This window comes from Podarcis vaucheri, assembly GCF_965113315.1.
Source record: "Podarcis vaucheri genome assembly, chromosome: 7".
NCBI lineage: Eukaryota > Metazoa > Chordata > Lepidosauria > Squamata > Lacertidae > Podarcis > Podarcis vaucheri.
This window is the reverse complement of record NC_138765.1, coordinates 54278631-54419350: the sequence shown is the minus strand read 5'-3', so window position 1 is coordinate 54419350 and position 140720 is coordinate 54278631. Positions and strand designations below refer to the sequence as shown.

Sequence of the window (140720 nt, the reverse complement as noted above, 5' to 3'; positions counted from 1 at the left end):
GCTTTTTAATGACCATTCATTCTAATTTTGTTGCAGGGGGTTGGATAGCATCAAAGCAAGTGTTATCCTACACTTACGAGTGCATTCCCCTCACACTCCTTATTGCAAGAAACCTGACATTTTGGAGGAAGCAGGTTTGTTGCACATGACTCCCAATCAACTTTAATTTGAACTATAGGAAGCTGATTTATACTGAGTCACACCAGTGGTCCATGTAGCTCAGTTTTGTCTACTGGTAGGGTTTCAGGGAGGGAGTAGGAGTTAAGAGTTATCCCCTGGACTGATTGGGGGCCTCCCCAGTGTGGATCTGATCTTAGTTTGCCCATTAGGATCAGAAGAAGACATATGAAGTGCTCTGGGGGATAGTCCAGCCTCCTGTTCTCACAGTAGCCAACCAAGTGCCTGCGGGAAGCCCACAAGAAGTACCTGAAGGCAACAGCTCTTCCCCCACTTGTGATTCTCATGCTGCCTCTAACAGTGAAGGCAGAACATGGCCATCACAGCTAGTATCCATTAAGTCTTATTTATCCTCCACAAATCCTCCACAAATCACCTGTACGCTCTTAATCTACTAGAAGTGGCTCTTTGGGGTCCTGGGCAGAGAACAGTCTCTCCCATCACCTGCCAGCTTTCCCTGCCCCAAACTGAAGATCCCAGGGATTGAACCTGGGACCTTCTGCATGTAAGGCAGCTGCTCTACTGCTGAGCTACTACAGCAGACATGGCCTTGCTTAGCCAACCTTGCGCTGCCTGTTTCCTGGGTGACTTCTCATCTGACTGGCAGAGGCAGCTTCCTTGCAGGGGGAGAGGCAGGCCAGCATCCAGGCAGGGGGGGCGGCTTTGCTTTCAGTCCTGACAATCTCCCAGCACAAACCCGGTTCTAATTAACACCTGCTGAAGCAACAGCTGCTGGAGGGAAGGGGAAAATGGAAGGGGGGGAATGGAGCCAGCCTTATTGTTTCAGCTGCTCCTGCTGCACACATGTATTTCTCTCCCTCCTGGAAGAGCAGCTGTGGGTGAAGGGGAGGACTTGAGCCCCCCCTTGCCCCCCTTGCCTGAGCGACTCCAGTGCTGCTCCGTGTTGCATATTTCACTGTCAGCAGGAAAGGGGGGTTGTCTCCTCCAGGAGTCCCGGTTGGCAGGTATACACTGTATAAGCCAGGAGAAAGGAAGAGGGAAAAGAAGGTTAACCGGAGGACAAAGCCAGCAATTAGAGGAAGGAGTGATGAATCGCTCTGCCTCTGCAGAGAAAACGAGTTGCAGCGGAGGAAAAAGGTGCTAATTGGGCAGAAGGGAGCCAAGGTCAATGTACTTAAAACATGCAGAATTGGAGGATGCTGGTGGGTCCAGCACAGATGCCTTAGGGCAGCAGGGGTGGGGGAGCTTATCCAGCCCAAAGGGTCATGGCTCAGTGGCAGAGTATCTGCTTTGCATGCAGAAGGTCCCAGGTTCCATCCCCACCATCTCAAGGCAGGGAAAGACTGCCTGCCTGAAACACTGCAGGACCACTGCCAGTCAGTGTAGACAATACAGAGATAGATGGAGCAGTGGGTCTGACTCAGCAAGCAGCGTCCTGAGTCACGCCAGGCAACCCAGACCTCGCATTTTAGGCATTCTATGATGCTGAGGTGGGACTCTCTCCAGACAACCTGCTCCCCACCACCAACATCCAGATCAGCACCTCCCAGACCTCCAGGCCTTTCCCCAGGGTGCAACTTCACCCTCTAGTCCCAATCCGCCTCCCCTTGTAATTATCAGCAGAGGAAGGCGTAAAGGAGGTCCAGTGAGGATGCCTGTAGGGCTGCATTTGGCCTGGAGGGGGCAATCTGAGAAGTCAAATTAATTGCGTAAATGCAGCTTATCTGCATGTTTCTTGCTATATAAATAGCATCCTTGAGGCTGGGGGTGGTGGGGAGGGAAAATTTAACACAAACTCCCCACCTGGGTGCCAACAAAAATAATCTCTCTGAAGCAGCTGATTGCATTTCAAGGGAAACTCTTGGGAGCCAGTGGGCGATGTCCTCAAAAGACAGGATTTCCTCAAAGGAAAGGTAATCATCAGGACTACAGCAGAGGAAAGGGTTAAACTCTCCCTTCTTTGCTTGTTGAGAGCCTAATAATGACCACACAAACAACAGCTGCTATTTGCATTTCTAAACAAACAAACAAACAAACAAACAAACAAAAAGTGCTTGTTCCATTTAGCCAAGACACAAGCCTTGTTTGTCCCAGATATGCCCAAACTAACTGCTTATTCCCGTCTATTAATGCAAGAATCAGGGATTTTTGCAGCGGTTAAAATCCACACAATCTCCTGATTAACCTACCCATCAAGACAAGACCTTCAAGGAAGATTAAAATGGGTAGGAGATTTGATTATTGAACTAACTGCAGGAACACTCATTCTCCAAATCCCTGCCCCACACTCCACACCCGCAATTGCAGCACACGTCTGCACGTTACTACTACTACTACTACTACTACTACTACTACTATTACCTGAGGATCAATTCTGCTGCAAATGTAACAGTTGCTGGGACATTTGTCAGGTTTACTTTTCTGCCAGAGAGCCCGTCAACCAGAAAGAATCTTCGGAGATGGGATGCTGGAAGAATCATTGGGGGTGGAGAGCAAAAGCCTTTATATGCTGAAGACTCAGCCCTTTGTGCCATTGAGAGGAAAATAATGAAACACAGCATCTGACAAAGAGGCACTGTATATTGTGTTCTATGTATTGTATGATGCAGTACACTGTATACCGAGTAGTCAATTCTATGTATTCTTTGTAATTAAAGAAAGCATTAAGCCAACACATAGTCGAAATAGGGAAATGGCTCCCACAGGAGACAGTCATGGCCACCAGCTTAGCTGGCTTTAAAAGTGGTTTGCACAAATTCCTGGAGAGTAGGGCTATTGATGGCTAAGCTAGTTATCATGATGTCTATGCTCTTCCTCCACAGCTGGAAGCAGTAATGCTTCCAAATACCAGTTGCTGGAGATCACACAAGGGGACAGTGTTCACGTGCTCAGATCCTGCTTGAGGATTTCCCATAGGCATCTGGCTGGCCACAGTGAAAACAAGATGCTGCACTAGATGGCCTGATCCAGCAGGACTCTTCTAACGTTACTGACTACATCCACATTTCCAGCTCTGCCACACCCACTTCACCATGAAGAGCTGGCCATGAGTCAATGAGGCCCTTAGCCCGAAGAAGAGATTAGCTACCACTGTGGCAGTTTGCAAATGTTAAACTAAACAGGATGTGTACACATTGCCAGCTTAGGATGCAATTTGGATTAAAGTTGGGGGGAGGCTCTTTTGAGGGGAGGGGAACATACATCTAAACTCAGTATTTCATAAGAAAGGTAAAGGTAAAGGGACCCCTGATTATTTAAGTCCAGTCGTGGACGACTCTGGGGTTGTGGCGCTCATCTCGCTTTACTGGCCGAAGGTCAGCTTCCGGGTCATGTGGCCAGCATGACTAAGCCGCTTCTGGTAAACCAGAGCAGCGCACGGAAATGCCATTTACGTTCCCACCGGAGCGGTACCTATTTATCTACTTGCACTGTTGTGCTTTCAAACTGCTAGGTTGGCAGGAGCAGGGACCGAGCAACGGGAGCTCACCCCATCGCGGGGATTCAAACTGCTGACCTTCTGAACAGCAAGCCCTAGGTTCTGTGGTTTAACCCACAGCGCCACCTGAGTCCCTATTTCATAAGAAACAACAGGATAAATACAGGATTGACATGGATTGGTGGCTAATGTTGTGTGATGCAGAGTAAACGGTAGTATGTATACAGTCATGGCTTAGGGAAAACTGTTGTAATGTTACTGGACTCAAATCTGGTGAGTGGGTGTTGAAAAGCTGCGGCTGCAAGGTATATGTCAAGTATCAGTCTTGTAAACAGCCCCACAAAGTGTTACTAGCCTGCACAACTGTTTACTAGTCTTTTGTGGTTCTGTCCTGTGTACTGGGTGCAGAAAAGGGGTCTTTCCCTCATTTGGCAGCTGGCTTGCTTTCACAGAGCGGGAGAGCACTGCATTCCTCCTCCTCCACCACCAGCCTACTCGCTCACCTGCATGCAATGCTTCATCGCCCTTATGTACAGCCTGCTGCAAATACCTTGCCAGAGGATGTGCGCTTCGAAAAGATCACCAAAGGTCGTAAAGACGGCACTAAAAGCTTTCCGCTTTGGAAAAGTGGGGCGAAAGAACTAAAGAAATTAGTTGTGCATCCAAAAGTCAGGAGCGCAAAGGCTAAGGGAAGAGAAGAGGGGAAGAGACTGAGGAGAGAGAAATGATGAGGGAGAAGTAAAGGCTTGTATGGGTGATAATACCCAAAGCTCCTAACTCTCTAACCCCATCCTTAACCCTCTGAAACATCGTCCTTCAAAGAATCCTGAGAACTCTAGTTTCTTAAGGGTGCTGGGAACTGCCAGTCTATGATGGGCAAGCTACAATTCCCAGGATTATTGGGGGGAAGCAGAGTGCTTAAAATGTGCTCTCAGTGTATGGTGTATGTACACAGCCAAGGAAAGGCTCACCTTGGTTGTTTGTAAGTATTGCTGGATTCTCTACAGGGACTGGCCACAGTCGGACACGTCCTTCTTCATCCTCAAACTGTAAGAACATCTCATAAAAGACAGGTTCAGGGACACCTTGCAGTAGGGCGGAGACGTCAAGGGTACACTATAAAATGGAAAATTATTAGATACTACCACATATCTCTTCACTGTGCCAAAAAAAAAGAGTCTGCAGGGGAGAGGGTGAATCCATTTACTCTTCTGAGTCGTCCTTATTTACTCAGTTAAAAAAAGAACAACATAGATTAGAACACGAGCCGCCCCATGCAAAAATGAATTAAGCTTGCAGTTCTATACACAGCAGTCATCTTCACTGAAAAGAGTGTGATTTAGCTTTAAGGAGAGGGGATGCCACAACAGTCAGGGTTCTCTGCCATAACATATACCTAAGTGAGATGAGTGTTGTAAAAACACTTTGCACAGACTCTGATTCAAATGAATTATTACAGCGATGGCTCAAGGCTGCAACAGATGCCAGTTTTATCACCTACTCATTTCCTTATGTTAAGATGCCGTTTTTCTTCCATATTGCAGAGTAGTGTTAAACCTATCATTGCCAAGGGTAGGGAATCCCAGGCCCTGGGGCCAGGCGTCTCTCTCCAGCCCTCAGAACTTTCCCTGGGCCACACACTCTTCCCCCAGGCCCTGCTTCACACCCTCCTTTAGTGTTTTTGCCTGGCTAGAATGTGTTCTTGAATTCTGATCATGGCCCCTGTTTGTTTGGATGGAGGACAGAGAGGTGTGTGGCAGTAGAAACTAGCCTACTGTACAAAGGTCATATTTACATCTGTTGCCCTGCCCACTTTTGCCTGACTCCTCCCACCACTGGTATCTGGCCCTTGAAATGCTTTCCAGACTGGAATGAAGCCATTGGGCTGAAAAGGTCGTCCCCCCAAAAATCTATGCCATAAAGCAGAGCTTTCCAAACTGTGTGCTAGTGTGTTGGCTGCAGTGTGTTGCACAAACACTTCCCACACCCCTCCCAGGGCTGGAAAGGGATTAGTTTAATCTCCGGTTTGCTAGCAAAACTGAATTACTGTGTCGCGAAATGATGCATGTCTAAAAAGTGTGTTGAGTGCTCAAGGCAGTCGCCTCACCTTGCCTCATGGGTGGGCCGGTCCTGGTGGGGGCCACACCCACTACTGGCATTCAGCCCCTAGAGAGGTTCCAATGAGGCAATGCAAACCTCAGGCTGAAAAAGGTTAGCCACCCCCCTGGGATCTCAGAAGGGGAAAGCTGTCTTGCACTATGGCCAACACTTACAGACTGGCTGTATGATGTTCCAAACACAAAGGCAGCATCCATGACACTCTGTCTGTCTGGGCAGAGCTAAGAAGATGGAAAGAGAAGAAGAGGCAGAAATTGCACACAGCCATAATTTCCTACTTTTTCTTCCCAAATGCCCATGAAACGAACATGCAAATCCTGCTAACTATACATGTTAAACTAGTATGCTGCACTGAGATAAGCTGAGACCTATATTAAATTTTAAATTATGTTATCCAGTCCTTCCTTCAAGGAGGGTAGAGAATACACACAGTATCATTTTATTCTCAGAACCATCCTGTGAAAGGAGGTTAGTTGCTGAGGAGCTGCCCCAGGGAACTTGCTGGCCAAGATATGAAGGTGGCTGCTGGCTTTGACCTCTTTCAAACAGGGTTAGAGACATTGATGAAGTGGGGAAGGAGGATGGGGAGGAAGAGAGTAAGAGGTCTATCAGTGGCTGCTGGGCATGATGGTTATATGGAACCTCCAGTTTCAGGGCAGTCTACTATTGAATAACAGTAGCTGAGGGATAAACAGTGGGGGTGACTATATAAAAAAATTCTCCAACCTCTCTTTTAGCTGACATTCCATTGGAACTGCAGCAAAAACAGCAATGTTACCGAGAACAGAAAGAAACTGACTCACTTGCAACGTCGCTCCTCTCACATCTTCCCAGCCTAAGAACTTTCCAAGCACATTGTACTTTATGACCTTAAAGTCAATCTGTAGAGATGAGGGAAAAGACAGTAACTGGAGGCCAATGTTCTCAGCCAGCTTCTGTACACCTTAAAAAGCCCTTCTGCAAAGACAGTCCTATAGTCTATTCAGCTCAATTTTTTTAAAAAGCTAATAATGACTGGCAGCAGGCTGGACAACAGTAATTAATATCTACAAAGAGAATAAGACCTCAAACTTGCCTGAGGCAACACATGTCACCCTGGAACGTTTGCGTCATAATCCTAGGTGCTGGGAAATGGGCTAAGGTTGTTCAGAAGTCAGTGACACTCTGCACATGCTTAGAGACACCCTAGATTGCTTCCAGTTTACTATTGCTGAGTCCCAGAGTTAAGAACAGGTTGCAGAGATGAGCTTTAGCAGCAATTAATCCCCCAACAGTTCTTCCATCCAGGCCCTTTAAACTAAGCAATGTTTTCTCTTGTCACCCGTTACCCCATGTGTTACTGTAATGTGTACACAACCTTAATTTTTGCCCTCTTGCTTGCTTTCTCTGTCTCTGTCTGTTTCTCTCTGTGTGTGTGTCACACACACACACACACACACACACAGCAAATGCCAGTGTTTGTGCCTGCTTGGACTTGCCTTCGAAGTCTTCCCAAAAACCATCCGAGGGGAAGTTCCTCCATGATTACCGTACCACAGCTTTGGAAGATCTTGGCTTCTGAGAAGAAAATGCAGTGAGGATTTATCTGAGAAGCAGCAATGCTCTCATATGAATAGAAACTTTTAAGGTCAGGCTAAATGTGATGCCAGTTCATACACTACAGTTGTACCTCAGCTCCCGAATGCCTTGGGAGTCGAATGTTTCGGCTCCCGAATGATCGAAAACCAGAAGCGAGTGTTCCAGTTTTCAAACGTTCTTTTGGAAGCCCAATGTCCAACGGGGCTTCTGTGGCTTCTGACTGGCTGCAGGAAGCTCCAATCAGAAGCCGTGCTTTGGAAGTCAAACGTTTCAGAAGTCAAATGGACTTCCAGAATGGATTCTGTTCGACTTCTGAGGTACGGCTATATAGCCTTACAGCTGGTATATTTGCATTAGGAAAGAAGGTCCCACAAAATCACCAGCCATGGGGCTCCTCCAGACCGAGACTGCAGCACAGAAGGGGTGGGATTAAGGCCCCACATGCCAACTCCCTATGTGGATCAGGCCTTCCAGATATGCAGTTTACTTCAAAAAAAGCCACACACGCAATATATTATGAGTGGGCTATAAATACCTCCTTGCACCAAGATTGATGGATACTCACTTGGTCTTCATATAGAGATCATAGGCCCGGTTTTGTAAAGAGAAGGCTTCCAAAATGACCATGTTTGTGAGAATTTGGCAGGCCATCACATTGCAGGTGTTCTAGAGAAAAGTAAAACTGAAAAAGGTGAAGACTTTCCTGCGCAAGAGCTTGAAGGAGAGCTGGAGATACATGAGCACCTAAATCCAGAGAAAAGGCCTTTGCAAGGCCTCCCGGGTCTTTCTGTTTGGCATTAAACATTAACACAGATGTCAGATGCAGGAGGAGGAATCTCACAGAATACACACGACAGCTGGGACAGCAGCTTACAGAAGATGACATGTGTGTCAGTCTGGGGTCGCTGACAGAGAATGTAAAGCAGGGGGTGGTGAACTTGAGACCCAAATACAGGACTGTTTATCCAGGCCTCAGGAGTCTTCGTAGGCCGCATTCCCGCCTTGCCTGACTCCAGTCAGTAGAGGTCACGGCTGAGACTAACAGATAACTTTTAAACTTCACCCACTTTCTCTCCTGCAAGAAGCAGCCATGAGAACTAGTTCCCAGGTCACTTAGACTCCAAAGCCATCCTTGTTAATATGAAGAAACTGTAAGTAAAGAACCTTTCTTTCTTTACCAATGGGACCTCTGTGTGTTTTATTTGCTCTCTTGTGATGTGGGCATGTGATAAGAACAGGTGGTGATGTCACTGGGTAGTTCCAGCTTCCAAACTTTTTACCTCTGCTATAAACCTACCAATTTATTTATTATTTTTTAAAAACCCCAAACTTTGTATCCTCAATGAGTGTTTTTGGCCCGGCTGAAAGGTCCCCTTCAACTCAGGCAGAAAGTTCTAGGTACAGTCCTCAGCATCATCCGTACAAAGGATCAGGTTGCAGAAGAGGAAAAATATATCTGCCAGAAAACCCTTTTACTACATTTTATAACCCACCTTTCCTACAAGGAGCTCTCAAGGTGGCATACATTATTCTCCCCTCCTCTCTGTTCAGTCCTCACAACTCTGTAAGCTAGGGTTAGGTGGCAAATTGGTGACTGGCCCTAGGTCACTCAGTGAGCTTCTTAACCGAGTGGGGATTTGAACCCTGATCTCCCATATCCTAGTCTGACTCTCTAACCACTACTCTATACTCACTAGAGAACTTCCAGGCTAGACAGACAGACAGCCTGACCTGCTTTATAACAGCTTCATGCGATCTGACTAGTGAGTGCAGAGGCATTGTGAGAAGGCAGCAGAGCTTTGATCCTGCCCAGAAGCTCATTGGAGGGAGCAGGGGAGAGCATTATTTGTTCTGGGGACATTCCCAGGGTACCAACCAAAGCCACAAAATAGCATAAGTTGGCAGTGCAAGGAGGAGTAAGTGGAGCAAAAAAACCCAACCCCCACTTACGTTGCAACTCAGGAAACTGTCGTCAAGGAACATGGATTCCCAGAGTGTGTTGGGTGGCAGGTTACTCTGAAGGAGAGGAAGGGGCAGAGAGAAAGTCAACATCGAAAGAGCCTGCCTGAATATGAGAAAAAAAGGAATGAAGGAATGTGTTCTTACACAGCCACGGCAGTCGAGAGGCAATGGCTGCTTATTTGTCTCATTCAGTCCAGCTACACAAACGCACTCCAAGCCTAGAAAGAGTAGGAACACTCAAAAACCTTGCATTGATTCCTTTAAGGGTCCTTCCTTAAGATCCTGATACATCAAGTGCTTGCAGTTCAAAACTAAATTTTTTTATATAAAAAAATCTCCCTTTTGCTTGGCTTCTTAATTATGGGGATTATTTTTTCCACTGCCACCCTGCTCCCTGCAACTTATTTTATTGCATCCATTTCACACTCACCGTCAGGGCTCTGCATCTGTTTCTGGGCGCAGGAGCCACACTGGCCCATCTCAATATTGAAGAATTCTTCGGTCTCACATTTCCTTGGTGGGCCTGACAAAACAGGAACACCCCCGATAATTTGAGGCGTGGAGCCGTGAGGGAGGTAAAGCAAGCAGAGACAGAGGAGGAGGCAGGCCAAGTGAAGTGGCATTCTCAACTCAGGCTCCTTCTTCACCAAGGTAGGTGTTAGTTTCTCTCTCATATTTATTCCCTCTGGAGAAAGGAGTTGTGGACTGGATAAGCCTGGCTGGCCGCCGAGTGTATACAGACAAGGGCATCCATGGTAACCAAAGCCAGGTGTGGCTTCTTCCATACAAAAGGGAAGCGGCTGGGATTCCTGAAGTTGAATGTAAGAAGGGCCTCCTGGACCAGGCTGATGGCCCATCTAGTCTAGCATCCTGTTCTCACAGCAGCCAACCAGATGCCTGTGGGAAAACCACAGGCAGGACCCAACCACAAGAACACTCTCCTTTCCCGTGGCTTCCGACAACTGTTATTCAAAAGCGTTACTGCCTTTAATCACAAAGAAAGAACAAAGCCTTCATGGCTAGTAGCCTTCAATAGCCCTCTCCTTAATAAATTTGTCCAATCCTCTTTTAAAGCCATATAGGTTGGTGGACATCACTGCCTCCTGTGGGAGTGAGTTCCATAGATTAACTATGTGCTGTGTGAAGTACTTTTTGTCTGTACTGTACAACCAAACAGCAGAAAGAAGATACCTTTGGATACTCCAAAGTCACTTCCAAACAACCTGTTTACTGAACATTCATCTTGAATGTTAGATAATGTCACCTATTTATTGAGTATTCCTTCTGGCTTATTTGCAGGCAGTTTAGAGGATGTTGCAACAAAGGGTGAGTCCACACTTTTCAGTGCAATTCTGCATCACTTTTCTTATTGCATCCTTAATTTGCCGGTATGTGATTGTTTCCAGATTATCACTATTTTGGGGTGGGATCCAATGTTTTTAAGGCTATCTTAGGGTGCTTCCAGACAGCTATTTATTGTGTGCTCCTCATGTAGCTGTTGTAGCTTAGCAATCCCTGCAATCTAAAACTCCATACTACAAAAATGCCACTGCAAAATGGCATGAAAATGCCAGCCCACTCTCCCCTCCCCCCAAATTTAATTTGGATTTACACTTTCCCCAGAAATATCAAGTAAGTAAAAACAAACTAACAAACCACGTATTTCCATTTACTTACTTGCAATCTCTGTGATCTATTTGCACATTAAGGCTCCATCTGGAAACACTCTGGGGTGGGGAAAATAGCACTAAATAAAGAGGTGTACAATGCCTAAATTACGTTTCCCATTTCAAACATTGCCAATGGATTATTATTTTTTTTAAAAAAAGACTGTAATTTTTATTTTACTGTGTTAGCAGTTGTTCCAACTTGACAGTATGCTGGGAAAGGTCTGACAGAGCAATCCTGGTAACGCCATTGAATCTGTTCAACCAATGGCAATTTGGCACCTCTTCTCCTAGATCCTTTCTTGTTCAGTGGCCACTCCACCTGGTTATTATGTCAATTAGGTCATGGTAGGGCAGAAATTAGATCAGGATATACTGGTAGATCTCTGGGTGATTCGCAGATTGGTCATGTTGGTTGATGCTGATGGGAGTTACGGAGTCCAAACAAAATTGGTGGGTGGGTGTGTCATTTTGGCTAGTGTGGTGTAAGCACTCAGTTAGATGCAGCTCCTGTAGAAGGTACTAATGCCACCCCCAATTAGGTCATAATAAAACACACACCCCTTTTCTACAAAAGAGGAGATTCTTAAGAGAGTGAAAAGAAATCCAATTGTTCATGTTTTAATGTGAATTTACCTGCCTCATATTTCCCAAACCAAAATGCACACCAAAACACAACTGTCCTTTCAAACACACATCTTTGAATTTTATGATGCAGTTCTCCCACAAAAAAAGGGAAAAGTATGTACGGTATATTATGGGGAAATGCATATACTAGCAGAGATAGCATACAAAGCAGCATTACACAAGAGCGAATTGCTTGGGAAAATGTGCAGATTAGGTAAACCCGTGTAAAGAAATGTGTGTATTGGGAGAAACAGACATGAAAATGCATACAAAATTTTTGTGTGGTTTTTTTTAAAACAAAATGCAAACAGAGGACAGGAATGGTATAAATTGAATTTAAGACTGAAGAAATGAAAGAGAGAAGTGAAATTGACCTATTCCTCCTTCCCCAGCAAGCCAAAATAGATCTGGAATAAAATGTATGTGCTGGTTATGAAAAAGACAGAATTCAGTGTAGGGGTTTAAAAAAAAAACAAGTTTTATTTCACTTCCCCAATCCATTCATAACCAGGACTTGAAATGCTTTCAATACATGAGTTTAAAAACAACAGTATTCCACAAAGGATACTAAATTGCACAATCGCAGTACAACATGTCAGTCAGTACAACAGTTGTACCCAACACATCAGAACATGGCAGCACTTTAAATACAAAACAAGAGAACTTGGGTGAATATATCTCATCATATATATATGTATCTATATATATGTCAAACAAGTCAAATACAGAATTTTGAACTCCCAATGAATCTCACAATTAGCTATATGGAAATGAGACACTGAAATGGTCCGTTTACATCGATATTATATGAGGCTTCTAGAGATTGCTTAACAAAAAGAGCCTACACAGCTAGATATTTCTAGCATTGGATGAGAATCATCAGAGCTGTACTCGGGGTAGGAGCGGACAAGGCAAGAGACATACAAAGAGAGGAAAGACCCCCCCCTTGGAGTTTCACATTATTAACGAAACTTTAGCAGCGGGAAAAGGACAACAGGTCTGTTGTTGCTGAGATGTCCCTCTTTCAATGCCAGACAATAAAATCACTTCTCATTGGAAGTACAATGGAAAAAACCCTCAAGCCCTATCCCTTCACTTCCATAACAGCAAAAGCTGTTTTGACTCAGCTATCATCTCTAATCTGGCGGTCCATGCAGGAAATGCCCCAGCTTCATATACACAGCGTTCACACCAGTTACCCACCTTGGAACAAAGGTTGTGGTTCCAGTTTCCATTTAGCTCGGTGCTTCTCTCCCCTACATCCACAGAGTCCAAATTCAACAGCATAATGCGGGGGTGGGGTCTAAGATTCACAGTAGCACTTTTGTACAAGCGCCCTGAAGGATTGAAGTATAACTGCCACATGATGATATGCATAGAAAAAGATTAACATGGTTCTGCAGTCTTCACTAGGTGGACAGATGAACAGTGTTTCCCTCAATGTGGCCTTAACGTCCGTTTAGCAGTCAGGAAGAAACCCAGGCAAAAGCCACCATAAAACACAGGCCAATTGTCTAAGAGAGTCGATTCTCACTTGTCCTATCTGCAAAGGGAGAAAATTACACTACTGAGGGGTTTTGCTCATTGGGAAGCAACCAAGGTGAAGCAACAGGCAGCCACACCTGGAATGTTATTGCTCAACATGCTTCTTGAATGCTTTCAACTGTATCCACCAATCAGAAGCCAGCTTGTGGCGGAAGAGCCACACCAACTTTTCACCATAGGCAAAATGGAGGAAAACTTTAACAAGCAAAAGGAGGAGGAAGAGAAGGAAACAGCCTCACCGCAGGCATTGTGGACATTCAAGTCAGCAGAGGCCCTTCCAGATGCGGGAATCTTTACTCACTGAATCAATACATTCAAAAACTAAGATGTGGCAGAATGAGTATACAGCATACGTAGCCACTGAGGAGCCCTGCAGGTGTTGGGCTGCAACTCCCATCTTTCTGGACCGCTCGCCATGGTGACAGCTGACATGGATGAGAGCTGGAGTCCAACATTTACAAAGGATCATGTTGGCTACCCGTTATCAAGGTGCATTTTTAGCTTTGAAGCCTACATTTTAAAAAACAAACAAACTCCAAAGTTACTTAGGATGATATGGCAAAAGGACCGAATGCAGTTGGAATGTGATAATGTGGTATTTGCTAAATTAAGGTCGTGTATCACTTACTGGATGCCTTCAAATACCATTGCATTAGAGAAGGCCCATCTGAGATATAGCAAGTGCAGGGTCAAAGCATAGTCCATCCCATTAGGCACTGGCATCAAAAGCCTTGTTTGGAACCCAAAAATGTTGGTTGCTTCATGGGCCGGATGGCAGCAGAAGAGGCAGGAGGTAAACCACAGAAAATTTTGTCCTCTCTGCCAAGTGCCACTTTCTTCTTTTCAGTACTGCGAGTTAGAAAACACCACAATCCAAAAGGAAGAAAAGAGTATATTTTCCTTTCTTGGGTGTCAAATCTTTTAAATCTCATGTTTGGTAGGAAAGATTACACTGCAGACATAATGAACTGCAGTGTTAAGAAAGGTACACACAGAGTGGTTATACAGCTACATTTAATATGCCATCCTAGAAGTTCTGTATCTGCCCTGCCCTTTAAGGTTCCATCAAGGGTAGCCGGCATGGAACTACAACTCCCATCAGCCCCTGGCAAAACATGGCCAATGGTAGACGATGATGAGTATTTAAGTCCAAAACATCAGGGTATGTCATGCTGGCTAACCTTGGCTTTGGGGATGGCATTAAAAAAGAACTACAGGCAGTTACTTTCACATGGCACAGAGTTGGCACACTCTGGTGGCTAGCAGTGAGAGTTCCTAGGCCAAACTGACCTCTTTCAGGGGGTACCACCTCCCCTCCCCAAATGTCAACTCTGCCCTGCCTCGGAAATTCCCAGAGTGGTTTGAAATGATGGGGTGGCCTCCAAGTGAGATCAAGTAACCCACCCAATAAGCTTTGAGTGGGGATTTGAACTCAGATGTCCCTGGTCTAAGGCCAACCCAGCCGTCCCCCAACATAAAGCCCTCCGGATATTGCTGGACTACAACGCCCAACATCTCTGACCGTTGGCAATACTGTCTGGGGCTGATGGGAGTTGTAGTCCAACAAAAGGCTGACAGGGATAGACTTGAGAGTCTCAGAACCTGAAGTGGAGAGATGCCAAGGCTCAGATAAAATATTTAAACCTGACTCTGGAACACATTAAGGGTCTGAGGACACCCAGTCATTTTAAAGCTCACTCAACCCAAAAAGGGCTGCATGTTATGCAAATATATGACCAGCTAAGATGTGAGAATTAAATAAACATTGCTTTGCAACAGGAAAAAAGGTGGCTCCCTGAGAGGCAGCATTAATCTTATTCTCTTGCAGAATGGCTTTTCTAGGGAGAAGTTCCTGTCAAGTTCTCGTAAAGGTCCTGAGATGGGGACGAAGGGATTTTCCCTTCTTTGTCAAATCTAGAACGGCTGGTGCTTATCCTGGAAAGGTGCTCATGTGCCTTCAACAACAGCACAATGGGGAGAAATTTTGAGAAGCTGCTTCTCTCGTAACTTCAAGGTGTGACAAGCAGTTTTGCTTCAGAACCTGCTGCAGCAGGGGGTGGTTAGGCACTGGAAATGCGGTGGGGCAAGATCCCTGTATCGGTTTTCATTTATTCTTTGCAGAAACTCACTCTGGCTAATCAGAGCTCATTGATTCAATCACACCTACTAACCAGAATCAAGCAAATGGCAAAGAATGAAACAAAACGAAACACGAAAAAGAAAGAAATCTGTCCCAAAACCTGCTCCCTGGCACCCTCTCCCGGACTCAAAGGAAACTGCAGGGACTTGAAAACCAAATCTGCAGAAGTTTAGTTAAGTGACTTTTAGCTGCTGGAAAACACCGAAGCAATGCACTGCAATTTTCAACAAGGCAACCGAGGATGCATTGACACCAGAAACATAAACCAATACAAGACTGTAGTCCTGTAAAAGGTGGTAGAGGTCTCGTAACAGAAAAGACTAAACTTTCTCAATAGACCTACAACTCCCAAACTTCTTCAGTGTAAGCCAAAAGAGCAGAAATGGTTTACAAGTGAGTGATGTGGATGCATCCCAATAGCCATATAGAAACAACAGATTTACCAAGGAATAATAAGCTACTGTTAGCTCAGGATTCTTAGACTTCAGTGCACCAGTGCCCAAAGCTGGCTCTTGAAAATATTGGAAGAGTGCATCCGATGGCATGTTCACACAACCTAGCCACATCTGGGCTCATTCAACACCACAAACTGGTGTCAAAGTAACCTTGTGAACATTGGTCAAGTACTGAAAATGCAACTCATTGAATCCTCTGAACAATCGTTGCAACCCAGATATTTTGGTGAGATACAGAATCACAACCCCCAAGACCACATCACTGGCAAGAATCACACAAAGACATTGACTCATGGTTGGTGTTGTTTTAAAAAATGGCGAACAGGTTTTTGGAGTTCCATAAACACTGCAACAGCTGGCTCTGAGCAATCTTCTCAAAATCAGAAGCTGAAGAGGCTTGCTACCCTGAAGATTTACCACCTCTGCTGATAATCTTTCATTTAACAAAAACTTGAGCAGCTGGAGAGAGTCTGCATTGGCAACTTCCTTCTGTGGGCTTCGCTTTGATCACACCAAGACTCCAAAAGGATCAAGCTCAAAACCCAGCCAGACATGCTGCTGCGTACACCAGGATGTTCTCTCCCCTTGACCATTCAGGAAAGCAGATCTATCAGACCATTTGAAAGTAGTGGGCTTTCAAATTGCTTTCCCTTGCCGGTCAAGCCTCGTGTATTATTTTAATCGGGGTCCAGTCCTTTCCTTTGGCCTCAGAACGCAACATTCAATCGCTTTCAGATGGAGCAGCTACCAGGGAAACAGTAAACACCTAGCAAAACATTACTTGCTGGATCAGAGCAACCTGCATCAAAAGATACTGCAGGAAAGAACTTGTAAAAACTGTAAAGGTGGTGGTGGTGGGGATCTAGGCCTTCTGTTCCAGCCTAACACAGAATCACTGACCCAACCACCCATTTTCTGCCCATCTTCTTAAATACAACCCCCATCAGGAAGATTTGCATCTGGCCTCCCGGCCTACAGAACTCCTGGTATTCACTTTAGGGGTCTTCTAGAGGACTAATTGGAACTAGGGTGTCTATCTTCCCTCCCACCCACCCCTTTCTGCATCCCTTGCACACGCACACACCTATCTTTTATGCTCTGTGGACTTTCGATGCTAAAAGAAAAAAATTCATCAGCAGAAAGCAGAGAGGGGAGAGGCGATTCCAAAGCTCAGCCTTCCTCCTTTACGAGCACGCTAGACTCTCCCGTGCTGACTTGCACTCTGCCTCATACCCAGAAGATTCCCCCAAGAGGTCTTCATTCAGTCACAGTCCGGGTGCAAAAGGCATATGGGGAGGTGGCAGCAGAAGAGGGCGGGCAGCTTTGATTGCTGAGCTCCTACGTTTATAACGGGCTGCGCGATGCAGCTCTAGGTGGTTAGAAGACGATCATGCAGGTTTAACGCAGTGTCAGTTGGGTATAGTTTTTGCTTTTTTGAAAAGCCCATCTTTTATATTGCAGGTAGTCTCAGAGACGGGCTTTTTTCCACCCTTGCATCCCCACTGGCTTCTTCTCTATTAGTTCCTGAATGCAGGAGGCAGGTCGCGGTGCTATTCTGCAGCCATTTGTTCGATGTGATCGCTAAGCAGCTTGTACTGCTCTGTAAGCAAGAGAAACAAATTATGCAATATACATACGCAGATACAGACACGTACATGTATGCAAAATTAGCTCGGCATATAATCAAAATACAAAAGACAAACAACTATATGCAAACATCTTTTTGCAGAGCATCCCCAAGAAAGATACACTCTAGATTTTCCTTGTGGGTTTAAGACCCATGTGCAAGTGAAGCAAATAACAATGAGGGTGTGATTCAGGTGGCATTCACAAGGCAGCTTATTCCATTTTCCCAGCATTTCCCTTATTTGTTAATTTCCGCATTATATTTTAGCTTTTACACAATGTAAAAGCTACTTCTGGAAATGTAGCACAAATTTAGAGTTCATTTCTGTGTTATTTGCAAATTGATGTTTTGGGGTGATGTCTATAGCCTATTTCTGTTTTGCAAAGAATCCCTTACATTTTGCAGCCCTTCTAGGTCATCTTCTCCCCGCAACCCCCACCCTACTCAAGTCTAAGGCAGAGCAAGTGGCCTGAACTTGGAGTTGCTCTCATTTTCTTCCACCACCACCCATTTGACCCCTGGGAGGTGACCCTTGCAGAAGGAACCCCACCAGCAATCTCACACCCATGGTCCTACCTTCATCCAGGTTGCCAATCACTGCCTGCTTCTTCAAGAAGTCGTTGCAGAGCTTCTTGTTCAGCCCAAAAGCCAACATGTTGTGAGTGAAAGTACTGCAGCAGGGAGAGGAAATGGGGTGGGGGAGAAAGGGGTATGGCCTTTTGTTAGGACACGTGCTTTGTCCACAGAAGGTCCCTGTTGCAATTCCTGGCAGCATCTCCAGTTACCAAGTTCAGGTCACAGAAGGTGATGGAAAAGACTCTCTCTGTGAGGTCCCTGCAGCGCTACGGCTGCCAATCAGAGACTTGATGGATAAATAGCCCCACTTTGTATGAAGCAGCTTCCTATGTGTCTGCTAAGTTTCCTTGGGCATAAGCTGCCTATTCCTTTTAAAACTGATCAAATAATAATAATAATAATAATAATAATAATAATAATAATAATAGCAATAATAATAATACTGAAGCCCCCTTCATGCACACTTTGCGTGCAGGTAGGGCCATCACAAACGAAAAGCAGCTGTGGGGGTGTGCTGCCCCCCCCCTGCAAAAGCTGCATGGCTCCTTCCCTGCCTCCCCCCACCATCCTGATATCCACACATTAGGCTTGTGGTTTGTATTGCTGCTTCCTTGTTTGTATAATAGAGTTTTCCATGACTAATTATGCTTTGAAGGTTTCTATAAATCCTGCCCTAGGACTCAAAGGTGAAGAGGTTGCAAATTACTGGATATAAATAAATGTAATTGATATGTTATACAAAATTCTCTCTCGTGCATCATGCAGTATAGATTTCTAAAGATCATCTATTGTGATCATCATTGTAATTTACATTTTTATTTTAAACATAGTAAGTAGTAAAAGTTTTTATCATGTGTTGTTTACTGCTCTGAACTCCTTTGGGAGGAAGGCAAACAAACAAACAAACAAACAAACAAACAAACAGAAGCTCTTTTGCAGAAACAGGCCAGTTTCATTCTGCTTACCCCAACTGTCCAAAGGTGATATTCTCATTAAACCGCAGACTATCGTCTCGCTCCTCTTGGGTCATGTGACACCATTTCTCCCTGCAAACATATGGGAAGATCCTGTAACCAGGAAAATGAACACACACACACACACACACACACACACACACACACAACCTGCCAAAACCTTAGGGATTGATGGGAGCAGGGAAGGATGCAGGGAATGTCAGTAACACGCTCTTGACACACTCCCCCATTCCATATTGGTTAGTGTGATGAAGTGAAGGAGTGGGCCATGTGCCAGATATTGGTATGCCAGTTTTGTTATATGGGCCGCCTGTTGCCAACTTTAGATTATATATTAGAGCAGCTTTTATCACGGAAGCTGGACCAAAGCTGGAATCATTCTGAAGTTTCCATTTTGCTTATGTGCTTACATCTCTGTTTCATTTAGGTTCTTCTTCTTCCAAAGGGTTGTATGTAACATCCATCTTACTCAGTGTAGATCCACTGAAATTAATGGACATGACTAACAATCAATTTCAATGGGTCTATTCTTAGTAGAACGTACTTGGATACAACCTAAAATCTCCGAATGCACGCCTTTCTTTTGGTCTTAAATCTGTGACCATCATTGCCACTCTACATCCGACCTTAGAATCTACATTCAGTTTGGTCAGTATCTCCAAAGGAGGTAGGCAAACATATAGCAAGGGATGTGAAATGGGCAGGGGGCAGAAGGTAAACATGTAAAACCTAAATGTTTTCCTAAAAGCCTGTTTGAACGCCACCTGTATTTCTAATAACCTGACCAAAAAACTGAGCTATCATCTAAGTTTCGCACCCTTCTTATGGGTTGCTGTTCATTACAGACCTACAAGGCAGACTACCCCAACCCCATTTCACAGAGGAGGCAACTGAGGCTTTGAAAAAGCATCAAAGGCCGCAAAACAGGAGCAGAGCCGGGACTGGATTCAGAAAAAGGTCACCCAGGCTTAAATTCCGCCACACTGGTATACCATTTTCAGACAAGAATAAAATTGTTTAGAGACAAAGAAACATGGAACAGCCACACAACAAAAAACTAAGGTGTTTTGAGCCAATTTCATTATACTCACAAAGCAAGCAATTTTGCTTAACACGGGTGCACTGTTTGGTGAACTTTCCAACAATGCAATAATAGAAGGTTCTTAACTTTGCAATCATCTGCTTCCCAGCCTCTACAATGTATAGTTATCAGTAATATGCTAAGGAGGTGCTGGAGATGTACCTAGCAGCACATTTACAATGATCCATGGGTTTTTCTAACCCTTGAAACTCAGTAATATTCTAAGTCACTACTACTTCTGGTAGCAGGCAGTTCCAGAGGACTGAGAAGATAAGGCCCTGAGTTTGTTTTATACATGTGAATGTCTCATTTTTAGGGTATGACCCTCCCTGCCCAGTTCAGTAAAGGTACACAGATGTCTCCTCTCCCACCCACCATCTGCTTGCAATGCTAAATTAGTGCAATTATTTATCTTTATAGTCAGGCAGTCCTCACGGCACCTTCTCTGATCTTTTCCCTTCTTCTGTCAATACTTTGCTTTGGGGATGCAGCAGTCAGAACTCCATGTGTCCTTAATTTATTTGCTTTTATTGCATTTATATCTCACCCTTAAGGCTGCAAAGCAGTGACTGGCTGAAGGTCACCTAGTAGGCTTCATGGCCGAGAGGGGATTTGAACCCTGGTCCCCCAGATCCTAGTCCAACATGGTAACCAATATGCCACACTGGCTCTCTTGCATGTCTCTCCCTTAATGAAAGTTTCCTGCTGGTTTGGTCCTAGTAGGTCTATTCATGCACACTTAAACCAACACGGCTCCTTAAGCTCTGGGTGCACAGCTCATGTGGGAGTTTCAAACATGGCAATCTCTCTTATGTAACTGCTGACCTTCCATTCTAGATTTTCAATTATGCATCCTTATAAAGAATCAAGGGGATGCATGCCTCCAGTTTAATGCAAAAATTCTCACTGAACCCTATGGGGAATGGGGAATGCTGAAAGTTGAGCTACATTTTCAGTAAAATCACATGGTAAACTTTTTGGGGGGTGAGGAGTGCCACTTCTTAACACCCCCAATCAAAATATAAAAATAAAAAGTGGTCTGGAGAAAACTAGTCCATCAAGCCTATTCTGGTCTAGAATCGCATTCTAAATGCAGGGATTCTTTTTGAGCAGGGAAGTGTTAGAAAACACCATCTCCCCCACCTGACAAGGGCGCAATGTAAGGAGGATTCTGCCACTTGATTTCACCACATATCAGCCCTCAGATGCTTGTCCTTTTAGGGAAAATAGGATGTTGGCTGAAGCCGACCATATGTCAAGAGGAGGAAAAGGGGAGGCAGGGAAATACAGGAAGAAGGAAGTCAATGGGAGGAGAAGCAGCAGCAGCAAATAAAAGGAAAACAAGAGAAATTAAAAATGTGGAGTCATGCTGGATATGAAGACAGAGTGGCAGAGGGATTTCTTGGCAGGCAATTCAAGAGTGTATCCCTGAATCAATCCTCACAGGAAACAGATGTGCCAAGGCTCAAGGTTGAGGCAAGGCAAATGCAGAGGACATTTTTGGCTTAGCCAAGGGCCAAGGCAAGTCTCCTAGCTGGTCATCCATCCACAGGGGTCAAGGAGTATCAGCTGACTCACAGGGGCCTTTCAGGGCACAGTGGCTTCTTTGGTGGCTCCCTCACCTTGCAATTCCCCAGATCATTTGCCAGAGCGAGGCAGAGGTGCACAGGAGAAATCCCTGCCTGTCATCTCTCAGGCCAACAGTTCAAGGACCACTTTCAGATGACCCATTGACTGAGCATTTGTCCTAATTTGCTTGCAGGGTGTTTACATGTCTTCCTTTTAATTGTTTTTTGAAGTGGATTTGTCATGCTGGGGCATGTCTAAGGACCCTTTGGCCTTCCAAATGTTTCTGAACTCCAACTGGCCACTCTTGCTGGGACTGATGGGAGTCGTTCAGCAACATCTGGAAGGCTGTAGGTTCCCCACACCTGTGCTAGGGAGGCAGAGCACTTTAATCCACTTTAATTGCACAAACCTACATTTCCTGAATGCTCTTGAATCCTTTCCCCAAAATAGGGACAGCCTGGAGGCACCCAAGAGGTCCGCATCGAGAACAAATCCAGTGGCGCTGTCCTCTGAGACCATGGCAAGTGTGCGTATGCACAGTGACCATTTACCATTTGGAACAGCTGCTCCAGATGCAAGTAAAGTAAACCACCACCCCCCATCTCAATCAGGCTCCGCACAAAAAACCACCAACTGGTATGGTATGAAACGGGCAAAATTAAGCACGACAATAACAAATGAGAGAGGGGCAGAAACAACACAGAAAGCAGGTACTTAAATCCAGATGGTCAAAGAGGAATGGACAGGGAAGGAAAGAGAAGAGATTCTCAAGCAGCAGCAGCATTCCACAGAGGCATCGAAAGCAGGAGGAAATCAAAGCAAGGGGGAAGGTTAAAGTAGAACGTTTACATCTAGAACTCCTCAGAGACTGGAAGGGGCCCCTGTGTCCAAAAACTTACCACAGCTGCTGACACAGAAAATGGCGAGAGAAAAACAGACTCACTTAAGCAGTTCACCGTGCCCAGAGGCTTTTCTCAATCTGCTTTATACGGCATTGATACAGAAGCTGTGCATCATAATCAAGCAATGCATAAGATATTGGCAGCATGGCAAACTCTGGCTGGGAGACAGAACGTAGACTGATTTTTTTTTATTTTTAAAGAGACTCAAAAAGTGCTTTGTGGTAGGCTCCCACTGCTTCTAAATCGGTTCAGCATCCATATTAGATTTTGTCCTGCTGTTGCAGGCACTGAAACGAACAAGGAACACTCCTTTCAAAACCGCTTTGATGTGCTTAGAGATATACCTTGGAAATCAGGCTTTCCCCAACCCGTGGCCCTCCAGATGTGTCTGAACTATAACTCCCAGCAAGCCCAGCAGGGATGGTCAATGGTGAAGGAGGATGAAAGCAATAGTCCAACAATATCTTGGAGGGCACCAGGTTGGGGAAGGGTACACTAGTGGGATTTGCAGCGCTGGGCCGAATACTGTGCAATCACGGTGGCAAGTTTTGGACCCAAAATGAGCCTTTGGCATAAAAAGGTAAGAAAGTAAATGCGGACAGACACACCTCGTTTCCTCTTCCTCTCCAGCATTCCCTCTGGAGTGGCAGCAGAAAGGGTCAACAGAAGGTTACATGTTAAGATCATGCAAGAAGTATGGATGGAGAGAGAGAGGAAGTGTGAAAGAATTGACCAGAAAAAGAAAAGAAAAGATTAAAGACGTCAAGAAAGAGAAAGAGAGAAATTAGTTGTTTTCAACCTCCCCAACCCAACAGAGCAACATGAGAGCAGGAAGGGGGGGAAAGGGGGTACTCTGCCTTTTCCTCTTGCCTGGCAGACTCCCCCTTGGATGTTGTTATCAAACTGCATTTGCTGGGTGGTTTCTGTTTCTCTAAAACCCTGGGGATGACTTCCAAGGGCCGGGGAATAAAGAGCTTCCTCCCTACAGAATATAAACCCAGTCCTGCATCATATTAGCAGAACTTAAAAAGCTCTATTGGCCTGCTTGACAAGTGGGAGAACAGCAGAAAAATAAACCATTTGCGGACAAAAAAAAGGCAGTCCTTTTCAGCACTGTGACCTATTCTCCTCCACCCCTCGTGTCCCCCACTTCCTTTCTCCTGTGAAAAAAGAAAGAAAGAAAGAAGAAGAAGCTGCGAAGTCCTACCTAGTGGTGGGAGACCGTTTCCGTCTCTCACAGTGAACCGCGTCGAAGAAAGCCGCATTCCAAAACCTCAGGGTATGCCTAGGGAACAGGGGAGGAAATGATGTGTGTGTGTGTGTGTTGAGCCTGTACCAACTGCAGGGTATGTTTTTGTGAATGTGGCTAGGAAGTGGGAAGGAATGGGGTGGTTTCTGCCAGAGAGGGCTGTGGCTGGGCCTGCTAAATGGCTCCCCTGCTTCAATGCCCTGCTCAGGAGTGCAGCTGGTTCAGGATAATAAGGTTATACCAGTGGTGGCTGGTGCTCCCTGAGACAGGTGGGGCGGAAGGCAGGGAGGCAAACAGTAGGTGGCGCCAGAGCCAGTGAAAGGCAGAGACAACTCATTCTAGTTTCGGCCCTATCCTCCTCCTCCCTGCTGAGTTCTACAACTCCTAGGGGTTGAGGTCCCTTTGCCCCCCATAAAATATTTGAGGATGCTACCCCACCCCAAAATTCATGGGCATTGCTATTCAAATAGTGTGCATGCACCACATCTTGTGATTATGTGGGGCAGGGCTTACCCAATATTTTATTCAAGTTGGCACCCCTGACTGAGACTAACAAATGAGGGAGCTGACAGACTGCACCAGGTTGGCTGTAAGTAAGAAGGTAGGCAGGTGGGGGTTGGCTGAGGACAGGCTGAGGTTGGTGGGGCAGTGCCCCAGTCATCCTATTGAACCAGCCTCCACTTGCTCTTACCAGATGGGCTGTTGCTTCAGGTGCATGTACAGGTAGATCTTCTCTCCTGTTTTTTCTTCCTCCTCCTCAGGACTGTACAGCGAAACTGCAAAGGAGAGATATGTGATATTGGTGGTGGTGGGGAATTTGTGCATACACATATACATAATCTTCAGATAAAGACCAGACAGTGCCTTAGATTCCTGCCAGGTATCCCAGCTCTCCAGGACCTGAAACACCTGTTTTCTATGAGCATTATAAACAGATTTTTAAACAACAACAGCATAGACATATTATTATTGCTGCTTACCTGATTTGTGGATTCTCTCTCTTGGTTTGCCTTCATCATCCCTAGAAGCAAACACACAGGTACTATTTGGTTAAACGTAACATCATTTTGGGAGGGGAGTTTGGAAGCACTGCAAGTAGTTTGTTCTACGAATTGCTTAGAAGTATAATCTTCCTACTACACAGATGAAGCCAAGTTAGCCTGCTATGCAAGCCTTGCCCTAAAAGGGGGTGGGGTGGGTGACTTTAAATCAACCAGTTAATTAATAAAGTGGGAAAGGGCTGTAGCTCAGTGGCAGAGCTTCTGCTCTGCCTGCACAAGGTCCCAGGTTCAATCCCCAGCCTCTCCAGGTAGGGCTAGGGGAGACACACAAACGCTGCGGTCTAAAATCCTGGACAGCCACTGCCAATCCGGCACAAGGCAGCTTCCTATGTTCCTGGGACCACCAAGACCGATAGCGGCATATAAACAAGATTATCTTGAGTAGAGCAGAGGCGGTGGTGCTCAGGGGTACTTAAGCCAGGTCTGGCGTTGTGGCTCCACTAAAGGTGCTGTGGATGTTCTCAACACAGTGCAGGGGAAATCCGGCTACCCCTAGAACTGGACTCACTCAGCTTTCTTGGGCCCGGGCCCCTTTAGCTTGCTTTCAAAGCTCCCAAAGAAGCCTTTCACGTTCTCCGTCTTTGCCGACGTGTTCTTCAGGAGCCGCTCCGCAATGTCCTTCTTCTCGGCCAGCCAGCTGTTTGCGGACTTCAGGTAGGAGTCAATGCTTCCAGTGGGCTTCTCCTTGGACTCGATGGGCAGCGCTTGGGGCTTACCTACCGAAATGCAACCAGGGAGCAGGAAAGAGAAACAGAGGGAGTAAGGCAGGGGACCTGAGGCCTCTGTGGGTCGAATGTGGCCCTCCAGCCCTCTTGATCTGGCCCTCAGAACTCAATGCTCCTGGGCCCTGCTCCGTGCTCTCCTCAAGAGCATTTTCCTGACTGGAATGTGTTCTTGAATTGTAACAATGCCCATTGCTTGCCCAGATGGAGGACACGTGTGTAGGTTTATGCAGAAACCTCAGACTTTTCAATGCAGCAAGGTAAGAATCATACCTGATGCTCCACCCACTTTAGCCTCTGGCCCCACGCACCTCTGGCACAAGGCCCCCTTAAGGTTGCTCATAAGTGAATGTGGCCCTTGAGCTAAAAAAAGTGGTCCCCACCCCTGACTTAAAGGAGCACCACTCCTCCTAAAGATCAATGCTCAAGAGAGACTGGTTTGTTCTCTTTCCCCCACCCTAAGTTTTTGCTTTTTAACTAAAAAGCAAGATACTAGCCCTCAGTGATTAGTGTCACACTTAAAAATGGATGTCAAAAACCAGGGCACATGGTTGGTAACATGGAAGCAACCAACAAGAAGCTAAAAATCATTATGCTTCCTGGCTCTCATCTATTTCTGAAACCTCATAGTAAGCCTGCAACTTATGCAGGCGTTATGTTCTGGGGATTGTGCCCAAAGCCAAAACTGTGTGTAGTTAAGACACATTGGGTGCAATGGCGGGTCAAATGTAAAGGATTAGTTCACTATTCTGAGGTTCTCACAAACGACTCCCAGGATGCTATTCCTATAGCAATGCTTCTTGCAAGGTACTCTTGCTCCTTTGCTGAAGACGAACAAATTGCCCCAGGACATTTTCCCACTCCACACAGAAATTTCAGCAAGAAGGAACTGCCCTTTACCAATATAGTAATAAGTAAAGCACATGGTCATCAGGTTCTTAGCAGGGCTGAAATCATCCATCTGGTAACACCTGAAAAAAAAGGAAAGAATAAAGTTGCTGAAATATGAAGAAGAAACAGAGCAACACTCGGTGGTGATTAGTGTCCATGGGACTGAATGCAGGGAGTCCAACTGTGGGCAGAGGCAACTAAATCCACTTTCCCCCCATTCTCTTCCGTGCTGCATTCTACAAGGGCAACACTGAGACTAAGGAGGAGGAAGCAGACTGCCAGGGCCACCCCCTGGATATATTGTAAACAGGAAGGCAGGCCAGTGGATGCTGTTTGAGGGCAGACGGAATTCAGTGGGGCAGTGCCCATTCTCCCTAATATTTATTCAATTCATTTATATTCCAAGGATCTCAAGGTGGTGTACATAGACCAGCCTTCGCTGCCAGAACTGAAGAACGGCCAGGTGGGTCTATACATGGCTTTTACGGAAAGCTGCATGGATCACAGCCATGTGCAAGTCATCTCCAGTTGCCCAAGTGGTACAGTGGTTAGAGCAACCATCGCTACCATGATGCCCTCCAGATGTTTTGAGCTACGCCTCTCATCAGCCCCACCCAACTGTCCAAGGTGGCCTGCAGGGAGAGGTGGAGGAAGGAAGAATTCCACTCGCCAGCTGGATTCAGTTCCCCACCCCCTGCTGTAAAGGCAGAAGACCCTGTAGCCTCCATGCCGACACCTGCTGTTACTCACTCAAAGAGGACCACAGCAAAGGATTGTACCAGTCGATAGAAAGTCTGCTCTGAGACACACTTGGAATTGCAGCGCTGTGAGGAAACAGGGAAAGTCAAGAGTGTTAAGATTGGATACAGATGTACCTAGAAACAGATGTAGGGCTGCCGTTCTACTTTTTTTTGGCTGCGGAGGAAACAGCTCTGCTCCTCTGTTGGTGCACATACAGCCTCTGGATCAACAACCGTCTCCAGCCTAAGCTTTAAGGCAGGCCATCTGCTTTGCTTTCCATTTTTTCTCCCCTCTGAGTGCCTGTCATGTTTCGAAAGCTGCTCTCAGAAGGTGGCTTTGCAATTAAGACAAGAGCTGGCCAATCAGCCTGGTGGCCCAGCCTTGCTCTGAGAAGGGAGGAGGTAGCTTTGCCACTGATATAAGGTCTAGCCAATCAGGAAGTTGTGCAAATCCAGCTTCTGTTTGACGTGGAAAAAGTTTCACCCTATGCAGGGTTTTTAAAATGATGGTATGCAGAGGTGAGCAGATGAGACTCTTCCATGTAGGAATACAGCAATGCAATAAAGCAAAAGGTGACTCTGAAATGGCCTGGAATGCCCTGTACATTCCACTAGGAATAGGGCCCACTATTTGATTGTGTGAACAGTTGTCAAGAGGCACACGCAAGCACAAAAAGCAAAGGGCCTCAAGAGCGCACAATCCACACCAGCCAGAGTTGCGTCCTGAACGACTCCTTACCTGAGCGCTCACGTATCTGGCAAACCATTCCCTGCCTTTTGCATTCTCCCCACTGCAGAGTTCTCCAAACTTGGCTTTCTCCTCTTGGTCAAATTCCTCTCTGGAATCACAAAGATACAAAACAAAACAAGTTGGCACTAAGTGTGATACAGAGGGCTGAGACTTTAAGCTGGCAAGTCCCCAAAGCAAATCTCACTGCAGGCAAGAATTGTCAGGGGCCCTGGGCAAATCCCTGCCTGCTCTCAAGTGTCACCACTCTGCAATGTGGTAATAATAGTAATAAGCACAAAAACTAGGTGTTGTACTATAAGCCTTGACCAATGAGCTTGCTTTCTAATTGAGGAGCTTAGTGTCATTACTAGCCTACCTTGCAAGGCTGTCACAAGGAATACAGGAATATTTCATTTTTCACTTTCATTTAAAAGTGCAATAGTTTCTACACCTTCAAATACATAAGTAGCCGCCTTCTACTGAGTCAGGCAATTGATCCCTCTAGCTCAGTTCTGTCGACACTGACTGGCAGCAGTGGCATTCCCAGTCCTACCTGGAGATGCTAGGGATTGAAGCAGGGATGTTGTGTATGCAAAAAAGATGCTTAGGTGTGCCTCACAATGATGGCAGATTGACATGCACAAGAGAAAGGACCGTTGGATTCTTTGTGCTTGTAAATCTGCCATTGTGCCTCACTCTTGATTGGGTTTGCGGCTGCCTATGAAATCCATCCTCCACACAAATTGTATCTGATTTTGTATGTGCAGAGCATCACTGTCCTCTTTTTTTTTTGCTGTTGCCGTTTGCTCTTTTACTTCTGGTTTCTCCTTTATGTTACGACTTGCAACAAAACTGGGAGAAATGCAGCGGTTTCCTGTTGAATTGTGGTTTTGCCTTCAGCCACCAGGTGGCACTAAACTCGTTTCGAACAATGTACTAAATGGAGGGGGAGGCAGAACTTTAGAGGAGGAAGAAAAAAGTACGTAATGAAAAGTGAACTTGGGGTAGGGGAAATAAATTCAAGTAAACTGCTTCAGCTCTTACCAGTCCGAAAGTGCACCAATATTCTTTATCAGGAGCCAACGGGGAATTAACACGTTAATAAATCATCCTTTTGAGCAGGACTAGGGGACCCCTCAAAGTCTCCCCAGGCCACACCACTTCTCCCCTCACTGGCTCTGCTTTGCACCTTCCCTGAGTGTTTTTGCCAGGCTGGATTTTGTCCGTGAACTCTGCTGATGCCTCTTGCTTCCATGGATGGCAGGTAGGGAGGGGTGCATGAATTTGTGCAGAGACTAACCTAGTACACAAAAGTGACTTTGACATTCATCCCCCTGCCCACTTTTACCCTCCACTCACGCCTGCCCCTGGCACGCAGCCCCCAGCAGATTGCCCAGAAGGGAATATGACCTTTGGGTTGAAAAGGGTTATGCGCCCTCCCCAAGTTTATTTATTTATTTTTATTAAATGTGCAGCAAGACTAACAAAGAATTTGAGGCTTTTGATTTCGAGCATTGCCATTCTTCTCTTTTTGCATGCAGGGGGCAGGCCACCTCGCCAAGCGGCAACATTCAACCGTGAACGGAGATTATGCAAGCTGCCAGTGTCAGTTTTGCACAAGAACATTCCTTCTGGGGTAGGATCCCCAAACTGGCCACGCAGAGCGGGGGGGGGGGGCGCAAACGGAAAGGCACTTGCCCCCAGTGTTGACATTCAAATCGTTTTAATTTGGGCCAGGGTGAGTCACGGCAGATTTGCTAAATTGCTTAAATTAAGTGGAATTGTTTAAAAGCGCACACACACACAGAGTCAACATCAGCTGCAGCAGCTGAAGCCTCCACTCTGCATCTGGGTGATGCAGCCCCAAAGTCCCCAGGCAGCAATTGTTAAGTCGAGAGAGAAGCATGACTCAGTGGGAGAGATGTGTCACAGCCAGCCAACATTTCTTTTCAACGGGAACACAGAGCGGGGAAGGGGGCTTGCTGCACCCGGGGGGGGAGTGAAGGATCCAGCACCAAGCTGTCTCCCCCCCCCCCTCTTTCTGCAAAGCGAATGCAAGGAAAGAAATTCAGGTTCCTGGCCTCACTACCAAACATTTGCCCACCAGCACCCTCTGGGGTGCATTGGATTGAACCCTGAGTTAGTCCTACACAGAGGAGAGCCATTAAAAAATAAGAGACACAACTAACATTGATTGATTAATTTACGTAGGTCTACTCTGACTGGATATAATACTGGCTGTTTATTTCCATCTTACAAGTTGGAAACTGGTGCCATCGTAGAAAAACCTGGTACTTTAGCCAGCAAATGAAGTCTTTGAGGGCGTGAATCTGGGGAAATGGGGAATGGTTGCCTAGATTACATTTAAGGTTGCTCTGGATTGGTCTGAGCAACGTACAGCCAGCTCAAAGAAGCTCTACGGCAGCCTTCCCCAACATGGTGCCTCTTGATTACCCTCCAATCTAAAGAAGAGAGAGATAAAATTCTGAGCTGGCACTACAAGAAGACTTTGGTAATACACCAGTCAAGAGTGGAAATATTTAAAGATATTCCAAAACACTTTCTGGACCTCAGGTCTGACTTTGGAGATTTGGTTGGTCTGCTGAGAAGGAACAAAATCATCTTCAGGTGGGAATTCTCTCAAGGCCTATCCTTCAGCTTTAAAGGAAGGAAAATAAAAATAAAATCAGTAGATGATAAAATAAAGATTCTGTCTAAATACGAAGAAGATTTGCAGAAGGGAATTGGAAAGGAGCCAGCAGCACTGGACAGAGGATTAATAGATAGAGGATCAGAGCTAAGAGCATTGGAGAAAAGGTCACAAACGTTGGATATATCGACATTATCTTTTGGATTGGACCCCCCAGCGAAAATCCCAACACCACCACCAACAGAAGAGGAGCAAGCATTGGGTGCAGTTGGGGGGACACCAAAGTAACCATATGATGGCGCTGCAGGTCTTGAGTTGGAATGTTAATGGACTGAACTCCCCTGAAAGGAGGCGGAGAGTATTTCATTTATTGAAAAAAGAACATTTGGACTTGATTTGTTTACAAGAAACACATGTGATTAGGCTACACAGGAAGTTATTGATTAATAAAAGATTAGGCCAAGAACTTATTTCATCGGATAAAGTTTAAAAAAGAGGAGTGGTCATTTATGCAAAGAAGAGCCTATCACCAAAATTTATATTTAAAGATGATCAAGGAAGATTTGTTGCAATTGAAATTCAATCGCAAGGAGAAAATTTTTTGATAGTAGGTATCTATGCACCAAATGAAGGAAAATCGGAATTTTTCAAGAAGTTACATGAGACTCTGATGGACTATTTGGATTATAATATGATTTTGATGGGAGATATGAATGGTGTGGTGTCTACAAATATGGACAAGGCACAGAGACAGGTTACTAAGGATGGAAGATTACCAAAAACCTTTTTTGATATGACAGAAAGCATGGATTTAGTTGATATTTGAAGAACAAAGAACCCCTTGGGAAGAGAGGGAACCTTCTTCTCTGAGGCTAAAATGACATGGACAAGAATTGACCAAATCTGGGTAACGAGAGGACTGGCTCCGAAAACTAGCAAAGTGGAAATTTGCCCCAAAATTTGCTCCGACCATAATGCCGTGAAGATGGAAATGAAATTGATGCCAATTGGTTCTTTTAGATGGAGGATGAATGATACTCTGTTTAGGAGTGAAAAATTCATGAAGAAGGCCCAAAAAACTTTGAGAGACTATTTTGAGATAAATATGAACACTACTGTGGAAAAAAGAGTAATTTGGGATGCAAGTAAAGCGGTTATGAGAGGATTTTTGATACAACAGAATGCAATCAAGAAGAGGATTCAAAATGAGAAAAAAGACAAAATTCTGGAAAAAATAAAGGAAGGAGAGAAGAAATTGAAAGTGAAACCAAAGTCGCAGGAGATTTTGAAAGAGATAAAATTACATCAAGTACAATATATGAAAATGATGAACCAGGAAATAGAATGGAAGATCAAACAGATGAGACAAAAGACATTTGAATCGGCAAATAAGTGTGGGAAATTGTTGGCATGGCAAATGAAAAAAAGACAAAAACTCAACACCGTCACGAATTTGGAAGTGGAAGGAAAGATTATACAGAACCCAGTGGAAATTAGAAAGTGCTTCCAGAGGTACTTTAAACAACTATATACACAGGAGAAACAGAAAGAAATGGACATTGATAAATTTTTGGAAAAGAATGGATTACAACAAATTTCCCAAGAAAACAAGCTAATGTTGAATTATAAAATAAGGGAACAAGAAGTAGAAGGGGCTATCCAGAATATGCAATTGGGTAAATCCCCAGGGCCGGATGGACTGACTTCAAGATATTATAGATCTTTGAAAGAATGGTTAATACAACCTTTAAAGGAAGTCTGCAATGAAATATTGGAAGGGAAACGGGCACCAGAGTCGTGGAAGGAAGCTTACATCACACTTATACCGTAAACAGAGACTGAAAAGACACAGCTTAAGAACTACCGCCCCATATCATTGCTCAATGTGGATTATAATTTTTTTGCAGATATTTTGGCTAAAAGATTAAAAAAGGTGTTAGCAGAAGAAATTCATAAAGACCAAGCTGGCTTCCTCCCGGGCAGACACTTGTCCGATAGCACGAGGAATATAATTAATATTTTAGAAAAATTACAAGTGAAGATTAATACTAAAGCAGTTTTGATATTTGTGGACGCGGAGAAAGCCTTTGACAACATTTCTTGGAGTTTTATGAAGAAAAATTTATTGGGGATGGGGGTCGGTCAAGGCTTTGGAAACGGTATAGGTGCAATTTATTCAGAACAGAAGGCTAAATTAATTGTAAATAATGTGGTGACAGAAGAATTTAAGATTGAGAAAGGAACACGACAAGGTTGCCCAATCTCTCCATTACTTTTTATATCAGTCCTAGAGGTTTTGTTAAATATGATTAGAAGGGACCAATTGGTAAAAGGTATACAAGTGGGAGCTAAACAGTACAAATTGAAAGCATTTGCAGATGACCTGGTATTGACTTTACAGGAGCCAGAATCTAGTACCAAAAGAGTATTAGAACTGATTCAAGAATTTGGTCAGGTTGCAGGTTTTAAGTTGAATAAGATGAAAACTAAGGTTTTAGAGAAGAATCTAACTGAGATTGAGAGAGAGAAGTTTCAGAAGGAGACAGGATTGACACTGGTCAAGAAAGTGAAATATTTATGGGTTAACATGACTGCTAAGAATGTGAATTTATTTAAGGATAACTATGAAAAATATTGGAAAAGGATTTAGAAACATGGTCAAGTCTGAAGTTATTGTTGCTAGGCTGAATCGCTGTGATTAAAATGAATGTATTGCCAAAAATGCTGTTTTTGTTTCAAACATTGCAAATCTTGGACAAAATGGACTGTTTCAAGAAGTGGCAGAGAGATATCTCTAGATTTGTCTGGCAGGGCAAGAAGCCTCGTATAAAATTTAAGATATTAACTGATGCTAAAGAAAGAGGTGGATTTGCCCTGCCGGACCTTAAACTTTATTACGAATCAGCCGCTTTTTGTTGGCTGAGAGAATGGATGCTTCTTGAAAATACCGATGTGTTGTATTTGGAAGGTTTTAATAATGTATTTGGCTGGCATGCATATCTGTGGTATGACAAGGTTAAAGCACATAAAGCGTTTAAAAACCATAATGTCAGGAAAGCACTGTTTAATGTTTGGATAAGATACAAAGATCTGTTAGAAAATAAAACCCCGAGATGGCTGTCACCAATGGAAGCAAAGGCTCAGAAAAAACTCAATATGGAGGCTCCAGTATTCTGGAGCAAGAGGGAGATAGACTAAAACTGCAGAGTTTTGAAAAATTAAAAAATAGAGTGCGAGATTGGCTTCATTATTATCAAATAATGGAGGCATACAATATGGACAAAAAACTAGGCTTCCAGGTAGAAAAATCAAAATTGGAAACAGAATTGTTAGACCCTAAAGTTAAGAATTTGTCAAGAATGTATAACTTGCTGTTGAAATGGAATACTCAAGATGAAACGGTGAAATCTGCTATGATTAAATGGGCACAAGATGTTGGACACAATATTATGATGGCTGACTGGGAACAGTTATGGACCACAGGTATGAAGTTTACGGCATGTAATGCCTTAAAAGAGAATTTAATGAAAATGATCTATAGGTGGTACATAACACCAGTCAAGCTTGCAAAAATCTATCATTTACCTGATAACAAATGTTGGAAATGTGGGGAGACTGAAGGTACATTCTTTCACCTTTGGTGGACATGCCCAAAGATTAAGGCATTCTGGGAGATGATTTATAATGAAATGAAAAAGGTATTTAAATATATCTTTCTGAAGAAACCAGAGGCCTTTCTCCTGGGCATGGTCGGCCAATTGATGCCAAAGAAAGATAGAACTTTTTTCATGTATGCCACAACAGCAGCAAGAATACTCATCACAAAGCACTGGAAGACACAAGATCTACCCACCAGGGAAGAATGGCAGATGAAGCTGATGGACTACATGGAACTGGCGGAAATGACTGGCAGAATTCGAGACCAGCGAGAAGAGTTGGTGGAAGAAGATTGGAAAAAATTTAAAGTATATTTACAAAAATATAGTAAAATTAATGAATGTTAGAAGGATGTTGGAATGAAGTTACATGGTTTTAGCAGAAATGTTATTAAGAATTAAGTAAAAATGGGTTGTTAATGGGTCAAAGGGTAAAATTTAAGGTCAGATCGGGTTAAGGTAATTTATAGAACAAAAATTGAGAAAGATGGAAAGGATTTGTTGAAACAGCTAAATTGAATTAGAATACAAAAAAGGGAGGTGTGAGGAGGTCGATGAAACAAGTAAATGAAAGATAAGGATATGGAAATACGGGATGTGTTTTTAAAATGTTTTTGTTTTTGTTCTTTTTTCCCCCCTCATTGTTGTGCTGTATTGTTTTTATTTTGTTTTTTATTGCTTTTTGATGTATTGTATTGTAACTTTTTAATCTCTTTCTTTTTTTCTCTTTTTTTCTGTAATTGTTAAACTTTTAATAAATATCATTTAAAAAAAGAAAAAAGAAGCTCTATGGCAGCCTTCCCCAACATGGTGCCTCTTGAGATATTTTGGACTGCAATTCCCAGCATCCCTGAACAATGGTCACGCTGGCTGGGGCTGATGGGAGTTGCAGTGTAAAAAAAGAACTGGGGACCTCCTGCAGGGAGAGAGTTGGCCGACAATCCCACAATCCCAGCATGCACCTGCTCACAGCATCCTGCTGCTCAAACACTCACCCTCCCGTGAAGATCTTCTCTACGTACTGCCTGATGAACTCCCGCTGCTCTGCTGTCACTTCGTCCTTGGCGGACTCTGTGCTCTGGTTAGATGAGTAGGACTCCGAGGAGGAGCGGCGGTGGTTGTTCCAGCTGTGATGGGTGGGCGAGTCCGTTGTGTCGTTCTCGCTGTCGGCAGATTCCGTCGCGTCGCTCTCTTCCGCCACTGTGGCCGTGTCACCCGCCAGGTGATCCAGCAGCCCGTTGCCATTGGTGGAAGGAGGAGCAGCAGGGACGGATTCGGAGGTGTCGGTGGTGGAAGGTTCAGAGTCAAAGTCAATGAGGTTCCCCACAGGGACATCCATGGCCTCCATAGCTCAAGGGGCCTAATACCATGGATCGGGGGTGTGGCTCAATTTCCCTATCAGGGAAATGTGAAGGCCATTGGGAGATGAGCAGGAAAATACGGAGCCAGTGATTGGTCCACTTCCAACCAAAGCCTACTCTTTATCCTAGGCTCTTTCAAGGCATCTGAAAAAAAGCAAACACAGAGCAACTCATTATCAATAATTAATTAGTAAACTCTGCTTATCAACAATAATCTCAGCAGCAAGAGCCACGCATTGTAATTGCACAACAAAATTTGGCAACCCCTGCCACGTATTTTGACTTACTATTCCAGACAAGGACTTCCAAGGCGGCCCAGGGAAAGAATGAATAGGGCATTTGGCCACTTGGTGAACACTTAAATTAAGAGTTAAGTTTAATGCAGATTGAAACTTCCCTCCCAGGGCTGGCAAATGTCATTTGTTTAATGCAATTAAGTATGGAGACAGAACGAACTTTTATGGAGTGCTTAGGAGCAAAGCAGCCTCTTTAAAACAGTCTCTCTTGATTAGAATCCATTGAACCACTTATAGGCATATGCTTTTTAAAAAAGGGGGGAGATGACTGCAATTATACAGAAATACTTTTTTGTTTTTTGTTTCTGAAGGCACGCATCCAAGATTGCGTTGCACTTACTAAAACAGCATTTCCCCACATAAGCTGCAGTCTGAGCTTGCAAAAGCTTTCCCATCTCCCCAGACCCAATAGTCTTGATCAATAGGCTCCCGAGTAGATCCCATTTCCCAAACCATGTAAAATTTTGCAGGCTTTAAAGTCCTGCACATGCTTTCCTTTGTCAAAAATTCTGAAGGCCAAGCTTTGCAGCAATTCAAGGCCTGAGACCATTTTTGCGTGGAGCTCTGCATGATTAAAAATGCAGAGGTTCTGAGTCAAGGTCAAAACACTAGAGTTCGGGTGGTCATCCTCTGGCCCAAGGCCCAGCAGGGTTTACAACTTAGCCCACGAGTTCTTTTTCTTAAAACCATGCCCACCTCTGAATCAGCTCCACTCCAATGGGCATGTGGGTGGCATTCAATTCTGTACTGGCTCTGCGCAACAGTTCCCTATAGCAGGTTAAATCTCCCCATTAGCTAATGTTTAAGGTTTGTGTGATTTTAAGGTTAATTCCTGCTCAGTTTTGCAGGATTCAGAGCAAATTCTTTCCTGACGAGGAAGGGCTTTTGCAAGCTTAAAAAAGGGCTTTTCCTCTGTTTCAGCAAGCACTCTAGGACTCAAATTGCCAAATCACCTGACGCCCTTGTGACACCAGGTGAATGACATGTGAGCAACCCCACCCTCCTGTCAAATTTGGCCCCTGAGGCCCATCCTAATAAGGAACTGCTCCACGGAGCCAAAATGTCCCCCATCCCAACACCACTACCTCATGCTGGCTCTCTAGAGACACATAAATAAAATGCTGCCATATTATTTTCATCAAATGACTAGAAGTTGCAAAAATGAAACTGTCTTACTTCATAAATCCCCTTTCAAGGTGTCCTTCACAGCTGCTCCCCCTCCTCCCCTTGCAAACTGCACTTAGTTAATTAGGGTGCAACTGAATCAGTTCAGTGCTTATAAGAGTGTTTAAAGAATGAGTCTGCAAGACTGCCGGAGAAGTGCCAAGTTTAGTTTCAAGATCTATGAAAGACAAAGTTCTGCTCTGGATGCATCAAATTGTAGCACAGTGAGCCTTCTGTCTTTCGGCACTCAGGCCAGATAGCCGAGAGGGGTTCTTGGTGGCTCCTCCAGCAGATTGGCCAGACCTTAAGCATCAACATCTTGAGCTAAGCAAAGACTTAACAGGTTGGACTCTACTTTAGATGGAATCAACTTTATTCCTATGCTAAGGGGGGGGGGAGAGAGAGAGAGAGAGAGAGTCCTTTTACTTGTTACTTGGACCTTGTTATGCTTGGAACAAACACTGCCAAAAAAAAAAAATAATACTGCAGGAGCTGTCCAGAGTGCTGTTAATGTAATGCATTAAAGGAAAATATTATGAAAATGGTTTATAGGTGGTACATGACCCCAGTCAAACTGGCAAAAATCTACCATTTGCCCGATAATAAATGTTGGAAATGTAGAGAGACTGAAGGTACCTTTTATCACCTCTGGTGGACGTGCCCGAAGATTAAGGCTTTCTGGGAAATGATCTATAATGAAATGGAAAAGGTACTTAAATGTACTTTTCCTAAAAAGCCAGAGGCCTTTCTCTTGGGCATTGTCGGCCAATTGGTGTCTAAAGGGGATAGAACTTTTTTTATGTATGCCACAACAGCAGCAAGAATACTTATCGCGAAGTATTGGAAGACACAAGATCTACCCACTTTGGAAGAATGGCAGATGAAAGTGATGGACTATATGACATCGGCTGAGATGACAGGCAGAATCCGTGACCAACGAAAGGAGACGGTGGAAGAAGATTGGAGAAAATTTAAAAGTTACCTTAAGGACTATTATAAACTCAATGAATGCTAAAGTGTTGTGGTTTTTAGAGACAAAGGGATACAGTGGTATAAGGTCAGAATATAGAGAAGACTAAGATGACAGAGGTTGGAAGTAACAATTGGGAGTTGCTAAAAATAATGGACATTGGGATGCAGAAAGGGGGGGGGAGGGGAAGTCCAAGAAAAGAAGTTTATGAAAATATGGTATGAAACTATACGTGTATGTTTGTCTTTTTAAGTGTTTGTTGGTTATTTAAAAACTTTGTAAAACCAATAAAAATTTTATATATATAAAAAAAAACAGAGTGCTGTTAAGGCTCTCCACTTCTCCAATTATTTTAATATACTCTGGCTTTCCACTCTTGTGCCAAGGATCTCAAGGCAGATGTGGGGAACTAGGTGGAGAACAAAGAGACGAGTGTGTAAATTAGTGGGGGGGGGGAGTGTTGAAATCTCTGGCTTTTGCATAGCAAGAATGTAGCCTATTTTAGTTTATTTTTACATTTACATCCCACCTTTGCTCCAAGGAGCTCAAGGCAGCATACATGGTTCTCCTCCATCTCCATTTCATCCTATCAACAACCCTGTGAGGTACGTTAGGCCAAGAGACTGACTGGCCCAAGGCACATTTCACTGCTGAGTGGGGATCTGAGCCCTGGTCACCCAGTTCCTAGTCCAACACACTAACCACTACACTGCGCTGGCCTTCTGTACCGAGGTGAGTGTCATGCCCATTGCTCTGCTCATTTATACCTCAGGGCCCTGCCCACCCCTGGCATATGTCCCCACTCCCCCAAAAGGAAGCCCCCAAGGGAATGTGTCCCTCTCCATCCCTGTTCTATTGGCTCAGCAGCAATCCTGGCCCACATCCATTGCAAAACCAACCCCTTGTATGTCTGCTCTCCCAAACTGCATCAGCTGATCCCAAAACTTCAAACAACAGTGAGATGCTTCCACATTCTTCCAACAGATGGTCTGATTTATTTTATTTATTTCACAAAATTTATATGCTGCTTGACTGTTAACCCCCCCAAAAAAAATAAAACCTCAAATTAGATTACAAAAAGAATAAAACAAAGAAATTATAAGTAAAAACAAATTAAAAACAACTATTTTAAACATGCAAAAGTAATTAAAACAAAGAAATTATAAGTAAAAACAAATTAAAAACAACTATTTTAAACATGCAAAAGTAATTAAAACAAACAATAAGCTAAGAACTTGATTAAAACACATGTAAACATCTTACATATCTGGGCAGACGTGCCTAAATGCAGGCACTGAAAAGGGCATAGTGAAGGTGCCTGCCTGGTATCAATAGGCAGGGAGTTCCAAAGTGTAGGTGCAGCCACATTAAAACATTGGGTTTTTTAAACAAATGAGGAACAAGTATTATGTGGCACTGCACTAGTTCTGCAGATCAAAGAGGTTCAGGTGAGAATATCTATGGGGTTAGATGACCTGGCAGGCGAGTCTTAAAATGTACCTTATACCTAAGGTAGCAAAGCAATTTACAACAAAATCCAGAGTCACACATTTCTTCATGACAGCAACAGCAGCTTTCCAAAATGGTAACCGGAAGACAGGTTTGAGCAGCTGAAATAATTAAAACAGGCGGCCCCCTCCGTAATCAGCTAATTGACTGCATATCTGGGGTTAAGGACACAGAGCCCAACCAAGACTGACACCGAATTAGCCCAGATAGTTAAGGAAAATACCAGCTGAATCTCTGGATGTTTTCCAGGAAAGGGCAGAAGCTGGAGTCACCCCCATTAGTAGTACACCTGATCAATGCCTGCAAGGAAGCTGCATCTTCTTAACAGAGCAATGAGAACCTGCCACCCACGCCAGAGTTTCTTAACATCAAACACAATGTGAAAAAACCGCAATGGCTCCAACCACTACCAGTTTCTGTACTAAGGATTTGAAAACTTGCTGACCCAGCTGCAGGGTTCCAGAGTGATCAGCCATGGCATTAAGCGTGGCGCCAAACCAGCAAAAACACAATCTTTATGGAGACGTCAAGGGATTAGTAAAGGAATTCAATAAACCTTTTTAAACCATGACTTAAAACACAAAAATTCCTCCTCTCAAGTCTAAATTCTGCAATTCAAATTAACAAGCAAGCATGTTTTGCATAATTTATTTTGCAGATCGTTAGGCCGTGGCAGCTGCCTCCTTCCTCCCCCTTGCAAGATTCCAGCAAATTTTGCTCATACACTTTGAAGCTGGATTCTGCAGCCTTGAGAACTAAATACTTGATTTGTTTTTGTGCACGGGGTGTTAAAATAAAGGCTGTACATCTATTAAAGATGAATTCAGGGGTCCAGTTCAGAATCCCATTTTTCACAGGGTAACCCCAAAATGAATGCAGCTTTGTCAATGTCCCATCACAGCCTCACCAGTTTGCCAAAAATATGCATGTCAGAGGGAAAGGGATATGCTAGAACCTTTCCTCCTAATGAGTTACCTTTCTACGTGCAGGAAATATTTATTTATGAAGATCAGCATTCAACCAAATGTGATCCTGCCTGCAATCTGAAGTCGCATGGTCCAAACCCAACCATTCATATACTGCCTGTGAGACCCAAAAGCTACACCACGATTGCTTACAGTTTGCCTCACTTCTTCTCCCCTCTACAGTAAAATCAGTAAAAGTATAAGAAGAGCCTACTGGATCAGGCCAATGGGCCCATCTGGTCCAGCATCCTGATCTCATAAGGGCCAACCAGTATGTAGGCACTGAATTTTCCATGTAAATTTTGGACTTGTACCATAGTCACTCCCCTGGTTGCCTGTGGCAAGTCAAAACTGCTTATAGATGAGGAAGCTTTACAGAAATGGGTGGTCCTTGTTTTGCTTAGCCCCACAATGACTCACACAGGAATGCATGAGAAGGCAGTAACTCTTAGTCTTTACGTACAGTGGCCTTCCCCACCCTGCAGTGCTGACTGGGGTTGATGGGAGTTGTAGCTCAAAACCCCTGGAAGGTGCCAGGTTGAAAAGGCTGCTGCTTCTTTTTTGGGTAGAATGTTTCATAATAAAACGCCACTGTTCAACTTCAACAAACCCTGTAGGGTGTTACATGCATACACCTGTCTCATATGAGAAAGAAAACAAAGCGGGGACACTGTCAAATAACTACATCATTGAATGCACGTTTAAAGCTTTAACTGTCTGTGACACAGCCTCCCCCTGTGTGAGCAGCTGGAGGCCTGACATAGCATAGCGCCTGTTTATATAGAAAACGATTGTGTTCAGTTTGGCCTGTAACAACCATTCTGTGTTGCATTAGATTCTTGGAAAGACCCACACCCTAAACTTTGCTGGTCCCATAAGGGGCAGAACAAGATTTGAGTTCAGTGAATGACCAAGATTAGAGAGAACACCAAAAAGGTTTTTCCAAAACCCAGTAATCCAACCTGCAGAGCTGGCTGGGGCTGATGGGAGTTCTAGTTCAGAACTCCTGGAGGGTCCAAGGTTGGGAAGGGTTCTTCAGAGGCTCCCCATCTCGGTCCCTGGCTTGGGCAGTGACTCTTGTCTCGATCCTCCTGGCTGCAGGATTTTTCCTCTCTCTCTTTCTCCACTTCCCAGCTTTGTTAAACCTTGAGTTACAGAAGACCCTGCTGCAAGGAGGGAAGGTGACAGGGCAGAAAAGAGTGAGATGGGACTCTGTATCACAAGCACAACAGCTGCAATTTAAGCTGTCTCTCTTCCTTCACAACCTGTATTTAAATGGGTCTTTTCTCCCATCCTCTTTCCCCAAGATGGCAACTTCAAAAAGAATGCCAGGCATCCTAAGCAGAACGAATGGCCTCTGTTCAGCTCAGGCTGTGTGCGCAATGTGTATAATTATGCTGTCAAAAAACCCGGAAGCACATTTGTGCCCTACATGGCGATAAAAAGGGAGCCCAAGCTAACCGACTGGTGCATGTAGGCAGAAGTGGTAACCTCAATGTTGGAAGATTCAGGACTGCCAACAGAAAGTACACAGTTGCATGGTAAAAGCATGGAATTTGCTCCCATTAGAGGTAGTGATGTCCACCAACTTGGATGACTTTAAAAGAGAACTAGAATAATTTGTGGTGGTGGAGGAAGAGGATTTCAATGGCTACTGGCATGATGGCTATGTTCTGTCTCCATTGTTGAAAGCAGCTGCTGGGAATCACAAGAATGCTGTTCCACAACTGGGTCCTGCTTGCAGGTTTCCTGCTGGTGCATCAGGTTGACCACTATGAGAACAGGATGCTGGACTAGATGGGGCTTTGACCTGATCCAGCTGCCAGACTCTTCTTATGTTCTTAGCATTCTTCAGAATGAGCTGGCTGATTGGCCGACAGTGGACAGAGGGACCTCTGCAAGATAAGGTGTCCCCAAATAATCCTTGCTATGACTTTATCCACCCTGTTACACCCTGCTAAGTTCATGGGTGGGGGGACGACTTTGCCCTGGAAAGCTTCTAACTTTAAACTTCTCATGTTCACAGCTCTGTCATCAGCAGATGCTCAATATAGACGGGTGCCAAATGAAAGCTGAAGCACTGCAGGGTGAAGAGCAGCTTTAAGAATGATCTAATCCAAAAGGGCGGCTGATATGCCCAAGTAGGAAATGTACACAATGTGCAGCTGAGAGGCTCGGATTTGGGTCTCGCCTCTCCAACAGGCCAATTCACTCACTATGGCTGCTTACACAGCATGTATTTCACATTCTCTACCCCACCCCTAGAATCCAGTGAACTGTAGTTTTAAGGGTGCTGGGAACTGTAGCTCCATGAAGGGCAAATTATAATTCCCATGACTCTGGGTGGGTTTGGGGAATGTGCCTTAAACATATGGTGTGTGCACAACCTATGACTCAAAGACAGGGAATCTGTAGCTCTGAAGATGTCATTGGACTGCAGCTCCCATCGTCCCTGACCATCACCCATGCTGGCCAAGGCATGATGAGAGTTGTAGTCCAACAACATCTGGGAAGGTCACAGATCCTTAATGTCAGCCCAGGAGGGGAATGGAGAAAAAGCATTTGTTTCCAGAATCCAAGAGTGAAAAGCAAGATCTGATTTCCACAAGGCCTTACAAGCCTGCACTTCACCATCTTTTACATATATGGAGAAGTGCCCAAAGACCCAAACTATTCCCTTCCTAACGCCCACCCTCCCCTTCTACCTAATTTTTTGCTGCTCACCAGTGGTTTTCCCGCAGGTGCGCCTGCTCCTGTGGCATTTGCAGCTGCTTGCTGTAAAAAGAGCAAGCCTGCTTTAAGAACCAGAAATTATTCCCTCCCAAGTCAACCGCAATATATTATTTTCCCAGCTGGGCTCCGGCCTCTCACCTCCCTCCACTTGGCAGGCCGCATATTACCACCAGCACCCTCCCTTTCTCTGTGATGTGTCCTCATTACATATAATTGCACCCCTTCCTGTGGAACGAGGGGCCGAGCAGCAGCAGCACTGCAAAGACTCAACACGGCAGCTGCTAGCTCCAGGGAACCTGTTATTTGCTTCTGACAGGATGTGAGCCCTCCTTCAACTTGAAAAGCCATGAAGATGAATCCAGCAATTTCAGCAGGTGATGAGCCAAGCATCTCGAAACGGCACTTTCTCCTACAGCCCTGAGAAGCACCCCATGCAAAACACTTGCACCCTGAAACTCCATTCTCTCATACAGCCAGTGTGGTCTTGTTTAACTGGTATTAATAGCTTTTGTTGCATCTTCCAAAAAGAAAAAAAAAACAAATATATTCAAACGATAATACAGCCAGCATGCTTGACTGAAGAGGGCGTGGAGGAAAAGGAGAATGAAGTGCAATTAAGACACATCCGTCAGTTCCTAAAAAACCCCAAAAGAGCACCCCAGCCCCCCACAATTCTCCAGAAAACACAGGCCATCTCAAAGACCCTGGAAAGTGAACCAGCCAGTGGAAATCAATCCCTGCACCATGAATTATGGCGGCAAAATAGCTAATAAACTCAAATAAAAACATAGTAAGTATTTGCAAAGAAGGTAAAAGTGAGGGTGATATATAATACAGAAGAACTGGGGAAGAAAGAAAGAGAAGAATAATAAAAGGGTAAATATAAAACCCGAAGCAGATTTGGGAGAAGGAGTTCACACAAAATCTGTACATCATCAATGGAATACTTTATTTTGCATAAAACACTTTCATTTGGTCTATAATCCCAGAGCTTTAGATACCAAGGTGCTGATAAGGAATGCAAGAGTTACTGAGGCATAATTTCTTCAACTGGCAAAAACAGGACGAAGCCTGTGAAGGAGACCTCTGAATACAGAGCACTGCAAGTATTGCAGAAAGCTAGTCATCTTCCATTTAATCAGCTTTCCATAATAACTGCAGGCACAACCGCCTTGCGCATCTCTGAAATCTCCAACACCTATGAAAGGCAGCAGGAATGAAATTCACACAGCCTGAAGCCCAAGAAATGTGTCCTGAATTAAGCACCCCTTGCAGCTTTACGAGAACTTAAAAGCACAGCACAAACCTCCCGTTATCTTGCACAACAGCCCTACGCAGTAAAGACCGATAAGATTACCTGCTCATCCACTTGCTGTCAGAAAAAGAAAGACTCAGAAGATGTGTGTTCATGCACACACACAAATGAAAGTCACTTGAACTTCAGCTGAGACAAGGAAGGAGGGAAAGAGGAGGAGAATTTCAGTGCAGCTCGCTGAGAAACTCAACCATCACCATCCATTTGTCACTGGAGTGTGGCGCACATCGCAGTCCTTGTGCACCTTATTGCCAAGGGAGCCACACGCACACACACCCTCCCCAGTCCCAATAGGTCAGCTGTTTCCCCCGCCTCTTAAGATCTCCAATGAGCCAGCAGTGCATGGCCAATGGACTGCCTGGGGATGGCAGGAGGCAGTGCTCAGCCTCTCTTTAGTGGCAAGATCAATGCTCAGGGGTTTCTCCCAGCCACTACCTCCACAACCTTTTTTTTTTCTTTTTTGCAGGAGATGCTTTACAACAGTTCCTCTGAATGCACTAAGTTGTGTTGCTGGCAAATACATCTCTATTCTCCTTTGGAGCAAAGGACCACTTTGCAAGAGTCTCCAGGCAGTTTGCTCCCGCGCAGATCAATGGAGCGAGGCAGATGCATTGCTAACTCTAAAATAAGCCAGTGGGTGAGCTGCCTTTCCTGGCATTTGGCTCCACGGCCCATTTCTGCCACATAACTCTAAAACATAAAAGGGCTATCCTCAAGAGGCAAGTCTTTTTATGGTGAAGGGAAAGGGGGAGTAATATAAACACTTATGTTCCTGCAATACGGTGAACAAATTCAGATATGGGAGACCTCGACTGTCTTCATTGTGGCCAAGGACTCAACATGTGAGGTTGGGCAAGTCTCAGCCTCCGTTTCCCATCTGCAAAATGGATGAATCTGTCCAATTTCAATTCCTCACAGTTTATCATTTTTCACAGTCTTAGGTTAAACCCATCACATTTCCACATCAATTTGCAGTTTTTCTGGGGAGGGCGGGGGTAGTCCTAAAAAAATATGCTAGCATTTTAGTGCTCATTTGTTCTAATACCTGTCAGGGCTCCTTTACCGCTACCCTTTTAAGACATTTGTATATGTGATTCTTTCTAAAAGACACAATATTGCAAGTAATTTCCACTAATACTGTACAATACATTTTTGTACAGTATTTTAAAATATATATATCATATTCTATTCAGACTTTCCCCATAAACACGCATTTCTTTACACACGTGTTTGGCTGGAAAACAGCATGCACTGCAAAATTTGGAGAAATGCAAAGTTTGAAGGACAGGTGCCTTTCGGTTCACGTATTATTATTATTGGAAATGCAAATTAGGTAGGCTTAGCAAAATGTGAACTAAACTGAATTTCTCCCCATTTCCTAGAGAATAGTGGCCTACCATACAGGAATGTTATGAGCTGAACATAAGAAATACAGGGTGAGTCTTTTAAAAGAGGCCCCGTGGAACATGTGTACTCTGTATCCATGGGGCCTCTTTTAAAGGACTCACCCTGTATTAATGTGTACGCCAGAACATATGACCACATGTGCAATACTGAAATGCCAGCCAAGACAGAAAGCACTCCTACCCTTAGGGGTTTAGTGATTTCTGTCATGTCCTGTCTTTGCTGCAACCAGTGGTGTTTCCATTCCACTACAGTTCAGCTTCTGCCAAAACCTATGTGATTCACTTTGCTATCTGCTACGGTTGAAATGAAAGTAGTTAATTATGTAATTAGTTACAACTTAATTTCATGAAAGTTAAATGTCCAAAACAATGCAGAAAACATTGTTTAAGGAACGCTAATCAAATTAGCAGTAGGGATAGCTGGGATAGCAAACTGGCAGCTGGGATAGCTCAGTCAGTGCAGCATGAGACTCCTAATCTCAGGGTTATGGATTCGAGCCTCACGCTGGGCAAAAGATTCCTGCATTGCAGGGGGTTGGACTAGATGACCCTGGTGGTCCCTTCCAACTGTACTATTCTATGAAATACCACTCATATTCGCTTGCAAGATTGCCATTCCTGACCTTGGATGAACATGCAAACTTCAGCAATGTCTGCTAACGTTTCCGTTTCTGACTGAATATTCTGACATTCCTAGCACCTTACACAATTGCTTAGGAAACAAGGAGGGCAACTATTGGATTCTCTGCTCTGCGAGACTTATGTGATGTTTTTGTGAACTGAAGTCTCCACCTTGGATGCCTTTATAGGAAGCTGTTCCTATTGCTGGAAAACCACCACTTGGGGGTGGGGTGGGAACCACAGCTGCTGTAATTGTGGGAATGTGGGAATATGAGCACACACACGCGCACACACACACACACACAGTGAGCTCACCAGCAGACCTGCCCCCTCATGAGATAAGCAGGTTGGGGGCAGCCCCTACATACAAAGCAGGCTGCAAGCACTGTTGATCCTCCTGCAGTCTGTTCAGCCCAGCTGGCCCAAAATTACACACACACACACACACACACACACACACACACACCCGCCAGCTTTCAACTTACAAGGAGGAAAGGCATCTCCATGCTAAGCCCAGGGGATCAACACAGCATGAGCATACAGCTTTGAATGCAAACACAGCAGCCTCTCATTTTGCAGGAGGGAGATTCTGCAGAGAAATCTGCTGCATCTACGTCAGAAAAGGAAAATTATACTCCTGGTGACTCATATTCAGTGACATTTAACAAAGGCGGGGGGGGAGAGAAGAATAAAATCCTATCAGTACCTGCTTCCTTCTTCTGGGTGAAATTCAAGAGCTGGCTTGATTTATCTCGCCTGCAGCCTTGTGACCAGAGAGAGACCCCTTTTTCCCCTCTATGCTTCCAGAGTTCCGCTGGGAAGGGGAAGATCGATGAAACACTCTTGAGAACTACAGCTCCATGAAGGGAACGGGGCTCTCCTAAAACAACTCTCAGCATCCGGGGGGGGGGGAGCCATGAGTGTTAAAGTGGTATAATAGTGCTTTAAACATATGATGTGAAAGTAGAAAGTGGGAAGGAGAAGAATAGGAGCTGAGGAATCTTCAAACAAACAAACAAACAAACAAATACTGAAGGAGACTTAAGTCACACCTGCAATTTACATTAAAGGCTGAGAGTTGTTAAGAGAACCCCTAATCCCCTCACAGAGCCACAATTCCAGAGTGATTTAACTGTCCATCCTCTTCCCAGGGAATTCTAGGGCTTGTCCCAGGGTGGGTGGGCCACAACAATTTAAAATACAATATTAAAACAAATTACAATCACAAGAATAAGGCGAGTCCTGAAAATATACCTGTCAAAGGCATTTGGCGAAAACTGTACAGTGAAGGTGCCAGGCGCATCCCAGTGGGGAAAGAGTTCCACAACTTTGGGGCTGCCCCAGAGAATGTACCCTCCTGGGCCATCACCACCACCCAGCGTCACAGGAACTACCAAGAGGGCCCCCTCTGCCAATCGTAGCGCCTGAGAGGGTGAGAAGGGAGATATATGGGTCAGCCACTGTGGGAACAGGTTGCTGGCCTAAGATGGCCTACTGGCCAGATCCAGCAAGCTCTTCTTACGTTCACCTCTGAGCCCCATACAGAACAATTTCTCCAGCACTTACTCCCAATATCCCTCAACATAAACAGGAGAAGAATCCACCTTCCTCATTTATATTTATTCTGTGATGCTCCGCTAGCTGCCTTCTATCCTTACACGCATCATACCTTTTCTTCCTCTGGGAAATTAATAAAAGCTGCAGCTGTGGAAGAAGAAAAGTGAGGCAGGCAGCCCGCTTCCCATTTCTATCTGGCCATGGAACTTTATAGGCTAATAAAAATAATTAGTTGCCATCAGGGCAGGAAATGAAGAGGCAGCCGGTCAATTCTTAACTTCATTGGGCATGGCATGATGCAATCTAACACGGTCCCCCGAACACATTGGGAAATGAAGCTTGTCATTTCCCCCACACAGATCCAGGCTCTGGGCTGAAGGCGAAATGCCCCTGCCCTAAATCGAAGAGGCAGCAGTACCCCCAGACCCAGCAACTGAGGCATGGCTCTGTTTGGCTGCTCTCTGCTGGAATACCCCCTTCCTTTATGAATACCTTTGTTCCCCAACATTTTAGCTGCTAAGTGCACAAATATTCCATTTTATCTTTGGAAAGGTTTCTCATGTGCCTTAGATATATGTGGATATTCCAGGTTTCCAAGTAGCCTGGGAGTACTTTATTCATTTATTAATCATACTTATAGTGTGCCTTTCCACAAAGGGCTCAAGTCGGGTGGCATATATGGATTCTTCCTTCCCCGTTTCCCCCCCATAGATTCACAGAACAACCCTGAAGGGAAAGCTAGGCTCCGAGATAATGACTAAGCCAAAGTCACACAGCGAGCTTCATGGGGAAAATGATCTTTCAGAAACCTTAGATTTGGTCAGGCTAACAGTTCATTGAGCCTCCTCCAAACTGCAGAATCTTCCCAGGCTCCCAGGAAGAGAAGGGTGCTTTGAAAAACCAGATCCTTCAAACAGGAGAGGCCATGGATTGAACCTGGGTCCTTCTGCATGCAAAGCAAGTACTCTACCCCTGAGCTGTGGAAGCCATGCTAGAAGCATCCCATCCCTACTAGGCTTGGATGCTGAGCAAAGATCTGCCCAGCTCTATAAGAGAGTCAGACCTCCACAGAGGCCACTCACTCATTAATCAGCAGCCAAAAAGGATTATTTGATATTGGACACTAAGGCAGTTTAACTTCGCCAGGAAAAGATTAGATTTCTGATTTTATGTTTGCTGTCATTCAGTTTCTATCTCACACACACATTCACACTCACATTCTCTCTCTCTCTTTCCTACATCCACACCCCTATACTGAAGCGGCCTTGGAAATAAAAAGATAGCCCATAGCTAACATGATGAGACTCTGGAAGTGTTTTCAACCCCTCCCCCTTCAATGTGCCAAAATAAAGAGCCAGGCAGCTGTGCGTCAGCCTCCTAGTAGCAGCCCTTGGAGAGGGATAAAGACTCAAGGAGAGGTGAAGGATTTTCTGCTGAAGAGAGAATGCATCTGTTCGCCTAGTTCCCTTCAGAGAAAGAAGCAGAGCTGGTGCTGGCGCCCAGCATCCGTGGGCAGTTGCTGGGCCACCAGCAAGGCCCACCACTGAGGGGCCCTTTAAAATTAATTCTGCTCTAGGGCCACTATTTCCCATAATGCCCTGCAGTGCCACAACGCTGGGAACCATTATGGGAAAATGAAAACGAAGGCTAGACTCAGCTGCTTGGTACTGCTCAAAGTGCTACCTCACTGCTGCCACCAAGTAAAACCAACAAATACAGCTCACTGACTGAAGAAACACATCAGAGGGTCCTTGTTTAGAGAACCTTCAAACCTGAAGCCACCCATGAAAGAAAGATACGCTTCTCAGTGTTTGGAGTATAGGGTGTAAGATGTTACAATCTACCTTATAAAGGTGGTACTAAACGGCTTGATTTAATTATTTCTAACCTTCATGGCCCCGCATTCCTTGAGAAGATCAGTGAGAACTATACAGTGTTTCCAGGCAGCCCTGCTAAGCAGGGACCCACTTAGATTCAGCAAAGCTTCTACATTTGCTGCTTCAGGCCATGGCTGTTGAAGAGGATGGAAGCTAAAAAAAATAAATGGTTTCTTTTTTTTCTTTTGCATGTGGTGGAAATATCCATTTATTGTGAAAGCTATCAAATTACACAAATTAGGACACGATGCTTTACTTTGCTTTGCTTTTATTATTGTGTTGCTCATTCAGTTTGGAAGGAGAAATATGAGCCAGCAATTTTAATAATGCTGTTTCTAGACTTTGGAGATGTAAAAAAGTATTGTGACTCCTGAACAACTGAAACCACGTACTGCTCCCTCTCTGGCTTCTACATCACCATAATTCTTTCCCACATACTGTCAATCGCTTCCAGGGATTTTTCTTAACAGCTGGAAGCTCAGGGCAGTATCTAGGGGACCCATCCTGTCAATGCAATGATTTCTGTTTTGCACAATAGGACTCCATCTTCCCCATGTCTCCTCCCCCTATACTTCCCCCAATCTAGTCCAGAGGATTGGGGGGACCACTAGAACAAATTTAGGGGGTGAAGGAAGGGAAACCCTCTTGCACAAGCCAAAATCCTTGCTCTGACAGGAGATGTTACCTAGTGTTAGTTACCACTCTTACTCTTTAAATGCAATAACCTAGGGTGGTGATTTTTTTTTTTAGGGGGAAGCCAAATCTGTAGTCCAAAACTAAACCCTGCCCCTCTTTCTGTATTTGTGTAGAATTACGAACACCATATAGTAGGGACCCTCCAGGTGTTGCTGAACTACATGTCCCAGGTTAGCCACCCTTGCCCTACAGACCTCTACCAAAGACAGCAACTGCACTTTACCTAAGGCTGCTTGCCTCCAGCACAGCCAGTTATGCAGAGTATAGATGCTAAGTGGCCACTTTGCCATATTATACTAGTGTCCACATAAAACAAGAATACGTGGGAAGCCCTTTCCATAACATAACATAACATAACATAACATAACATAACATAACATAACATAACATAACATAACATAACATAACATAGATATTAAGCCATGCTGGATCAGGCCAGCATCCTGTTCTCACAGTGGCCAACCAGGTACTTGTGAGAAACCCACAAGCAGAATCCAAGCACAAAAGCACTCTTCCCCTCCTGTAGTTTCCAGCCACTGGCATTCATAAGCATTCTTGCCTCCAACCTTGGAGGCAGAGCATAGACATATTTGCTAGTAGCCATCATTTAAAGCCTTATCCTTCATGAATTTGCCTACTCTTTCATCTAGGTTGATGGCCATTACTGCCATGTGTGGGAGCAAGTTCCCTATCGCATCACGACTCTTAGAATTGTCTCCAGATCCAAATGAACCAGGGGGGAGTAATCTTGTGGTATCTGGGTTAGGAAAATCTCTTGTTGTCTTCTTTTGACATCTGCCAGGAATGTGGATGCCACGGCTTGTGGTCTTGGGTGTGTCGGGCATATTTGTTTCACAAGCATTAAGTGGAAAACACTTAAACCTCAGACCAGGAAGGGTATCATGACCATCACACTAAATGTTCCAAAGCATTCAAACATTTTCGCAACCATCGCATCACCAGAGATTATTGCAATGCCACTTGGGGCATGGAAGTGTCAATGGCTGTGGGAGAAACCAAAGGACATGATTTTCATCCCTTTGGCTCTTCTGGGATGAGGCGGCATAGAAGTTACCAGGACATTTTGTTTGTTTACTTTTGCTTGCCCCATGAATAGAAACAACTGTGGTTGCACTGCTGGACTAGAACCAGGGAGATCAGGGCTATGTGCACATTAGTGGCTTAAAACAACAAGGTCGTTCCCCCTTGCTGCATTTCAAGTAGGTGATTTTTTTATGCTGCTGTACACACAAGAGAAGGTGTGGACTTGTCTTCGCCTGGTATGCAAAACTTGGTTTGCTTCCTGCACTAACAGCCCTCCCCCAATTCCTAGCCAATGAAGCTGGTCATCTGGGCATGTGCTGTCATCTGCCCAGCACTTTGACTGATGGGAGAGATACAATACTCACTGAGCAGAAAGGAAGTGGATGTCTGCTAGAAGGCACAATACTGAAGCTGCTCTCCATCCACGGCGAGGTGTGTTTTGCCTCCGGTGTGGCATGCATGACACAGGCCAGAGGCAGAACAGCCTTGGGATATGTGCAGGTTATAAGATTCCAGAATAGCAACAAACACTGAGAAGCGTTTGGCAAAGGTGGAGGCACAGCACTCTCTCTCTCTCTCTCTCTCTCTCTCTCTCTCTCTGTGTGTGTGTGTGTGTGTGTTTTCCCGGAAAAGGAAGGAGCCTTATTTTTTCTGGCCATGGAAACAACATTGAATGCAGAGCAAGAAAAGCAGGGCAGGAGAGCAAACAGACAGTAAACACTATACTTTAGGGATCTTGCACAACAAGAGGACAGGAAATGATATTTACGCAAGTGCAATCTGATAAGAGGCAGCAGCAGCTCTCATGAAAATATGAAGGACAGGTCTGTTGACAGGAAGTAGCCGCAAGAGCTAAATAAAAACCTCCAGGTGAATGCCAACTGCTGGGGGAAACCAACTAAAGGCAAGGATGGTCTACTGCAGGCACATCCAACTCCTAAGAGACTGTGATCTACTCACAGTATAAAAATACTGGATGTGATCTACCCATTGTCATTGCCGGGCAAATTTGCTGAGCCTTTTTTGCAGGGGGGAGGATCTTGGGGGCACCTGACGGGCCAATCATCCAATAATCCAAGAGACTGGATTAGATGGAACCAGCTTGGTCTGATCCAGCAGTGCTTTTCTAACTTGCAAATGCATGGCTTCATTTGTTCAGACAGGTGTGAGTTGATAATCCTTCAGTTTTTGGAACTAGGCAACACCTTAAACACAGTGCCCTCCAGATGTTGCTTCATTGGGTGTCTTCTATTTAACCTGCTCCCATCAGATCCCAACTCCCATCAGTCCAGCCAGAGTGGCCAGAAAGGGCACAACATTGGCTACCTCTGGCCTAGAGGAAGAACAAAGGGTGAAAGAGGATTGGTTTCCAGAAAGCACTCGCTGAAGAAATGGGCTGAGGACATGCTGTTAGAGCAGGAACCACGTTGCGCACGTGTGCATAATCAACGAAAGCTCTGCATACCCAGGTGCACACGGTTCCAACAGATAAGCTGCAACAGCCCCAGAGAGGCATGCCAACTTATCTTTTATTGCTTAGATGTCACAAAGACACAGCAGTAAAAACGTGGCAGTAAATCATTCCTATCTCGTGACACCCTGCCAAAAGCTTGCCTGCCTGCCTCCATGCAATCGCCTAGCTACAGCAACTCATCAGCACAGCGGGTGGTATATTTCAAGCAAGTGAAATCCTTTGAATGCTTGTGCCTTCACATGGTGATTCCCAAGCTATGTACTGGAGCACAGAACTGGGTACAGAAAAGGAGTTGTCCTTAGGGAAGAAAACTCCATCCCTCGCTCTTCTGTTATATATTTGCATTTGCACCCCATCTTTCCACCAAATGATGCTCAAAGGCAACTGAAACAGAGGACCTGTCATCAGAATGCAAGAGCAGCTCTGCAGGGCCAGTCCAGCATCCTGGTCTTACTGTGCCCGACCAGAAGCCTATGAGAAACCCTCTGCATTTGTGAATCTCACCAGCTAACACTCCAAATACATACCACCCCTGACAGTGGAGGCAGAATACATCCATCAGAGTTAGCAGCCATTGATAGCCTTACTCCCCCATGATATTTTTTACTCCTTCTTTAAAGTTGTGAAAGTTGCTGGCCATCCCTAGACCTTGGAGGAGAGAATTTCAATGTGCTGCATGAAGTAGTACTTTCTTTGGCTTGTCCTGAATTTCCCAAGACTTGGCTTCATTGGATGTCCCCCTTCTCTCTGCCAACCCCCCCCCCTGAGTTCACATACAAAAGGATTTGCCTGAACGGAGACAGGTGAATCTCACTGGTAATGCAACAACTTCCTCCACTGTACTAAGGGCACAAGGCTAAGCTAGGAAAGCCAGAGAAAACTAGCTTACCTCACTCTGCCCAATGGTAGGGCTGGCACTGCTGCCACCCCATGGAAAACCTCATAATCCCAAGCAAAGGAAAGAGTGAGAGTGCCATTAAGGTTTCTAGATGAATTCAGCTGAGAGGGAGGATCCAGGAAGCATCACTGTTACCCAGAACACAGAGTGGCTAGGCTCACTTGTGCTACCAGAGTACTGCTACCCTGAACCCCAAGGTGCTAGGCTCATCTTTTGTTAAAGCAGCTTATTGAGAAAATAGGAAAGGATACCACAAGACACTGAAGCTGGAGCGAGCATATGTTGCAATTGAAAATGCTGCCCCCCCCCCCACCTCTGGCAATAAGCTAAAAAAAATACCTATTAAGCAGATTGAAGGCTACATGCCAAAACTCTTCCTTTTCCTTTTCAAAAATTCAAAACCATTAAAAAAGTCTTTATGTGAATAATTCACCCAGAATACAAAAGGATCTATCATTGTCTCTCTTACTGTTCCAAGAGACGACATAGGAAGTTCCATGTTACCTAAGAGTGCTTTGCAACATTTACTTGTAAGCTTTGAAATGACATGAATTATTAAGACTACAGTTGTCAAAATGACAGACCAACAGAGGGAACCTGGGGCATCACACCTCCCATTCACCTTGCTTGTTTGCTTCCCAAATCAGGACCCAGTCAACTCCTTACTCAGGTTACATGTTGGGCAATTTTTAAGAGCAAAAGAAGAGAGGACAGTAATTTAATCCAGCTGGGCAAACACATTTAAGTTCTGCATTGACTGATACAAGATGGGGAAGCTGTGGCCCTCCAGCTGTTGTTGGACTCCAACACCCATCAGCCTCAGGGAACATGGTCAATGGCTAGGGATGATGGGAGTTGTAGTCCAGCAACATCTGCAAGACCACAGGTTTCCCATCCCTACTTTAAACCAAAATTAAATCCTACCATTCTGTCCTCTCATCCTTCCTCTCTCCTTCAATAGCTTATTTTAAGCCAAGCAGTATAATATATTTATTTAGCGTGGTCAGGTGCTGCAATTAGCAATAAGCAAAAGAGGCTGGGATAGCACTCAACTGATTAGCAAGGTGTGACATAAAGAGAAGAGTCTCCAACTGTGCCAAACATCATGAAGCAAACAAAGGAAAACACCTGTGTACATGTGATGAAAAGCAAGCACGTGGAGTTTTGGGGATCACCTAATCACACAGGACAAGTCTAAACAGTCCATCAGCTATCTATACGCTTTTTGGGGGTAATATTTTTAAGGACATATAATAACTACACCTGTGCAATAACCGCACACTCATGTCAACATCAGCAATAAGGAACCAGCTATGTCAGCTGCCTGGCCTGCAACTGCTTCTCCCATACTGGCACATCGAAGCAGCTGGATGCTTGATCCTGTAAGCATACGTCTGAGGCCAAAGCTTGTGTATTTTGCCTCTTTAGCCTATCCTGGTTCTGAGCTCTTCCACAAGTGTAACGAACAAGAGGGCAATCAAAATATGAGTTGCAAATTCATCGTTAAAAGACACAGATGGCAATGCATCTCTAAAAACCAGAAACACCAGTTGTGTCCAGAGTTAATGCAGTCCACAGCACATTATGGCCTTTTTATTGTGCATTCATGACAATTTTGTTCATTAAGGTAATGGGGCAGTTATACACAATCCCACTTTCAGTCTCATTTACACCTGCAAAGGTTTTGGTGAGGACATACTGCTTTGTTTCCAATCAGTACATATCTCGTAACTTCCTGCTGAAATCCTGGAACCATGCCACAAATGTTCCACATTTGTTTTTTTGTCCCGCTTTTGTTATTCTACAGCGCAAGTTATTCTATACCGCAAATGTGCCCCTCCGCAGGGCAATGATGTGTTAACATCGGGGAAGCACTACAGAGTAACTAATAAACCTGAATGTGTGGATGGTCCACTATAAATCCACCACTAACTCACTATTGCAGAAGATATGTACTTGCAAATGTCCAGAGCTGTCCATGCTCCATGCATGGTACACCACTGCCACATTCAAGCAGCTTCTCATACAGGATAGACTCAAATCACTTGCAGAACCGCAAGCTAGCAAGAAAGTTTTATTTCATCATCTGCTTACTGCCTCAGGCAGGATCCCATGCAAAGATCTTTTGAAAGAGCTTATCTAAATGAAACAGCCAGGGACTTTTACTTCCCCCTGACTTTCAGTGACCTTAGTGAACAAACTGCAGCTTGGTATTCCAAGACTGCCAGCAGAAACACAGGAAGCTGCCTTGTACCAAGTCAGACTGTCAGTCCACCACAGTTAGGCAAACGAAGGCCCGGGGACTGGATGCGGCCCAATCGCCTTCTCACGGACGGCCCACGGACAGTCTGGGAATCAGCGTGTTTTTAGATGAGTGGAATGTGTGCTTTTATTTAAAATGCATCTCTGTGTTATTTCTGGGGCACAGGAATTCATTCATATTATTTTTTTCAAAATATAGTCCGGCCCCCCACAAGATCTGAGGGACAGTGGACCGGCCCCCTGCTGAAAAAGTTTGCTGACCACTGCAGTCTATATGACTGGCAGTGGATCTCCAAGGGATTCCCCCCCCCCCCAGCAGCTAGGAAATGGCCCTGAGACCTTTTGGGTGAAAAGCAGATGCTCCACCAATGACCCATAAGCAAAACAGCATTAATAGCAATGGAGAATTAAGACTTAGGCAGAGCTTTCTAATTTGTGTTGGGTTTTGATGCTAAGGGTGAAAGGTGCTGGAGGAGAGGGCAGTTCTAGTGGCAGTGATGCTTTGTCTTTCTCTTAATGACTTTCTTGGCTGTATGCTTCTGTGCTTAGCTTGTTAGATGGTCCTAACATGGGCCAGTGTCACAATTTAAACAGTACTTCTAAAGGGAAAGAAAAGCAACACAAACCACAGCAATGCAGTTATCTAGCGTGAGCTATCCGAGTCCTGGAGCACACCGCCAAAGCCGCTGGCATCAAGTCCACGCTGTGCACCGGCTGTTAACACTGCCCTCCAGCGCCCCATGTGCTGCCCCAGTTTTCTCCAATCCTGCAACACACGCTCAGCTCAAGCTTAAACGATGAGAAGCTGCAGCAACGCATTCTGTAACCATTGGACAGTTCAGTTACTAGGCTAGCATCTGAACCAGTGGCAACAGACCAAAGGATTTTTTTTTAAGAGAAGGGTGATGCTATCCCAACAACCTCCCTCGCTTTAAAAAGCAAAGATGGAAATTTAATTAATTCATGCATCTCGGCCCTAGAGTTTAATATAATAATTGGCTAGATGGAAGATGCATAAGAGCTCTTCAAAATAGTCCCCCCCCCCCCGCTCTCCTTGCAGTGAAAGAGAATTAAGCAGATGGAAAAGCTTTTGTCAGCTGCGCCGCCGTCACAGGACAGAGAAGGAAAACAACACATGCGGAAAGGGCACAGCGCAGTACAGTTGGAAGGACGGCAAAGACAATCCTGGCAGCATCATTGCAAATTGCAGACCGTGTTAACAAGCTTAGCCAGTGCTCTAAGTATCATAATGCCATTATACAAATCTACGGTTAGACCGCACTTAGAATATACTGTGTTCAGCTCTGGTTGCCTCACCTCAAAAAGGGATATTGTAGATCTGGGAAAAGGTTCAGAAAAGGGAAACCAAAATGATCAGGGGGGGAAACAGAGAAACTCTGTCATCTCTCCCCACCCTTACTTGCCATTTCTCTAAACTAAAAAACTCCAAAAGTTATAACCTTTCGTTATAACTTTTGGAGCTTTTTAGTTTAGAGAAATGGCAAGTAAGGGTGGGGAGAGATGACAGAATCGTGAACAAAATGATGCATGGTGCAGAGAAAGTGAATACACTGTACCTTGGGTTACGTACTTAATTCGTTCCGGAGGTCCGTACTTAACCTGAAACTGTTCTTAACCTGAAGCACCACTTTAGCTAATGGGGCCTCCCACTGCCGCCGCACGATTTCTGTTCTTATCCTGAAGCAAAGTTCTTAACCCAAGGTACTATTTCTGGGTTAGAAGAGTCTGTAACCTGAAGCGTATGTAACCTGAAGTGTCTGTAACCCGAGGTACCACTGTAGAGGAAAGTTTCTTTTCCTCTCTCATAATACTAGAACTCGAGGACATACAGTGGAGCTGAATGTTCCAAGATTCAGAACAGACAAAAGTGCACAGCTAAAATGTGGATGGTCACCAACTTAGTAAAGGTAAAGGGACCCCTGACCTTAGGTCCAGTCGTGGCCGATTCTGGGGTTGCGGCGCTCATCTCACTTTATTGGCCGAGGGAGCTGGCGTACAGCTTCCAGGTCATGTGGCCCGCATGACTAAACCGCTTCTGGTGAACCAGAGCAGCGCACGGAAACGCTGTTTACCTTCCCGCCGGAGCGGTACCTATTTATCTACTTGCACTTTGATGTGCTTTCGAACTGCTAGGTTGGCAGGAGCTGGGACCAAGCAACGGGAGCTCACCCCGTCGCGGGGATTCAAACCGCTGATACAGTGGTGCCCCGCAAGACGGAAAACTCGCTAGACGAAAGAGTTTTCCGTTTTGGAGGTGCTTCTCAAAAAGAATTTCCTATGGGCTTGCTTCGTAAGACGACAATGCCTTGCGAGTTCCTGCGGGTTTTTTTTTTTCATTTCCCCCCCTTTTTCTAAGCCGCTAAGCCGCTTATCAGCTGATCCGATCAGCAGATAAGCCGCTAAAAGCCGCTAAAAGTGCAAATCCGCTAATCCGTCAATGGGCTTGCTTCGCAAGACGAAAAAAACCGCTAGATGAAGAGAATCACAGAACGGATTCTTTTCGTCTTGTGAGGCACCACTGTATTCTGATCGGCAAGGCTCTGTGGTTTAACCCACAGCGCCACCTGCATCCCTGGTCACCAACTTAGATGGGTGTAAAAGAGGATCGGACAAATGCTGTTCTATGTTCTATGATCTTTTGGCCTGATGCAGCTGGACTCTTCCTAAATTGTTAGGTTATGTTCCAAGCTCACCAGCATGGCATACTTGCGAGTAGCAAATAACTCCTAAGCAAGTCCTTCCATTGCTCACAGGCCCCGAGAGATGATTTGTACAGCTCAGAGCAAAGTCATATTGCAGCTACATCCTACACAATGATTCAGGTATAACAAGCATTTTAAAGCAAAGGGGGAAAGGATGTAATGCATTTAAATTCATTAACTTTTTAATATAAAAATCAACAACTCTACAAAATTAATCTACAGCTTTATACAGAATTGATATTGTGTGTATCTCTCGCATTTAAATGCTTTCAGTTTTTGTCTCCATATCCATGTGTAAAAAAGGATATACTTAAAATGCATTAAATATATGGGCTTCCCATAGATATCTGGGTTGGCCAATGCGAGAACAGGATGCTGGGACTAGATGGGCCTTTGGCCTGATCTAGCAGGGCTACCCCCTTCATGGATCACTGCCTTGCCGTGGCGAAGGGGCTTGAAGAACTCAGAGAAGCTATGAACTACGCCGAGCAGGGCACACAAGATGAACAGGTCATAGTGGAGAGTTTTGACCAAACGTGATCCACCTGGAGTAGGAATCGGCAAGCCACTCCAGTATCCCTGCCAAGAAAACTCCATGGACAAAGACAACAGGCATATAAAAGTTATGACACTGGAAGATGAGCCCCTCAGGTCGGAAGGTGTCCAACATGCTACTGGGGAAGAGCGGAGGACAAGTACAAGTAGATCCAGAGCTGATGAAGCGGCTGGGCCAAAGCCGAAAGGACGCTCAGTTGTGGATATGCATGGAAGCGAAAGGAAAGTCCAATGCTGTAAAGAAAAATATTGCATAGGAACCTGGAATGTAAGAACCATGAACCTGGGTAAGTTGGATGTGGTCAAAAATGAGATGGCAAGAATAAATATTGACATCCTGGGCATCAGTGAGCTAAAATGGACGGGAATGGGCGAATTCAGTTCGGATGACTACCATATCTACTACTGTGGGCAAGAAACCCGTAAGAGAAATGGAGTGGCCCTCATAGTCAACAAAAGAGTGGCGAAAGCTGTACTGGGATGCAGTCTCAAAAATGATAGAATGATCTCGATACGAATCCAAGGCAGACCTTTTAACATCACAGTAATCCAAGTTTATGCACCAACTACTGGTGCTGAAGAAACTGAAATTGACCAGTTCTATGAAGACTTACAAAACCTTATCGAAGTGACACCAAAGAAGGATGTTCTGCTCATTATAGGGGATTGGAATGCTAAAGTAGGGAATCAAGAGATAAAAGGAACAACTGGCAAGTTTGGCCTTGGAGATCAAAACGAAGCAGGGCAAAGGCTAATAGAGTTCTGTCAAGAGAACAAGCTGGTCATCACAAACACGCTTTTCCAACAACACAAGAGACGACTCTACACATGGACATCCCCAGATGGGCAACATCGAAATCAGATTGATTATATTCTCTGCAGCCAAAGATGGAGAAGCTCTATACAGTCAGCAAAAACAAGACCTGGAGCTGACTGTGGCTCAGATCATCAGCTCCTTATAGCAAAATTCAAGCTTAAACTGAAGAAAGTAGGAAAAACCACTGGACAGGTAAGATACAATCTAAACCAAATCCCTTATGAATACACAGTGGAAGTGAGGAACAGGTTTAAGGATTTAGATTTGCTGGACAGAGTGCCTGAAGAACTATGGATGGAGGCTCGCAACATTATACAGGAGGCAGCAACTAAAACCATCCCAATGAAAAAGAAATGCAAGAAAGCAAAGTGGCTGTCCAACGAGGCCTTACAAATAGCGGAGGAGAGAAGGCAAGCAAAATGCAAGGGAGATAGTGAAAGATACAGGAAATTGAATGCAGATTTCCAAAGAACAGCAAGGAGAGACAAGAAGGCCTTCTTAAACGAGCAATGCAAAGAAATAGAGGAAAGCAACAGAATGGGAAGAACCAGAGATCTGTTCAAGAAAATCGGAAATATGAAAGGAACATTTCGTACAAAGATTACCATAATAAAGGACAAAAGTGGTAAAGATCTAACTGAAGCAGAAGACATCAAGAAGAGGTGGCAAGAATACACAGAGGAATTATACCAGAAAGATATGGATGTCTCGTACACCCCAGGTAGTGTGGTTGCTGACCTTGAGCCAGACATCCTGGAGAGTGAAGTCAAATGGGCCTTAGAAAGCACTGCAAATAACAAGGCCAGTGGAAGTGATGGTATTCCAGCTGAACTGTTTAAAATTTTAAAAGATGATGCTGTTAAGGTGCTACACTCAATATGCCAGCAAGTTTGGAAAACTCAGCAGTGGCCAGAGGATTGGAGAAGATCAGTCTACATTCCAATCCCAAAGAAAGGCAGTGCCAAAGAATGCTCCAACTACCGCACAATTTCACTCATTTCACATGCTAGCAAGGTTATGCTTAAAATTCTACAAGGAAGGCTCAAGCAGTATGTGGACCGAGAACTCCCAGAAGTGCAAGCTGGATTTAGAAGAGGCAGAGGAACCAGAGACCAAATTGCAAACATGCGCTGGATTATGGAGAAAGCCAGAGAGTTCCAGAAAGACATCTACTTCTGCTTCATTGACTATGCAAAAGCCTTTGACTGTGTTGACCACAGCAAACTATGGCAAGTTCTTAAAGAAATGGGAGTGCCTGATCACCTCATCTGTCTCCTGCGAAATCTCTATGTGGGACAAGAAGCTACAGTTAGAACTGGATATGGAACAACTGATTGGTTCCAAATTGGGAAAGGAGTACGGCAAGGCTGTATATTGTCTCCCTGCTTATTTAACTTATATGCAGAATTCATCATGCGAAAGGCTGGGCTGGATGAATCCCAAGCCGGAATTAAGATTGCCGGAAGAAATATCAACAACCTCAGATATGCAGATGACACAACCTTGATGGCAGAAAGTGAAGAGGAATTAAAGAACCTTTTAATGAGGGTGAAAGAGGAGAGCGCAAAATATGGTCTGAAGCTCAACATCAAAAAAACGAAGATCATGGCCACTGGGCCCATCACCTCCTGGCAAATAGATGGGGAAGAAATGGAGGCAGTGAGAGATTTTACTTTCTTGGGCTCCATGATCAGTGCAGATGGTGACAGCAGTCACGAAATTAAAAGACGCCTGCTCCTTGGGAGAAAGGCGATGGCAAACCTAGACAACATCTTAAAAAGCAGAGACATCACCTTGCCAACAAAGGTCCGTATAGTAAAAGCCATGGTTTTCCCAGTAGTGATGTATGGAAGTGAGAGCTGGACCATAAAGAAGGCTGATCGCCGAAGAATTGATGCTTTTGAATTATGGTGCTGGAGGAGACTCTTGAGAGTCCCATGGACTGCAAGAAGATCAAACCTCTCCATTCTGAAGGAAATCAGCCCTGAGTGCTCACTGGAAGGACAGATCGTGAAGCTGAGGCTCCAATACTTTGGCCACCTCATGAGAAGAGAGGACTCCCTGGAAAAGACCCTGATGTTGGGAAAGATGGAGGGCACAAGGAGAAGGGGACGACAGAGAATGAGATGGTTGGATGGTGTTCTTGAAGCTACTAGCATGAGTTTGATCAAACTGCGGGAGGCAGTGGAGGACAGAAGTGCCTGGCGTGCTCTGGTCCATGGGGTCACGAAGAGTCGGACACGACTAAACGACTAAACAACAACAACAACAACAGCAGGGCTACACCTACATTTTTATTAGGAAACGTGTATTATTCAACTCTTTACTCACATACTTCAACAACTCACTGTATGTCATTCCTGCAAAGCAGCTCTCCTTTGCAACCGCAAAGCATAGATAGCATACAAGAATTAGGGACCGGAAACGTATGGCTGATAGCCTTCCAAATGCTGCTGGACTTCAACTTATATCAGGGCTTCACTGAAACCCGGGAGGGCCAAAGAATTCCCCAGCCCTTTGGTAAATGATACATGAAACCCATTCATTATGAGAACAGGAGAGACAAAACAGCATTCCTTCAGTGTGGTCCCCTTGCCTTAATATCTCAAAAGCTCCAGCCCTTCCTCTTCCTGCTGAGTAACATGAATAACAAAAGCAGAATAAGGCCTTGTTTGCTCACTGATATACTGCACTGTGTATTTTACAACTTCCCCCTTTCTTTCCTGATTGCTTTACAAATACATTAAGGTTGTTTTAAAGCTGTTACTTACCTCTTTGTTTATATGCACATGGTGGGCAAGCATGCTAGCCCTTGAAATTCTCTCTCAGATTCAAGAGCAGCTGATACTATTAAATCAGCACCCTGAGCTGGAACTGGCACCATTATAGGTATATACTTATTGTACATTTGTAAGAAGATGATCTTTTGGTGTGGCAGCACTATAGACATCAGGCAGGTCCCTACACAGTACTGTTTTTGGCCTCTGCTAAAAACATTTTTGTTTAGGCAAGCCTACCTAGACACATAGAATGTTGACATGTTTTAATCTGGTTTAATTAATCTTGTTTAATCATTTCTGAATGTTTTAAATAGGTTTCTTTTCTTACCAATAATTTTATCGTTTTATTATTTTTGTAAACCTCTGTGAGGTTTTATTACAATCAATTTCATGATCATGGTATTATCATCAGCCACTTTGAACTCAACATTTGCTGTTGGAAAAGGACTGGGCAGGAGGCAAATCACACCGGCAAAACAAAGGAAAAAAATATTTTTATGCCAACACCTAAGAAACTGTCTGCTTTATTGGGATATCTGAAACACACAGTAAACAAGAAAGATCTGGAACCTGCAACAGATGAGATCACTGCAGACAGACTAGTCACAGGAAGAAACTGGATATCAGATAAACCGGTTAAAATTTTGCAATGGTATAAAAAAAAAGTGATATATGATATAGCATTGTCACAACATTTATGCATTATAAAAGAGATCTTGAAAGATGTGCACCAAACAAATTTATTGAAGAATGGAGTTTGTTAATTATGAGGAATATAAAATTCCAATACAATGTTCAACCTCCTACATTATTTTCACTTGTATAATTTGACACTCTTCTCATATAATTTGACATTCTGCTTAAAATATCACAGTAACCAAGGACACACACACAAATCTGTATAATGTTCCTTAGACCATAATTGACTTTTTGTATATGGATGAAAGATTATGAAATTTTGGGTTGTATTCCTCCAACAGAAGACAGAGTCACCCATAGGAAAGTACAGATACCCTTGGGGAGTTGAAAAACAGGACATAACGACACAAGGAAAGCCCTGCTAGATCAGGCCGGTCAAATCCAACACTCTCTTATCATAGGGGCCAACAAAATGGCTATGGGGCACCTGCAAGCATGATGCAAGTGAAATAGAACTCTTCCCCACCTGTGATTCCCAGCAACTGGTAGCCAGCAGCACACTGCCTCTGACAGTGGAGGGAGAACATAGCCATTGTGGCTAGAAGCCATTGATAGGCTTGCACTCCACGAATTTCTCTAATAAATACCTGTTGTTACTATTTTAACTTTTTGTACATTTTAAACTTCTGTTGCAATTTTTTCTTTATAATTTTATTGTCTTTTGTAAACAGCTCTTGAGGTTTTTCTTCTACAACCAATTAGTGTATAAATGTTATGAAATAAAATAAATAAACAACCCTCTTTTAAAGCCATGAGTTGGTGGCACTCACTACCTCTTGCAGGAACGAATCCCATAGTTTGTATCTATGCGCTGAGTGAAGGAGGAACTGCTTTTGTCTGTCCTGAATCTTCCTTGGTTTTCCCTGAGTTCTAGTATTATGAGGGACAGAGAAATACTTATCCACTTTCTGAGCACCGTGCATCATTTTTATACACCTCTATTGTATCTCCTCTTAGTCACTTTTTTGGCTGAACTAAAAGGCCCCCAGTTGTAATCTTTCTTCACAGGGGAGCTGCTCTACCCCCGTGATCATTTTGTATCTGTCCCCAACACCTGGCCTGCACAGGTGTGCCACCTCTGATCTCTGAACTGTAGAGCTCCCACTTTTAGCTGCACAGTTTAAAAGCTCCTGGCAGGAACAATTAACACCATACCTGCCTGAGGTATTATATTGGACCGTTGTTTCTTCAGCTTGTAAAACGGCCTTGTGTATAGTAATATAGTAAGGCAGCATACAAATTAAAAGGGAAATGAAATGAAATGTCCAATCCATTTAGCTTCAGCCTTTTCAGACCCAAGATTCAATTTTAAGTTTTAACCCAAACATGCCTAGGGGACCCTTTTCTTAATCTTTTATCATATATTTGCATGGTGGTAGTGCTCCTGCTGTGAGCCACCTTGGATCAGACCAAATCCCCCAAGCTGAAGAACAGTGATCTTATCCATTTACACAGTTATGACTGTCATGTGCAAATAAATTCATTATGCATTGTATAAAGACATCTACCTTTTTGTCTGTCCTGAACATCAACATAGCTCTCCAAACCAAATCTGACACTTGCTCCCAAAATAAAGGCAAGAAAGAATCACCTGGAACTTTAAATATTGGAAATATTTCTCCTGGAAGGAGATTTTTCAGCTTCAAGTAGGAGGCCTCTCAAAGGTCCCCACAGCCTTCAACAGTTAAAAGTGCTTCTTCCTATCCTATCAGGTCCCAGGATACTGCAATCCCTTGGGTTTCGCACTTGTAAATGATTTGGCTCAAGAACAAAAAAGCAGTGGTGGTAGGAGGCTGCTCCGGGCCTTTCTCCAAAGTACACGTCCTTCCAGATTTATAACCAGGACTTGACAGGGTGAATTGCATTATCGTTTTGATCTAACCTGGGCTTTTTGCTAAATTTGCGCAGAGAGTGCCAGCTTTTTTGTGATCAGAGAGGAACCTCAGAACATGCTGTCTCTTGGAAAATGCCACCTTGAAAAATGAAGCCGGTTGTCCCAGACGTGGCCAGGAGGATACTGGCCAAGGCTGGCTTGGGAAAAAAAGAAAGGAAGAAAATGCAAAGGGAACACTCAGGACCACAGGAATAGTAAAAGTACTGGCACAAGTCCCATTTGCAAGGTATTCATATTCCTAGCATTAATTTAAAGCCAGGATGGAGAACCTGTGTTCCGGTCCTCCAGGTATCACTGGACTGGGACTCCCATCATTCCTGACATGCTGGCAGGGGCTGATCTGAAGGGCCACAGGTTCCCCCGCCCCTGCTCCAACCTAACCCCAATCTCATGGATCCATTTTAACACAGAGGTGAAGTTGGACACTTAGCTATTCTCTACAGTGAGCACCTGCTCCATCCCACTCCATAGCAAATGATGAATTCCCTTTGGCACCAGCTTAAAACCTTTCATTTGCCCAGGCATCTTAAGTTATTGTATTTTCAGCTGGTAAAGTATTTTCATTCCTCTCAGATTTTTCATACTGCTGTTTAACACTTTCTGTTGCTTTAATTTTGAACTGGAGATGGCTCAGTTGGTTAAAGTGTGGTGCTGATAACATCATGGTTGCAGGTTCGATCCCCATAAGGGACAGCTGCATATTCCTTTGAGGGAGGTTCATGATCCTCGGGGTCCCATCCAACTGTATAATTCTGTGGCTTCATATTCTTATGTATATTGCCCTGAAATCCATTTTTGGATGAAGGTCCAGTTTATACATTTTTAATATGCACCTGCTCATCCAGCGGCAAAGGAAGCTGCTTGGGCACCTGGGGCGGTGCACCCAGGGGCGGGACGCACTGCGGGACCTCCAGAGTCTGCCTGCCTCCTCCCACTCAGCTGCCCTACAGCTGGGGAGAGGCAGCGGGTGGTCCATTTGGGGCAGCGCTGAGCCTGCAGGCGTCCAAGCCACCATGTCTCTCTCAGGAGAGATGCGTGGCTCAAGCGCGCTGTAGGCTCCACGGTGAGTGCCACCCGGCATTTTGTCACCTCCCCTCAGTGGTGACACCTGGGGCGGTCGGCACCAACCACACCCCTCTTCCTCTGCTCATCCTATTTTAAAGGTTTGGCTCCGGTGGCCTGAAGAATATAATCTTATGAAAAATTTCAATGATGCAGGGTCTACTTTTTAAAAGGGAGAAGGAAGAGTCATGCAAGACTCATATGAAGGAACTAGATATAGCCACTGTAGTGGGGGTGTTCTGTGCTTTGTCTCGAGCATCAACAGGCGTTGGAAGCAAGAGATCATTAAGAGAACCCAGAGGAGTAGATTAATGTTTGTGCTGATAGACTGCATCCATGTGAGCAAATACAATTGTACATAGTTGCCCCTATTCATGCAGTGTGAGACGATCCTGCCTATGTACACAGATCATGCTGCATCTAGACAGACCCAGTGAACAGTTTGAAAGAAAGGGCCTGATGCTGTGCTGTTGTATAAAGTGGGCAGGTGTGGACCTCTGAGCAGACTTTCCCTTGGAAGTTCATTTTGTTGTTTCTGAGTTTTCCAGAAGCACCTGATTGGCCACTGTGGAGAACAAGATGACGAACTAAACAGGACTTTGGTCAGATCCAGCAATGAACTTCTTAAACCCCTACATCCTACTGTAAAAACTTATATATGTTTTAAAATCTATTGTCTCAATGCAGGTACCATCCCACCCCCTCCGGCTTTTTACACCTTGGCAAAAGAGCCCCCATTTTCCAGAAATCTCTAACTTCATACTGTTTCATTTAAGAATAAAGAAGAGCCATTCTGGATCAGGTTAAAGGACCACCATCCTGTTCTCAAAGTGGCCAACCAGGTTCCCCAATGGAAAACGCCCCCCCTCCCCAGGACCTGAGTGCAAGAGCAAGTCTCCCCGCTTGGGATTCCCAGCAACTGGCATTCAAAAGCAGGTTGCTTCTGAGAGTGCAAGAAATACATATCCATCGGGACTAGCAGCCATTGATAGCTTTATCCTCCAGAAATCTGTGTAATCCTCTTTTAAAGCCATCCAAGTTGGCAGCCATCACTGCCTCTTCTGGGAGCAAATTCCACAGTTTAATTATGTGCTGCATGACAAAGTACTTTTTGTCTATCCTAAATCTTCCAACCTTCAAGTTGATCAGATGGCCCCAGGTTCTTGCATTAAGCAAGGGGTGGGGGAGACTTTTCTCTGTCCATTTTCACTCATCCCAGCTCACCTCAGCACTGTGCAGCAAAGTATCCTCTGCTCCATGAGACAATAGCCTGCTGCAAAAGGACTTTTGCCTGGCTTTCTCTCTCCTCCAGGAAATATATTGCAAACAACTTTTCTCTTCCCTTTGCAGGAATATCTTAGCTTCAGAACCATCCCAAAGCTTTTAATTAACTATTGTATAGAAACAGCATGCCAAAGCTTTGCCAAAATTCAAAGAAAGTTTCTTCTTGCTTTGTTGTTTTTAGAACAGCTTTTCCTAGGATCTTTCTACGTACCAGCTGTCACAACTGGGATCCCTCCCCACACTCATTTTCCAAAAACCCTACTGCCTAGCCAAGGCAAACACCAGCCATAGCAGATAAAAGATCTTGCAAGGATCAAAGGCAATTTGCACCTATTAAGAGTAATCAGGAGTGAAAGGTGAATAAGAGAACAAAGCTACAGTCAGCCAGTGGAAACCATTTTAATCCAAGAGAGACTTCACAGAAAGGAGACATTTATTCCAGAATCGGTTGAACCTGAAATTCTACTGAATCAACGCTGAGGATACAGGCTATCACAATAAACAAAGCCTCCATGTTCAGAGGCAGCCAATCTGAAAAGTAAGGTAAAGGTAAAGAGACCCCTGACCGTTAGGTCCAGTCACAGATGACTCTGGGGTTGCGGCGCTCATCTCACTTTACTGGCTGAGGGAGCCGGCATACAGCTTCCGGGTCATGTGGCTAGCATGACTAAGCCATTTCTGAGGAACCAGAGCAGCGCATGGAAACACCGTTTACCTTCCTGCCGGAGCGGTACCTATTTATATACTTGCACTTTGACGTGCTTTCGAACTGCTAGGTTGGCAGGAGCTGGGACCGAACAACGGGAGCTCACCCTGTCACGGGGATTCGAACTGCTGACCTTCCGATCGGCAAGCCCTAGGATCTGTGGTTTAACCTACAGTGCCACAGTAAACAAAGCCTTCATGTTCAGAGGCAGCCTATCTCAAAAGTACTGAATGCTGAATCCAGGGAATCCAGGGAAATAAGGTGCCTTAATGCTCCCCTAATGAGCTCTCCAGAGGCCTGACAGGCTTAACATAATAAGAGCTCTGCAGTTGGATCAGGCCAGTGGCCCATCTAGTCCACATCCTGTTCTCACAGTGGCCAGCCAGAAGCCTAAGGAGGCCCACAAGCAAGAATGGCAATAATTCAACACCTGAAGCCAACGGTTTAACCAGCCCTCACAGACTATTTCTATGCCCAGAGAAGACTCACAATTATACATACAGAGAGAATAAGCATTTAGGGAGGTTTAGGAATAACTGGACTTTCTAGGGTGCAACTGCAATTCAAAGTTCTCACAGGTCAGATAGGCTGCTCCTGTTCAGGAGCTAGTGTGCAGAAAACTTGCTGGCAGAGGCTGTCTAATGTCACGTGCCTCCAATTCAACGCCTCCCATCTCCACCAATTGCCCCATGATGTCAGACCCTTTACTTAGCAAGGACGAAGGCACAGGCTATCTACACACCATACATTGCTTCCCCCAAGAATCCTGGGAACTGTAGTTTATCCCTCCCAACACCCTTAAACACAGTTTATCCCTCCCAGCACCCTTAAACACAGAATCATAAGCACAGTGCCTATGATTCTTTGGATGGGTGGAGACGTGCTTTGCTTTACATGTATAGTGTACACACAGCTGGCTAGTGAGAAGATGCAGTCATGCTATGATGCCTGTCCTACCGAACATACTAAGCCTGTCAGCAGGTGGATAGGATACCTGGCTTGTCAGCTGCCATCTTGAAAATCATACCAAGTGGAGAGGAAAACAGTATTTTAATAGCTGTCAGTGGATTTTACACATCTGTGCTGCCAGGAAGCACCATATCCCACCCTCAATTAGTTATGCCCCAAAATGCCCCCCCAGGAGGGGGGTTCAGAGAAATCTTTTTAAAAGGAAAAAGTCAGGGCTGATTCGGACTCAAGATTCCAATCAAACCCATTTAAAGAGGTAACCAAAGAAACATATTTGCTCTACCTGTATAGATCAAGAAAGCCAATGTGGTGTGTCAAATCTCCACTCGGCCGTGAAGCTCATTGGGGGATCTTAGGTCAGTCACCAGCTCTCGGCCTAACCAACCTCACGGGCTGCAATGATATGGAGGGAGTGGGGAAGCCATCTATAATACTTTGAGCTCACTGGAGGAAAGGTGAAATATAAACGCAATCCACTATATAATTTGGAAAGTGGTTTGTCTGTCCCTTTGGTCTCTATAGGTTTGGATGCCTCTGGAGATATCACCACCAAACTTGGTCGCAAGGGTTCCCAAGGTGGGGGAGGGGTCTTCGTTGACGTTTGGAAGCCAGGTGCCATTTTGAATCAAGACTTCACTCCATTTTTGGTGTGATGGCTCCAAATTCACAAATGACACTACCCATTCCAAAAAACAAAACAAAACACACACACATACAATATTTTTCGGGTTCTAAAAACTCTTGGGCAGCGCCATTTATTCCCTGCTGTTAAAAAATAGTAAAAATAAATAAACTGCACTTACAGGGAATCTGAGGCACTCTTTACATGCTTAGAAGCACTCTCTTGCCCAGCCAGCTAGCCAATGCAATTTGAAGGGCTGGCTCAATGGATCAAACAAATACAGTGGTACCTCAGATTACATATGCTTCAGGTTACATATGCTTCAGGTTACAGACTCTGCTAACCCAGAAATAGTGCTTCAGGTTAAGAACTTTGCTTCAGGATGAGAACAGAAATTGTGCTCCGGCAGTACGGCAGCAGCGGGAGGCCCATTAGCTAAAGTGGTGCTCCAGGTTAAGAACAGTTTCAGGTTAAGTACGGACCCCTGGAACGAATTAAGTACTTAACCCGAGGTACCACTGTAAAAAACACTGCGATGGAATAAGATGCCTCAGACCACTGGTCCAGCTAGCTCTGTACTGGCTGCACAGCTGAGTGGCAGGCACTCTACAGAATTTCACACAAGAGCCTAAGAAGAGGCTGCTGGGTCAGGCCAAAGGCAAATCCAGCCCAGCATCCTCTTCTCCCAGGATGTATCTGGGAAGCCCAACACTGGAGAAAGACAAACATACACCAGAGGGCTGACAGCCATCTCCAGAAACTAAGCAGAAGGGAATCCATGCAACCCGTCACCAATAATGGATCTCGAACGGTAGGCAGGGGGCCTAGGCTTTTCCAGAAGCGCGCCCCTCCTCTCTGTGGAGCCCCCAAGCCCTTCAGCTTTACCCGCTCCCCTGTTTAAATCGCAGAGGGAACCACGACGCCTCTCACCTCTCTACTCCACGGAATGCAAGCAAAGGCACTCTGCATATGCCCCGTAGTGGTCTGTACGCTGCAGCGCCCGATTTGCAAAGGGAGTTCTCCAGCGCGAATCCCTGTATCAGTTTGCGCCCCACCCCCCAGAAAGTCGGTTGCGCCCACCTGCGCCTTACCTCCTGCTACAGCGCCCTCCGTGCGTCCGGCTGCGCGTCTTCTCCCTCTTCTTGCGAACTGAGCGAGCGGAAGGGCGCAGACTCGGAGCCGCGGCCGGGGAAGGAGGCGGCACAGTGGCTGCCACGTGAGAAGGTTCAGAGGAGGGGCCGGGGAAGCCTGAGCGGGAGGCGGGCGGGCGGGCAGCTCAGCTAAGGTTGCAGCCGCGCTGCCGGGGGAGGTGAGCGGACTGCTGCAGTCCCTCTCGCGTTAATAAGGTCTTAGCCACAACCATTCAGGTAGAACACTTTCAAAGCACATGGGCCCCCGGAAAAAAGAACCATGGGAACTGTAGTTTGCCTCTCGCTGCGCTGCAGTTCGCAGCACTCTTAACAAACTATAGTTCCCAGTATTCTTTGGGGGGACGGAACAACGTGCTTTCAATGGGCATTAAATGCATGGCGTGGGTGTAGCCTTAGACCTCCGGGGGTCAGAGAGGCTTGTTGTGGGGTCAATCTGCAGTGGTCTGAGCTGCGATTCACAAGCACACATCCTTGAGTCCAGTTGTCCCCACCTGAACATAAAACGGGTCTGCTGGTTCAGGCCATCTAGCCCAGCATCTCATTCTGGCAGTGGCCGACCAGATGCCTGTGGGAAACTCTCAAGCAGAAGCCCAACAGCTGGTATTCAGAAGCATTACTGCCCCTGACATTGGAGGTGGAGCATACCCATTATAGCTAGTAGCCAGTGATAGCCTTGTCCATGTAATTGTCCAATCCTCTTTTAAAGCCATCAAAGTCAGTGGCCGTCACTGCCTCTTGTGGAAGCCAGTTCCATAGCTTAGCTGCATGAAGAAGTCTTTTATCCATCCTGAATCTGCCAACACTCAGCTTCAATGGATGTCCGCAGCTTCTAGTGTTGTGAGAGTAGGAATAAAACTTTCCTCTATCCACCTTCTCCATGCCATGCATAGTTGCATAAACCTGCCTGTCTTCTTTCTTACAACATCCTGAGGGTAGGCCTGTCTGTCAGCTTCCTCCTCCTCCTCATGTTGCCTCCTCCCTGTCTTCCACCCTACCAGTTCCAATGAGCCACCATGGACACTCTCCAACAGGGATTTACTTTTGGAGACACCTGCATACACTTGTTCCACACTGGCTGCAGCCCTATGCACACACCTACTTAGGAGTAAGCACCATTGAACTCTGTACTTATGAGAAAACATGCACCAGATTTATTCATTCGATTTCTGTTTATCCTGCCTTACTTACTTACTTACTTACTTACTTACTTACTTACACACACACTCACACACTCTACTTTCTCCCCATTTTATTCTCACAACAACCCTGTGAGGTATGTTTAGGCTGAACGACCGTGACTGGCCCAGGGTGACCTGGTGACTTTAATGGCTGAGCAGGAATTTGAATCCTGGCATCCCAGGTCCTAGTCCTACACTTGAACCATTATACCACACTAGCTCTCACAACAAGGCCTGCAAGACAGCTCATGACAATTTTTGTTTTAAGCACTGTACAATAAAATCATAGCAATTGAATACAAATCAGGCTTAGCAATTCTAAAATCCATTTACCTAGGAAATAAATAATTGTAATAAAAAGTACCGTAAAGGTAATAAAGGCAGGATTTCTAGCAAAACCCTGTAAGGAAAGACAGAAGAACTGTGCTGTTCCTCAGCATTGTTCCCCTCGCCCCTTTCACAGCTTCCAGTTGCATCAGGAAAAAGAGCTTATTTCTCAATGCAAATGCGCCCTCTGCTGCAGGTCTTTTGATTTACAAACAAAAGCTGTCATGCTAGAAGCCAGTGATGGAAAGGCAGGTAGGAACATAGGAAGCTGCCTTTATACAGAGTCCAGACCCATTGGTCCATCTAGCTCAGTATTGCCTACATTGACTGGCAGCAACTCCCCAAGTTTCCAGACTGGGGGACCTTTCCCTGCCCTACCTGGATATGCTGAGGATGGAACTTGGGACCTTTGGCATGCGAGGCAGATGTTCTACCAAGGGGTTGAGGTTTTATGGGAAGCTGCTGCTGAATTTCTAGCACTGGATGGGTTTAAATGCACACTTTTTAGGGAACTACCCTGCCTAACCGAACACAGCAGGCTTTTCTTCCAAGTAAGTGTACATAGGATCAGGCTGCACCATGCCAGCCACTATGTTTTGTTATGATGTTAGCTTTGATATTCTTCAAGACTGAAGAAGCCTTGGGGCATGCATTGGCCTCTATCAGTGTTTTTCAACCAGTGTGCCGTGGCACCCTGAAGAAGAAGAAGAGTTTGGATTTCATATCCCACTTTATCACTACCTGAAGGAGTCTCAAAACGGCTAACATTCTCCTTTCCCTTCCTCCCCCACAACAAACACTCTGTGAGGTAAGTGGGGCTGAGAGACTTCAGAGAAGTGTGACTAGCCCAAGGTCACCCAGCAGCTGCATATGGAGGAGCGAAGACACAAACCCGGTTCACCAGATTACGAGTCTACCACTCTTAACCACTACACCACACTGGCTCTCCTGGGATGCCTTGAATGATAGTCAGGGGTGCCATGGGCAACACTGGCCCTTTCTTCTTATGCCCTCTTGCGTCTCTGCCTCCCAAATGCTTGCACAACTGTTTGTTGCAGCAGCTCTGGCTACAAGCTCCCCAGGTGAATGGTGCCTCTGGGGCTGGCCAGGGGGTGCTTCTCAGACCCCTGTGGGGCAGTGTGAGGAGGCACCTCTCTTTGGGCCTGGAGGGGAAGTCAGCTCAGAGACTGGGGTGGCAGCTGCAGCTGTGCAAAGGACTCCCAAGGACAGGGGAGAAGAGAGGAGGCTGAGGGAACCCTCCGCAAGGGAGGGGTGAGGAGCTGCCAGCTCTTCAGGCAAGGGGTGACATAACTGGTCTCCTGAGCCCCACAGGGGTGCCACTGATAGAACGTAGTTGGTCAAGGGAGCAGTGGACCCAAAAAGATTGAAAAGCTCTGGCTTATATACACCATCCAGTACTCCAAATGTCCCTCCTTGCCGGGGCCTGCTCCATGTTTTCATGCCCTAGTGGCATCACGAAGTATGGGATTTGTGACATTTGTGGTTCAGTTCATGGGCTACCAATGTCATGTGCATTTTTATAGTGACTTTAGGAAGATTTAATGTAGAAATACAAGGATCCCCACTTTGGCTCTATGCCTGATTTTTACAGTTTAGTCTGTGTGATAGATGTAATCTGCGATTTGGGGTGTATCCCATGGAACAATCATGCTAAGTTACCAGGATCTGTTTTTTATTCCCTAGATGTGACTGTTACCCAGACATGGTCTGATCATGCAACACTTCTGCACCAATTGCTCTGGCTACCAGTGTGTTTCTAGGTCCAGTTCAAAATCCTGGTTTTAATCTTTGGGTCCCTAAACTGTTTGGGGTGGGTTACCTAAATGCACCTTTCCACCTTTGTGTCATGCCTTCTTAGATTGTAAACCTGAAGGTAATGAGCTCTCTTTTTAAAAAATGATTTAGCCCTCCTCTTGAAATGGATAGCAATAAACAAATTAAATATAACTGGGTCATTTGTCTGAAATACACAAACATTTACTTGCAGTACCTGCCAATGATATTATAATATTCTTTTTTTGTGCTATTATAATTATAATTTAAAAAACTTTTTTTTAACCCGTTCCTTTAAGATGTAAAAAAACCCAAAAAAACAAATCCTTCAGTGCAGCAAGGAAAAGGTTAACGGCCGGCTCCTGAGACTTGACGTAATCTCCTCTCGGGAAGGGCGGGGCAAAGAAGAACCGGAAGTGACAGGAGCGAGCCCAAAAGGGAAAGAGAGCGAGAGACCGAGAGAAGGGGGCCAAGGAGCTAGCGAGCGAGCGCTGGCAGGTGAGCGGGACGCGAGTTCGAATCCCAACCGGCCGGATTTGCGGGGGCGTGCGGGGGAAACTTGTGAGGCGGGGGTGTTTGACTCAGCCCCCAAAGAGGCGCTCCCTTCCTCGCCTTGAGAGCAGGGAGAGGGGGCTCTTTCAGGCTCTGCAGACCCCCACCCACCAAATACGAGCCCTTTACCTGGGATCCCCCCAAATGGTAGGCATACTGCCGCCCCCGGCTCCAAATCTCCTTGTCTAGTGCAGCAGCAGCGACCAACAGCCCTGTGGCACCTGAAAGTTTGCCAGGGTGGCATCTTCTGAGCCAGCGGGTCTCTTCTGATGCCAGTACCTTTTTTAGACTGGACCTGCTGGTGGAACGATGTGTGTTTTTATTTTCTGTACAGCGCCTACCAGGCATGAACGAGAAGCATCTTGTGGCACCTTAAAGGCTGGCACACTTTATGTTGGCATACGGTCCAGAGAAGCTGTGGTAGAATTTAAGATAAGGCTTTTGGAGCAGACTAACAGGAAATTAGTGTGGAAGAGGCACTTTTTGAAATAATGATTCATGATCCATTAGGGGGCTTAGTATTACAGGGTTTTCATATGGTTTACTCCAACAGTCTTCCACTGATTTATGTATTGGGCACCCACACCGCGGATGCCCTGTTGTTTTGCCCTATGATTATGTCCTTTTCCCTATTTCCCTGCAGGGCCACAGTACCCACGTTATCATAACAGCACAACTTCTCCCCCCTTCACTGGAAGCACTTACGGTGTGCCCCACTACCACCTTGAGGCTGTGACAGGACTCTCTCCCAAGGACTTGCCCTCCTGTGCCCCCCCTCCCCCACATGCAAAAGCAAAGCTATCTCCCTCAAGTCTCTCATTCTCAGCACTTGGTGATCTGGTGGGTGGTTAACCCTCCGAGAGTCTCCCTCTGTTGGGCTTGGATCTTTTCACATTGTTATTTTTAAGAGCTATTTGTGGGGCTTTGATTCTAAAGTGCTTCCATAGCAACTTACCTTGTTAGTTCAGGAACTGGGTTGACAACTATGTATTGTTGTCTATGGCGCTATGCACTAACAGCAGGGCTTCTTCCAGAAGACAGCCACATACTCAGAAGCCATGGACATAGCAAGTGTTGGCAAAGAAGTGCCAACAACTTGTCTTGGGGCAGGGGCTGCCCCCTGCCTGGCTCATAGTCCCCTGGTTGGCTCTCTTCCACCCTCTGTCTCTGAGCCGTGGCTGTGGTTGCCTTTTTATTTCCCAGACATATGGAGGGAAAGAGGCGGAAGCCACAGAATGGCAACCAAAGGGCAGGGAGCTCAGGGTGGCAGGCAGAGTCCCACCGTATTCAGCAGTTCTCCAGGGTTTCAAGCAGGGGTCTCTCCCACCCCTACTTGGAGATGTTGAACCTTGGAACTTCTGCATGCAAAGCTGATGCTCTGCCAATGAACTGAATGTGACTAAAGTGAGGAAGCAAATATTTCCTAACTCTATTCCTAATCGGAACAGTCTTGGCATACTATACAGTGTGTATATTTTGATATAGATATTCTCACAAGGACTTACTTTCGCTTTAGTGGTGGAGAATGTAGAGACGTATTTAAAAGGCAATGTGGTGAAATTGGCAAGACTTCTCTCCTCAGCCATGCAGCTTGTCAGTTTCTCCAGAGTAAGCATCTTCTGGAGGACAGCAGATCTTTTGGACCACAGCTTCCATCAGCCTCAGCCAACATGGTCAGTGGCAAGGCATATGGGGAGTCAGAGCCCAAAAAATATGGAGGACACCAGGTTGCAGGAGGCTGGAGTAGAGATGGTGGAGAGAGTGAAGATAATAATGGAACAAGTAATGCAGAAGATGGGGGGAGTTCCATTGTCAGTGGCATCCTAACCAAAATGATCACTGCGAAATGATTCCTCTGCAATACCAGCTGTCAGTTTGTGCACCAGAGCTCTGTGCAGCAACTCTGCTGGAAGCTTAATCTGTGCTTGAAAAAAGCAAGAGGACAATCGGGGAAGTGTGTGAGTGCCAACAGTTTGGGATGGATGAGAGAAAGGGAATAGCCAAATTCTCACTGATGAGCCAGTAATGATCTTGAGAACACTTTTTTCTGCCAAAATCTCCAGCAGTCAGGTCACAGTAGCATTCCTTTGTACACCAGGGCATCATCCTATAAAAACCATGAGGTTTTTATACCTCTAAAAGGCAGGGTAGAAATGACTGAAATGAATCAATACACTTAAAAATTCCCTTTCCCATCACTTGGCCATTATCACCATCTCCTGCTTGTAGTTACATTACCGTTTGCATGCATGTGCATAATGCATTGAAAAGAAAACATGAGAAGTGAGAATGCACATGCAAATGAAGAATATCTGCCCATACTGCACCAGCCTATTTATGGAATGCAGCTTATGTTAAAGGGCTTCTGGGGGCGGAATTTTATATATATATTTGGCATGGGTATTTTCTTTGCAGCGGGAAAACTCATCCATGGCTTTTGTAAATCAAAACAACAACCATCCTGTGCAGTATACAAGGCTCTGTTTTATGGGCTTGATGGCTGAATTCATTTGCTTGGCAATCCCACTCATAGCCATAGGCTGATTTGATTGACGGAATTTCAAATGGGACCAGGTTCGGGGCTTTGTTCTTATCCCGCTGCAGGATGTCTCCTGGAGCGGCACTGCAGGAGAAGTATCGTCAGTGCTTGGAGAACAATTTCCACCAGGGCCACACTGGCATCTGCACCGACTCGTCCCTGAAGGAGCGGATGTGGCGGCAACTGCTGGAGGATCCAGAAGTTCACAGTGCCCTGAGAGGGGAGGACACCTTCGCCATGCTTGCCTCGGCCCTGCGAGGACAGCTGGATCTGGGACTGGCGCTCCAGAATCTTGGCCGGGCCTTTGAGGTGCTGGAACTGGCAGCCGTCAATCTTTACTTCTTCCCCTGGCGCAAGGAATTTGGAACCATAAAAGTGAGCATTGTGGGGGGAAGTCAGGCATTGTGGGGGCAGAGGGAGGAGGCCACACAGGACTCTGCTATATTGCAGACAGAAATAGTTGTTTATGTTACTTATTTGAATTCCTTCCTTCCAAATCATGCAAAGAGCAGCTCACCTCACGTATAGATGTGCAACGCATAAAAATAAAGCCAACCACCTTCCATTCATTGGTGTGCAGAGGTTTACTTATCCTCTCAGCACCTTTCCCTCTGTTTCCTGATAGTTTCCTATCTCGGTCAGAGTAGTAATATTTACAGCTGAAATCCTGAGTCTGCTTCTCTTCCAGAGAACTGAAGGAATCATTATTCTTTATTAAATTTCTGTCCTGCCTTTCCTCCTAAAGGAGCCCAGGGCAGCAAATAGCAGAATGGCAGAAACAATACAATTAAATCTAAAAAAAAATAAAAATTTAAACTTCATTTTTTAAAAAAAATAATTAGAAGCTGTCACATATTCCCACAGCTGCTAATTTCATGGCATGGATAAATTTCATACTCGTTTTCAGTAATTGTATCTTTCAGCCATCACATGCCAGGGTAAACAGGAATGTTCTTAAGTTCATCCTGAAAGTTAATAACCAGAGAGACAAATGTGCTTCACCCCGGGAGAGCATTCTGCAAACAGGGAGCCACCACAGAGAAGGCCCTATTAACCAGTCAATGACAGCTGGGCAGCATGTATAACCTCATGCATAACACAAAGATAATATTGTTGCTGTGTACCATGCCTAGTCACTGAACGAACAAACAAACTTGTTGTTTTTGTGTGCTTGAAACACTATGAGTTGTATCCAAAACTAGTCATATTCACAGAAGAGCTTCTGAAATTAATGAACCTAAGGTAGTCATGTTCATTTACTTCAGTGCGTCTGCTCTGAGTAAGACTAGCATTGGCTACAACCTTGTATTATTTTGAACACTGGATTGTTTTATCGATGGCTGTGTAAATTGCTTTGTAACCAAGCAGTCAGCAAATGCTGTAAATAAGAAACAGTATTAAATTTACAGATAGGTAGCCGTATTGGTCTGCCATAGTCAAAATAAAAAAATTCCTTCCAGTAGCACCTTAAAGACCAACTAAGTTGGTCTTTAAGGTGCTACTGGAAGGAATTTTTTAGTATTAAATTTGTGTGTCGAGCAATGCAGAGCACTAACCGCTGTGTCTTTCTCCGCAGACCTTCTCAGGTGTTTATGTGCACGTCCTCCAGGGAGTCCTGCCTGAGGCCGACATCACCAGGAGTTTCCGCCGGCTGGGCTACATCCCTAGAGACAGCCTCCACCTGGTCATCGCCCAGCTGCCCCCGAGTGCCAGCCTCCTCGCTGCAGCCTGCTGCTTTTTTGCAGCCAGGGTCGAGTGCGAGATCCTGGGGAAGATCGTGCGGGAGCTGGAGCCGTACGCCGCTTCGCCTGAAGATCTTCTCCAGGCCCGCAGGGAAGCCAAAGGCAGCCTAGAGAACTGTGTGGCCAAGTTGCAGAGCCTGGTGCGGTGGCCTAGGGGCAGAGATTTCCGTGTGGAGCCAGCTGATGCGATAGACCTGTACAGGGAGAGTCCGGAAGGGCAGGGCCCGTATGGGGACCCTTTGGCACCTAGGTTGCCATTGTCATCGCAGCAGCACCAGCACCCCATTCCCCTCTGTGAGCGCAGCAGCCCCCGGTTGCGGAGCAGAGAGCAGCACTTCCAGACTCCGCAGGGGCTTGCGGAGAACAGGAGCAAGATGTGGGTGCTGGGCCCGGAGGAGCCACCGTACGGCAACGGGATCCCAGCCTCGGAGGGCCCCGATCTGGAGACCTCCTTCTCCTTTATCTCCCTGCGGCGGGAGCTCAGCAGAACTACGGAAGCGGACTACCCCACGCCTCCGGGAAGCCGCTTCTTGTCTCCCAGCCCTCACTACGACAGTCCTGGCGGCCCCCAGCTCCACCGGGGCAGCAGCCCAGCCTCTCCCTCAGCAAGACAGCCAAGGAGCCCCCAGCTGAGCCCCACAGGGATGCACCGAGCTTCGGTGCTGGGTGCGGGGATGTCCCCGACAGAGCCGCCGCGCTATCACCTGCATTCATGCATGCGCCCGGGCACCCTCCCGGCCTCCTGCTGCAACACCTGCAGGTTGCTGCACGGCGGCAGCTGCGATGGAGCGCAGGTCTGCCGGAGCAGCCACCACATGGAAGAGCTGCAAAGCGAGAAGCAGCAGCGCCTCTGGCTGCAGAGGACAGAGGTGGACAAGCTGCTGCACGAGGGGCTGCCGGGAGTCTGGCAATAGCGCGCGCTGGGAGAACCCACCAGGGCATCAACCGGACCTTGGACAGAAAAGCTGCTTCCTCTGCAGTTCTGAGGCTTCATCTAGAACCGCACACACAGCCTGCTTTTCGTCCTCCTTCTCCCAGGCCTTCCCTCTCGGTTTTCTGAAAAACACTTTCCCTTATTTTTGTTTCAGAGGAAAAAAAACAGCCAGGCACTCACTTTCCAGCATACATTCTCTTTCCCCTGCCAACAGGACTTTTCTCAAATCCTAAATATTTTGAGGATTTAAGTGAACAAATTTGTTGGGGTGGGGGGGATCCAGTCCTAAACAGTCTCCCGCAGTAGTGTTTGCTGGACAGGTGAGATTCTCCCCCCTCCACTTCCCTCATCCTTCCCACTGAGCATTTGAAGGGGCACTGCTTCATCTGAAAGTGGTTCCAGCTGGCTGACAAGAAATGGCGAGTCAATTGACATGTTAGAAGGATACGCACACCCCTCTGCCAAAATCCATCTTTTGTAATATCAGGGCACAATGAAGTTTTAAATGATGCTCATCTGCTCCCTCTTTGTGTATTTCAAAGGATGTAGGGCAGCGTTTCCCCAACTGGGTGCCATCCAGTTGTTTTGCACTACAGTTCCCACCGTCTGCAGCCAGCAGAGCATTAGAATGCTGGGGCTGATGGGAACTGTAGTGGAAGACATCTGGAGGTTTGGGGGGAAGCTACTATAGGGAGCTGCCATGGGAGAAGATGGGCTGAGATTACAGGAGGGGGTGGAGGTTGCCTCTCCTTGTTTATACCTTTTCCTGAATCCTTGTGGCTCTCCTCTGGAAGCTAAGACAGCGCCGGAAAAGCCTTAATGCTGAGTTTGAGTCTTCTGCTACTAGGCAGGGGCAGAGCTGTTCCCAAGCCCTCAGAGGCACTCAGCATCTCCCTGGTGGCTTACAGAAGCAGAGGTGCAAAATAAAATAAAGTGTAATCTCCTTTGTTCTCTGGATTTCTTTTCTCCCTTCCCCCACCTCCCAGTAGTGTGGGTAGTTGAGTTCCAGAGTTTGAATCCTCACTGGAAGGAACCCAGCTGGGAACTACGTAGCTCAGGGGTAGAGCTGCTGTGTTGCACGCAGGGGGTCTGAGCAGCAATGATTTAAAAGGACTGGGTAGCAACTCCTCTCTGCCAGAGACCCTGGCAAATAGACAATATTTGGCTAGATCATTGGTCTTCAGCTGGTAGGCTGGGATCCACTAGCATAGGGCTTTGGAACCTCTGGCTCTTTGGTCAAATTTGGCCTGGACTAGGTCACCGTTTGGCTCAGGGTTTCCATTTTTCTCAAACCACACCCACCTGCCGTCATATGTGATGTCATATATGGGACAGGTACACAGCTGCACAACCAAGTTTTCTGTGGGCAACTGGACTGAGCAGCTACTCCCTGCTGAAAGCATGACATTAGATGATTAGCAGGTGATTTGTCCCATGGGGTGGGGATATCATGCTACCACCATAGAAATATATGGTAAAATATTAAGAATTCCATCTCGGAAAGCATGCTTAGATAGCTGGCTCTCAGGTCTGGAAAAGTTGAAACTACTGTTAGCTGTTTGGCTTAGTATAAAGCAGCTGCATACGTATCATGGAGTTAACCGATCAGAATTTTCTGATCATTAAAGACAAGCACTTCCAGAAGTAAAAGATGCACTTATCTATTACAGCAGTTGTTTTCAAGGCTGTTCTGAAAACTTCCCTCCCACACTTTCTTCCTTGGCCACCTAGTCTTCCCAGTGTCACTTTGGCTCTTGCACAAAAGTCAGGAGGCAGGTGTAACTGGTCAGTTCTCTTTTTGATGCTTCTGGCATAACTTTGGCCTCCTAAAGGTGCTTCAAGCACTATTTTCTGTTTCCCTACACAAAGCAAAGCAATATCACAGCTCTAGCAAAAGGATTCTGCTTGAGCCCTCATTTGCTGCTGCTGCTTGACTGTCCATGACAAGTGGGTGAATTTTCAATAATGGAGAAGAGCTTGAATACACTGCTGTGCTCCAGAGCCACTACCATTTTCACCTCTGAATCAGAATGGAAGGCCTTCAAAAGCTCACTGGACCAAGAAGGGATATATGCTTATGTGTTTGCTACAATAGAGACGAGAAGAGGTTGAAGTCCCTGATCTTCTAACCCCCACCCACGATAAGTTGCTAAGCAGAGCTTGACGCACAGAACAAGCAGTGCATGCAGGCAGGGATGCAAAACAGTGTGGGAGTTAAAGGCGCCTGGGCACCTCTAAATGCAGAGATGCTGCTGTTGCTGCCTAGGACCTTCCCTCCACTATATATAAGGCTGCCTCCTAGGGATCTGGCATCTCCCTCCCCACCCTTCTGCTAAGGCTCACAGCAGCTTTAGTATTTACCCTCCAGGAGCACTACTCAAAGACAGCAGCGGCAAAAGACTTTATTGAGACACAGTCCTGGTTCAGTCTTGGGTTTTGCCCGCAAATAAGGGGCGGGATAAGGGGCTACTATTCGGCCCTGCTCTTTCCATCATGGGAGAGTCGAGCTGATAATTCAGGAGCTTCGGTGCAGCTTGGCAAGCCAGCTCCCAGTTCGTAATCAGTGTCTCCCAGCTGGGGCAGCTGATTCCTATGAAGAACATGGGAGCTGTCCCGATACCCTCTGTAGGCTCCTGGCTCTTCGCCCCGATGCCGCTGGCAGCTCCCAGCACTGCCTCTCTTCAAGCTCTGTCCTCTGAAAGAGAAACAGAAGTACCACAGTGCTGCAATTGTTTCAGATTTGCTTTTTTGCACTCAGGCAACAGCAATCCTGCAACCATGGAGTTGGGAGGGGCTAGAAAGGTTATCCAGTCCCAAACTCTGCTAGTGCAGGAAACCCCATTCTAGGGCATCGGTGGTCTCTGCTTAAAAACCTCCCTGAACCTTCCCTAAGCATCATTTGCTGCTGCTTTCAGGATCCAGTATTTCAAAGGTGTTTTCAAAGACTTCATGCTATTCATATGCCCCTTTTGTTGTAGCAAGGGCTTCAGTGCAACCTGCTTCCTGATCCCAGAGCATGCCATACTCCTAACCATTCATCAGCTAATGGGTGGCTGGAGCACACCTTGCTTCAGCAAAGGAACAGTCGGTAGCTTCCTTTAACGCCCTATTGTTCCTTTGAAGCCACGTTGGCTGCTGCTTAAGGTGTGGAGCAGGTGGGCATGGTTTGCTAGGAGCAGCACGGAAGGCCAAAGTTGGCCCATGGGCCACAACTTCCGCACTCTGCTTTCAGCTTCCTGTGGTCATAGCTGTGTGAAAGCACATGGGAGACATAAACAGCAGAGAATAGTGGAGCAGCTTCAGCTTCATGAGACTCCTAGCTGGTTACATTTCCAGGTTGGTGGTGGGGAATCCACAGTCCACGGGTCTAATTAGGCCAAGCCTCCACACCTGACGAAGCCACAGTCACCTGCATTGCACCTGACATCATATATCGCATCTGGTGTCAGGTACGTACAGACATGGCCAGGCTGAAATGGGGTTTGCAGGCAGCATTGAGTAGCTGATTGGTAGTCCCTGCAAAGCTGTGCAAAGTCCCATGCATCTGTCAAACGTGGTCACCTACCTGTCAATCACCTCACATAACAATGGCATCATTATAAGGCTGAAGTGTCCTCTGCTTCAGAGTATGGTATCTGACAAAGTGTGTATTACACACGAAAGTCCCACCTTGAAAGCTTATATTTAGTTGATCTTAACGGTGCCACTGGAATTATTTAAAAAGATTTTTTCATCTTTTTATTTATTATGATCAGGAGACCAGTAAGGGGAGGACCATACCTGAGTGGTAGAAAATGCCCCGGGTTCAATTCCTGGTGTCTGGAGGTAGAGCTGGGAGACAGCTCTGCCTGGAATCTCTGGAAAGCTGCTGCCAGTCAGTGTAGAGTAGACAATACTGAGCTAGATGGACCAATGGTGTGGCTTGGTATAAGGCAGCTTCCACTGTTGCTAAGTGCACTTTGCTCTAGCCCTCGCCTGTCCTTACCGGGAGAAGTGTGCATCCTCAGGGCCGACTGCGCTTGCCTGCGCACTCTACACTGGGGGCGGCCCTCTTGTTGCGATGGTGTGGGAAGGTTGGCATGAGCTCTGGCTCGCAGGCTGGAAAAAGAGGGAGAAGATGAATCAGGTTGTGGCGGCAGCCCTGGGTGTGCGGAAAGGAAGCCACAAGAGACTTACGCAAAGGCTTCTCCTTGAAGTAGGAGCTCTCCAGGCAGTCGCCAGCTGTCGCTCTGAAGAGGAAGAGGCATGAAAGCAAGGGATGAATTCACCTTTCACTTGCTTATCCCTCTATTCCACCCACGAATTTCCGGCTTAGGAAGGCTGCTCTCCTGCAGCGGCTCCACTCTTCCTTCCTGAATGTGCCTCTGGCAAGCCAAGGGCTCTGGCCAGAGGATATCACAGGAGCAATAAAAGACAAGCGAGCAGGTGCCTACCTTACAGCTAGCTCATTTATTCAGGGATGCAGCTAGTCTCTCCCAGGCAAGGAAGGGCTCACATCCAGGAACCTGTGCCTTGTACAGTTGCACAGATATTACATGCAGGGTCTAATCCATCCTGCTCAGGATTTCGATTTCCTGTTGTGACTACCTTCTGTAGGTCATCCCCCTACACTGTCTCTGAACCTGGCTCTTCTGCTTTCAACTGCTCTGTCCTCCACCAAGTTAATTCACTCTTTTGGAAAGTTGCAGGAACACTCCACAGGTTAATTGTGGCAGCATGTAAAGCTGCTGCTTTTGTCTCTCTCATAACCTTGCTGCTGATTGGTTTAGATGGATGACCCTGAGAGCTTCTGTATTTTGACCGGGGATGGAGAAAACACTTCTGCCCTGGCTAAATTTTAGTTGCCCTTTTCTAACTCTACCTGTCTGGGCGCCGATCAGAATGGCAAAACAGAATTCCAAAAGGCAGGCACATCACAACAACGTCAGCCTTTTTCCCAGCCTGGGCCCAGTTACCTTTTCTTGGGATCGTACATGAAGAGGAAGTTGAGGAGGCGAAGGCCAGCCTCCGACAGCCAAGGGAACTTGTGCTTCAGGTTATTGTACGGCTGCTTGCGCAGGGTGTACTGGCTCACCAGTGGCAGCTTGGAGAAGCCCTGGAGGTGAGAGGGACACAAAGAAAGGCACTAAATAAAGCATTTGCCTCTAACATATGGTTATCTTGCTTGCAGGAGCCATCTAAAGAAGGGATAACCGGGGATGTGGGGGGGGGGGGGAAGACCACCAAATGTTGATTTTACCATTATATTGTACTGTAAGCTAGTTCCTACACACACTCACAGTACTTTCTATCCATCCAGGCAGGAAGGCATCACCAGAGTTCAAGGACCCATTTCAGCCAGCTAAAATTCAAGGAAGGTGCAAAGCAGAGCTGGTGAAGGGAGTGGCCTGGGGAAAGTCTTAAGGGCCAGATAGAGAGACTTGGAGGAGCATATTTGATCCTCAGGACCTGATCTAATGTTACAGCCTCTCAAGAGTGCACCTGATCTCTTCGTATCTTACTGCAGCCTGCATTGCATGGGTTGATGGGGGTCGGACTGCGAGTAAGCAGCCATGCCTTTGCATATGATACTGGGCCAGAGGACCTTTCCACCACCTGCAGTGCTGCAGCACTAAGGGAAGGCCACATAAGAAGAAGCACAAAGGGGCAAAACCCAAGCAGGAGGAGGGAGCAGCAAAGCAGAGGTGGGATGAGGTCTGGGGAATACTCACTGGCCAGATGGTCTCGTTGGGCGTGCCCAGAAGCTGCACAATCATGTCTATCTGCTGGATCTCAGAGCTCCCAGGTAGCAAAGGTTTATGAGCCAGCAGCTCTGCCAGGATGCAACCCACCGCCCTGCAGGGAAGACTCACAGTTAATACAGAGAGGCTAGCAGCTATTCCCTCCACCCTCTCAGGCCTAGGAAAAACCAATTTGTCCACGGAGCCATGAATCCAGGCCTCAAAGGATGCATTTTTCCTTTCTGTCCTCCTAATCCCCACATTAGGCGTGGGGGATGGAGGAAAGGAGACGTCTTCTTCCCTCACCACATATCTATGGCGGTGGTCTGTGTTATTGTCCCCAGAAGCAGCTCAGGGGCTCGGTACCTGGAAAAGAGGGGAGAAAGTGTTTCATGTCAGCTCACAAGGGCTGGTGCATGTCAATGTCAGCTCACAAGGGCTGGTGCCTTGTGATGCTGGAATTCTGTAATTTGAATTCAACAGGCAATGGACATTTTCTTAATTGGACTAGCCCCACACCTTTTTGTCCCTGAGGGCTGCCTTTGGTACTGGGGTGGCGGCGGGGGGAGGGGAAACACACACACGCGCGCACCCTCCCTCCTGTTTCTCACACGAGAGGCAGAAGATGCACAAACAGAATCTCATTGATCCCCTTTGCACATGTTCCTCCTTCCTGCTCCCAAGCATAAGGGCAGCGAATCTCCCGTCAGCCTGTCACAGGCAGCCAAGTGATAACGAGGGCCCTGAGCGACCAACGGTGGGACACAGGGAAAGACTGCACTTCCTGCGGGTTGCCCACCTGCTTCCCTCGTCACATTAAACCTTAGTTAAAAGAAACCTCTTGTTAATGTGCTGCTGCTCTAAAGTCCTGCTTTGTTCCTCGTCTGCTGCTGGCAGCTCTAGGAGCAACAAGCCCTAAGCCTTGGCTTGCTGTTGTCTGAACCAAGGCTTTGTGATTTGTTTCTCTCCAAACAAACCTCAAGTGGAAGCCAAAGTTTGTGCCTGACCCATGAGTCCAAGTCTGCACATAATGGCAAGCCAGATGCTGTTTTTTCCTTCCCCATTGCTATGGGAGATGTGGAGGAGGAAAGTGCATAATTCTGAGCAGTGGGCACCAGCACATTGCTTATTCACCTTTAACCACTGCTTATTTTTAACCAGGGTTTTAATGCTTGTGGAATCAGGCCCCTATATGTGTCAAGAGCAGAAACTTGTCCTGCTTTGGCTCTGGTCTCAATCACATTTCCTAAGTACACATGTCAAGGGACGCGGGTGGTGCTGTGGGTTAAACCACAGAGCCTAGGACTTGCTGATCAGAAAGTCGGCGGTTCGAATCCCTGCGATGGGGTGAGCTCCCATTGCTCGGTCCCTGCTCCTGCCAACCTAGCAGTTCGAAAGCATGTCAAAGTGCAAGTAGATAAATAGGTACTGCTCCAGCGGGAAGGTAAACAGCGTTTCCATGCACTGCTCTGGTTCACCAGAAGTGGCTTAGTCATGCTGGCCACATGGCCCGGAAGCTGTACGCCGGCTCCCTCGGCCAATAAAGCGAGATGAACGCCGCAACCCCAGAGTCGGTCACGACTGGACCTAAAGGTCAGGGGTCCCTTTAGCTATAAGTACACATCAGGAAGGTGTGGAGTCTTCTTTCCATGAGCTCCATTGCCATGCCTTCCCCAGGTAATTATTTTGAGTTGGATGGGTATCAAAACCATAAGAAAGCAGCCTATGAGTGAAAGCAAAGCCCCTTTCCTCCTTAACTACCCCCTCGCCCAAAGGTAGTGATTGTACAGGAGTGTTGATTAGTCAAAGGATGCTCAGAGTCTACTCACCAGAGTGTGACAACTTTGGGAGTCATGGGCTTCAGCGGTACCCTGTAAGCACGAGCCAACCCAAAGTCCGCTGCAAGAAAAGAGGAGACACTCAAGGTCAAAGGGCAGGTCCAACTGCATTACAAACCAAGCAGGTATGTGTCTGTGATGGTGGAAATCATCAAGGAAGCCAGATTTTGGCCAAACACTCACCCGTCTTTACACAACCTTTGTCAGTCATGAGCAAGTTGGATACCTTCAGGTCCCTGTTGTTGGAGGAAAGAGGAGTTCACCGGGGGACAGACAAAACCAAGTGCAGCCCTTCCCCAAATCCTGCTCCCTTAAGCAGCCTCTCTCCCACACTGACACAGATAGTAGCAGGCCTACAAGCTACATATTGATCCTATCTCCAGTCAAATGCCCAGTCCCTGCTCTTCTCTCACCTGTGGATTATGAAGTTTTCATGCAGGTACTGAAGGCCCTTGAGAACCTGGAGAATGATACACTTCACCTGCAACGGGTTGGAGCAAATGAATAGGGCATCATTAAGGAGCCATCTCTCTTGCATAAAACACACACTACTTTGTCTTGTGCCAGATTCTGCTCTGGGGTTCAAAGATCCGCAGAAAGGCAACACAAGAACCTGAAAGGATTAGTCTTCTTGAACTGACCTAAAGCATACTTTATCTTATGGGCCAATGGTCTGTCTCAATATACGGCAGCTTCCTATGATATGGATGATGCCCAAACACCTCAGCCCAAATTAACCCACCAGGCTACTCCCGCTCTATTTGAACACCTACATACTTTGATTCTTTTCTTCAAGCTTTGCTTTTAAAAGTGCCTTCTTGCCATTCTTCCATCTCAAATTTGGTCACAACCATGCCTTGGGTCCAACAAACTGCAGCTTTTTATGACATCTCTTTAATTCTGATGAAGACAGTGATCCGAACAATCAACACAAGGCTGCTACTTTCCCCATCTCACCTGAGCTTCAGAGAAGGGAGCCTGCATGTTCTCCAGGAGGCTGGCGAGGTCCTGCTCACAGTAACCCATCACAAGGAAAATGCTGCAGGACAAACACACATGTTTTCTTTTCTGTAGTTGGAGATATATCTACCCAAGAGGCTAGAGCTGAGCAGAAAGAAGTGGTTTAAAAGACGGGCTCTTGAATGCTTGAGTCATATTCTGGAGGCTACAATGCCTTGGAAACCATGCTTTGCTTTAAGAAACATAGCAATCCCCCATCCCCAGCTTCCTTTATTCCTGCTAACCTCCATCCTGCTTTGTGTGCAAAGTTTTGTATTTTTAAAGTTTGTATTTATTTTTTTAAAGATTATATAAGCCAGCCTTAGCATTCACAAATAGCTGATGTAACTGCAGTGGGGAACCTCTGACATGCAGGTTGAATAAGACTCGCCTTACGATGCCAAATGGGGCAGCTACCTGTATGGCAGGTAAAGATACAATTTGCACCAAAGTCCTGTGGCTTTGCAACTTCTGCTAATCATCTTATGGTCAGTGCCAACAAAGTCCTGTGTTTTTCAAGTACCACCTATCAGCTGATTGCCAGAACTTGCAAAGTGCTGTGCCTTTGCCTGTGCAGTTTTAATTTCAAACAGCATGAGCAAAGGAAGATGCTATTACAGTGTCAGGTGTTTTGACAGGTCCACTTGTTAAACTTGGCCCATGGGAGCAGTGAGGGAGGTAAAACTCTTGCCCACTGGCAAGATCCAGCTCCCCACTCTTGGGTGACATAAAATGGCAGCTTTGGGGGACAGGAACGAAAAGCCTCCTGCTTGAGGTAGAGGAAAGGTTATGGGGACAGGAAGGGCCTGGTCAGTACCTCTCCAAGTGATTCCCCACCACCACCTCTTTCAGCTCCACAATGTTGGGGTGCTGGAGCTTCAGTAACAAGGTGATCTCTCGTAGGCTGCTGATGGGAATCCCTACAGGGAGAAGTAGCACATTAAGATGGCAATGGGCAAGACTAAACACAAAGTATGTTTCATTGAGCCAAGACTAGCAGAGATGCCTCAGAGCTCTCCCATTCTGCTCACCATCTTTCTCTTTGTCCATCCGCACCTTCTTCAGTGCCACAATCTCATCTGTTTGGGTGTCTCGGGCACGATCTGGAATGGCAATGCAATCAGAGCTCTGTGCCTGGGGAAGCAACTCTCCACCTTCCACTCCCCCAGACAAGCTAACGTAGAGCTGGGAGCGCTCCTGGACTCAAGTGCCAACTCAAAAGTTGCCTCTCATCAAAGTGGCTTTATACAAGCCACTTTCCCACCTCCTTTCTTGCTTTTCCACCTGCGATTACCATTGTCCTAAATCATATAGTGTGAAAATGTCATTGATGACATTTACACCTGAAAAATATACATCTATTATTACTGGAGAGATTTCAAAGAGAGCTGGAGAGGGTGTGTGCATGGCCAAGATCAGGGAGCTGAGATTTTGAATTCCAACTACACCTGCTTAAGTCATAACATCAAGGAACAGACAGGACCTTAACAAGCTCTGGGGCCACCCCGTGTTCCAGATCGTCTTGGGTCACACACAGCACCAGTTCTTGACCGGTTCATGTGGCAGCACTCACACACAATGCCGTAGGTCCCTTCTCCAATACGATTGAGTTTCTCGAATTCCTTCACACTCCGACATCTTCCCAGCTGAAACAACAGATGGGTCACAGAACTAAGTCCCTGAGATGCTGCTGAGGATCCTAATCATATAAACAAAGATCATTACATCATTCTCAGGCGTCTCCTTACAACTGGAAGATGGGGAATAATATTATTTCTGCTTCTTTGCACAACTTTTTATTGTTAAATAATGTAAAATTGTAGAAATTTTTAAACCTGCTTTTCACTTTAAAAATTCCCAAGAGTGAGAAGAAAATAACAATAATAGCACAACTGAATAATACTTTTCAGTGTTATGCAGTAACTGCACATATAGCTGACATATATATAGCCATGCAGAGCAACCTCATACACATCCACTTGGAAGTAAATTGGAATCACACCTTACCCACTTATCCCTCCTGGGTAAGTAAGCATAGGATTTAGCAATGTCTTCAATGCCAAGGTTGCAGGTTCGATCCCTGTATGGGACAGCTGCATATTCCTGCATTGCATTGGACTAGATGATCCTCAGGGTCTCTGCCAACTCTACAATTCTATGAAAATTATGTCTACGTGGAATGAAAGTCGCGCATGGTTTCAGTATCGATAAAATACTCTCCGGGCAAATAATCTCACCACCCACAGTCAGCCCCATCAGCATGTGCCAAGGCCACATTTGCACAAGCAGTATGTGCACGTTCAGGGCTTAATACACGCACAATCCGCAGCTCTTCTGCGGATGTTTCAATGTAGGATTTGCAAGCGCCAGAGAATAAAAACCCTGCACACCCCCAGCCCCGTCCGCCTTGCAAACACGCAAGAGGGGCGGGGCAACTCTTCCACGCAAAGTCTCCTGGGAGTTGTAGTTCCACTTACCCTCTGTCCTTGAGGTACCGTGAAGAAGCCGCCGCCGCCGCCGCCGCCTCGGAGCCGCTTCAGCCGCAAACTCTCTGACTCCGGCTCAGCCGAACCCGCCTCCGTCATGGCCGAAGCAGAGCGCACTTCTACTTTCCCCACAGCCACTGCGCATGCTCAAGCCACTTCCGTACAGTTACAGTATGAACTTCCGCACAGAGCCCCTAGCAACGGTTGCTACGCGAGCCCTTTGCCCCGAGCGGGAGAAACTGGGGTACTAAAATTGGGCGAGGGGGAGAGAAAGGAAGGATCCAGTCCTCCTAGATTAGACTGAAGAGTGGGGAACACACCTTTTCTAAATTATCATTTTTTTCTGCATAGCGTTCTAAGTGGCTTACAGAACATAAATAACAAGTTCCAAAATTACAATTATTATTATTATTAGCCTTCTAAAAAGCACCCCAAAACTTTAATACTAAAGCTGTACATAAGGTAATATACAGCAAAATATAGAGGCTGAGTTTAGATGCTTTGCAATTGGTAGAGGGCGTTCGGAAGAATGTGATGCTTTAGCCCACCTGGGCTTTCATTCTCCTCCAACCATCCAATGTCTACAAGGAGAGATGCACCTGTCAAAAAGATGCACCTGTCAGGATTGAGACTACAGTCACTGTGGCGACAGTCATCTAGGCCATGCAAGGAGTTGCAGTGGAACATTATGTGTTGCCAACCTAAGTGGCTACTCTCTGCTCCATTTGACCAAGCCTGTGATCCTGGCAGGGCAAGAGGGGCCAGGAAGCATTTCACCAGAAATAGCAATGGCTGAAGCGGAGTAGTTGCCATTCACAGAGTGTACTCCCCAGTGTTGCTTTCACTGGTACAACAGGCACTTCTCTGCGTGTTGGGTTTCCTAGCCACACCCACAGTGCATGCTTACTCTGTATGATGTTGGGCTGAATATATTTTGTAGCATTTATTCTAATATTTTAAATTGCAAACTGTCTTTGCCGAAAGATTGTACATAAAAGTGATAAAATAAATAAATGAATAGTTCCTCCCTATACGTAGGGTGCCTTACTCTTGCATCTCCAGTTAGAGAAGTGGAGGTTCCTTTTGCACCATTGTGTCTTCCAGTCCTAATAAGATTTTTTCCCTTTTTGTGCCAAATGCCCTTTCATCGAAGCTCTCCCTTCTGTGCTTCACCTTCACATAAGAGCAGGGTGATGCTGCTCACACCTTATCTGATAAGTTGTGGGTGTGATGATAGGATTTCATATACGGTGGTCAGAGTGCAGTGTGAAGGTTCTATCACAGATACAATTTTCATAGTAGTTTAACATAAGAATTTAAGAGCCTTCTGGATCAGGCCAGTGACCCCTCTAGTCCAGCATCCTGTTCCCACAGACAGTGGCCACCCACCTGCTTGTGGGGAAACCCAACAGCCAATCCCTCTTTCCAGAGAACTATTGTAGCTTTGGGAGGGAAATAGGGATCTCCTAATGATTCTCAGCACCCTTAACAAACTACAGTTTTCAGGATTATTTGGAGGAAGCCATGACAGTTTAAAATGATATGATACTGCTTTTAATGTATAGTACACGTGGAACCTATGCAATTATAGCATTTACAAGTAGTTAAGCTAGTTGCAGGAGGATGTGGGGGATTTAACAAAGGCTTCAGCAACTTCCACAGAATATGCTCAGGGTGGATTGCACCTTATAACTACACCACACCCTCTTCCAGGTGTAATCCAATGGATCTCCCAAACCCTTCGCGACATATTTTTCCTGGACCTTCCTTTCTAGGAGTGCAGGTATGGCTGAGATGTTCCCCCTGCTCCAACAATACTAATCACTCATGCAGATAAAGTAAAGGTAAAGGTAAAGGTACCCCTGCCCGAACGGGCCAGTCTTGACAGACTCTGGGGTTTGTGCGCCCATCTCACATCTATTGGCCGGGGGCCAGCGCTGTCCGGGGACACTTCCGGGTCACGCGGCCAGCGTGACAACGCTGCTCTGGCGAGCCAGAGCCGCACACGGAACGCCGTTTACCTTCCCGCTGGTAAGCGGTACCTATTTATCTACTTGCACCCGGGGGTGCTTTCGAACTGCTAGGTGGGCAGGCGCTGGGACCGAGCAGCGGGAGCACACCCCGCCGCGGGGATTCGAACCGCCGACCTTTCGATCGGCAAGCCCTAGGCGTTGAGGCTTTAGCCCACAGCGCCACCCGCGTCCCATTATTGACTGGGAATCTTAAAACATTTACCAAACATATTTATTTGGAAATGAACATCCATCATCAACCTCATTTATATTTGGCTAAGCTTTGCCCTTCCTCCTCCTCCTCCTCTTCCTCCACCTCCAAATGTGGGAGATGGGGAAAGTGAAACCATGAAAGGATTCATTGTGGTGAGATTCCCATTTATTGAGAGGGGGATCCAGGACTGGGCTGCTAGCTTCCCTAGATGGTATCCATCACACTGAGTGCTGTTGACTCTCCACTGTGCACTCACTGATCTTTGCTGGTTCTATAAGCGTCTACAGTGCTGGGCTTCGTGTGCACATTATACGCGCCAAAGTCTTCAGTGTCCCGGATGGTTTTTGTTTCGGGGATTTCATCAGTATAACTGTTCAACAGCACTTCCTCCGAGGGCCCAGTCACAACGATCTTAGGAATAAGCCTTTTCTTCTTGGCAAGTTTATCAGTAGATACTGCAAGGAAAGAAGGAAATATCAAAGTGCTGCATACTGGGGCTGGGGTATGGACCTTCCTATTATCTAAGGGATGAAGCAATCGTCTAAGACGGAACTTAGTATTTCATTTTCAAAAAGAGCTGCCAAGGCCGAAATCTGCAGGAAGACTCTGCTTCTGACATGAAACCTCCTCTCGGATCCTAAGTGTGAGAAGGCTAGTTGTGGACACTCAAGAGCTTCTATGTTTGTTCCCTCCAAGGCAGAAGGACGTTAACTTGGAGTGATCCCACTCTCACCTGGCTTACTCCTGATCACTTTCAATGTAGGTCAATGAGGAAGTCAGAAAATGAGGAATATAATCAATAGGCTGGAAACACTTTCTTTGATGGTATTCTGACTTCATGCTAGCAGTTTAAACAGTAAAACTTCTTGACCCTTCCTTGGATACAGGGGGCTGCATGATGAGCTCTAGTTCTTCAAAATGTACCACTGCACCACTGCTACCAAGGCCTCAGGCAAATCAAATCAAAACTTTATTAGCAAAGCCAACAGGCCACAGCTGTACAAAAGTTAAAAATGAGAATAGGGATAAAAGGAAGAAAAGAACAGACAAAAGGAGGTCCGTCGGGTGAACAGGTCTGTCACTCAGATGGTGGCCCTCAATTTCACAGCTCTCTCGATGTACCTCGCGACCTTCTCTGTTATCTGACTGTTCGTATCAGATAATAGAAAATGCAGTGTAATGTCTGTTGAACGGCCGGGGTTGGAGAGAATGAGTGGAGTAATAATCTCATTCCTTAGGTCTTTGTAAAGAGGGCAAGAAAAAAGGACGTGGGACACTGTTTCCGTGTTACCATCTCCACATGGGCAGAGTCGTTTTTCAAATGGGGTCTTTTGGTAACGACCTTCGAGTACAGCAGAGGGAAGAACATCCCATCTAGCCAATGTAAAGGCACGTCTGTATTTTGGGATGGTTAGTTTAGACAAATATGAGGCTGGAGAGTCAAAATGAGAAGGGGGAAAGTAGGTATACCATGGGCACAGTTTCTTTAAGATAGTCAGGTTGTTTTGTCGTTCGATGTCTTTCAGGCGCTGGCCTATTAGACTCTTTGCTTTGATGAGGCCCATTGATAGTAGGGACTGTGAGTGCAGACCGCATGTAAGGAGTTTTTTATGCACAGTTTTAAACCACTTGCTTTCGTGAGGGTCTTGCATTACTAACGGCAGTAGACCAGGAGGATTCAGATTAAGACGAAGCCAATAATTAAATGTTCTCTGCCAGGTCCGAGTTTCCACAGATGGAAGGCAGGCCTCGAGTCGCAATGCTGCGTTTGGAACACAGGGGGGGACACAGAGTATTTGCCTTAGAAATTTGGACTGGACAGTTTCAAGACTGGAGCAATGGGTCCCCGTCCAGATTTGCGCCCCGTACAATAGCTGCGCCAGAGGTTTTGCTTGATAAACTTCAAGGGCTGCTGGGATGTATCTGCCCCCCTTCGTATAGAAGAAGCGGGACAGCATCTTGATGCTTTGAGCAGCTTTTTCTTTGGCACATTTTTGGTGGACATCCCAGGACCCGGTCGACTGGAAAACGATACCCAGATATTTGAAGGCTTTGACTTGTTCAATTGTCTGGTTATCCATCCTCCAGCTGTACTGTCTGTGTTTCCTTGCAAAAACCATGATTTTGGTTTTCTGATAGTTTATTGCAAGTTGCTCTCTTCTACAGTATGCTGAGAATTCATCTATGAGCCTATTTAAACCTATTCTTGTTCGGGATAGGAGTATCGCATCGTCAGCGTACAAAAGCACTGATATTGCTTTGTCAGCCAGTTTGGGGGCGTGGAAGTCCGGAGATGACAAACAGTTAACCATATCATTGATGTAGATGTTGAATAGAACTGGAGCCAGGATACAGCCTTGCTTGACCCCCTTACTGACAGGAACTGGTCCTATAAGATGGCCATTTAACGAAGTTCTTACATGCAGCACCGTGTCTTTGTATAAACAGCTGATCAGAAATAATAGTCTTTTGTCTATGCTAGAGGTGCTCAATTTGTCCCAGAGTCTTACACGTGGAATTGAATCGAAAGCAGCCTTTAGATCAATAAAGGCTGCATATAACACCCCACGGGATTTTTTGGCATATTTGTCAATTAAATAGGCTAGGGTGAAGCAATGGTCTATGGTGGATCTGCCTTGCCTGAAACCCGCTTGCTCTTCCGCTAGAATAGCTTCAGTTTCCAGCCAGCTAGTTAGCTTGGTATGAAGATGTTTGGCATATAGTTTGCTGAGTATAGGCAGAAGGCTGATTGGTCTATAACTCGCCGGATCTGTCATGGGACCTTTTTTGTAGATTGGGATAATTATTGCCTCAGTCCAACCATCTGGGAGTAAACCCGTTGAGTCGATCCAAGAAAATAAAGACGCCAGCAGGGGGGCCCACCAGCCAATGTTGGACTTCAGAAGTTCGGCAGGGATGTAATCATTCCCTGGGGCCTTGTTGTTCTTTAATTGTACGATTAAGTTCTCAACTTCCTTCGGAGTTACTGCTGGCCAATGAGGTAGGTTCTCCAGTTGAATGCATAGTTTGTAATGTTGGGCTTCCTGGTCATAGAACAAAGATTGAAAATGGCGCAACCACTCCATTGGTTCCACTGTACAGATGGAATTAGTGCGCTCCTGGTCCAGTAGACCAGATATGGTTCGCCAAAAGCAAGTAGTATCTTTCTCGTGCGATGCCTTAACCAACCTGTGCCATGCGGCTCTTTCAGCTTCCAGTTTCTTTCTCCTTAATAATTGTTTATACGACCGTCTCAGATAAATATAAGCATTAAGTAGGAGAGCAGTCCCTGATTTCCTGTATCTCCGGTAGGCTGTTCTCATTTGTCTCCTTGATTGCCTGCACTCCAGGTCAAACCAGCTAGCTCCGTCCTTTGCCCTCTTTGTAGCGGAGCTATGTATCACTGTTGTTAAATGGGGTTTCAATCTTTCCAAGAGTAATTTAAAGCGTTCCATAATCGCAGCTGCTGAATTTCCTGATACAATAGCGGAGCGAATAAGCTTTAACTCCACTGACTGAAGAAGGAGGGTTAGGTTTTCATTCAATATTGGGGACCATTTGAGTCTTTTGGGGGCTGGTATATCCAAATTTACAGAAGGTATATATTGTGGCTCGGCAATAGAATAGTCAAAAGGCCCGCCTGCAAGCTCTAAAATTAGAGGTAGGTGATCACTCAGAGTATTATGGCCCACTTGAAACTTCCTTATAAAGCTGTGAGCAAATCTTGAGATTAAGATATAGTCTATAACACTTCCCCCAGCCTTGGAGAAATGGGTATATTCCCCGGGGCGGTCCCCCTCTATATTGCCGTTTAATATCAGCAGTTCCCTCCGTCTAGCAGCCTGCACTAAGCAGAGACCTGGGAAATTACTTCTACTATCTTTGGACAGACGTGTCGCGCCAATATCCGTCTGTTCTTCAGTGTCCAAAAATTGGTTGAAATGAGTGTGTAGACTGTTGTCATCTGTTCCTATACGAGCGTTGAAATCTCCACACACAATGGTCAGGGCAGACGGGTAAATAGATTCGAGTGGCTCTAAAAACGCCTCTAGCTCAGCCCATGTAGCCTTAACAACGGATTTTTTTTGGCCTGGGGGGATATAGACATTGACCAGCAAGAGAATAGTTCTCTTGAAGCTAAGTAGGGCGGCTGTTGCTAAAGAGTTGCAGCTGGGTAGGGCTGTTAGGGAGTGCGCTAGCTCCGTGGAAATGAAGCAAGCTAGGCCACCACTAGATCTGCCGCCCCTTTGAGATGGGGAGGCAGGCAGGTAGTGGCAGTTATACCCATTAAGAAATATAGGGTCATTCTGCCATGTCTCCTGAAAGAAGATGATGTCAAATTGCTTAAGGTAACACAAAAATTGTTGATTATTTTTCTTGGCGTGCCAGCCCGCGATATTCCAGGACAGCACTTTTAGGCCCCGGGCCCTTCGGGGGGCTGGATCTATGTCACCACCATGTCCAGCAATTCTTTGGTGTCTAAAAAAACACACCCGTTGGTTCTTTTCGAGGCTGGCTGCTTGGAGAGAGTGTAGTGATCCTCTTTTCTTGGTGATTTGGGGCTAGATTTTGGAGTTGGGGGGGAAGCTAATTCATTCGGAGACAATTTAAGATAGCTGTGCCAGGAGCTTTGAGGTTTCACACCTTGCTTTGGTCTTACTTTATTGTACATCACAGGGGGCTCTGATTGTAATTCCACGTCCACACATTTAAAGGTGCCTCCCACTGTCTTCTTATCCACCAGACATTTGGGAGATATAGGTTGCACATAAGGGTCCTTCATTGTCTCACCTTGATCATCCTTTTTTTCTAGTCTGCTTTGAAGTAAATCAAATCTTTTCAGGATCTCAGTTTGAGCTGGAGAATGCAGTGACCAGAATCGCTTTATCAGCGAGAGTTCTTCCTCCCAAACGGAGTCCTCACTGTCCCACGTGGGAGGCTCGGCGCCAGTTGGGTGTGAGGCTTCCTTTTTTTCATTTGGTGCTGTTTGGTGGGGATGATCCTGCTGGAACTTATGCTTTCTATTTCGATGGTTTTGGTGGTTGGTTTTTTTCCCTTTTGTGAACTTCCACTCCTATGCTCTTGGGCCCTATCAGAGGGGTTGCAGGTGCTCTATTTTCAAATATTCTTAACAGAACTATTCTTTCTTTTTTGAATAGGTTTTTAGCTCTAAAAATGAAACTGGCCAGATTATGATCTAAAAAAGTAATCAGTGCTCGTACCGAGCAATCATCTTGATGTAGATACTCTATAGCGGCTATGTCAGTTGCTTTTACTACCCCCGGTAAAATGCCACTTATAATAGACAAAAAGTGGTCTGTACGGTCCAACCCTGCGTAAAATCTAGGCGGTTTAGGGTAATTAGCAAAGACAAGCTTTTGTGGGATTAGGACTAAACTCCATTCTCTTTTGGGACATAACATCTGTCGAACTTGAGAGGAGTGGTTCCCCTCGATAGTTTGGGTCGCCTGCTCACCTCTGTCTACTGCTTCTGTGCTGGCCATGAGAGGACTCTGGGGCGATATGACTGCAGATGGATCAGTTCCTTTGTCCCAGCTCGGTGTTGATTCTTCAGAACTTGATTTAGATTCTTTTATGGGAGTATCTACTTTACGTGTCTCTTTGATGGCACTCGACTTGGATTTGTTTTTTCCACTTGTAGAAAGGGATGGAAGAAGGTTAAAGAGCTTCTGCCAATATTTTTTACAGGTACGGTGAGTTGTCTTAAGCCGCCTTAGGTTTTTCATGTTTTTGCTTTTCTTCCTCTTAGGCTCAGCTTTTTTCCTCCGGGGTTTACTGGGGAGTGGTGGATCCGGGCTGGCTAGGGGATTTGTATTCTGGTCTGAAGCGCTCACATGTTGTTTAAAGTTATCCACTAGGGTCAGGAGCAGCCCGTTTGTTATCGCTAGAAATTTTTTAACGTTAAGGAGATCCTTAGAGATCTGGTATATCTGCTCCTGAAGATGATCACCCCACATTTCTGTTCCACAGTCATTGGCTTTCACCCAGTGGGATGAAAGATTACCTCCAAGTTCCAGCGGTGACAAATGAGGATTGGCATCGGATGTGTTGGCTGTGTTAGCCTTTGTAGCATTCTCTGCTATGGCAAGTTCTTGAGCCAGATTTGTTGGATGGTTTGTCCACTTGTTGTTTGTTTGCAAGTCCTTTAACTGTGTTGACCAATCCAGCACTGTAAGTGGCAAAGGCATAGCTACATCTAGGATACTCTCATTCAGAGTTCTCTTGCTCGAGTCTTTTTGGGGAAAGTAGCTGGTAATTTTACTTTGTCTCCTTCGTCGTTCCATCGGCCTCTGTGGTGAATTAGGCAGAATTCCTTGGTCCTTGTAATTTTTCCTGGTGAGGACCATAGTGGGTATATGGGTATATATGGATATATAGTAGGGGGGTGCTTGCTTACCGGCGGCTTATCTTTTGTTCTAAGCTGGAGTAAACAGTAGCAGAGGTGCCGATTTATGGAAGTTTATGGAAGTTGCCTCCTGAACCTCTCCAACCTCTCCAACCTGTTTAGTTCTCCAGCTATTTACATCGGGACTTGTGAGGTATCAATCATTTGAAATGTTAGAAAATATTACTGGTCTTAAGCTTCTATATTGTGCCTTGTTTCGTTTAAAGTTCAGCTAGGTCTTTCTCCCTCATTCAACAACCTCACGACGTAACCAATAAGGTAGCTAGGCAGTATAACGAAGCAGAAAAAAGAAAACAAAAGTCCCTTGTAATAATTATCGGGTTGAACTTGCCTTGTGTTTCTTGGGGTTATAGCAGCTTCAATTCCTTCCCTTTTTTTTTTTATAGATAAAAAGCTCGGCGTCTTCCGAAGGAGTAGTTGGCCTCCCCCGTCTGCTAATTACCAGCTTCGTGAAGATAGGGCGGCTTGCTGAGCCTCCTTCGGATAAAAATAGGCCTTTGGCAGTTAATAAAAAAGAGTGATAGTTTAAAGCTGCTAAGCTCGGTTAAAAGAGAGGAGAAGAAGAAAAAAAAACTTTAAAAGAGCTGAAGAGTACTAATAAATCTATATATCAACGCGGAGCACAAAATTGAGCTACCGCTAACGACGCCATCTTGGATCCGACCTCAAGGCCTCAGGCAATTTAGTTTGCTTCAGTTCCAGCTGAAGAGTGACAATGACAACCCATATAACTGGAAGTAAGGTGATGCCCTAGTGATGGAGAATAATAGTTGCACCAGGACTGCAGAGCTGAAGGGAAATATGCTTTTGTCTCTGTCATCAGCCAGGGAACAAAGGGGAAGTGGCAGGCTACACCTCTGCCCTCTCAGGAAGATTGCCCCAGTAAGATGAAGACTGGGCCAGAGAAGGAGCAGCTGCAGAGTATCTTTGTGCTTTACCCCTCCCTCCTTCCCAGGAGGCTCCAACTGCATTTGCCCTTGGAATTAAGTGGGTAGCACTCTGGCCAACGGACAAAGTGCTGCTGGGTTGATGGGGGGGGGGGAGAACTGGGTATTATTGCACTCTACTGCAAACCACCTTGAGAATCTTTCAGTAAAAAGCAGGGTATAAATCTTTTAAAGAAATAGTAACCATTTCTCATGGTTTTGTTTTGTTTTGTTTTTTAAATACTGTTGCAGACTCCAAACCCTCGAGATAAGGTGGGTTAGAAAAAATACCCTTATAGCCTATGTTGCTGGATGCATGGCTTCACTAAGTACGTGTATACAGTGGTACCTCGAGTTACATACGCTTCAGATTACATACGCTTCAAGTTACACACTCCGCTAACCCAGAAATAGTGCTTCACGTTAAGAACTTTGCTTCAAGATAAGAATAGAAATCGGGCTCCGGCGGCATGACAGCAGCAGGAGGCCCTATTAACTAACGTGGTGCTTCAAGTTAAGAACAGTTTCAGGTTAAGAACGGACCTCCGGAACGAATTAAGTACTTAACCCGAGGTACCACTGTATCTACAAAGGACTACTGAGAACATGTGAATGAGATATGCCATTGCTGTCACTATGACCCACTGTTCTCCCTTCCTCACCTTCTACTTGCATAGGATGTGGCACAGGCTTCTTTGTTGGTTTACCCGATGTTGAAGGTTGAATGTTTCCATACATGTGCTGGCTCTGTTCTTGGAAGCTGGGCTTGGATTCTTTGACCTTGCTACCATCTATATTTTTATGAACATGAGCTGCTAAGGAAAAATACAAATATTAAGAATGGAAAAGGAGATAGGTGTAGCTCAATGGTAGAACCTATGCTTTGCATGCAGAAGGTCCCAGGTTCAGTTCCTGGCATCGCTAGGGAAATGTCCCCTGCCTGAAATCTTGGATTGTTTTTGACAGTTATAGACAATGCTGAGATATGTGGCCAATGGTCTGACTTGGGATAAAGAACGTTCCTATGAAATTAAAAAAAACCCCACCTAAATAGAACAAGCAATCTTTTATCTTGCCATTTGCTAGCTCTTTGCCAAAGACCAGCCACCAATCAGAACATGAACACCTTACAAGATCAGACTGAGGGCCATCAGTGATGATGGGAGTTGTAGTCCAGCAGCATCTAAAGGGTCACAAGTTCCCTGCTCTAACAATTGCACTGCCAGGCACTGGCTTAGATACTTCAAGGAACCCATAAGCAAGCCATGAAGGGGACAGCCTTCCTCCCTTGTTGCTTCCCCCTAGGAAGACGCTCTCTGAATGTGGACACTCCATTTAGCTGTTGTGACTAATAGCCATTGATTGACTTATCTTCCCCCACAGATTTGTCTATTTTAAATCTAATTGTCATTCATTTCCAGCAGATCTGCTGGAAGTTGTACACTTATTCCCCACCCCCTACAATGTTTCAAGAGGGTTCTTTGTGCTACAGATATTACAGAAGCATTACCCAATAGATGAACAAGACAGAGAGACATCCAAAAGAGGTTAAGGATCAATAACATGGGTGCTTCCAGGCTAAAACATCCCCCAAATAACTGTGGTGCTAAACAGGTACAGAGGCATGCTACATAGATACAGTACTTTAAAAGAACAGGGGCACAGGCACTAGGACACAAATCTGCATGTCCTGATTTATGCATATATATGCAAATATAGGAATTACTAGAATTTCACAGAAGCCATGCTAATTACCGTAGTTTCCCACTCAGAAAACAAACATATCAAGCAAGACCAGCTGATCTGGTTCTACAAACATGACATTCTAATTGTCCTCATTGAACTTTAGCTTTGTTTGTTTTATGATAGTGCTGTTAATTTGTTTCCTATTTATTGGTCTTGTTTTTATGGATTCTGTAATTTATGTATATTGATATCTTTTTTTCTGTAGAATTGAATTATTAGTTATTTAATTGTCTCACACTCTGATACTGAAATATCCAATGAAGAACAGAATGTAAATGCTTAGGTCACGTCCACACCATACATTTAAAGCAGCCTCCCCCAACAAATCCTGGGGGGGGGAACTGTAGTGTTTGCCTCACAGAGCAATAATTCATAGCAACCTTTAAAAACTACAGGTCCCAGGATTCTCTGGAGAAAAGCTTGTGCTGTAAATGTAGGGTGTGTTAGAAATAAAAAATAAAAATGAGAACTTGTGGGATGTTGGATTTTTTATCCAGCTAGTTAGTGGATGGGATTAGGGACAGAGAAATGAGGGTGGGGAAGAGGCAAGCATTATCTGACTGACTGTTCTTTTGAACTAAGTGCCTGATTCTTGGCATATTTACTGAGAAGAAATTCCACCAGTTTCTGCAGTACTTGCTTCCAGGACCAAAGCCTGAAGATGGTTGTACATGTGCAGCAGAATGAAGTGGTAATGGGGTAATAGAAGGGAATGTGCTACTTTTTGCTGCAGGTGGGGGAATTACATTTCTGAATGGTCCCTGACATTAAAAAAAATCTGTCCCTGCATATAAAAAATTGGCAGATCAGGAAGGAGATTGGGATAGAACCTTTCTCCTTGATGTGTTTGTGTTCTTACTTGCAGAGGGGCTTTCACAAATGTTATCACCTACTTGCAGCCTGAAGTGGTACCATTCATTCTACCACCTCAGGTTCCTACCAACACATCCTGCTGCCTGTGTAGTGTCCAGGCTGCCTCAATCTCTCATCCAAAATGGCATCTCTCAAAACAAAAGGAGTAGCAACTCTTCTCCCCCAACCCACTTCATTTACAAGCCAAAGCCATTAGGCTGGCCTGACCTCATTCTGCTCATGCCAACTGTTACCTGGCACTAACCTGAACCCTTCTTGGACATCATTCTGTAAAGAGGAACAAGAGCATTTTACCTCCTCCCACATCTTCATGTTTGCTGTGAGACCCCCCCATAGATGAGCCTACAGTCCTTGCTCCCCCGACATTGGCACTACTCCACCCTTGATTGCATTGTCTGGGTCCTTTTGTGACTCAGTACCAACCAGCGCCATCATCATCAAAGAAGCAGCACACCAGATGCACAGCAGGAGGGGGCTGATTCAGCTCAGGAAATGACTCCTGTGATATCCTCCTCAGGACCCTTTACCTGTGGCAATGTATGGGTGCTGTAAGAAAGTACAGGTTTCCCTCTTTTTTTCCTGCCCTCTTTTTCTCTTGGGCTAATTAATGTTTGGCATATTTTCTCCCACCACCATTTTTATTATATCCTTCTCACCATATTCAAATGATTTCCCCCCTTACATCCTCAGACAAAAACATCTCAGGAGAAGTTAGAGTGAAGAGTAATAGATATTGAGCCACTCTCATCATGGCTGGGAGGCATCTCCCATAGGCAAAACCTAAATCCCCTTCACTGCACTACACGGGCTCTAACTTTTCTAAAGTGCTCTGACTTTTTTGGAATTTGCACTAGGATGGTTTGGATGTTGCAAGACTCTTGGTGATGATAGGTAAGTGCTATTAGGACAGAGTAAGGGAGCTCCCCTATTTTCCCATTGTGGGTGACCATGAAGAACCCTCCAAAACTGTTTGTACCATCAAACAGGTCATTCTGCCAAGAAGCTTTTTCTAAAGTTTAGCTAGAGTGATGGAAAACAAAGAGGCTCCATCATCTATGTGCTAGCCCATGGGTAGGCCAACTAAGGTCCAATTGCCTTCTCAATCTGGCCCACGGACGGTCCGGGAATCAGTGTGTTTTTACATGAGTAGAATGTGTCCTTTTATTTAAAATGCATCTCTGGGGGATTTGTGGGGCATAGGAATTTGTTCACCCCCCACCAAAAAATATAGTCTGCCCCCCCCCACAAGGTCTGAGGGACAGTGGACTGGCCCCCTGCTGAAAAAGTTTGCTGACTCCTGTGCTAGCCTTTCAAAAATTTGACAATGGCCTCTGAATATTGCCTCTTAATCATCTCTTCTCCAAGTTAAACATAACCAACTCAACCTTTTCTCATCAGACTGGTTCTCCAGACACCTTACCATCTTTATCTCCTTCTCTGGAAATGTACCAGTTTACCAATATCCTTCCTCCCAAGTGACAGTTGGCCATATTCTTCTTGAAAAGAAAGGTGCTCTTTAAATTCTAATAGTAGTAGTAATTAGTAGTAAATTTGCATGGTGGTAGACAGCCTTGGAGTTTGGGTCAAGCTGTCACACAGTAGAGAATCCCACCCAACCTCACCTGTTGAAGACCAGTGCTCTATACAACACAACCTCATCTTCACCAGTCAGTAGAATGGGGATAATTTTGCTGCCGCTCAATTATGCTCCAAAGTTATGCTGCAGCAGCATAGTTAAAAGTCATACAACCAGCAGAAACGTTCTCAAGAGGCAGACCAAGCACAATGTGCTGGCTCTATCCAAGGCCAATGTATATTTATTTGGAAAACAATGGTGCCTGAACACTGAATTCGCTTCCTTTCTTCTCCCCTTCATTGTCTCTTCCTTTTGTATGTGTCAAATATTTGTTAGTTTGAAAGCCATTCTGGAGTAGGAACCAGTCTAGTTTTTGTCCAGGCCTAAATACACTATTTTTATCCTAATTCTTCTATATACAGCCCTAAATACTTGATCTTGATGATGATGATGGGAATCATCACCACCGTCAAATAATACGCAACAATAACAACAGCAATATGTAAAAAACAATCATATCGATATGCAAATAAGATTTATATCTGCTTCGTGCTTAAATTACTCCCAAGCTGTGCAAAAGCGCTTTCCCCCGCATCTCATCATGTTCGTTTTCTTTCTCCCTCGTTGCCATAGGAACCGCCACCTACGAGCCTTGTCTTGCTGGGCGTGCCCACGAGTGACTTTTTTTAAAGTCTACGCATGCGCCAGCACGGACCCGGTGAGCGAGACTGCGGCGCGGTGAGAAAGACGATGGCGGTCGTGATAGACCGTCGTCTCGCGAGGCGTGGCTGAGATCGCGTTCGAGGCGACGCGGAAGAGGCTGGGGAGAGAACCCGGAAGTGGGCGAGGAGGGAGCCCGGAAGTTTTGGTCAGGGGAGTAGACAGAGGACTCAATTCAGAATGGACGGTAAGGCAGCTCTTTCCCCTTCTTCCTCGGGTGGGTGGGGGATGGAGCGATTTCACATTCAACCCTGATGCAGGGTGTGGGGACTTTGGGACTGGAGCCTTGCCTACAGTGGGGTGGGGATAACTGGGAAGGTGAAAGAGGGGTGGGGTTCCTGGGGTGGGGAAGTGTGTAACAATGAAGCCATCGAGACATGACTTTAGCATTCGCCCACCCAGCCCCCGGCCTTGACTCCCATAAAGTGTGTGTGTGTGTGTGTGTGTGCGTGCGCACCCCTTGTGCATGTGAGCTGGAGGTAAATTCTCTCGAGTTGTTTAGAAGGGATCTGGGGTGGGGATATCTCTCCAGGCTGCCTTCCTGCCTGCCTGTTAGAGTTGTTGACTTTTTCTCTCCCCTCCGCCCCCAGGCTCCTGCCTCACACACATTTGTCAGGCAAAGGTTCACCTGTTCAGTTTCTGGCACAAGTGCCTTCCTAGAAAAGGAAGTTGACAACCTTATTGCCCCCCTAAGACAAGGCTGTCAAGAAGCACACATGGGGGGGGAGGGGAGGTTCTTTTTCTTCTTCCTTCAACTAAAGGCAAGTGGCTGCTTGACATGCAGGCAAAAATCTATCTGCTGTGTTTGGTATTTTGAAGGAATGCTTCCCCTTCCCCATCAAATTGTTCTGATTAAATGTCTGGGGTGTTTGTTTTGCCTGCAGAGTTTGTTTAGGCTAACTTAATTTTAGTCATTTAGTACAACTTAGTACAATTCATGGATTGCATAGATTGCCGAGTCTGACCATCCTGTCGTATGTCACAGGGTTGGACTAAATAGTGTATTGGATATGCCTTGTGATTTTGTGGGAGACAGAGTCAGATGTTTGGCTTTGATCTTTGATATAGCCCACTTTCATTACTCCTGCACTTCACTCACAAATGGCTAGGTTTTAAATATGTGGCACAGAGGTTCCTGCCTAAGGGCAGGGGGTCAGTCAGTGATTTTCTAACCCATACTAGAAAATATCTATTGGTATTATGATATGCCCCAAGGGATGGAGCCCTGTGGACAGAAATGTATGCCTGTGAGAGGCATGTTTACATTGGCCAGAAACTGATCTTTTCATAATAATAATTTTATCAATATTTTTATTATATGTACCCTGTCCATCTGACTGGGTTGTTCTAGCCACTCATCTGGCTGGCAGTCCTTTCAAGAGAATCATTTTTGCGAGCCATATAAGACTGTGTGTTTAGAGTCTTCAAAAGGGGATCCTTTAACAAGCAGTAATGTATTTTCCTCATTTCTTGTATGCCACTTCCTGTTCCTGGATGCCAGACAGATGACACAGTGTATGAGCCAGTTACCTGGGTAGCATAGTGTTTGATCGATTTCCCCTCACCACAGAGTTAGAACAGGAGTCTCCAGTTAGCAGTTATCCTCTAGGCAGCTTGAGAGGCCAGAGTACAAAGGAAAATGATTGCCATGGTTAAAGTTGAGTGTTGAATTCTGGAGAGAGAAAGTGCTGTGGCACTTTGAAAGACTGGCTTACTAATATATTGTCACATGATTAGTATATAGGCTATAAATGCATGACAGGTCAAGAAGTTGGGCTCCAAGGTGCAACGATTCCTCCTGTGGAACTGTGGGACTGGAAAAACATAATGATTTTTAGCAGCAAATATAAAAAATGTAGGAGCTAGTTCATTGTATAGAGATGAATGTATTTCATATTCCTCATGTAAAGTTGCTAAAGACAAAGTGCTTAGCACAAAGGATATTTGTTGCTCTATGGACAGGGTGTATTTAATGTACCCAGTTTGGACCTCTTTGGGCTAGAAGGAATGTTTGGGTTGGTGGAAATTTCAGTCAGTACCCTTCATTCTGAGACCTTTTTTCTGAAACCCAACTATTGCCATCTTTCTCTTCACAGATACACTCTTCCAGTTAAAGGTGAGTGCTGGACACTATGAAATGCTGTTTCTTGTTGCCAGCCAGGGCTTAACTATTAACTATTCTGCAGCAAAGTATAGAAAAGGATGTAAATTTCTTTTAAAAAAAATATACTGTACACAGTGCAGATGCTGAATTATTGAGAGAGAATTTATTTATTTTGAAGATTAATACCTTGCCTTTCAAATGGATGGTCTGCAAGGAGGCTAACAGTCTTCAAGGCAGCTGTATGTGCAATTTGTTTTTTTTTTAAATCACCATTTTAAAAATGCACTTTTTTCATGGTGAACTTATGTAGGTGGCACCTAGGTTTCTGTCAGGAAGTATTGTCTTTCTTGGACAGAGAAAGCATCTACTTTCTGGACTGGCAGATTACTAGTTTGTAGTTGTGTATGAGACTCTGGGATGGGCAGCTCCTGGGGACCACTAGTAGTGGGAAGTTTCACTGACTCAGACTAGCTTTTCCCACAGCTCTCAATTGTGCATTCAATGCTGGTAGCTTCTATTCGGTCTTGTAAAATTTATTGATATTCTACAGTATGCCAACCCGTTGGTATTGCTTCTTTGTGGGCCTCAGATTTGTGGACTCTGAATATGCACACAACTTAAAAATTACTCATGATGTATTGGTCTAAAGTAGGGAGACAATGGCCATTTCTACCTCCTGTTTCTGTACAAGAGCCCTCCTGGACCAGGCCAGATGCCTGTCTCACAGCAGCCAACCAGATGCCTCTGAGAAGCCCCCAAGTAGGACACGAACACAATGACATCTCATGTTCATGATCCCCAGTAATAGTTATTCACTGGAAGTGATATAACCCTCATGACTAGTAGCCATTGTTATCCGTTTCTCCATGAATTTGTCAAATCATCTTTTAAAGTCATCCAAGTTGGTGGCCAGTACAATCTCTTGTGGTAGCCAGTTCTAGTGATGAACTGTGTGATGTGTGAATATCCCCCCCCCCTTTCATCTGCTTTAAATTTTCCACTTTTCAGATTCTTTGGATGACCTTGGGTCTAGTATTGTGAGAGGAACAGAAGAAAAACATGATCTTCTTTTCCCACCTCTTACATACATAATTTTACACGCCTTTGCCATATTTCCCCCACAGCGCTTTACTGCTCTTTTTTGTAAACTAGAACACCCCAAATATTATAACCTTTCATCATAGGGGAGTTACTTTAGCCACATATGGCTTGTCTTTTCTTCATCTTTTGAGGTCTTGCACATACTTTTTGAGATATGGTGACTAGAAATGTACAAATAGCAAGTTCTTCCCTGTGGCTATCTCCTCCTCTGGAGATGTTTTTCTGCCTGCCTGCCTACCTACTGAGCATCTCATTCTCTCTAGTTTACAGCCAAGCAGCTGGAGAAGCTTGCCAAGAAGGCAGAAAAGGACTCCAAAACCGAGCAAGCCAAAGTCAAGAAGGTAATGGAAATAAATGCTGGTGATGAGAGTAACTGCCAGATGTACCTGAAAGGCTGACTGCTTCTCCAATCAGAAACTCCAATAGCAGCATTACTGCTCTCTCTAAGCCGCTTTGCTTACACACTGTGGCTCCCCATTTGAACATCAGTAACCAGTGCCCCTCCAGATCTTGTTCAATTCAAACTCTTATCAGCCCCAGTCAGTATGGTCAGTGGTTCGGGATAATGGGAGTTGGGTCCAACAACATCTGGAGTGCCACAGATTCCGTATCCTTGTTTTAATTGTTTTTGTTTTAAGGCTGTGTGTTTCCTGTGTCTTTCTGCTCAGTTCAAAGTTTTGGCTCCCTTAGTTTCTCTTTTGTATGCCCATCCTCTCTGTCTTTTGCTGTGTTCCATTTCTGGCACAGCCTCACCTTTCCCCATAACTGATCTACTTGTCTGTCTCTGTCTTTAGTAGCTCCATTCCTGAACATGTTTGTCCATTTTCTTGTCTCTTCCTTTACTCCTGATTTCTTTGTCTAGTGCAGATTGTAAGTAAGGACCTTTCTACACTGTGGGCACTACATTGTTGCACCACTAAAAATGGAGAGGCATGGGGCAGTCCTTATTTAGGGAAAAGGTGGGCCCAGCAAGTCTGTGCCATGTAATGTTAATGTTGGGAGACACTGTTTGAAGGCCACCTTCTTGTTTTGGCCAAGCCATACATATATGTTGTCAGGTGTGGGGCAGGTAAAGATGCAGCTGGCTTGAAAGGTTTTCTGGCTGATTGGCAGCACGTTTAGAGCCCCATACAAGTGCTCTGATTCTGGTGAATTCACCCTGAGCATCTTTTTTCTTCTGCTCCAGGCCCTTCAACAGAAGAATGTGGAATGTGCCCGTGTCTATGCAGAGAATGCCATTCGGAAGAAGAACGAAGGCTTGAACTGGCTCCGTATGGCTTCCCGAGTGGATGCGGTGGCCTCTAAGGTCCAGACAGCAGTGACTATGAAGGGGGTAAGAAGATGCACTTTGGCACTGGTGTTGAGTCTCCACAGTCTAACCTGGTAGATGCTTCCTCTTCACTGCTGCTTAAGGCTACAAGGACTTGCCTTTCACATTGGCCATGTTTGCACATAATGTTTACCAACATGGTGTACAGCTTCACGACACCCAGTGAAAATCCCCTGCCTTGTGCTCACCAAGGTCTCCTGCCCCTCTCATTGCTTTTTTAAAAATCACATCTTTTACCGTAGGCATTGCTGGGCAAGGTGGGTTGATTTGCATCGAGATGATTTAAATCACAGCCATTTTGTGGCGGTGCCTATGCCAGTTTCTCATAATTCCATAACCTTCCCCCACTCCAGTCCATCTGAAAAAGTCCACACTTCACCATTCGTCAATAACAAACCATGGCTTACTGGGAACGAGCAACAGACTGATGCACTCTCTCAGTCGCACTTGCTTCACTCCTCCCTAGCAATAAACAACATTGAGCTGGCTGCTGTGTGGTTTAACGTTCAAGCCAGTGCTTGTGTCTTGTTTCTCTCCAAACACACCATGACTGGTAAGCCAAGAGCAAACCTCAGCTTCCACATGTGATTTATCTGGCAAGAAACAAATCACCAGCAGCGCTTAGTATGTAACACTAAGCCAGCTGCTCCATGGTTTTGTAAAGGGGGCACAGGGAAGGAACTGGGCAGGATGACTGAGCAGCACGCAGAGTAATTTATTATTTCAGGCTATGGTGTACCATTACATGAAAACTGAGCTACAGTTGGACCGACAGCCACTGATCCAGCCAGGTGTTGCCTGTCTTGGTTAGCAACAGATTTCTAAGATCTCTGGAAGAGTGCTTTTCCAGCCTTACTGCCCGAGATCCAATCTGCAATTTAATCCATAATATTAGGCATATTGTTGTCGGCAAACATGCTCATTTGACCCCTGGGTTGCTGACTCTTCCTTATTCCATATTGATATGTGAGCAGAACTGGTCAGTCTGGTTTGCTCCATTGGAGCCCTGTGGGCTACTTTGGGGCCAAAAAATGTTCCTCTTACCCACTCTACCCCTTTCCACTCTGCCTATTTTTTTCTCTGCTGCTCTCTATTGCCCCCCAGCATCTCAATCCTGGCCCCTCTTGACTTTTAGACCTTGAGTCTGGGCTTCCAAGACTGAAAATGATGAAACAGCCATTAAGGTCTATCAGCTGAGAACCACCTTGGTTGTGTTTATACTTCTGAAACCCTCATTCTCTGCTCATTTGACACTTTCTGCCCCCTGGCTTTTCCTGCCGTTGTTGTTCTGAGGGACATAACTCTTAAATCAGTGGTGGAGAACCTCCAGCCTGTGAACCTAATTATACCTACCAGCCCTACCCGTTTGGCTAATGGAGGTCACTTCAGCCAAGCCATGCCCATCTGCTCTGGAGCAGGTAAAGAGGCAGTGCAGCTGAAATGAAAGCGGGTTTGCAGGCACTGCTGAGCAGTCCTCTGGACCACATTTGCAAAGGCTGTTGATCAGCTGGTTGATGACACTTGCAAAATACAGGGTGGTGCTTTGGCCTGCACAGTTTGATTTTAAACTGTACAGGCAGAACAGGACACCTGACATCATTGTGATGCCAGGTGATTGACAGCCCACCTGTGAAATTTGGCTCATGGGGTGGGAGAAGGGGAGAATGCGGCTTGTGGACTAGATGCAGTTCCCCACACTTTATTTAAGTCCTCCAAGTCCTGGCTCCAGCTCTCTGGGCAATTCCCTGATGGGCTTCTGCTTCCTAAATGCATGATACATTTTCCGACTCTCTACTGCAGGTGACTAAGAACATGGCCCAGGTGACGAAGGCCTTGGACAAAGCACTCAGCTCTATGGACTTGCAGAAGGTCTCCGCTGTGATGGACAAGTTTGAGCAGCAGGTCCAGAACTTGGATGTTCACACTTCGGTAAGGGCTGTTTGCTGTCCAGGGAGAACAAGGCATCTGTGCTGTAATGCTATGGGTGGTGGGATGCAAGACTCCTTAAAACTCCTTATTTCAGTAAACCTGTTCTGTCCCCATCCCCCCCTCCCATTTGCCTATGACTCCTTCTCCTTCCATCTACCCCCTCACTGCCAGACATAGTGAAGTTCTGTTGAAGTTCAGATTTCTGCTGTAGGAAGTGTGTAAAACACTCTTTTTTAGCAGTATGTATGCTCTGGTCTGGAGTTTGGAATGTAGGAAGCTGCCTTATACTGAGTCAGACCACTGGTCCATCTATCTCAGTATTGTCTACTCTGACTAGCAGCAACTCTCCAGGGGTTTCAGACAGGGAGTCTCTCCCAGCTCTATCTGGAGATGTTGGGGGTTGAACCTGGGCCCTTCTACATGCAAATCAGATGTTTTACTGATGGCCCTTGGATGTGGGCTAGGGCAGGAGGAAGGTGCAGAATGTAAATGAACAGCCCTTTTCATGTATGGAGTGTGTTGGGTCTGCTATCCCACTGTTTGGTTGTGCACAACTCTTCCCTGCCTGTGTAGAGGAAGTGATTGTGTGTGTGTGTTTCCCCTGCTCTCAGTGCAAGCTTCTTGTATAAGGGCCTTACTACTGCTGTCGCCCTTCTACAAATTCCAGTAGGAATGGAGAGAGAGTCCCCTTCATTTTCTGTCCGCAAACTGCAAGGGGAAAAGGAAAAGATTGGTGGGCTTATTGGTGGACGCCAGTAGCACCTTCCCTTTTTTATTCATATGTAATTTTTATTGATCTCGAGAAAACAAATAGAGAAACTTCAAGTAAACATCATAGAATCCAGCTGCAGATTATCCAATACTTAGTACTGACTAGCTCACAGCAAACAATTAAATTATCTTGAAAGAGTCGTTAACAGTTTTGTGTGATAACTAGGCATCAGCAGAGCCCCTCCAAAGCGATGTGTGGATATTGGGAGGGCCTGAGAATTTTAAGTCCATATTGATAAAGAGGAAAAAATAAGAACCACAATTGTTCAAACTGATCTTTCTTCACTTCACTTCTTGTCACTTGTCTGTGTTGTGTAGGATGTTCAAACAGGACTATCTCCCAGACAGTGTTGAACCATGCCTCTGTTGTTATACATTACTTCCAGTGTTTAGCAACGAACATCTGAGCCACCACCAGATGTTCATCAGTGGGGGACAGCAGTAGCACCTTCCTGCTGCAGGGAGATCTGGAAGAAGGGGGTGTTTTGTGCTGGACACGTGTGGGACAGCAAGAGGAATAATTGCCACTGAGAAGCAGGCCCGTTTGTTGGGACTGCACCGGACATATTCTTGTGTTCTGTTTCCTCCCTCCTTGCTAAGGATCTGTTTTGTGATCCCCACAGGTGATGGAAGACTCCATGAGCTCAGCCACTACACTGACCACACCCCAGGAGCAAGTTGACAGTCTGATAGTACAAATTGCTGAGGAGAACGGCCTGGAAGTCATGGATCAGCTGAACCAGCTGCCTGAGGGGGCCTCGGCAGTGGGAGAGAGCTCGGTGCGTTCCCAGGAGGACCAGCTATCGCGAAGGTTCGTTGCCACCCAAACATGCCCATAATCATTTTGTAGGATTCAAATTCCTGCTTCTCAGCCAACGACAGAGACCCAGGCCCTGGCAGCTTTTAAAATATCTATAGGTTGCCATATCCTGGTAGCAAGTAGCATCACTCTTCTCTCCCCAAAACAGGACCACCCATCCATGGTATCAGCTGGTTTTGGGGAGCCAAGAGGTTTTCAAAAGTATTTTTTAAAAACTTTATAAAATTAATTTTTAATGCAAAATTAAAGAAAGAAAGAAAACTTAAGGGTGAACAACCCTAAGGGACAGTCTCCAGAAATAGCCTGACAAGCACTGAGCATGCTCTGTGGCTGCAGAATCTTCTCTGATGTGGAAAGAAGGCAACACTGAACGAGAGCTGTAATATTTTTTGGCTATACCCCATGGTCAAAACTAAAAATCAAGCTTTTTTCTGTACCTTAAAAAAAGCCTTATTTTTTCATTTTCTATTTCTCCCGTGTTCCTGTCCAGGTTGGCTGCCCTGCGGAATTAACCCTCTCTACTCCCCCTAATGGACTTGCTTCTGCCTTGTTCAAATATGATTTGTGGACTTCCTACGGGAGGCCCCAGGCCACCCCGTCCTATGGTGATCGGAAGGAAGACTGGTCCCTCGACTCCTCCAGGCCTGCTGTGTTCAGCAATGAACTTTAAATCCTCTCATGGTGATGGCAATTTACTCTCTAAAGATAGTGGCAGCAGCAAGCACCTGTGCATGAACTTGCCTAGGCTTGGCTGGGATGGTGTGATTGGGAGGCAAATTTATTGGAATGGTTCTCCTCCCCACCCCCCAAAAAACACCAACTTCTTTTTTTCAGCCCACACTTCCCCTCATCCTCTTGTGCCTGAAAGTCACTGGATGAAAGGAACAGGAGCATATAGCTCTTAGAAATGATTCAGGCAGAGCCCTTGCAAGACTTAAAACCTTTATAACTGGAACCTGTGTCTGGTGTGTGGAGGCAGGTGTGCTGTTTGTTTCTCCTAATATCAGTCACTTCCTTGGCTTAGGGCAGCCTCCCTGACCTGCCCTCCAGATCTTTGGACTACAACTCCCATAAACCCCAGCTTCTACATCTGATGGGAGTTGTGGTCAAAAGCATCTGGAGAGCACTAAGTCAGGGAAGGCTGTTTTAGGGGATGACTTGAGGAAATTGGAATTGGAATTGTGCTACAAAGTGAGCTTGTAGAGAGAATGGATGTGTACCTTTCTCCCCTCCCCCGCCTGTCTGTTTACACACCATTTTGGATTTCCATACCATTAAGTGACCTTTGAAACTAATGTTCCTTTATTCTCTCCCTCCATTACACACAGAGAGAGATAGATTCATTTGCTGATTCTACACTCTCTGATTCTTCTGCCGGCCCTCTTAAGAACTCTTTGCTTGTGTTCTGCATTTCAGTTCACCCTTGTCCAACATGTACCTTTCCTCAAACTTCTGGAAGGGGAACCCTCATGTACAGAGATGCTTGGGTCTTTCCCCCTGAATTGTCATATTGGAGAAGTTTGCCTCTTGGTTCCAGAGCAGCTCTTCCCCCTGCGCTCTCACTCTCTTTTCCTCCCCTTTCCACAAGACTTGGGACCTCCTAATACTCTGGGTGGAAATGGTGGGGCTTAGCAGGATTAGGTTCTTGTCTTCAATGGTGTTGCTTTGATCTTTCTGCCAGAGCCGATGTCAAGAGAGCAAGAACCTCTTTGGTCTCCTGTAAGAAACCACGCTGTTCCACTTTGCTGCTGGTATTTAAAATGAGGTCTCTCTCCTCCCGCCATTCTGTCTCTGAAGGGCTTGGCCTTTATGCTTGTGCTGTTCCTGTTCTTCTAAGCCGCACTTTGTGGGGTGTGGTGTGGGAACAGAGGGCGTGTTTTCATTGTGAAAGGCTTGTTGGAAAGGGGTTATGGAGTGCCACATCCTCCCAGCTCCTTCTTGGGAAAAACACTGCTCTGTTTTGCCTTCCTCCACCTCGAGTTTAAAAAAATATTAAAGCGTATGCTGTTGTTTCTTTAATGCTGTTTTAAATAAATTACACTCCGGAAATCGGGGTGTATGGGGTTTTAGCGAAGGGGTAGTACCACCAGGGGAACACACACATCATGCTCCTTTGGGGGTAGTTTGTCCACCTTTGGTCCCCACTCTGCACTCAACTCTCACCTGGGATTCTTAGAAGCAGTCAACATGCAACAGCGGTCACGCCATGGGAACGGCTTCAACTGGGCAGCTAAACCAGGCGAGGGTATCCAATGAGTCTCAAACTCTCAGTAAGTGAGGAACTTCCCCTGCATGCAAAGACAGGCTCCACTGGGAGGATGAGATCAATAGTGGGTCCAGTGATCAAGAAGGTGGTTTCTGCATGTGTTGTAGAGGGAAGTGAGGCAGATGAGATTTGTCAACCTGGGAAGGTACCCAATCTAGGAGAAGGAGAACTCTGCTGCCTTGCAAGGTGTCTTCGAGGGAAGAAATGGCTACCCTACACAAATCTGGAGTGAAGTCTGTACGATGGTTAGATGATGCCTTGTACACTACCTTTTGGCAACTCCTGCAGTCAAGCGGGTGCCAAAGGTATTGCTCTGCTTTCCTTTGGACCACATCAGTGAGGCCGAGAGGGGGGTCTTATAGGCAGCCCAGTACCTCCATAGGCACTGGCCAGGCCTGCACCCCAGGGAGGTCACTTCAGTACTGTTAATGCAGTGATTTTAATTCACCCCTGGAAGTACACTCCATTGTCTCTCAGTCTCAAGGCAGGCAGATGCCAACAATCTCTGGAAATCAGTAGGTGCAGTTAGGTTTACATAGGTTTCTACACTCTTGGAGCAGGCTGGGACAATGAGTGGATAATCCTGCCCTTGGAGATCATACATAGAGGAAAGCTTGGTGGCAATGGTCAGCCAGATTAGGCACTGACTGAGAGCCCCAGGTGCTCAGAAGGGTCTCCTGCCCTGTCGTCGTCCCTCCTTCCCTGCTGTGGCCCCAAAGCTGCTCCTTTTGAACGAGATCCAAGTTTGATTCGTATCCACAGTGTCCGCCTACCATGTTCAATTAATCAGGAGGCCCAATCCTTCCTATTTCATTTTTTTAAAAAATTGTTGCCACAGGGCAGCTTACATGTCTGCCAATAGGTGGCCATGCCAACTGCAACATGATGAAAGAGCAGCAACTGCTGTCCTAGCTCTTATGGCTGAGAATTGGTGTCTGAGCTGAGGGCATGGAATTGAATTTGCAGCTTCCGAAACACAGCATGGCTCCCGACAGTTCTTTCTGGTGTTGTGTCCCTCCCCCGGTCCAAAAAGGTTGGTAAACTCTGTGTTGCTCCCTCAAATTCTGTGTGGTTCTGCATTAAACAGGTTTGCCACAAGAGGGCTACCTCCCCTAAGGAACGGCGCTGCTTCTTGCTTAGCCCAGCTTTAGATGTGCTTTAGCTCCAGCAGAGGCATGGGGGGGGGGAGCTTCCAGGGTGAATGGCCTGGGCACATTTTCCTTGAGGCAGGGGGATACTCACGCCACCCTCCCCAAGCCAGCCTTGTGCCACTTTGTGAGGCTGGTATCTGATCACATCCCATTCTTGGGCACTGCCTGGTCAGATTGTCAAAATAGTGGTTCAGAAACGGGGCAAATAAGAGACCAACCTGGCCCCATCCATTGGCCAGAGAATGAGCAGATGCAAGGAGCTGGCCTCCCCACTCTCTGCTCCCATTGCCTGTCACTCTGGGACTGTAGAAGCAAGGAGAGAGGATGCTCTGGCCCCATCCGCCATCTGCTAAAGGAACAAGAGCTAGCAATTGCTATTCAAGGACCAGCACCAACAAGGGGAGATCAGCCTGGCCCTTTTCAGACCACAAATGCCATCTTATGCAGCTTATTTCTCTGGCTTTAAAATAGCATCCCCCTCATCTACCTTTCCCCTACTCTCCTCTCATTTTTTTATTTTTAGTCTGCCTTGGGAAATGGCAACTGTCTGAAAAGTGGAATAAAAATAGCAATAATAATCACAGTTGTAGTCTGCATCAAACCCAGAGTTCATTCCTTACTCATTTTAAAAAAGAAGCTTCTGCTTCTCGCTCCCCACCCCCCTGCTTGTCTGCAGAATTGTGATCCCACCATTCAGCTCTTTCTTAAGCAATTGGCTGGGCTTCTTCAGCACACAGAGGGCCCTTCATTTAAAAGTGAGTCTCAGGTTAACCCTACATAGAGTCCTAGGGAGATGCTTCATACTATTGGTCCATCTAGCTCAGTATTGTCCACACCCGTGGTCTTCAACTATCCAGACCCAAGTCCTACCTCTGACTCACAACCTGCAACATGGGACCCGCTGTCAAATATTCACATTTGATTTAATGCACATTATTAATCCTAAAATAGCAATTCACAGAGCAGTATGCTTTAGCATTGCTACCAAATGAAATGCAGTGGTTGTTACACTTAATTTTTAGTCAAAAGGCTGAGAAGCTGTTGAAAACCCCCCCAGGTTTGCATTCTGGGAGGAGTCCAGAAAGCCATAGAAGTAGATTCAAAAGTGAACAGAGTGCCCCTGTTCCGTACAGAGCTTCCTCTCTAGAAGCATAGATGTAGGGTGGTGGGGCATGTGCTTGGCCAGAAATATGTACTGGTACGTTCTTAAAAATGGCTCATGCTTTTCTCCTGTCATGTTGTAGCACCCATGGAAATCTATAAAAGGTGTGTGTCATCAGACGAATGTGCCCTAACCTAGACGCCACATGTAGTGTTCTTTCGGCCTTATCCAGACATGCTGCAAGCCACCTGGTATAGCCTGCGGGTCCTGACTGACTGCTTAAAGGGCTGTGGCCTTCACTGATTGGCTGTGGCTCTCCATGGTTTCAGGCAGGCGTTTTCCCTAGCCATACCTGGATTGAACCTGGGACCTTCTGTGTGCAAGGCAGAGGCTCTACAGCTCAGCTGTGGTCCTTCCTCTCGTGCTGTTGTGCCCCCAGCAACTGGTATTCAGTGGCATGCCAAGGTTATAATAGTGGCCATAAAAAAAAAAAAAAGGTTAGTGGCTGTTGGAGCTGTGGTCTAAAGTGCAGAGGCTTACAGGTGGATGCCGGGCTCTACAGGGCAGCTTTGGCCCAGTTTCAGTTTTGATATCTTTTCTGCACTGTAAGGCAGACCTAGATCTCATGTGTGTGCCTGCCTGTGTCTTCCTAGCTTGCCTCCTCTCTGCTGGGTAGCAGGGCTATGCAGGAAACGGCCTCCACCTGCTGCCCCGGTGCTGATCCTCTCCTACACAGAGCCCCTGTGCCACAGCCAGCCAGCAAACGCAAGCAGGCAGGCTGAATCCCTTCCCAGGTCTGTTTGTGCAGGTGCCCATCACCGCCTCCGCGTCCAAAGACAGGCTGTTCTTGAAATGCCACCGGAAGCTGCTAATGAGCTGCTTGATAAGCTAATTAATTGGCTAATGAGGAGTGCTTGGACGGAGGCTGCGAGACAGCAGCACCTGCCCGGATGGCGCTTGGCAGCTCTGTGGGGCCCTTGCGCAAGCTACGAGGCTGGCAAGAAGGGGAAGGTGGTCACCTGGGCCTCTCGGCTGTAGTCAGAGGCAGCCATGACCTCCCCGGCCTTGCCTGGAGCTCCACAGCAACAGATTTCAAAAAGGATCCTCTTCTCCGCTGGTGGAAGAGGTCCCTCTTGCCATGTTCATGCATTCGACTCCAAAGAGAAAGGCAGCTGGTCTCCTTTGAACAGCAGTTAAACTTTTACTTAGACCTAGGAGTGTGCTTGGCACTACTGCAATACAGAACATGTGAGGGGGTCCCCCACCAGTACTTAAGCCCAGTGAGGATAGAAGGGGAAAGAGCAGGAGTGTGCTGGAGTAAAGGTTGCTCATGAATGACTCCAGAAAGGAGGAAACGTCTTGCTGGACAGTTGGGAGAGGACGCAAGAATGTCAGAAGAGCTCTGCTGGATCAGGCCAAAGCAGTCCAGTCCAGTGCAGTCCAGTCCAGCAGCCTGTTTGCTCAGCGGCCAGCCATAGGGCATAGGAAGCTGTCAAACCACTGGCCCATCTAGCTCAGTATTGCCCACACTGACTGGCAGCAGCTTTCCAGGATATCAGACAGAGTCAGTGGCGTAGCGTGGGTTGTCAGCACCCGGGGCAGGGCAAGTAATTTGCGCCCCCTAACCCGTGGATTTGCGCCCCCTAACCCTAACCCCCAGATGTTGCGCCCGGTGCGGCCGGCCCCCCTGCACCCCCACGCTACGCCACTGGACAGAGTTCTCTCCCAGTCCTACCTGGGGATGTTGGGGATTGAACCTGGGACCTTCCGCATGCAAAGCAAGATGTCCTACCGTTGAACTACAGCTCCAGGTGCCTAAGGGAAGCCTGCAAGCAGGACCTGTGTCCTATAAAGGACATACAAAGGTAGGGTAGCTGTTGTGATGGCCTCTTGTTTATTTGCTGGACTGACTGATAGGTAACTTGGTCCTCGGTGTTCTTGGAAGCCACACTTTGCAAGGTCTGTTAGGCTGGTGAGTCCAGCTTGGTTGCCATGGGTTTGATGGGCATGGTGCCCTTTGCTTTTCAGTTACTGGGGGTGGAGGAACTGGGGCCAAAGCTACCAGACAGAGGGGAACAGCTGGAAACACATTCATCGATAGTTCAGTTGAATTTCCTAAAGCGTTTGGGCAAGGGTGCAGCCTGGTTTGTGGTAGGAGGGATGCAGCAAGAGCCTGAACTCTGGTGTGAACTTTCAACCAATCAGAATCCATGAGGTCACCAAGACAAGGGAGGTGCTGGAGCTTCTACCAGCACAACACGAGGAGGACAGGGAGCGTGAGCACAGCAGGCAGCAGTTTGGGATGGTTCCCATTGCTAGGGTACCCATAGTCTGTTCGGCATGTCCCCTCCAAGTTCTTAAAGTCGATGGGTCCATCATCAGGAACTATTTTTTCACGGGCCATTGCATCCCGCACCTAGTGGGAAAGAAAGTTCAGTTAGGGTGGCAGTCAACCTTTGCCCTACTCACAATACATCAACCAAAATCAATAAACCTGAGCTATTCAGTGGGTCTACTGTCAGCAAGACTAGCATTATATTCATCCAGTTGCACGTTGCCTTATACTGAGTCAGACCATTAGTCCATTTGGTCTAGGACTGTCTACACTGACTGGCAGCACTTTCCAGCGTTTCAGGCAGGGAGTCCTTCCCAGCCCTACTAGGGATTGAACCTGGGACCTTCTGCCTGCCAGGCAGATGCTGTACCACTTTTTACAAATAAAGCGATTCTGAAATGGGATGGTCTTGCATGCAAAGGAAGGAGCCATATACTGCATCAGATTCATTGGTCCATCTAACTCAGTATTGTCAACACTGACTGTCAGTGGCTTTCCAAGATTCCAGGTCTTTCTCCCCTTGCAGTGTCTCCCTGCTGGTCTCAAAGATCCAGCTGCCATTCTGGTGGACTGCTGTGCGTGGAATTGATGGGGTGTGAGCCATCTTCAGATAACAAAATGTCTTGGGCAGGGGGTTAGCATAAATAAGGGAAGAGACAGGGCCAAGAGGGGAACAGTCCTAGCAGTGCAAAGCATTATCTGAGGCTCTCTGTGTCCCCCTCCCAACACTTCTGCAGACAGAGCCTTGCTGGTCTTGGCAGTCTCACCTGCTCCACTCTCTCAAAGACCCGCAGCAGGTTGTTGGTCAGGGCGTCTCTCACTTCCTTCTCAGTCCAGTTCCTCCTCAGCAGCTCTGCAACTAAGTCTGGGTATTTGGAGACATTTTCCAAACCATCTGGGACACTGTGTGGGCCAAAGAATGCCGGAACAAATCCAAGAGATGAGAGTTAAGAGTTCCCCGCACCCGGCAAAATCTCCTCATTTTACCCCAACAGAAGGGAAGCTTCAAGATGGGGCTGCATCTAGAAGGGTCAGCTCAGTAGCTTCTCTTTGATGGCTCATGCACCTTGATTGGCTGTATACCCTTGCTTAGGGTTCAAGAAGCCAACAAGAGACACCTCTGGGAACCCCTTGGCTCTTGGGTTGTATCTTTGAGATAGTTTTGGTGGAGCCACATATGCATATACAGTAATAGACATGCAACCATTGCAGCCTTCATGCTCCCAAGCGCCCTTATTTTATTCTCTCTATTTATAAATCATCTCACAGCCAAAGTGGTGTACAATACAAGAAAATGAGATGAAATACAAAAGAGACAGAGTTGAAAAATAATAAATCCATAATGACAATTGTACACTGTAATAAAATGAGTGGATCACTGATGGGATTGGGCTACATGATCTTTGAGAGACCTTCCAATTCTGTGATCTATAATTATGCAAAATGTGGACCTTCAATATCTGGGACCATTGTGTCACTCCACAAGCATCACTGTAACAAAAAGGGGGCTGAGTACATTTTAAAATTAACTTGCGGTGTGTGTGTGTGTGTGTGTGTGTGTGACTAGTCAGTTACTTATGGTCTGCAAGTGGTCAAGTGAACTCTGATGGGTGAGGCATGAATATCTACTACGGCCAGGCTTTGGATTGATTTGGCCCAGGCCAGCCTGACAGACTCAAAAACGGACATATCTGGGGTATCTGATATACCCTTCTATCTCCTCCCCCCCTTCCTCTGATACCTGGGAACACCATCATAGTCTCCTCCAAAGCCAACTGCCTCTGGTCCAGCAACACGCTTTACGTAGTCCATGTGGTCTGTGGGCAAGAAGTCTGGGAGGTCAACACCCTCACTGCTTTTGTGTGCTTTGATCCCTCCCACTCCACCCCTCCTCAGGTGCGCCCTCCCCCCACCCTCTCTGCCTCACCTGCAACCTGTGTAAGGTTGGCTTTGGAGCTACAGGACACATAGGTGTTGTAGAAGTTCACCATCACAAGGCCACGGGTCTTGTTCTGTAGAAGGGAGGCAGGGGAGCCATTTCAGAGAAAGCAGGTTCCTGGGAAGAAGCTGGCACTCTAAGACAGGACTGGGCAGGCTTATGCTTTGTGGGATCCACTTTGGGGGTGATGTTTTTTATGAGAACCTCCAAGATCCACCAAGCAGAGCCATGCGCAAAATACAGGCCACTTAGAATTAAGGAAGCCCAGGCCCAGGAATTACTTCTGGAAAGGAAAAAACAAATTCCTGGGCTTGGAATTCAGTCATTCTAACCAAATGGAACAAAAATCCACCCCTAATTGCCCCAAGGTTGCCCCCCTCCCCATTTCAGCAGTATTATGTGTGTAAGTTTGCTGCTGCTATTATTTAACCCAGGGACTGCTAACCTATTTGGACCAGTGGATACAGTTGGAATTTTGAGAGAAAGTCGGGAGTCACAAAAATGGCGGCCATTGAGTGGTGTGGCATAACACAAAATGGCTGCCATGGGGACCTTGGTGCTGCCTCATATCCTTAAGTCTTGCCCTACTCACATCTCTGGTACGAGGTCACTTTATAGCAGTCTGCACCACCCTGGTATCCTCCAGATATTTAGGACTACAACTACCACCCATTTTTTGCTGTCTAAGAGTCATGACACAAAAGGAAAAGGCACTGTGGGGTGGGGGCGGGAGGAGGAAAAAGGCAAGCTCGGGCATTAGTTCTTTGGGCAGGAGCTCATGGGAATTGTAACTATACCCCAAAACAGTTGGAACCAGGATGACACAGGTTACCTTGCAACACACATCATAGTCTTTCTCACCACTTCGCGGAGGACATCATCTGGCACATTGCGCCGGTGTTTGCAGATGGCATAGGCTGAAGAGTGGCTGAATATCACAGGTGCTCTGGAGACATTCAAAGCATCTTTCATTGTCTTCACAGAGACGTGAGCCAAATCCACCATCATTCCCAGACGGTTCATCTCCCTGACCAAGCGCTTTGAGGGAGGAAAAACAGGGCAAGGGGTGGAGAGAGAGAGAGAAATTGGGTGCAGAGTAACCAGTGGGTCTCTTTGTATTTCCCGAAGTTTTATGATCAAGAGGAGAGGGGAGTTTAACAAGCAGCTACAGTATGTGAGGACAAACCCTTTGAAGTGTCACTTACCAAGAGATAGACGCTCACTGAGTAGATTGTTAAGCTTAAAATCACTATTTTGGGGGGAAAGGTTCCCCCCAAAAAAGCTTAACAATTTTGGTGGGTTTCTGAAAAGAAAGGTGAACAACTTTGCGGGTGTCAGGAATTTTACTTTTTGAAATATGGCAACCCTACCTAAAATCCTTTGCTTATTAGGGGCCACCTCACATTTTCTTCAAAAAAAATTGCTTTGCACAGGTAACTACCATACCTGTTATCAAAATTTTCAAAAGTAGAGGGTCCATGGCTTTGGAAAAATAGGGGGTCCTAAGTAATTAGCTAATTGGGAACCACTGCGCAAAGTTGTGGAATTTCTTCTCCATGGAGCTGTGTCTGGCTTACTATGCAGCTTTCAGCAAATGCTGAAGACTTACATCTTTGACAACTGAGGTGTGCATTTTTAGGGCCCACTCTATTCTTGTTAATGTAGCCTGTTTTAACTTTTTAATCCTGAATTTTAAATTGTTGCACCCTACCCTGGGATCTGATGGTGAAGGACAGGTGGTGAAGAAGAAGAAGAAGAAGAAGAGGAGGAGGAGGAGGAGGAGGAGGAGGAGGAGGAGGAGGAGCCACTGCCCAACAGGGGAGTAGATTGCCTCAGAAGAAATTTTCAAACAGAGATTGGGTGGTCAGGGATTCTTTACCTCCGATTCCTGAATTGGCCTTGATTATTGTTGGCATCCTTTACAACTCTCCAGTTCTGTGGTTCTATGATGATGATATCACTCAAAGCATATCCACTTTCTTCCTATCCTTAGCTAAATCAGGCTATTTGCGGGTGGTGGTGGTAGCAGCTTGCTAAAGTGTGACAGGGGCTCATACAATTGTCACATTGGGAGCTGAACCTGAGCAAACAGGAAGGACCACAGCTCAGTGGCAGAACATCTGCTTTGAATGCAGAAGGTCCAATCCCTAGCATCTCCCAGCAGGGCTGAGAAAACAGACTCAGACCAAGAGTCTGACTGAGGAATGTCATATATTTCCATCAAAACTTGCTAGAGAGCTTCCACTCACCTTCCCAAATTCAGTCAAGCCATTGTGAACTGGTTCCTCCTCCGGGGTGTCCACAAGCCAGTTATCAGCCCTGCCGAATGTTATAAAAGTTTTGGTTAATACACACTATCTTTTACGCATGTGCATAAGGGATGCATGTAGATAGGTGCATAATCCCAAATATCCCCTTTCTGTCTTCAAATAAAATTACATTCACCCAAAACATCTCCACTAAACCACAAGACTAAAACAGAAACACAGAGCAGGAGAAAGGCTATGTTTAGCCTTTAGTCCAATAATTATTTTATTGCATTACAATGTAATGTAATGTAATGTAATGTAATGTAATGTTGTAAATCGCTTTGATATACAGTCGTACCGCGGAAGTTGACCAGAATCCATTCTGGAAGTCTGTTTAACTTCTGAAACGTTCGGAAACCAAAGCGTGGCTTCTGATTGGCTGCAGGAAGATCCCTGCAGCCAATCGGAAGCTGTGGAAGCCCCATTGGACGTTCGGCTTCCAAAAGAACGTTCGAAAACCGGAACACTCACTTCGGGAGCCAGAATGTTTGACTCCCAAGGCATTCGGGAGCCTAGGTACAACTGTATTTCTATGAATAGTGGTATATAAATATTCTGATAAATAAATAAAGGAACTGCATTCTGTGTTTGCTCAGACACACTTGCCCAGTGCTCTGGAGCTGGGCCCTGATATTGAAAGCAGACTACGCCCTGGTGAGACCAGGCACAAAGCAAGCCTCTAGCAAAGGCAGCCTTACCAGGGTGTGTTGCAGCTGTGGGTGAGGGTCATGTAGCGCACCCCTAGCTGGTAGAAGGTGCGCAGGACGGCCATGCTGCTGTCTATCGAGTGCCCACCCTCCACGCCAATCAGACTGGCCACTCGTCCATTGGTGAAAGCATTCTGGATACCTGCAAGGGAAACATCTCCTGTGGGCTTCTAACACGAAACAAGATATGAGGAATCTGCAGAGGGTGGGGTCAGGACAGGTGTGGGAGGTGGAGGCACTCTAAATCAGCCCATTATCACCAAGTAACCCATTGTGGGATCCAATGGGAATATAATCTCTTCTATAGTAGGGAGAATTTTGGCAGGGGCTGCTTCTGTGTCCAGTCCTGGGCACCACAGTTTAAGAAGGACATTGCCAAGCTGGAATGTGTGCAGAGAAGGGTGACCAAGATGATCAAGGGTCTGGAAAGCAAACCATATGAGGAATGGCTGAAGGAGCTGGGTATGTTTAGCCTGGGGAAAAAGGAGACTAAGAGGTGACATGATAGACATCTTCAAATACCTGAAGGGCTGTTGCATGGAAGATGGAGCAATCTTGTTTTCTGCTGCTCCAGAGGGTAGAACCCAAACCAATGGATTTGAAGTACAAGAAAGGAGACTCTGACGAAACATGAGGAAGACTCTTTTGATGGTGAGAGCTATTTGGCAGCTGAATGGACTACCTTGGAAGGTGGTGGACTCTCCTTTGCAGGAGGTTTTTAAACAGAGGTTGGATAGCCATCTGTCAGAAATTCTTAAGCTGTGATTCTTGCTTTATTTATTAAAAAATTATATACAGCTGCATCATTAAAATATATCACAGCAGTATACAACAATATAAAAACATAAAACCAGTCAATAACATCATAAAAAGTTAAAAGCAAGTTAAAAGCAAAAATAAAAACGGGGGAAAAAATCAATAGACCATTATTGGGAATGTACGCTTAATTGCCTGCATAGTTTTCAGCAGCCATTTAAAAGTTGGTACATAGCACACCTGATGAATCTCTATTGGCAGGAGGTTCCTCAGGGAGAATCCTTTGCAGAGGTTGGACTAGATGACCCTATGGGCCTCTTCCAACGCTGCAATTCTGTGATTCTATGATTCTCCCACCACCAAAGCACAACCATGGGGAATGTGGCACCTGCTGAAATTGTCCCTACTATGAATGGTAGCTTGTATTCAATTGAATCCAGCAGCCCCACTGGCCTTCCTGCTCCATCACAAATAGGAATGGGGCAGCAGCCAGCCTCCCTGCCCTGGGACTTCTCACTTTTGTCAAGGTCTTGCCCTGTGTTGAATTGTTGCAGGTCAGGCTGAATGAATGTGTTCCCATCCTCGGCTACCCATCTCCAGCCTGGGAGAAGCTCTCTTGTCTAGGTTGTTTTCCTCTCTTACCTGCACTGCTAGTGACACACTCAAAGTCCTCCGGGTAGTGGTGACACATGCGATGGATGACGTCAATCTGCTCTAAGGTTCTCTTGACAGCATCTTTGTTCTGGGTGTCACAGGGCACATAGGCAGCCCAGAACTGAGCAAGGAGAGAGGAAAGCAAAAAGGAAGGTTTCCAAGGGCTAGGAAAACTGCCTCTTTCATGCACACACACACTCCCACCATGGAATGAGCTGCTGGGATGCCATGGAACATCAGCAAACATTATAACTTCTGGTGAGGGAGAACCAGTCTGTAGAATCTTGACAAGACAATGCTTGCGGACTTCCGGAGGCGGCGCGAAGCAAGTAATGGCGGTCCTCTTTGCGCTGCGAAGAGGGGCTCCGCAGGAAAGGGTCGTTCGCTGCGGCAAAGCGACGACCCACTAAGAAAAACCACGAGCAGAGTGAGCTCGTGGCCGTGGGATCCGGCGGGCACCAAGAGCGACCCCCGAAACGAAGAAGGGACCCCGTAAGGGGTTCCGGAAGCGCGGAGGGGAAGCGGTGCTGTGGATTCATCGCTCTTTCTGCGGGAGTGAAGCCGCGCGGCTGTTACTGATGAGCGCCGACCTTTCTTCCTTCTACATTGGATTACAAATCAACTACTCGTGAGTAAGACTTACTCGAAATTGGATTACAAATTTATGAATTCGGCTGAAAGCGGGAGACGAGAAAAAGGAAGTCCGTCTCCCGACGATGCTTAGTGATCAAAGGCAAAGATCTGACAAGCTGGAAGCAGCACAGAGAGGTTTTAAAGTGAGAGACATCATACGTCCAGAGAAGTCGGAAATTGAAGGAGGCAAGTTACTCTTATTTTCTTGTTTTTTCTGTACCTTATTTGGGGACTTTCTCCTCTGCTAGACCTTTAAAAACTTTAAAGACTTTAAAACCCCCAGTCTCCGGACTTGCAGCGGGACAAAAGGCTACTTTGCGGATACATTTACAACCTGAAATGGATATTTAGAGGCATTACTGTTGGATACAATTAAACAACTGTATTTTGCACCTTTTAAGAAACTTGTGGCAACATTGTGAGAGCTCTGCCAGAGGGAAAAGGTCTTTTCCAAGGATTATTGTTAATTTACTTAACTGAAGGAACTTTAATGGCGACTGAAACTTTGTTTCTTCTTTCCTGAACTGTAACATCACTCCCTCTAGTGGAGTTTGGGATTTACAACTTTCTGGGAACCAACTTTGCTTTGTCTCTCTGCGGTTTGGTTGTTTACTCCAAGGCCTGTCTTTCTCATGAAACTTTTGACAGTTTGACCTTGAATCCCAAGACAGGTGTGGAATGAGTGACAGAGTGAAAACAAGAGCTGCGTCGAAGGCAGGGAAAGGCAAACTGACACAAACAACCCTGTTTTCTCAGGGACGTAGATCTTCGGTCCCTGCTGTTTTACAGACTGCACCCTCGCCAACAACTCCAGCTGAAGAAGCTGAACAATTAACAGGCGAGGATATGGCATCTGGAGGATCTAACACTTTGCTAGAGGAAATGCTACAACAATTCGCAATTTTGAATAAAAAAGTGGATGATCAAACTGCAAAAATTGACTTAGCCACATCCTCAATTACCAAACTTTCAGAACAGGTGGCTAAACACTCACAAGATATTGGTAATCTAAACGACGTAACATCTGAAAATCGAAAATTGGCGGAGGCTGCGATTGGGAAAGCAGAGGCTGCAGCCAAAGGAGTGGAGGAACTGAAAGGAGAGGTAAGGCCGCTCCACAAACATATTACGGACCAGCAGGCCTACCTGTCTTTGGTGGAATTGCGAAACAGGGAAAATAATTTGAGATTACGCTCTATCCCAGAGATTGAGAAAGAGGATTTGACTGGTTTCTTAACGGCAGAATTTTCCAAATTCTGGGGTATAAATCAAGATACAGACTTCAAAATAACGACTGCATTTAGATTGGGAAGAGTTGCCGGGAAGGACAGGCCTAGAGACTGTTTGATTATTTTAAGGACTAAACAGGAGAGAGACAAGCTACTTGATTTACACTTCAACAAAGCACTTGTGATCCAGGACAGAAGAGCACAAATTTACAAGGATATTCCTAAACAATTACTGGATCTAAGAGCTAACTATACGGATCTAGCTGGACTTTTGAGAGGTAACGGAATACCTTACAGGTGGGAGTTTCCACAAGGTCTTTCGTTTAAATACAAAGGAAAGAAGATAAAAATCAAAACGAAAGAGGATAGCCAGAAGTTTCTACACGACCACGGAGAAGACTTACAGAAAGGAGCGGCAGCTATTTGGCCACCACCAGAGTTAGGAAAAGAGTTACCACCCTCGGATTCGGACAAAAAAGAAGATACCCAACAAGAGTAACAACAGATTGACACAAGATGTCTCTGCAGCTGTATAGTTGGAACATTAATGGCGCGAATTCCCCTGAAAAACGCAAAAGGATCTTCCATATTTTAAAGAAAGAGAATTTGGATATAATTTGTTTGCAAGAAACACATGTGACCAGGCTACACAGGAAGGTGTTAACAAATAAAAGATTAGGCCAAGAATTTATCTCATCAGACAGAGTAAAGAAGAGAGGCGTGGTGATTTACGCCAAAGAGAATCTTTCACCAAAATTTTTGTTTAAAGATGAACAAGGAAGAATCCTGGCTATTGAAATTTCGACCCAAGGAGAAAAAGTTTTGATATTGGGAATTTATGCACCAAATGAGGGGAAATCAGAATTTTATAAGAAGCTGCATGAGACATTATTGGACTATCTGGACTATTCTAACATCATTATGATGGGAGATATGAATGGGGTTGTCTCTACTTTGATGGATAAGTCACAGAATCAGAACTTGACTAAAGATGGAAGACTACCAAAAACTTTCTTTGAACTAACTGACAATATGGATTTAATTGATCTATGGAGGACGAGAAACCCCCTAGGTAAAGAAGGAACTTTCTTTTCTGAAGCCCACCTGTCATGGACAAGAATCGACCAAATTTGGACAACTAGAGGGCTGGCACCTAAGACTACAAAAATAGAAATCTGCCCAAAGACTTGCTCCGACCATAACGCTTTGAAAATGGAAATGAGATTTACTACTGCCGATTCCTTCAGATGGAAAATGAATGACAACCTGCTAAGAGATCAAGAGATTGTAAAGAAGGCCCAAAAAGCTTTAAAGGACTATTTTGAAATCAACTTAAATACCTCGGTGGAAAAAAGAACAATCTGGGACGCGAGTAAAGCTGTTATGAGAGGGTTTCTGATACAACAGAATACGATTAAGAAAAAACTCTGGAATGGTAAAAAAGACAAGATATTGGAGAAGATAAGAGACGGTGAGAAAAAATTAAGATTGAATCCAAAATCAAAAGAGACTCTAAGAGAAATTAAATTCCACCAGTCACAATATGCGCAACTGATCAACCAAGAAGTGGAATGGAGAATTAAACAAATGAAACAAAGATCATTTGAGTCGGCAAATAAATGTGGGAAACTGCTAGCTTGGCAGTTGAAAAAGAGACAAAAATTAAATTATGTTACCAATCTAGAAGTTGAAGGAAAGAACATCCAGAAACCCGGAGAAATTAGAAAGTGCTTCCAGAAATATTTCAAAAAACTATACACACAAGGATCCGAGGATGGAGCCGAGATAGAACAATTTTTGAAAGAAAATGGCCTTCCAGAACTATCCCAAGAGAAGAGATCAATCTTGAATTGCAAAATAACACAACAGGAAATTGAGGATGCCATTCAGAATATGCAGTTGGGCAAATCTCCAGGACCGGATGGACTCACCTCCAAGTATTATAGGACGTTAAAAGACTATTTGATACAACCACTAGAGGAGGTTTGTAACCAGATTATGGGGGGAGGGAAGGCACCGGATACGTGGAAAGAAGCATTCATCACACTGATACCTAAAGTGGAAACTGAAAAGACTCAACTTAAGAACTACCGCCCCATCTCACTCCTAAACGTGGATTACAAAATATTTGCGGATGTTTTGGCTAACAGATTTAAAAAAGTATTAAATGAAGTAATCCATAAGGACCAAGCAGGCTTTCTCCCAGGTAGACATTTGTTTGACAACACCAGGAATATTATCGATATTCTGGAACTTTTACAAACAAATATTAACACCAAAGCAGTGTTAATTTTTATTGATGCGGAGAAGGCCTTTGACAATATTTCTTGGAAATTTATGAAGAAAAACTTGGAAGGGATGGGAGTGGGAAGGGGGTTTGAGAAGGGAATAGAGGCAATCTATTCTGAACAAAAAGCTAAGTTGATAGTGAACAATGTGGTGACAGAAGAACTTCATATTGAAAAAGGAACACGCCAGGGGTGCCCCCTATCCCCTTTATTGTTTATTTCGGTCCTGGAAGTTTTGCTGAACATGATAAGGGAGGATCGGCAGGTACAAGGAATACGGGTCGGAGCGAAACAATATAAACTGAAAGCATTTGCAGATGATCTGGTTTTAACACTACAGGAGCCAGAACCCAGTACAAAAAGAGTTTTGGATCTGATCCAGAAATTTGGTCGGGTGGCGGGTTTTAAGCTGAACAAGCAAAAAACTAAGGTGTTAGGGAAAAATCTGACGGCTATGGAAACAGAAGGGTTTCAGAAAGAGACAGAACTAAACATTGTTAAAAAAGTGAAATACCTGGGGGTGAACTTGTCTTCTAAGAATTTGAATTTATTTAAAGACAATTATGAGAAATGTTGGCTAGAAGTTAAAAAAGATTTAGAAATTTGGTCAAGACTGAAATTATCCTTGTTAGGCCGAATTGCAGCTATAAAGATGAACGTTTTGCCAAAGATGTTGTTTTTGTTTCAGGCCCTGCAGATTGTGGACAGAGTGGAATGTTTTGGAAAGTGGCAGAAGGATATTTCTAGGTTTGTCTGGCAGGGCAAAAAGCCCCGAATAAAGTTCAAAATATTAACTGATGCAAAAGAGAGAGGGGGGTTTGCCCTGCCGGACTTAAGGTTATATTATGAAGCGGCGGCCTTCTGCTGGATGAAAGATTGGATTTTACTAGAAAACACTGATGTCCTAGATCTGGAAGGCTTTAACAATTCGTTAGGTTGGCATGCGTATTTGTGGTATGACAAGGGTAAATCATATGGAATGTTTAAAAACCATATTGTCAGAAAAGCAATATATATGGTCTGGAAAAAATATAAAGACTTATTGGAGAGTAAAACTCCGAGGTGGATTTCACCAATAGAGGCCAAAGCTCGGAAAACAACCAATATGGAGGCATACTGGCCGAAATATTGGGAAATAATAGAAAATATTGGAGGTAATTGGAGACTGCAGAGCTTTGAAAAACTAAAGGATAAGGTGCAAAATTGGCTGCATTATGCCCAAATTAATGAGGTTTTTAAGTTAGATAAAAAAACAGGTTTCCAGGTGGAAAAATCGAAACTTGAGACAGAATTGCTTGAACCAAAGACCAAGTTATTATCGAGAATGTATAACTTGCTGCTTAAATGGAATACTCAGGATGAGACAGTTAAATCAGCAATGATAAAATGGGCCCAGGACATTGGTTATAATATTATGTCTGAAGACTGGGAAAGGTTATGGACCACCGGTATGAAATTTACTGCATGTAATGCTTTGAAAGAAAACATTATGAAGATGGTATACAGGTGGTACATGACCCCGGTTAAGCTAGCTAAGATTTACCATTTGTCCGATAACAAATGTTGGAAATGCAAGGAAGCTGAGGGGACATTCTTTCACCTCTGGTGGACTTGCCCAAGACTGAAGGCCTTCTGGGAAATGATCTATAATGAGTTAAAAAAGGTGTTTAAGTACACCTTTCCCAAGAAACCAGAGGCCTTCCTTCTGGGCATTGTCGGCCAGAAGGTGCTTAAAAAGGATAGAACCTTTTTTATGTACGCTACAACAGCAGCAAGAATTCTTATCGCCAAGCATTGGAAGATCCAAGATTTGCCCACACTGGAGGACTGGCACTCGCAACTGATGAACTACATGGAACTAGCCGAGATGACTGCAAGGATCCGGGACTTGGGAGAAGAAGCAATGGAGGAGGACTGGAAAAAATTTAAAGACTATTTGCAAAAGTATTATAAGTTATATGAAACATAAGATGTCGTATGATTGGGAACTTAGCTCCAGTAATGAAACTTGAATATTTAAGAAATTTGATAAGATTTATGAAAGAACCAAGATTTAAATGGGTAAAAACGATATTATGGTATATTTTTAGAGTATATGGTGACCAAGAGATTTAAATCTAAATTGCAATTGAAAATATAAAGAAATACACGAAATAAGGGTATAATTTGCTGATAAATTTATTGTTAAGAATGCATTGTGCGGGGGACGGGGGAAGTCCAATGGAAATTTGAAATAAGTCATTGAAGTGGTTGTGTTTCTTTTCTTTTTTATTTCCTTTCTTCTTGTCTTTTCTTTTTATTCTTTGATTGTTCTGTTATTTCTGTAAAAAATGTAATAAAAATTATTATAAAAAAAAAAAAGACAAGACAATGCTTGCTCCAATTGCTTAGTCCACATATGGTTTTGCATTGAGTGTAGGGACAGGAAGTTCTGTGTGCTGTTTGTGGTAAGAAAGTGAGCATATAGTGGAGTTTCATCTTCCACAGAATGGGTCTTTCATACACTAAAGGTAAAAGTAAAGGACCCCTGGATGGTTAAGTCCAGTCAAAGGCGACTATGGGGTTGCGGTGCTCATCTCGCTTCAGGCTGAGAGAGTTGGCATTTGTCCACAGACAGCTTTCCAGGTCATGTGGCTGTTAGAATTCCTGCTCCGTGATTGCAGTCATGTTGTCTATCACATGATGGTATATGTTTTGACTCCACAAAGTGGGAAGTGACGGAGACAGGATGTTTGTGTTACTGTGTTCCGTGATGTGGGACTATTGTCCTTTGTTCTTTTTCTCTTTGCTATCTGATGCTAGAGAGAGAGGGAGCCATGTTGCAGTGCTCCGTGTGTTTTTATATGTAAATAAATGCTGAGTTGCTAAGGTCTGTCATGCAAGCTGCGAGGACTCTGTGGATCCCTAAGTGTGTCTGTTGGCATCAGTCGCTGTGATGTTCAGGCTGAAGAAAGCTTTTGAAGCTCCCGAATGATCGACCAGGAGGGAGGGAACATGCCAGTTGGGCATGTGTCTCTGCCAGGGTCCTACTCAAGTGTAGGACGAGCTCCTGTCAGTGGCCAGTATGACTAAAGCTCTACTGGGGCACGGAGGGCCAAGATGAGTACCAGAGCGCACGGAAACGTTGTTTACCTTCCCACCATAGGAGTACCTATTTATCTACTTGCACTGGTATGCTTTCAAATTGCTAGGTTGGCAGAAGCTGGGACAAAGCAAAGGGAGCTCACCCCGTTGTGTGGATTCAAACTACTGACCTCATGATTAGCAAGCCCAAGAGACTCAGTATTTTAGACCACAGTGCCACCTGTGCCACCTGGCAGCTGGGAAAGAACCTGAACACAACCAACGTAGCATTAAGCTAGCCACTTAGTGGTATACTTGCTGTACTGATGTGATATTGTGGCACATGGGGAAACACAAATGCATTACCAAATATTTTTCTCTGAAAAATAACCTGCAGGGGTTGGAAACTTGCAAAGTGTCCGAATAACCAAATGGTTTGACAGAAGTGCACATTTCACCTGTTCTATTTTTCTGTCTCTTCCCCACTGTTTGTACCTGTGCTCCCACGTGTCCAAGACGCAGCTTTGGGATGTTCGTGTGAGTGTCATTCAGGGTGGTCAGATTTGCAGACTTCAGAGACAGCTGGTTGTTGAATTTTTTCAGCAACTGCCAAGGTAAGTCATTGTGCCTAGAACAGGAGAAGGTAAAATAACAATAAGTCAGCAGGCCCAGCACTGCACAACTTAGGCTGCCTTTGTCCAGAGAAGGGCATGGCTAGGCTACCAGCCAAGGCTGATAGAAGGCACCATCAAGGCCCCCTGAGCCTCAAATGATAGGAGTGGATCCAATGCATACCCCCAAACTATGCACCTGCTCTTCCAGAGAGTGGGTAACCCCACTCAGTGCAACCAGCATTCTACCCATGTGGTCCAGGGAACCACCCACTAAACATGCCTTAGTTTTATCTGCCTTAATTTTCATGTATTGGCTCTCAACCAGTCCATTATTCAGGCCAGACATAAAGCGAGCACATCTGCTGCCACACCTGCAGGTGTAAAAGGAGAAACATAGCTGTGTGATACCTGCATATTGCTGTCAACACAATCCTAAACTTTGGGTTATTCCACTTGAAGGATGGTTTGGCCAAGAAATGTATTCTAGAGTGAATTCCATAACTTCACAAGACATCTGCTTACTCCTGCCCCATCTACTCCACGGAATGGTATGGCTGCTGAGTCTTATTTCTGCTCTGGTGACTGGATAGTGCTCACTTGAAGACAGCAGGCTAGTTGGAGGTGGATACAGGGAGAGAGACAGGCTGTCTAGCATACAAAACTCTATCCTCCAATAGTGGGAATAGAGCGGCAAGGGTGGGAGGCTTAGTAGGAACAGCCAGAGGACTGCTACCCTTGTACCTCAACACCTGCTGCTGCCTGAGGCAGCCACCTCACTTTGCCTAACGGTAGGATGAAGCTTATATATAAATGAACTTTTTCAACTTTGGAAACAGTCCTAAGCTCAACTTCCTAGGAAGGAATAAAAAAGAAAAGAGCTTGTGAGTCATTGTATATGACTTTTATTTTCCTGTTACCATCTACCCTCAAAAAGGAAAATAAATGACTAAGATAGACATTTCCACTTTCCAGTCTGTTACTCTGTCCAGCCCTTTGTGAAAATAGGACTTGCTATTAACTTTCCAGCTGTGTTTTGTGTTCTGAAAATGATATTCACAGCATAATCCTATGCATGCTGACTTGGAAGTAGGGATGGGCAAATATGCCAATTTTGGTTTCTTTCAGTTTCCCACTTTTCCAAACTTAAGTTCAGTTTGCTACATTTCCACATGAGTTTGAAACTTTTTTTCTTATCTCTTTAAGTTCTCTTGAAAATACCTCAGTATTTTTGTGTGAATTTCTCCCTGCTCCCTACACATTTTAACACGCTATTTTGCCTTACACAAATTTCTGTAACACAGTGCATTTTGGAATGTGATTTTCACTATTATATGCACTTATATGCATACATTTGTATGCATTTTTGTTCACATTATGTGGCTGTTGACTGTGTAACAAAATTTGGATAAAGGCAAATTTTGAAGGGTGAGTTTTAGTTCTCATACTGTTTCCAAAAGTGCAAATAAGGTGAGTTTGCCTGTGAATGCAAATTGAATGAAGCTTGTTCACCATTACTATGTGGAAGTAAGTCCTACTGTGTTTAATGGAGCTTACTCTCTAGTAAATATTTGTAGGACAGCAGCCTTAATGACAGGGTAATGCGCTCATTAGTTTTTTCTACAGCCATTAGGAGGTGTACATCTTCTGATGGCTTTAAAAGGGCACACAGAGAAAGAGAACATGCTAAAATTCAATTTCTACAGGAGGAGGAAAAGAAAGACAGTAACTCTAAGTCAATCATTCATGGGATTCCTTTGAACAAGGACATGGAAATCGACCCTGCAAGCTTTAATGGAAATACTTCGGCAAAGGGAATGGAAAGAGTGATAGATCCACTTGACTTCAGTAGCACTCTCAAGAGATGATCCTGAATGCCTGAGATGGCCCAAAAGGCCATTTCACACATGCACACCATGACAAAACGGCAAAACCCATGTTAACCACCCACAAACCACTTAACGTTGAGGTGACGGCTGTACATAACACCCTGCATTTAAAGTATGTCCGCCCCCCCCAAAAAAAGAATCGTGTGAATTGTAGTTTGTTAAGGAAACTAGCAACTATAACTCTGTGAGGGGTAAACTACAGTTTGCATTATTCTTGAGGCGGTGAATGTGCTTTTGGGGGACAGCAGCAGCAGCAGCAGTCCCCTGGCTGTTCCTCCTAAGCCTCCCACCCTTGCCACTCTATTACCCCCTTTGGAGGACAGAGTTTTGTATGTTACTCAGCTTGTCTCTCTCCCTGCCTCCCCCTGCAACTAGCCTGCTGTCTTCAGGCAAGCACTATCCAGTCACTAGAGCGGAAATAAGACTCAGCAGCCACACCATTCAGTTTCTGTGAAGAAAGTGTCTTGCTAAGCTATGGAATTCACTCCCTGGAATACACAGTGATGGCCACCAACTTGGGCAGCTTTAGAAGAGGATTAGACCAATTCATGGCGGATAAGGCTTGCAATGGCCATTGACCCTGAAAGCGGCGTTTTACCTCCACTCTCAGAGGCATAATGCCTCTGAATACCAGGTTCTGGGAATCACAAATGGGGAGATCGCTTTTGTACTCAGGTCCTGCTTGCAGCCTTCTTAAAGGCATTTGATTGGCAACTGTGAGAATAGTAGGACTTAAACGGGCCTTTGATCTCATTCAGTTTTATGGCTCTTCTCATGTTCTTGGTTTGTTTTGACTTTTGCAGCAAACTGGCAATGGGCCAGCCCAGTTTTTACAGACATCGTGATTAGGTCATAATAATGACATAAATGGCCATGCTTTGGAAATTATATGCAGGGCCAAAGGTAACAGGACTCTCCCTACTTGTAAACCCTGACAACTGGTTGACTGAGGCATATTGCTCTGACATTGGAAGAAGACCAAAACCAGCGTGTCTAGTAGCCATTTAGAGCTTTCTCTCAATAGATATGGTAGTACCCAAACTGGATATTCTCAAGATGGGAGAGTTGCCCTGCATATGCTCAGATGCTCCTTTACCTAAGTCACTTTTAAACACCACCACCACCACATTCCCTGGCACTGTGTCCTATATGGCAGAATTTTTGGAATCAGAAAGCAGCAGGCTGAGGCCTCTGAGATGTGCCAATATCTCAGAGGGCTTGGCCTGGCAGGGAGGCAAGAGCTCTTAATTTCACAATTGCAAGGCCACCTAGCTGTACTTATTGTTCTTATTCCAGAGAGAATGACAGGTTTGAATGGCACCAAAGGGCAGTAATTTGCCCATTTGCCTGCTAATGATTAACTTGGAGAACAGCTTCTACAGCTGCTATTAAGCCCAAACCTCCAGGTCAGTGCCCTAAAAGCCTGGGAGTCAATCCCTTCTGGACCTTCCCAGTTCAGGCACCTTCTGCATCCTTCCTTCCACAGGGTTACTGCTTTTACAACAAGGTATTTCTGGAGGACAATGTGTGAACCAGCCCTTCTGTGATGTTTCAAAAGGCCCTTGAAAATGCAAAGAGGGTTGGTGACAGTATCCCATCTGATCCAGACTCTGGGAAGACCTCTTTGGAGTAAAAGGCTCGGGACCCCATGGAGAACCTCTCCACAACTGAAGATCTGGAGGAACCCACCATTGTCCAAAGGGCAGCCTGAAGTGTCTCACCTCAGGGTGTACCTTTCCTGAGGCCTAAATGACCCCTCTGGCCACATGCTGAGCCTGCCTTGAACCCTAATTAGGAACATAGGAAGCTACCGTCTCCTGAGTCAGGCCATTGGTCCATTTAGCTCAGTTCTGTCCACCCTGACTGGCAACAGTTCTCCCAGGGTTTCAGGCAGGATCCTTCCCCAGCCCTGCTTGGATTGACCATGAGATCTTCTGCATGGCCCTTCCCCCAGAAGGCATAGGAAGGAAGTGTGGTCTTACCCATCTATCACAGGTGATGTCGTCATGATTCTCTCTGCCTCCTGCTGATACTGATCTGCTGAGCAGAGCAAGAGGCAGGAGAGGAGCAGGCAAGCAGCTTTCAGGAGCATCCTGGTGCGTGGCAGGCTGGACTACACCTCCCTTTGCTGAAGTTTCTCTTGTGGCCCTGAAGCTTTTCCTGCAGCAGGTGATGCAAAAGAGGAATTCCAGGGAACCTCTACTTGCTGCAAAGAGTGATCGGTTTCTTGGATTGACGCACCAGGAACAGACAAGCAGGTGCAAACTCTGTGGTGTACTTGCCACCCTACAGCCAATAAATAAGAGCTTGGGAGGAGCCACAGAACAATATCAGCTGCTTGGGTTCACTGTATCTCTTAGGGCACCGTGCCCATTACAGTTATGGTTGCGCTGCCTCAAAAAGAATGCTGTAGAACTGGAGAAGCTTCAGAAGCAGGCAACCAAAATGATCAAAGGGATGGAGAAACTTCTGCAAGAGGAATGGTTGCAACATTTTGGGCAGCTGAGTTTAGCGGAAAGGCAAACATGGAGGTGTGGGACATGATATTGACATGTACGTAATTATAGATGGTAGAGCTGAATGTTGACATGTTCAGGGCAGACAAAACAAAGTGCTTCTTCACACAATGCAAAGCTAAATTATAGCATTTTCTCCCATTAGAGATAGGGCCTGCACTACCATGAGCTTTGTTGAGGCAGGTCTCCTCAAGCAGCACTCAGGGTGTCTATGCATGTGCGTGCATGTGCACAGAAGACTTGGATTTGGGTGCCCCACCCACCTCTTGTCTCCTACATGCTTGGACACAGAGGTGATGCCTCCTCTTTCTCCTGGCCTGGGCACAATTTCAGTGGCAAATGTGAGGGACGGGGAGGGTATGTGTGTGAAGAGTGATGCAATCCCACCTGATGGCAACTCACCTGGTGGCTTTCTTCTCCTCCCAGAAAGCAGCCCCGCTTGGTGGTGGCTCCAGGCAGGTAGGAGCAGGTCCATGCCACTGACTGCTGGTGGAGGGCAGGGCTGGTAGAGACAGGCGTCCTCCTTGATCTTGTGGTTGCATTTTCAGTGGGTGGCCTATGCGTCACAGAGCCAGGTGAGGGGTTGGCCTGCCTGCCTGCCTGCCAGCCATGGCTGTTTCTGCTCCTGCCACTGCTCATTGCTGGTGGGGCTGCAGAGAAGCAAGAGAAGGAAGGCAAGAGTGAAAGGAGAAGAACAACTCTTCTCTGTGTTTTCCTCATTAAGAGAAAAAATACCCCTTTTCTCATTTTTCTCCAAACTTTGTTTCCTCTCTGCTGCCCTCATCCTGTTGATCAGGTCTAGTGTGTGAGAGGATTGACTGGAGGCGAGAGAGTCCTGTTAGTCCTGTTGTGGTGTGTATGTGGGCATTATAGCAGCTTGGCAGCTAGATTTTTGTGTTTTTCCTTGCCATTTTGTGCCCCCTTGGAGCAGCAGCTCTTCAGCAGCATCTTTGCTTCCTACTGGAAGCTCCAGAAAGGTGGCAGCCATTTTGCGGCTCCTCTCATGGTGCTCCCCCTTAATTGCACCCCCTTAGCAGCAGTACTTTCCTGTTACCATAGCTGCTCTTCACCCAGCTGTGTGGCTGCCTCTGTCTCCTGGCACTCCCCCCC

The 140720-nt window shown here is 45.6% G+C and overlaps 7 protein-coding genes across 20 annotated transcripts in view; 2 read left to right on the top strand and 5 right to left on the bottom strand.

Moving 5' to 3' along the window:
• LOC309537802 (meckelin-like) overlaps positions 1 to 10945 on the bottom strand; it is a 27478-nt gene extending 16533 nt beyond the window's left edge. Inside the window, exons 1-11 of one of the 2 annotated variants that reach the window (XM_082232898.1) lie at positions 10910 to 10945; positions 9663 to 9755; positions 9377 to 9450; positions 9221 to 9286; positions 7836 to 7936; positions 7171 to 7249; positions 6496 to 6573; positions 5848 to 5913; positions 4546 to 4690; positions 2500 to 2605; positions 1056 to 1149 (exon numbers count right to left, since the gene is read on the bottom strand). In XM_082232898.1, the coding sequence (XP_082089024.1) occupies positions 1056 to 1149; positions 2500 to 2605; positions 4546 to 4690; positions 5848 to 5913; positions 6496 to 6573; positions 7171 to 7249; positions 7836 to 7936; positions 9221 to 9286; positions 9377 to 9450; positions 9663 to 9711 (858 nt within the window). In that variant the 5' untranslated portion in view covers positions 9712 to 9755; positions 10910 to 10945. Of the gene's footprint in view, positions 1 to 1055; positions 1150 to 2499; positions 2606 to 4545; positions 4691 to 5847; positions 5914 to 6495; positions 6574 to 7170; positions 7250 to 7835; positions 7937 to 9220; positions 9287 to 9376; positions 9451 to 9662; positions 10105 to 10909 lie in introns of those variants that run through there. The other variant, XM_082232897.1, reaches the window with a different exon arrangement.
• A 1028-nt stretch (positions 10946 to 11973) lies between these two features.
• On the bottom strand, positions 11974 to 71571 carry KIAA0513. Of its 6 annotated transcripts, none has more exons than XM_082232973.1 (13): positions 71445 to 71571; positions 35090 to 35599; positions 27798 to 27897; positions 27069 to 27142; positions 26328 to 26398; positions 25214 to 25421; positions 24625 to 24665; positions 24336 to 24420; positions 23603 to 23680; positions 23004 to 23033; positions 18835 to 18915; positions 17870 to 17964; positions 11974 to 17266 (listed from the first exon to the last, which is right to left on the bottom strand). In XM_082232973.1, the coding sequence occupies exons 2-13, from the start codon at positions 35440 to 35442 to the stop codon at positions 17217 to 17219; spliced, it is 1266 nt and encodes a 421-aa protein (XP_082089099.1). In that variant the 5' UTR covers positions 35443 to 35599; positions 71445 to 71571; the 3' UTR covers positions 11974 to 17216. The 6 variants fall into 6 exon arrangements, with proteins under 6 accessions (XP_082089099.1, XP_082089101.1, XP_082089103.1 ...); XM_082232975.1 differs by having other exon boundaries at positions 71434 to 71545; XM_082232977.1 differs by lacking the exon at positions 71445 to 71571 and adding an exon at positions 70535 to 70558.
• Positions 71572 to 75213: 3642 nt separating this feature from the next.
• On the top strand, positions 75214 to 81513 carry SPATA2L (spermatogenesis associated 2 like). 2 transcript variants are annotated; one of them, XM_082229236.1, is made up of 3 exons: positions 75214 to 75301; positions 77960 to 78269; positions 79471 to 81513. In XM_082229236.1, exons 2-3 carry the CDS (start codon positions 77961 to 77963, stop codon positions 80548 to 80550), a joined length of 1389 nt encoding a protein of 462 aa, XP_082085362.1. In that variant the 5' UTR covers positions 75214 to 75301; position 77960; the 3' UTR covers positions 80551 to 81513. The 2 variants fall into 2 exon arrangements, with proteins under 2 accessions (XP_082085362.1, XP_082085363.1); XM_082229237.1 differs by lacking the exon at positions 75214 to 75301 and adding an exon at positions 75401 to 75502.
• Positions 81514 to 82956: 1443 nt separating this feature from the next.
• Positions 82957 to 91763, bottom strand: CDK10 (cyclin dependent kinase 10). The gene is made up of 14 exons (XM_082229238.1): positions 91605 to 91763; positions 90701 to 90773; positions 90159 to 90230; positions 89945 to 90047; positions 89086 to 89167; positions 88542 to 88609; positions 88312 to 88364; positions 88120 to 88189; positions 86597 to 86656; positions 86282 to 86405; positions 85526 to 85665; positions 84747 to 84799; positions 84556 to 84668; positions 82957 to 83265 (listed from the first exon to the last, which is right to left on the bottom strand). Exons 1-13 carry the CDS (start codon positions 91710 to 91712, stop codon positions 84574 to 84576), a joined length of 1101 nt encoding a protein of 366 aa, XP_082085364.1. The 5' UTR covers positions 91713 to 91763; the 3' UTR covers positions 82957 to 83265; positions 84556 to 84573.
• Positions 91764 to 93986: 2223 nt separating this feature from the next.
• On the bottom strand, positions 93987 to 104229 carry SPATA33 (spermatogenesis associated 33). Of its 6 annotated transcripts, none has more exons than XM_082233583.1 (3): positions 104106 to 104229; positions 101855 to 102004; positions 93987 to 94294 (listed from the first exon to the last, which is right to left on the bottom strand). In XM_082233583.1, exons 1-3 carry the CDS (start codon positions 104143 to 104145, stop codon positions 94092 to 94094), a joined length of 393 nt encoding a protein of 130 aa, XP_082089709.1. In that variant the 5' UTR covers positions 104146 to 104229; the 3' UTR covers positions 93987 to 94091. The 6 variants fall into 6 exon arrangements, with proteins under 6 accessions (XP_082089709.1, XP_082089711.1, XP_082089708.1 ...); XM_082233585.1 differs by having other exon boundaries at positions 104056 to 104213; XM_082233582.1 differs by having other exon boundaries at positions 101855 to 102007; positions 104106 to 104196.
• Positions 104230 to 104272: 43 nt separating this feature from the next.
• CHMP1A (charged multivesicular body protein 1A) lies at positions 104273 to 116181 on the top strand. 2 transcript variants are annotated; one of them, XM_082233579.1, is made up of 9 exons: positions 104273 to 104367; positions 104517 to 104702; positions 106021 to 106294; positions 108204 to 108223; positions 109576 to 109653; positions 110499 to 110645; positions 112443 to 112571; positions 113966 to 114153; positions 114653 to 116181. In XM_082233579.1, exons 3-9 carry the CDS (start codon positions 106288 to 106290, stop codon positions 114672 to 114674), a joined length of 591 nt encoding a protein of 196 aa, XP_082089705.1. In that variant the 5' UTR covers positions 104273 to 104367; positions 104517 to 104702; positions 106021 to 106287; the 3' UTR covers positions 114675 to 116181. The 2 variants fall into 2 exon arrangements, with proteins under 2 accessions (XP_082089705.1, XP_082089704.1); XM_082233578.1 differs by having other exon boundaries at positions 104362 to 104702.
• Positions 116182 to 120594: 4413 nt separating this feature from the next.
• On the bottom strand, positions 120595 to 139380 carry DPEP1 (dipeptidase 1). The gene is made up of 10 exons (XM_082233573.1): positions 139077 to 139380; positions 135090 to 135222; positions 127370 to 127502; positions 125963 to 126113; positions 125205 to 125274; positions 123817 to 123993; positions 122944 to 123028; positions 122758 to 122833; positions 121784 to 121919; positions 120595 to 121097 (listed from the first exon to the last, which is right to left on the bottom strand). Exons 1-10 carry the CDS (start codon positions 139184 to 139186, stop codon positions 120927 to 120929), a joined length of 1242 nt encoding a protein of 413 aa, XP_082089699.1. The 5' UTR covers positions 139187 to 139380; the 3' UTR covers positions 120595 to 120926.
• Between the last annotated feature and the right edge of the window lie 1340 nt (positions 139381 to 140720).

Bases quoted from the DNA above. Each gene is read 5' to 3' on its own strand.
- KIAA0513 (XM_082232973.1), bottom strand. From the start codon at position 35,442: ATGGAGGCCATGGATGTCCCTGTGGGGAACCTCATTGACTTTGACTCT. The intron at 27,143-27,797 runs GTAAGGAGTCGT...GTTTCCTCACAG, and splicing joins CCAGATACGTGAGCGCTCAG to CGCTGCAATTCCAAGTGTGT. The intron at 26,399-27,068 runs GTGAGTAACAGC...CTTTTTTTTCAG, and splicing joins TTTGCTGTGGTCCTCTTTGA to GTGTTACCAGATGGATGATT.
- SPATA2L (XM_082229236.1), top strand. From the start codon at position 77,961: ATGTCTCCTGGAGCGGCACTGCAGGAGAAGTATCGTCAGTGCTTGGAG. The intron at 78,270-79,470 runs GTGAGCATTGTG...CTTTCTCCGCAG, and splicing joins AGGAATTTGGAACCATAAAA to ACCTTCTCAGGTGTTTATGT.
- CDK10 (XM_082229238.1), bottom strand. From the start codon at position 91,712: ATGACGGAGGCGGGTTCGGCTGAGCCGGAGTCAGAGAGTTTGCGGCTG. The intron at 90,774-91,604 runs GTAAGTGGAACT...CTGTTGTTTCAG, and splicing joins CGGTACCTCAAGGACAGAGG to CTGGGAAGATGTCGGAGTGT. The intron at 84,800-85,525 runs GTAACTGGGCCC...CTTCCTCTTCAG, and splicing joins ATGTACGATCCCAAGAAAAG to AGCGACAGCTGGCGACTGCC.
- SPATA33 (XM_082233580.1), bottom strand. From the start codon at position 104,123: ATGAAGATGTGGGAGGAGGTAAAATGCTCTTGTTCCTCTTTACAGAAT. The intron at 102,008-104,044 runs GTAACAGTTGGC...ATTTTTCCTTAG, and splicing joins AGGGTTCAGGTTAGTGCCAG to CAGCTCATGTTCATAAAAAT. The intron at 94,295-101,854 runs GTGAGGAAGGGA...CTTTCCTTGCAG, and splicing joins ACATCCTATGCAAGTAGAAG to TATCTACTGATAAACTTGCC.
- CHMP1A (XM_082233579.1), top strand. The intron at 112,572-113,965 runs GTAAGGGCTGTT...TGATCCCCACAG, and splicing joins ACTTGGATGTTCACACTTCG to GTGATGGAAGACTCCATGAG. The intron at 114,154-114,652 runs GTTCGTTGCCAC...GTTCCTGTCCAG, and splicing joins GAGGACCAGCTATCGCGAAG to GTTGGCTGCCCTGCGGAATT.
- DPEP1 (XM_082233573.1), bottom strand. From the start codon at position 139,186: ATGCTCCTGAAAGCTGCTTGCCTGCTCCTCTCCTGCCTCTTGCTCTGC. The intron at 135,223-139,076 runs GTAAGACCACAC...CTCCTGTTCTAG, and splicing joins ACATCACCTGTGATAGATGG to GCACAATGACTTACCTTGGC. The intron at 121,920-122,757 runs GTATCAGAGGAA...TGGCCCACACAG, and splicing joins GACTATGATGGTGTTCCCAG to TGTCCCAGATGGTTTGGAAA.